At 44.4% G+C, this 119,870-nt stretch overlaps 6 protein-coding genes and 1 pseudogene across 7 annotated transcripts; 1 reads left to right on the forward strand and 6 right to left on the reverse strand.

Annotated features, from left to right (window-relative positions):
- The first annotated feature begins 862 nt into the window (after nucleotides 1–862).
- LOC129855184 (MICOS complex subunit MIC13-like) lies at nucleotides 863–2,868 on the forward strand. The gene is made up of 4 exons (XM_055922596.1): nucleotides 863–1,071; nucleotides 1,517–1,673; nucleotides 1,780–1,831; nucleotides 1,927–2,868. Exons 1-4 carry the CDS (start codon nucleotides 1,043–1,045, stop codon nucleotides 2,022–2,024), a joined length of 336 nt encoding a protein of 111 aa, XP_055778571.1. The 5' UTR covers nucleotides 863–1,042; the 3' UTR covers nucleotides 2,025–2,868.
- Nucleotides 2,869–10,156: 7,288 nt separating this feature from the next.
- Nucleotides 10,157–16,661, reverse strand: LOC129855182 (spindlin-Z-like). 2 transcript variants are annotated; one of them, XM_055922595.1, is made up of 5 exons: nucleotides 16,546–16,661; nucleotides 15,795–15,833; nucleotides 15,317–15,570; nucleotides 14,873–15,106; nucleotides 10,157–14,568 (listed from the first exon to the last, which is right to left on the reverse strand). In XM_055922595.1, the coding sequence occupies exons 2-5, from the start codon at nucleotides 15,812–15,814 to the stop codon at nucleotides 14,363–14,365; spliced, it is 714 nt and encodes a 237-aa protein (XP_055778570.1). In that variant the 5' UTR covers nucleotides 15,815–15,833; nucleotides 16,546–16,661; the 3' UTR covers nucleotides 10,157–14,362. The 2 variants fall into 2 exon arrangements, with proteins under 2 accessions (XP_055778570.1, XP_055778569.1); XM_055922594.1 differs by having other exon boundaries at nucleotides 15,795–15,836.
- Nucleotides 16,662–29,905: 13,244 nt separating this feature from the next.
- On the reverse strand, nucleotides 29,906–31,788 carry LOC129854762 (complement factor D-like). Its single transcript, XM_055921914.1, has 5 exons — nucleotides 31,703–31,788; nucleotides 31,264–31,426; nucleotides 30,995–31,127; nucleotides 30,524–30,778; nucleotides 29,906–30,332 (listed from the first exon to the last, which is right to left on the reverse strand). Exons 1-5 carry the CDS (start codon nucleotides 31,776–31,778, stop codon nucleotides 30,177–30,179), a joined length of 783 nt encoding a protein of 260 aa, XP_055777889.1. The 5' UTR covers nucleotides 31,779–31,788; the 3' UTR covers nucleotides 29,906–30,176.
- Nucleotides 31,789–32,240: 452 nt separating this feature from the next.
- LOC129855185 (mast cell protease 2-like) lies at nucleotides 32,241–33,766 on the reverse strand. The gene is made up of 5 exons (XM_055922597.1): nucleotides 33,518–33,766; nucleotides 33,259–33,409; nucleotides 33,001–33,136; nucleotides 32,623–32,886; nucleotides 32,241–32,512 (listed from the first exon to the last, which is right to left on the reverse strand). Exons 1-5 carry the CDS (start codon nucleotides 33,615–33,617, stop codon nucleotides 32,351–32,353), a joined length of 813 nt encoding a protein of 270 aa, XP_055778572.1. The 5' UTR covers nucleotides 33,618–33,766; the 3' UTR covers nucleotides 32,241–32,350.
- Nucleotides 33,767–34,673: 907 nt separating this feature from the next.
- LOC129854845 (mast cell protease 1A-like) lies at nucleotides 34,674–51,210 on the reverse strand (annotated as a pseudogene).
- Nucleotides 51,211–55,343: 4,133 nt separating this feature from the next.
- Nucleotides 55,344–66,507, reverse strand: LOC129854846 (duodenase-1-like). The gene is made up of 6 exons (XM_055921979.1): nucleotides 66,442–66,507; nucleotides 63,908–63,980; nucleotides 63,479–63,647; nucleotides 62,893–63,031; nucleotides 62,416–62,673; nucleotides 55,344–55,515 (listed from the first exon to the last, which is right to left on the reverse strand). Exons 1-6 carry the CDS (start codon nucleotides 66,505–66,507, stop codon nucleotides 55,351–55,353), a joined length of 870 nt encoding a protein of 289 aa, XP_055777954.1. The 3' UTR covers nucleotides 55,344–55,350.
- Nucleotides 66,508–72,827: 6,320 nt separating this feature from the next.
- Nucleotides 72,828–108,619, reverse strand: LOC129855186 (fibroblast growth factor 10-like). The gene is made up of 3 exons (XM_055922598.1): nucleotides 107,225–108,619; nucleotides 76,171–76,274; nucleotides 72,828–74,714 (listed from the first exon to the last, which is right to left on the reverse strand). Exons 1-3 carry the CDS (start codon nucleotides 107,580–107,582, stop codon nucleotides 74,520–74,522), a joined length of 657 nt encoding a protein of 218 aa, XP_055778573.1. The 5' UTR covers nucleotides 107,583–108,619; the 3' UTR covers nucleotides 72,828–74,519.
- Nucleotides 108,620–119,870: the final 11,251 nt, after the last annotated feature.

The raw sequence follows: 119,870 nt of genomic DNA on the forward strand, positions 1-119,870 counted from the left end.
ATGTTGTGTTGTCATGTGTTGCTGCCTTGCTATGTTGTTGTTTTAGGTCTCTCTTTATGTAGTGCTGTGTTGTCTCTCTTGTCGTGATGTGTGTTTTGTCATATATATATACTACTGTTCAAAAGTTTGGGCTCACTTAGACATTTCCTTGTTTTTTAAAGAAAATAAGAAAAAAATTGTCCAATAAAATAAAATTGATCAGAAATACAGTGTAGACATTGCTAATGTTGTAAATGACTATTGTAGCTGGAATATCTACATAAGCATACAGAGGCCCATTATCAGCAACCAGAAACAGACGCCTCACAAGTCCTCAATTGGCAGCTTCATTTTATAATACCGGCAAAACACCAGTCTCAATGTCAACAGTAAAGAGGCGACTCCAGGATGCTGGCCTTCTAGGCAGAGTTGCAAAGAAGAAGCCATATCTCAGACTGGCCAATACAAATAAAATATTAAGATGGGCAAAAGAACACAGACACTGGACAGAGGAACTCTGCCTAGAATACTTTTTTTTATCCCAGCCACTGCAGGAGGTCTTTTGCCTTTTGGTAGGCTGTCATTGTAAATAAGAATTTGTTCTTTACTGATGTGCCTAGTTAAATAAAGGATAAATACTATTTTAATAAATTTATGCACATGTTTTATGTGTTCTGAAATGTACACATAAATAAAATCCTCATCCCCCTCCCCCATCAACAGCAGCTGCAGCATAATCACGAACTTTTTCTATCATTATTCGTTTTTATACCCAGACGAAATCCAGAAAAAAATATAATTTGTAGTATAATATAAATAATTTGAAACATGACAGCATAATATATTTATTTTCATGTATTATATTTTTGCGAATCAGCTACTCTCCTTAAAAAAATAGTTAAAAAAATAACTGTGTCACAGGATTGCCCTTCAACGTAGTTATCGAGGTAGCGTAGCCGGTTACTCTTTGTTGTCGAGTTCATTCATTCCATGTGTGCTGTTACAACTAGACAGTAAATACACAACGTTAATTCAAGAAATATATAGATTTACCTGTGACACGATGGCTGCTAACCTATTTCCTGTTCTAAAGTAAGTTTTCGAGAACTCGCTAGCTAACGTTAGCTATACTATCTGGCAAGCTGGTTAGCAGGTTGACATTTAGCTAGTTAACTAACTGTAGTAGCTAGCTTTAATTTTGCTTTGAATGTATTAACTATGTCAAAATCCAGCCAGCTAACTAAACAGCACACGGTCTACTAGTTAGCTAGCTAGTAACATGTAGCTAACAACCCTAACTGGCTAACGTTAACTAGCGAAGATATACCAGATAGCTAGCAAAAGTTGAAGCAACATGGTGTGGTGGTTTTCAAGTTATGAATGTACTTTTTGTGCATTTAACACGTGAATGTGTTTGTACACTTTAATGCCATGTGTAACGTTTAACAAGGCATGCTTCTCTGTCATCAAATACGTGACACTTTGCCATCCATTTAACGTTAGTTGTCGTATCTGTGTCAATCTTTTTCTTTCACAGGTTGGCCACTAAGGTGACTATTGCAGGAGGTGCATTGTATGTTACCTATGATTCTGGACTATTAGGGGGAAGTGAGCAGGGCTCAGAGGTCCTTGGAAAAGCTAAAGCTGCCATTCCCCCTGCAGTGGATGAGTGGGTGAAGTATTTTGGCTTTAAGGTAAATATGCCTTTATTGTACTGTGATTTAACTGCGTCTGACAGCCAGAATAATGCACTATGGAGTACGAGGTGAGGGAGGATTAAATTATATATTTTTCGTCTAGCTTCCAGCCTTCCCAAAAATTGGATTCTCCCCTATCGAAGCGTGGAACTCTGGTAAGAAATGGTTGACAGCTGATCCATAAAGGACTTTTCCAGACTTACAAGTCTAAAATTGAGCAATTTCAAGAGTTTCTGTTATTTCATTCCAGGGGTGCAGTCATCCATATCTGCTCTCTCATCGGGCCCTACAGCATTAGGTGGCTACACCAACCAAGGCTTGCAGTACCTGAAAGATCTCACCAAATGAAAAGTGACATCCTGCAACTAGCAGACATTTTAAGAACCTAATTTCTGTTTTGGATTGGTCCTTAAGCAATCACAACCAAATCGTCAGGAGTAACACGACTGGTGCGAATGCATACAGCCCTCCTGTATAAGTCACTTGCTTGCTTTGAATGCATAGCCCATCAACTATAAAATGAAGTGGTACAGTAAATTCAGTCGAATTAGGCCAAGGCCAGTGTTGATTTGTAGAACGTGTAGCTGCTGATAGTGCCAGAATTCAATATTTGCATTCTATTGGGATGACAGTAATTTGTCAACACAAACAGAATACATTGTCTTTTTTTACTCACAAAGTAGCATAAAGCAATCTGGATACCACAGCAAGACCTGCACCCAAAAGAAAATACATTAACTGATTGACATTTAGTGTTATGTCTTGTGTGTACATTGTTAATTGTACAATTTATTTTTATCTCAAGACTGATATATTTGGCATGCTCTGACTTTGACCTGATTCCATATCTATCCCATCCAACACATTTTAAACAGAATGTGTTTTGTGTATGTGTATATATTTCACTATTTAAGAGTAAAATAAACCTAAACATGTCAGATATGAGACCTTTGGTGGGATCTGTATTTTTTACTGAATATGTGCTGTGTACTTTAAATCAGTGGTTCCCAACTGTTTTTGCTCCACCAACTGAATTTTGCTCTGCTCGACGTACCCCGTCATGTGTATTTTAACAGTAAGCCTATGGCAGGAATCATCAACTATACTTAACAAATATAAACAAAACATGTAAAGTGTTGGTTTCATGAGCTGAAATTAAAGATCCCAGAAATGTTCCATACACACAAGATGATGATTTGTCTCATGGCTTTTTTTTTCAACTGCCTAGAAGGCCAGCATCCCAGAGTCGCCTCTTCACTGTTGATGTTGAGACTGGTGTTTTGCGGGTACTATTTAATGAAGCTGATAGTTGAGGACTTGTTAGGCGTCTGTTACTCAAACTAGAGACACTAATGTACTTGTCCTCTTGCTCAGTTGTGCACCGGGGTCGCCCACTATTCTCTGGTTAGAGCCCGTTTGCGCAGTTCTGTGAAGGGAGTAGTACACATTGTTGTATGAGATCTAAAGTTTTCTTGGCAATTTCTCGCATGGAATAACCTCCATTTCTCAGAACAAGAATAGACTGATGAGTTTCAGAAGGAAGTGCTTTGTTTTGACATTTGAGCTTGTAATCGAACCCACAAATGCTGATGCTCCATATACTCAACTAGTCTAAAGGCCAGTTTATTGCTTCTTTAATCAGAACAACAGTTTTCAGCTGTGCTAACAATTTCAAAAGGGTTTTCTAATGATCAATTAGCCTTTTATAATGATAAACTTGGATTAGCTAACACAACATGCCATTGGAACACAGGAGTGATGGTTGCTGATAATGGGCCTCTGTATGTCTATGTAGATATTACATAAAAAATCTGGTTTCCAGCTACAATAGTAATTTACAACGTAAACAATGTCTACACTGTATTTCTGATCAATTTGAAGATATTTTAATGGACAAAATGTGCTTTTCTTTCAAAAACAAGGACATTTCTAAGTGACCCCAAATTTTTGAACAGTAGTGTATATACAATCAAATGTATTTTTAAGGACCTTTTTACATCAGATGTCACAAAGTGCCATACAGAACCCCAGCCTAAAACCCCAAACGGCAAGCACTACGGAAAGTAGTAAGACCCCTTGACTATTTCCACATTTTGTTAGGTTACAGCCTTATTCTAAAATTGTTTAATCCACACACAATACCCCATAATGACAAAGCAAATGCTGTTTTGAAATTTTTGCTAATTTATTACAAAAATGAAATATCACATTTACATAAGTATTCAGACCCTTTACTCAGTACTTTGTTGAAGCACCTTTGGCAGCAATTACAGCCTCGAGTCTTCTTGGGTATGACGCTACAATCTTGGCACACCTGAGTTTCTCTCATTCTACTCTGCAGATCATCTCAAGCTCTGTCAGGTTTGTGACATGCGTCGAATACAACAGGTGTAGTAGACCTTACAGTGAAATGCTTACTTACAAGCCCTTAACCAACAATGCAGTTAAGAAAAAAAAAGTTACTTATAATTAGAGCAGCAGTAAAATAACAATAGTGAGGCTATATACGGGGGTACCGGTACACAGTCAATGTGCGGGGGCATCGGTTAGTTGAGGTAATATGTACATGTAGGTGGCGTTATTAAAGTGACTATGCATAGATAATAACAAAGAGTAGCAGCAGGGTAAAAGACGGGGGGCAATGCAAATAGTCTGGGTAGCCATTTGATTAGATGTTCAGGAGTCTTATGGCTTGGGGGTTGAAGCTGTTTAGAAGCCTCTTGGACCAATATTTGGTGCTCCGGCACCGCTTACCGTGCGGTAGCAGAGAGAATGACTAGGTTTATTTGTATTGCTTCTAAATATTTTAAATTATTTTTTTTAAATCTTAACACTTTGTTCTAGCTAGCTATTTGTGTAGGTAGCTATCAAGTAAACACTATGACTAGGGTGGCTGGAGTCTGACAATTTTGACAAAGGGCCTTCCTCTGACACCGGCTTGTATAGAGGTCCTGGATAGCAGGAAGCTTGGCCACAGGTGATGTACTTGGCCGTACGCACTACCCTCTGTAGTGCCTTGTGGTCGGAGGCCGAGCAGTTGCCATACCAGGCAGTGATACAACCCGTCAGGATGCTCTCAATGGTGCAGCTGGAGAACCTTTTTGAGGGTCTGAGGACCCATGCGATATCTTTTCAGTCTCCTGAGGGGGAATAGGTTTAGTCGTGCCGTCTTCACGACTGTCTTTACATGTTAAGTCAGTTAAGAACAAATCCTTATTTACAATGACGGCCCACCCCGGCTAAACTTGGACGATGCTGGGCCAATTGTGCGCCACCCTATGGGACTCCCAATCACGGCCGGATGTGATACAGCCTGGATTCGAACCAGGGACAGTAGTGATGTTTCTTGCACTGAGATGCAGTGCCTTAGAACGCTGCACCATTCGGGAGCCCAGACTGCTGCGCCACTCGGGATTCTTGGTGTACTTGGACCATGTTAGTTTGTTGGTGATGTGGACGCCAAGATACTTGAAGCTCTCAACCTGCTTCACTACAGCCCCGTCGATGAGAATGGGGGCGTGCTCAGTACTCCTTTTCCTGTAGTCCACAATCATCTCCTCTGTCTTGATCACGTTGAGGGAGAGGTTGTTGTTCTTGCACCACACGGTCAGGTCTCGGACCTCCTCCCTATAGGCTGTCTCGTCATTGTCGGTGATCAGGCATACCACTGTTGTGTCAGCAGCAAACTTAATGATGGAGTTGGAGTGGTGCCTGGCCGTGCTGTCATGAGTGAACAGGGAGTACATGAAGGGACTGACAACGCACCCCTGAGGGGCCCCTGTGTTGAGGTTCAGCGTGACGGATATGTTGTTACCTACCCTTATCACCTGGGGGCGGTCTATCAGGAAGTCCAGGATCCAGTTGCAGAGGGAGATGTTTAGTCCCAGGGTCCTCAGCTTAGTGATGAGCTTTGAGGGCACTATAATGTTGAACGCTGAGCTGTAGTCTATGAATAGCATTTTCACATAGGTGTTCCTTTTGTCCAGGTGGGAAAGGGCAGCGTGCAGTGCAATAGAGACTGCATCATCTGTGGATCTTTTGGGGCGGTATGCAAATTGGAGTGGGTCTAGGGTTTCTGGGATAATGGTGTTGATGTGAGCCATGACCAGCCTTTCAAAGCACTTCATGGCTACAGACATGAGTGCTACGGGTCGTTAGTCCTTTAGGCAGGTTACCTTAGTGTTCTTGGGCACAGGGACTATGGTAGTCTGCTTGAAACATGTTGGTATTACAGACTCAGACAGGGAGAGGTTGAACATGTCAGTGAAGACACTTGCCAGTTGGTCAGCGCATGCTCAGAGTACAAGTCCTGGTAATCTGTCTGGCCCTGCGGCCTGGTGAATGTTGACCTGTTTAAAGGCCTTACATCAGCTGCGGAGAGCATAAATCAGACAGTCTGCGGAACAGCTGATGCTCTCATGCATGTTTGAGTGTTATTTGCCTCGAAGCGAGCATAGAAGTAATTTAGCTTGTCTGGTAGGCTTGTGTCACTGGGCAGCTCTCGGCTGTGCTTTCCTTTGTAGTTTAATAGTTTGCAATCCCTGCCACATCAGACGAGTGTCGGAGCCGGTGTAGTACGATTCGATCTTAGTCCTGTATTGATGCTTTGCCTTTGATGGTTTATCGGAGGGCATAGCGGGATTTCTTCTAAGCTTCCGGGTTAGAGTCCCGCTCCTTGAAAGCAGCAACTCTACCCTTTAGCTCAGTGCGGATGTTGCCTGTCTTGGCTGTGTGCTTAGGGTTGTTGTCTTGTTGGAAGGTGAACCTTAGCCCAAGCTTGAGGTCCCGAGTGCTCTGGAGCAGGTTTTCATTAAGGATCTCTCTGTACTTTGCTCCATTCATCTTTGCCTCAATCCTGACTAGTCTCCCAGTCCCTGCAGCTGAAAAACATGCTTCACCATGGTGATGTTGCCAGGTATCCTCCAGACGTGGCACTTGGCATTCAGGCCAAAAAATTCAAACTTGGTTTCCTCAGACCAGAGAATCTTGTTTCTCATGGTCTGAGAGTCTTTAGGGAAAGTCTTTGGCCAACTTCAAGCGGGCTGTCATGTGCCTTTTACTGAGGAGTGGCTTCCGTCTTGCCACACTACCATAAAGGCCTACTTGGTGGAGTGCTGCAGAGATGGTTGTCCTTCTGGAAGGTTCTCCCATCTCCACAGAGGCACTCTAGAGTTCTGTCAGTGACCATCGCGTTCTTGGTCACCTCCCTGACCAAGGCCCTTCTCCCCCGATTACTCAGTTTGACCAGGTTGCCAGCTCTTGGTGGTTCCAAACTTCTTCCATTTAAGAATGATGGAGGCCACTGTGCTCTTAGGGACCTTCAATGCTGTGGAAATGTTTTCCCCAGATTTGTGCCTCGACACAATCCTGTCTCGGCGCTCTACGGACATCACTCAACACTCAAACATGCATGAGAGCATCCTGTCGGGCTGTATCACCGCCTGGTACAGCAACTGCTCCGCCCACAACCGTAAGGCTCTCCAGAGGGTAGTGAGGTCTGCACAACGCATCACCGGGGGCAAACTACCTGCCCTCCAGGACACCTACACCACCCGATGTCACAGGAAGGCCATAAAGATCATCAAGGACAACAACCACCTGAGCCACTGCCTGTTCACCCCGCTATCATCCAGAAGGCGAGGTTTGTACAGGTGCATCAAAGCAGGGACCGAGACTGAAAAACAGCTTCTATCTCAAGGCCATCAGACTGTTAAACAGCCACCACTAACATTTAGCGGGCTGTCATGTGCCTTTTACTGAGGAGTGGCTTCCGTCTTGCCACACTACCATAAAGGCCTACTTGGTGGAGGCCTACTTGGTGGAGTGCTGCAGAGAGGGGGAGAAGAGATCTTTGTTGGCTATACTCGGCCTTGTCTCAGGATTATAAGTTGGTGGTTGAAGATATCCCTCCAGTGGTGCGGGGGCTGTGCTTTGGCAAAGTGGGTGGGGTTATATCCTTCCTATTTGGCCCTGTCCGGGGGTATCTTCGGATGGGGCCACAGTGTCTCCTGACCGCTCCTGTCTCAGCCTCCAGTATTTATGCTGCAGTAGTTTGTGTCGGGGGGCTAGGGTCAGTTGGTTATACCTGGAGTACTTCTCCTGTCTTATCCAGTGTCCTGTGTGAATTTAAGTATGCTTTCTCTAATTCTCTCGTTCTCTCTTTCTTTCTCTCTCTCTGAGAACCTGAGCCCTAGGACCATACGTCAGGACTACCGGGCATGACGACTCCCTGCTGCCCCCAGTCCGCCTGGCCTTGCTGCTATTCCAGTTTCAACTGTTCTGCCTGCGGTTACGGAACCCCTACCTGTCCCAGACCTGCTGTTTTCAACTCTTAATGATCGGCTATGAAAAGCCAACAGATTTATTCCTGATTATTATTTGACCATGCTTGTCATTTATGAACATTTTGAAAATCTTGGCTCTCTCTAATTTTCTCCTTCTCTCTTTCTTTCTCTCGGAGGACCTGAGCCCTGGGACCATACGTCGGGACTGCCGGGCGTGGTGGCTCCTTGCTGTCCCCAGTCCGCCTGGCCTTGCTGCTGTTCCGGTTTCAGCTGTTCTGCCTGCGGTTATGGAACCGCCACCTGTCCCAGACCTGTTGTTTTTCAACTCTTAATGATCGGCTATGAAAAGCCAACTGAAAATTATTCATGATTATTATTTGACCATGCTTGTCACTTATGAACATTTTTGAACATCTTGGCATAGTTCTGTTATAATCTCCACCCGGCACAGCCAGAAGAGGACTGGCCACCCCTCATAGCCTGGTTCCTCTCTAGGTTTCTTCCTAGGTTTTGGCCTTTCTAGGGAGTTTTTCCTAGCCACCGTGCTTCTACACCTGCATTCTAGCTGTTTGGGGTTTTAGGCTAGGTCTCTGTACAGCACTTCGAGATATTAGCTGATGTACGAAGGGCTATATAAAATAAACTTGATTGAACTTGATTGATTTAGTGGCCGCTGCCAACATACTGACTCAACTCCAGCCACTTTAATAATGGGAAATGATGGAAATGATGTAAAAATGTATCACTAGCCACTTTAAACAATGCCACTTAATATAATGTTTACATACCCTACATTACTCATCTCATATGTATATACTGTACTCTATATCATCTACTGCATCTTGCCACCTTTATGTAATACATGTATCACTAGCCACTTTAAACTATGCCACTTTATGTTTATATACCCTACATTACTCATCTCATATGTATAGACTGTACTCTATACCATCTACTGCATCTTGCCTATGCCGTTCTGTACCATCACTCATTCATATATCTTTATGTACATATTCTTTATCCCTTTACACTTGTGTGTATAAGGTAGTAGTTGTGGAATTGTTAGGTTAGATTACTATTGTTGGAACTAGAAGCACAAGCATTGCTACACTTGCATTAACATCTGCTAACCATGTGTATGTGACAAATAAAAATTTGATTTGAATTCCTTCGACCTCATTGCTTGGTTCTGGCTCGGTTCTTGCTCTGATATGCACTGTCAACTTATATAGACAGGTGTGGGCCTTTCCAAATCATGTTCAATCAATTGAATTTACCACAGGCGGACTCCAATCACATCATGGTTGATCAATGGAATCAGGATGCACCTGAGCTCAATTTCAAGTCTCATCTCAAAGGGTCTGAATACATTATGTAAATAAGATATGTTTTTTTATTTTTCATAAATTTGCTAACATTTCCAAAAACCTGTTTTCATGTTGTCATTATGGGGTATTGTGTGTACATGGTGAGGAAATTGTTTTATTTAATTCATTTCAGAATAAGGCTGTAACGTAAAAAAATGTGGAAAAAGGTAAAGGGTCTGAATACTTCCTGAAGGCACTGTACAGTATGATCACATATCTCTCTTATGTGTGGGAATACTTTGGAACAGATGTCCAAAATTAAAATCAATGATAGCTGATTTGCTGGTATTTTTACAGCCTTATGTCTAAAATACAAAATCTATATATGATTTTTTTTTGAAGGAAGGCTCAACTTGGGGGGACAAATAAAAACCTCTGCGGGCCACCAGGTGGGGAACCCTGCCCTATGGTCTCATGCGTCTTCTCATGTACTCCCTGTGGAAAGGCCAAGTACCCGCAGGGGGCCTTGTACCCCTGGTTGGAAACCACTTTAAGATATGTCATAGCCTAATTAGGTAAAGTACCTGGATGTGAGGTTGGGTCAGTAGTATTATTAATTACATTCTACAATGTATACTGCCTCAAAGTCCTATAACTTTGGGGGGAGTGACGGGTTTAAAAGTTTCAGTGAAATTAAATCACAACTGTACATCATTCTGAACCTAAATGACATCCGATGGGTGAAAAATTGCAGAGGAATGGGATATGCAAAAAAAAAAAAAACTTTACTAATGACATAATTACACAAATGTGTTGTTGATTGCTACAACTCCAGACCTGGGAGGAGTAAAAAAAAGAAAGATGAACAATAACAGAAGAGTGCACACAATCTTTTGGAGTTTCATTTTACTGTACATAGAAACACCACAACACAAATGGTGGTGATACAAGTAGCATTGATAGGTTTGTTGTTTAGCAACAAAATTTTTGACAAACTATATTTTGTCTCCAATGTTTATTGAAAACATAAATGTGAACAATGAGCACTTGTATGGGGTCAATTTCACGCCATGTGTATTGAATTCAAAATAAAATATATCGTGAACATGAAAAATAAAGTTGAGAATGTGAACATGTTTTCGAGGACGGGTGAAATAATGGATGTTGAAATTAAAAACCAAACAATTGAAAGCGAAATGATTAGAATTGTAAACTAAAATAAGACATCAAAAGCAAAACCCCAAAACTTGTAGGCAAATCATTTTAAAGCGAGAGGATAACTATGACAAATGGTAAAAAATATATATATTTGAAAAAGAATGCAAAAATCGTTTTCGGTTATACTTTCCCAGCAACCAATCCTGTTGAATACATTTTGCCTACGCTCTTACACTACTCGTATCTTTGCTTTTGTTGGCTGTTTCTTAGCTTTCACTACCAGTCTTTTCAATTGCGAGTTTTGAAATTATTTTCCCGTGAAGGGCGGGGATTAGAGGGAGGTGTAGACAATGAGTCTCCATTGGTCCACTAGTTTTGAAGTGACGGTTCGTCTTAACCCAATCAATGAACATGATAAGTAGGTAATAGAAAAAAAGTCTGTAAGTATTCGGACTGACATCACCTGGTTTTAGGGTTTTAGCTAACGTACTTTAAAATTGTCCGTCGCGGGTCAATAATGTACGGATATTAGAAGCATGTCTATCTAATACATTTAATGACAAACCATCTAACTACTTAGGTAAACATATGACTTACCTGTTGCACAACGTTTGGCGCAGGTGTATGGCGAACCAGTTACCAACACCTGCGCAACAGGTAAGTCATATGTTTACCTAAGTAGTTAGATGGTTTGTCATTAAATGTATTAGATAGACATGCTTCTAATATCCGTACATTATTTACCCGTGACTGACAATTTTAAAGTACGTTAGCTAAAACCCTAAAACCAGGTGACCTCAGACCGTCTACCTAAGTAGGTAATAGAAAAAAAGCCTGTCTATCATGTTCCTCTAAACCCCGCCCTTCACAGAAAAATAATGCCAAAACTTGCAATCGAAAAGACTGGTAGTGAAAGCAAAGAAACTGACATCAAAAGCAAAGATACGAGTTGCGCAACAAAAAGGTAGCACATGCAGGCAAGAGCGTAGGCAAAATGTATCCAATAGGATTGGTTGAAAATTTAACCGAAAACTATTTATGCATTCGTTTTCAAATAAATAAATAAAACATTTGTCATAGAGTTTTGCTCTCGCTTTAAAATTATTCGCTTAAAAGTTTTTGATGTATTATTTTTGTTTATAATTCTATACATTTTGCTTTCAATTGTTTGGTTTTTGATCTCAACATCTATTATTTCACCTGTTCTCGAAAATATGTTAACATTCTCAACTTTATTTTTCATGTTCACGTTTTTACATTTTTTAAATTCAATACATATAGCGTGAAATTGACCCCATACACTTGTCCCTCAAATATAACGTTACAGATTATTAGCATAGATGTGACATCAGTCAAAATGCCTTAAAACAAGAAATGGTATCAAGAACTAGATAAAACGAGCCACCTACAGATTCCAAACGTGGCAGGTTCTTGTCATTGTTGCTAGCTATCTGACCATCCAGAATCACAACACACTGTCTTCTGCCCCATTGAAGCCTGCACATCGTTTTCTTGACGTCAGCTAACCCGTCTATAGATAAGCCCTGACAATTTAGTTTTTTTACAGTCACATTTTCAAGCTAAACATTTTACTAAAATTGGACTGCAAAGACTGCCACAAAATTATCTGCCAGATATATCATATTATACCTCTGCAACTGTCATAACCAATATGCTTGGTTACATTCAAGTTATGCATGCAAATCTGACAATAAAAGGCTACATTTTTACTGGCAGCCCAATTCAGTATTTTCCCCCCGCTAATTGGACTTTTGACCAATCACATCAGATCCTTTCAGATCTTTTTCAGAGATAATCTGATTGGTCAAAAGAACAATTAGTGAAAAACAAGATCAGAATTGGGCTGCCTGTCTAAACACAGCCTAAGTACAATGACCCTTATGCACCATGGACCAATGTACTGTGTAAAGAGATAGACTGGATACCCTGGAGTGGTGAGTAGGACAGGAGACTGACTGTAAATCTGAATTCTCCTAGCCAGTCCATTTTAGTTTTGGACTTCCTGTGATTACATTATGGAGTGTAGCTCCCAAGTCTTTAAAATAAGATTAAAAAGTGAAAACTTGTATTTTTCCTCTCAAGGGACCAGGCCTAAGGATTTTTTGGAAGCTGTCTTTGCTGCATTTCTCTAGGTTAGATTTGTAGATGGGTTGTAAAAGCTGGTGTTTCAATGTGATATTTACAATATAACGGGAGTAATCACAACAGCATACATTTACAACACAATCTAAAGTTACAGAATAAATACTGTATGCCGTGTTATAAATGTTTTATTTTCTCCATGCGTTTTACCATTATGGTTTCCCATTGCTACAATATACCACTTGTTGTTGGTCATGGATGTTATATTAGGGGAAATTATTGTATACTGCAGTAACTGCCAACATTGCACACATTCTCAAATACAAACAGACAATAGCAACAACCTTGTCACGCAGTCTTTGACAAGTTTGTTTCTTTCGAGCATTTTTTACTTTTACTAATACTGACCAAATAGTGGCTTTAACATTAAACAGAATAAAATTGTGAGAGGTTAGCAAATATATAGAGTATGGCAACATGATCAGCCTGAAGGCACTTTATGATGCTTGTTTGCTTTCTATTGAAGATCAGAATGTAGTGAAGCCCTGCCTCTATTCTACTCCTCAAGCTAATCATACAGTCTGAGGATGTTTTGAACATGTCAGGTACTGTTAGGGCCAGGAGTTTCCCTGATCTGGACAACTCATCAGGTTGTGTGGTCAAGGAAAAACTCCTGGCCCTAACTTTATGAAGACCTGTATTCCTTGTTTCTAACAAGTCTTGATTCAGCATTATGAATGTTATATTAGGCAGTTCAAAATAGTGTTTGAACCATCACCACACAGCAGTGCTTCTCAACTTCAGTCGTCCAATAACCCCAACAGCAAACATTTTTGTTGTAGCCCTGGATAAGCACACAGATTCCAATGGTTAACTAATCATCAAGCCCTCAATGAGTTGAATCAGATGAGTTTGTTCGGGCCAACAACAAAATGGTGTGCTGTTGGGGGTACTCGAGGACTGGAGTTGGGAGACACTGCTATACACTACTCCTAGGCCAGTGCAACCCAGTGCTATGAATCCAATGATAGCATTGTGGGTTTATCAAGGAATGATTGTCTATGAACTGACTGACACAAATCAAACAAAGTTAGTTGTCTATTAATAAAGACAACAAAAAAATGTAATGATGCTTTCAGGGGCATCACAGCTTACTGCATTTCACTTTCAAAGCTAACACCACTGAACAAAACAGCTCAAACTAGTCTCTACAAAGATTCACTTATACATCATGCTCGCTGTTTGGTCATTCAAGGACCAAATATGAATGGCTACTGGGGACAGCTTTTAGTTTTATAATATATAATTCAGTTCTGCTTTGAATTAAGCATCAGGATGTGGGAGACAATTGAAATGTGGTCATTCTTGCACTATACTGTAAGCCTGTCATAGGGCAAGGTGCACTCCTGGACTGTCCAAGATGTGAGTCTGTCATAGGGCAAGGTGCACTTCTGGACTGTTCAAGATGTGAGTCTATCATAGGGCAAGGTGCACTTCTGGACTGTTCAAGATGTGAGTCTATCATAGGGCAAGGTGCACTCCTGAACTGTCCAAGATGTGAGTCTATGGTGGAGCACAACCACGAAATGGGGTAACCAAAGAAGTGGGGAGGGTAAAAAGGTCCTTCCAAGTGTACACGTTCCCACCCTCCTCCTAATGGCCTACAATAGCATTGCTACAGTTCTGCTGTGCATATCATAGAACTAGATTCAATGTGGACTAATAGATTGCACTTCCTGAATGACAAAGCATAACTGTTAAACCCTCCAGGGCCTTTAGAGAGATCAAGAGAGGAGGATAAGTGAAAAGTAAGCGATGGGAGTAAACAAGTGTCCTATGTGGTCTTGACCAGGTCGTAGACATGGATGTGAAAGTCATCGTCATATTTGATGTAGTATACAGAAGGCTTGGCAGGGACTTGGTAGATCACTAGGCCTGTTCGCTTCACACCTTTGTCAGTAACATACTCAACCTGCTTACCCACGAGACTCTCAGTCTCCTCGCCGGGCTTTCGGTCGGCCGGAAGCAAGTGTTTATTTTCTAGAGGGAAAAACAATGAATAATGTCAATGCTTGGGGTCTGTTCTTGAAATCTGCTTATAGGGGAATTATCAAAATATGTTATGCTTATAAGTATTCATAGATACATAGTTGTCCTTTCTACAAGTACAAACACAGCAAATACTGTAAAGTAACCCTCCTAAATCCACTATCTTATAATTGGTGTGTAAAGAATAAACAAGTTCTACTCTGTAATCAGCCTCTCTCCAGTTCTCTGTAGGGGGAAGTATCTGAACACTCTGCTGCAGGTGGAGATGATGCTGAAGCTGAGAAATGGTCAATACCTGCTTCAGGTAAGATCCTGAGATCTCCCTCGGCATAATCGTCCCACAGCTGGTACATGTAGAGCACGGGGTCCTTCTCATAGGTGATGTAATACCAGTTAGTCATGATGGGAGCCCTGGAGAGGACCATGCCTCGCCACTCGTTCTTCTCTCCATCCTCCTTCTCAAAAAGGTGCTCCACCGCTTTGCCTACCAAATCCTCTGCCCCGTGAGGAACCTTGATCTTGTTGTTGACTGAGGAAGCAGATAAGTGTCGTCAAGGCAGAGACCAACATTGCATAACCACTGTGTCCCTGCAGTCTGATCATGCAGTAGCAGATATACAATAAGAACACGTCATAACCCGTGCACACCAAATTATAAAAGTTTTTGCATTATCCAGAGCAGAGGATATGAAGCCTGATCTAAAAAAGGAGCCAAACTCATCACATTCACAACACTCACCAAGTTTCTCCGTGAGGACCTGTAGATTAGACACCCTTTCGTCCTTGAATAGCTCGATGCCGTAGACGCAGTCAAACCCGTCGTACTTGATCATGAATAGTGAGGGGTTGACACTGAGACGGTCCAGGACGGTGCCTTTCCATTTGCTCTGGCTGCCCTTCTCCCTCCAGTTGTGTTGTATTCTCACTCCCAGGAGACTGTTGGGGTCAGGGGTCATCACTGTGGTGTCACTCAGCTCCCCGCTACTCCGCTTTCTGGGGACACAATTTATGTTTGTCATAGTTGGATATGCAAACTCATAGGATAATTTCACAAGGAAGTGGGACATATTTTACATGTTATTATGAGAGTTAAACAATTCATATTTGCTCATACGTGAAGCCTAGTGTAGCTTACCCTGACAGTCTGGAAAGAGGAAAATCCCAAAGTGTGCATGTCATGATAACATATTTACAGAAAACAACATGTTTACACATACCTGCCCCTTTTCTTGGACATGCCTCCAAAAATTCAAATACTGCTGAGGGAAGAAACAGATAGCAATGTTCAGAGATTGGGGGAAAAACAGCCATTTTCAGAAAAGTAATGCTAATCTTAGAAAGAGACTGAGCTATTATGTATACAGTAGTGGCTGAGACAGACAACCAGAGCAGCCAATGGCTTAGCATGTCTGAATAACTTCCTGGTTATTTCCTTGTATGCATTGCATCCATGGAGGTCACTGCAACCAATGCAGAACAAAACTGCCGCAGATATACATCTTTACCCCACATTTCATAATCTATAATAATTCATGTAACTAACTATTTGAACATACACAACCGGGATCAGGAAAAACAAACTCATAGACTGCAAGTTGGCTATGAGAGATCAAGAGAAGTGCTATTCAACTTCAAGAAAAATACGTCAGCCAACACCACTGTATCCCACATGCATAAATGACAGGAGTGTAGCCAATTTAAATTCGCCACAACGATTGTATCACAAATGTAACATCGTCAATGTTACTATGTGACCCAGTGCTAGCCTATCGCACACACTGCTGATGAGACATGGAAAATGCGCGCCACAAGCAATGTTTGATCGTAAAAGGTTATCAATTATTATTGTATTGATGTCAACTCCACGATATGCTGTTGTTCCGCGCACAAGCAAATGTAAATCTGTGTTAATGTCCCCGATAAATAATCTATAACACGATGGATTCTCTCCCATAAATATCATATTACCTGTACACGAATGTCATGCCAAAACGACTAAATTCTTCCAACAGAGAAACGCACACTACCGTCAATGCAAACCTTGCGAAACCTATGGAAAATGGGAGGATACTTCCGTGGGAAAAAAATAACTACAGCCCCCATAGAACCTCGAGGAGCGATGTCCGTTGATAGTTAGGTGAAAGTCAGCGCAATGAACAATGGGAATTGTTGTCATTGTGGTGGTGACCGCAGGTTTTGTTTTGGGTCGTTCTACGAAAATGGTGGCTTTTTGACCAGACAACTTTAATATATATATATATATATATATATATATATTTTTTTTTTTACCAAAACTTATAGTCAGGTAGTAGTTAACCCCTTTACATTATCTTAATGTATTTATATATTTTTACTACATTAAATACAAATAAAAATGCTTGTGCTGCCTTTTTGTCACTGGTGTTACAATTATATTACATTATTTACATAACAATGGCTAACTGTGAACATCAAATCAAATGTTATTATAGCTATGTGTCTGGCTAGACTGTAAACTCTCCTTCCAGGATCACATTAAGCATCTCCAATTCAAAGTTAAATCTAGATTCGGCTTCCTATTTCGCAACAAAGCCTCCTTCACTCATGCTGCCAAACATACCCTCGTAAAACTGGCTATCCTACCGATCCTTGACTTCGGCGATGTAATTTACAAAATAGCCTCCAACACTCTACTCAGCAAATTGGATGCAGTCTATCACAGTGCCATCCGTTTTGTCACCAAAGCCCCATATACTATCCACCACTGCGTATGCTTTCGTTGGCTAGTCCTCCCTACATATTTGTCGCCAAACCCACTGGCTCCAGGTCATCTATAAGTCTTTGCTAGGTAAAGCTCTGCCTTATCTCAGCTCACTGGTCACCATAGCAACACCCACCTGTAGCACGCGCTCCAGCAGGTATATTTCACTGGTCATCCCCAAAGCCAATTCCCCCTTTGGCCGCCTTTCCTTCCAGTTCTCTGCTGCCAATGACTGGAACGAAGTGCAAAAATCACTGGAGACATATCTCCCCACTAACTTTAAGCGTCAGCTGTCAGAGCAGCTAACCAATCGCTGCAGCTGTACACCTGTAAACCCATCTGTTAATAGCCCATCCAACCAACTACTTACCTCATACCCATATGTGTTTTTGTTTTTCTGCTCTTTTGCACACCAATATTTCTACTTGCACATCCTCATCTGCACATATATAACTCCAGTGTAAATTGATAAATTGTAATTACTTCGCCACGATTGGCCTATTTATTGCCTTACCTCATTACTTAATTTGCACACACTGTATACAGATTTTTCTATTGTGTTATTGACTGTATGTTTGTTTATCCCATGTGTAACTCTGTGATGTTGTTTTTGTCGCACTGCTTTGCTTTATCTTGGCCAGGCTGCAGTTGTAAATGAGAACTTGTTTTCAACTGGCCTACCTGGTCAAATAAAGGTGAAATATATATATTTTTTAATTAGTCACAAGCACCGTATACAAAAGGTGTAGACCTTACAGTGAAATGCTTACTTACGAGCCCCTAACCGACAGAGCAGTTAAAAAAATATGGATAGGAATAAGAGATAAAAGTAACAAGTAATTAAAAAGGAGCAGTAAAAAAAATAACAATATATACAGGGGGGTGCCGGTACAGATACTAATTTCAGGGGGCACTGGTTAGTTGAGGTAGTATGTACTGTACATGTAGGTAGAGTTAATTAATTAAAGTGACTATGCATAGATGACAACAGAGAGTGGCAGTGGTGAGGGGAGAGAGGGGAGGGGAGGGGGGGGCAATGCGAATAGTCTGGATAGCCATTTGACTAGATGTTCAGGAGTCTTATGGCTTGGGCATAGAAGCTTAGAAGCCTCCTGATCTAGACTTGGCTCCGGTATCGCTTGCCGTGAGGTAGTAGAGAGAACAGTCTATGACAAGGGTTGCTGGAGTCTTTGAGGTCTTGGATGGCTGGAAGCTTGGCACCAGCGATGTACTGGGCCGTTCACACTACCCTCTGTCGTGCCTTGCAGTTGGAGGCCGAGCAGTTGCCATACCAGGCAGTGATGCAACTAGTCAGGATGCTCTCGATGGTGCAGCTCTAGAAACCTTTCAGGATCTGAGGACCCATGCCAAATCTTTTCAGTCTCCTGAGTGGGAATAGTTGTTGTCGTGCCCGCTTCACGACTGTCATGGTGTGCTTGGACCATGTCAGTTGGTTTGTGATGTGGACACCAACGAACTTGAAGCTCTCAACCTGCTCCACTGCAGCCCGGTCGATGAGAATGGGGGCGTTCTCGGTCCTCTTTTTCCTGTAGTCCACAATCATCAAATCAAATCAAATCAAATGTATTTATATAGCCCTTCGTACATCAGCTGATATCTCAAAGTGCTGTACAGAAACCCAGCCTAAAACTCCAAACAGCAAGCAATGCAGGTGTAGAAGCACGGTGGCTAGGAAAAACTCCCTAGAAAGGCCAAAACCTAGGAAGAAACATAGAGAGGAACCAGTCTATGAGGGGTGGCCAGTCCTCTTCTGGCTGTGCCGGGTGGAGATTATAACAGAACATGGCCAAGATGTTCAAATGTTCATAAATGACCAGCATGGTCAAATAATAATAATCACAGTAGTTGTCGAGGGTGCAGCACCTCAGAAGTAAATGTCAGTTGGCTTTTCATAGCCGATCATTAAGAGTATCTCTACCGCTCCTGCGGTCTCTAGAGAGTTGAAAACAGCAGGTCTGGGACAGGTAGCACGTCCGGTGAACAGGTCAGGGTTCCATAGCCGCAGGCAGAACAGTTGAAACTGGAGCAGCAGCATGGCCAGGTGGACTGGGGACAGCAAGGAGTCATCATGTCAGGTCGTCCTAAGGCATGGTCCTAGGGCTCAGGTCCTCCGAGAGAGAGAAAGAAAGAGAGAATTAGAGAGAGCATACTTAAATTCACACAGGACACCGGATAAGACAGAAGTACTCCAGATATAACAAACTGACCCTAGCCCCCCGACACATAAACTAATGCAGCATAAATACTGGAGGCTGAGACAGGAGGGGTCAGGAGACACTGTGGCCCCATCCAATGATACCCCCGGACAGGGCCAAACAGGAAGGATATAACCCCACCCACTTTGCCAAAGCAGAGCCCCCGCACCACTAGAGAGATATCTTCAAACACCAACTTACAATCCTGAGACAAGGCCGAGTATAGCCCACAAAGATCTCCGCCACGGCACAAACCAAGGGGGGGGGGGGGGGGGCCAACCCAGACAGGAAGATCACGTCAGTGACTCAACCCATTAAAGTAACTCACCCCTCCTAGGGACGGCATGAAAGAGCACCAGTAAGCCAGTGACTCAGCCCCTGCAATAGGGTTAGAGGCAGAGAATCCCAGTGGAGAGAGGGGAACCGGCCAGGCAGAGACAGCAAGGGCGGATCGTTGCTCCAGAGCCTTTCCGTTCACCTTCACACTCCTGGGCCAGACTACACTCAATCATAGGACCTACTGAAGAGATGAGTCTTCAATAAAGACTTAAAGGTTGAGACCGAATCTGCGTCTCTCACATGGGTAGGCAGACCATTCCGTAAAAATGGAGATCTATAGGAGAAAGCCCTGCCTCCAGCTGTTTGCTTAGAAATTCTAGGGACAATTAGGAGGCCTGCGTCTTGTGACCGTAGCGTACGTGTAGGTATGTATGCAGGACCAACTCAGAAAGATAGGTAGGAGCAAGCCCATGTAACGCTTTGTAGGTTAACAGTAAAACCTTGAAATCAGCCCTAGCCTTAACAGGAAGCCAGTGTAGGGAGGCTAGCACTGGAGTAATATGATTACATTTTTTGGTTCTAGTCAGGATTCTAGCAGCCGTATTTAGCACTAACTGAAGTTTATTTAGTGCTTTATCCAGGTATCAGGAAAGTAGGGCATTGCAGTAGTCTAACCTAGAAGTAACAAAAGCATGGATTAATTTTTCTGCATCATTTTTGGACAGAAAATGTCTGATTTTGGCAATGTTACGTAGATGGAAAAAAGCTGTCCTTGAAACAGTCTTGATATGTTCGTCAAAAGAGAGATCAGGGTCCAGAGTAACGCCGAGGTCCTTCACAGTTTTATTTGAGACGACTTTACAACCATCAAGATTAATTGTCAGATTTAACAGAAGATCTCTTTGTTTCTTGGGACCTAGAACAAGCATCTCTGTTTTGTCCGAGTTTAAAAGTAGAACGTTTTCAGCCATCCACTTCCTTATGTCTGAAACACAGGCTTCTACAAGGGCAATTTTGGGGCTTCACCATGTTTCATTGAAATGTACAGCTGTGTGTCATCCGCATAGCAGTGAAAGATAACATTATGTTTTCGAATGACATCCCTAAGAGGTAAAATATATAGTGAAAACAATAGTGGCCCTAAAACGGAACCTTGAGGAACACCAAAATGTACAGTTGATTTGTCAGTGGACAAACCATTCACAGAGACAAACTGATATCTTTCCAACAGATAAGCTCGTTGTTGTCTGTGTTCAGGCCTACCACTGTTGTGTCATCGGCAATTTTAACGATGGTGTTGGATTCGTGCCTGGCTGTGCAGTCATGAGTGAACAGGGAGTACAGGAGCTGTTATAACTGAGTCAGCTTTGTAGGCCTCCTTGCTCGCACACGTGTTTTCAGTTCTGCCCACAAACTTTCTATAGGATTGAGGTCAGGGCTTTGTGATGGCCACTCCAATACCTTGAGTTTGCTGTCTTTAAGCCATTTAGCCACAACTTCGGGGTCATTGTCGATTTGGAAGACCCATTTGTGACCAAGCTTTAACTTCCTGACCGATGTCTTGAGATGTTACTTCAATATATCCACATACTTGTCATTTTTCATGATGCCATCTATTTTTTGAAGTGCACCAGTCCCTCCTGCATCAAAGCACCCCCGCAACATGATGCTGCCACCCCCGTGCTTCACAGTTGGGATGGTGTTCTTCGGCTTGCAAGCCTCCCCCTTTTTCCTCCAAACATAACGATGGTCATTATGGCCAAACAGTTCTATTTTTGTACGATTTAGTACAAAACGTATGATCTTTGTCCCCATGTGCAGTTGCAAACCGTAGTCTGGCATTTTTATGATGGTTTTGGAGCAGGAGCTTCTTCCTTGCTGAGCGGCCTTTCAGGTTATGTCCATATAGGACTCGTTTTACTGTGGATGTAGATACTTTTGTACCGGTTGCCACCAGCATCTTCACAAGGTCCTTTGCTGTTGTTCTGGGATTGATTTGTACTTTTCGCACCAAAGTACGTTAATCTCTAGGAAACGTGTCTCCTTCCTGAGTGGTATGACGGCTGCGTGGTCCCATAGTGTTTATACTTGCGTACTATTGTTTGTACAGATGAAAGTGGTACCTTCAGGCGTTTGGAAATTCATCCCAAGGATGAACCAGACTTGTGGAGGTCTACAATTTTATTTCTGAGGTCTTGGCTGATTTCTTTTGATTTTCCCATGATGTCAAGCAAAGAGGCACTGAGTTTGAAGGTAGGTCTTGAAATACATCCACAGGTACACCTCCAATTGACTCAAATGATGTTAATTAGCCTATCAGAATCTCCTAAAGCCATGATGTCATTTTCTGGAATTTTCCAAGCTGTTTAAAGGCACAGTCAACTTAGTGTATGTAAACATCTGACCCACTGGAATTGTGAAACAGTGAGTTATATGTGAAATATTGTTATATGACACAACTGTGGAAAGCATTGTAGTCAACATGGGCCAGCATCCCTGTGGAACATTTTTGACACTTTGTAGTCTATGCCCAGACAAATGTAGGTTGTTTAGGTTGAGGGAAGTAGGGGTGCTGAGGTGCTGGAGTGTAACGGATGTGAAATGGCTAGCTAGTTAGCGGCTGCGCGCTAGTAGCATTTCAATCAGTTACGTCATTTGCTCTGAGACTTAAGTAGGGTTCCCCCTTGCTCTGCAAGAGCCGCGGCCTTTGTGGAGCGATGGGTAACGATGCTTCGTGGGCAACCGTTGTTGATGTGTGCAGAGGGTCCCTGGTTCGCGCCCGTGTCGGGGCGAGGGGACGACGTAAAGTGATACTGTTACATTGATGCTGTTGACCCGGATCACTGGTTGCTGCGGAAAAGGAGGAGGTCGAAAGGGGGGTGAGTGTAACGGATGTGAAATTGCTAGCTAGTTAGCGGGTGCGCGCTAGTAGCATTTCAATCAGTTACGTCACTTGCTCTGAGACTTAAGTAGGGTTCCCCTTGCTCTGCAGAGGCCGCGGCTTTTGTGGAGCGATGGGTAACGACGCTTCGTGGGTGTCAGTTGTTGATGTGTGCAGAGGGTCCCTGGTTCGCGCCCGTGTCGGGGCGAGGGGACGATGTAAAGTTATACTGTTACAGGAGCATCCCCTGATAAATCACAATAAAAAAATATATATATTTGTTTAAAAAATAGTGCAATCGGCCTTTATTACTCAAGTATGAGCAGAGAAAAATACTTGTCAGCTAGCACGTGAATGCAGCATATGACATCCTGGCATTTAAAGCAAACAACATTTTCGACATTTCACATACTATAAATCTTTTTTTTTTTCATCCCCAAAATGCCTATTATTTTGAACGCAAGTATTTCTACCCCATCTCAAAATCTAGCCTAGATGTATAGCACATACACAGCATAGGATGGCAGCAGAAGGAATTAAAGGGAAATTACAAGTGTAGGTAAGGAAATAAAGGAAGCGTAATGACATGTAAGAAACGTAGGATAGAAGATGCTCAATTTATGACCGTGGACAGCACTAGGGAATAATAAAGGTGTTTTACTATCAAGTAAAAGCGGTGCAGATGTCCTTTAGTTAAATAAAATAAATAAATAGTAAGCTTTCACCAAGAGCTTGGAATGTCCCCAAATCAATGTCCCAATAGCATAGAGAGGGTCTAGTGTAAGGATAATGACACACAATGTTATCTATATGCCTCTACAATCTTTTTGAGGGTTTCAAAACAAGTGCCAGGTGAAGTGGTACACCATATGAGAATATAGTGACCCACTGCATCTACTGAAGTGTCCCATTACAACTTAAAGCCACACTTTAGCAAAAGTAGGGGTCTGATGTTGTTTTAGGAGTGGTAGCATCCACTGAATAATACATGATCAACTTTCCACTGGGCACAGACATCAGTTCTGCTTCTAATTTTGATTTTCATTTGGTTGAGTTGTCAACTAATGTGAATTCAATGTTAAACCAAGCAAAGTGTGTGAGTGAGCTCAGAAACATTTAGAAATAAATGTTTTGAAGTTATGTCTTGGTAAAAGCTCATACCCGCTGGCGGACTTAGCATTAGGCAGAAGAGGCAATTGCTTCAGGCCTCACATCATCAAAGGGCCTCTCTAGCTGGGCATAAATTATTATTGTAAATTTTTTATCATGTTTAAATAATTTATCGCCCACATGCTCCACTCGAGGCGTAAAAAAAAAAAAATATGAAAAGACCCATCAAAATCTGTCTGTTTAAGCCAAAGGTATGTTTTTTGCATGGGCTGCGTCTCAATCCATCACATCTGCCCATCGATTTCTGCCTACTGCATCTGCGGTGGAAGGTGGCAGAGCTATAGCAGTGTTTGTCAGAACAGAAGACAACCCTGAAAATCGGTCTTCTCACGAAAACATCTGTAGCATCAAACGGTTTGGCTACACACTAATATGACCCATCTTTGGAAAGACCCCCACAAGTGTCACAGGACACCTCTGAAGGTAACCCGGGAAACTGGCCAAAAAATGTATGAAAGCAAATAGGGCATTTCCACAAAAGGTATAAGGGTAATTCCACTGTAAAAAAAATTATATATATGTAACAGTTTAACTTTACGTCGTCCCCTCGCCCCGACACGGGCGCGAACCAGGGACCCTCTGCACACATCAACAACAGTCACCCACGAAGCATCGTTACCCATCGCTCCACAAAAGCCGCGGCCCTTGCAAAGCAAGGGGCAACACTACTTAAGTCTCAGAGCAAGTGACGTAACTGATTGAAATGCTACTAGCGCGCACCCGCTAACTAGCTAGCCATTTCACATCCGTTACACTCACCCCCCTTTCAACCTCCTCCTTTTCCGCAGCAACCAGTGATCCGGGTCAACAGCATCAATGTCACAGTATAACTTTAAACCGTCCCCTCGCCCCGACACGGGCGCGAACCAGGGACCCTCTGCACACATCAACGACGGTCGCCCACGAAGCATCGTTACCCATCGCTCCACAAAGGCCACGGCTCTTGCAGAGCAAGGGGCAACACTACTTAAGTCTCAGAGCAAGTGACGTAACTGATTGAAATGCTACTAGCGCGTACCCGCTAACTAGCTAGCCATTTCACATCCGTTACATATACACTGCTCAAAAAAATAAAGGGAACACTTAAACAACACAATGTAACTCCAAGTCAATCACACTTCTGTGAAATCAAACTGTCCACTTAGGAAGCAACACTGATTGACAATAAATTTCACATGCTGTTGTGCAAATGGAATAGACAAAAGGTGGAAATTATAGGCAATTAGCAAGACACAGTGTATATACACTGCTCAAAAAAATAAAGGGAACACTTAAACAACACAATGTAACTCCAAGTCAATCACACTTCTGTGAAATCAAACTGTCCACTTAGGAAGCAACACTGATTGACAATACATTTCACATGCTGTTGTGTAAATGGAATAGACAACAGGTGGAAATTATTATAGGCAATTAGCAAGACACCCCCAATAAAGGAGTGGTTCTGCAGGTGGTGACCACAGACAACTTCTCAGTTCCTATGCTTCCTGGCTGATGTTTTGGTCACTTTTGAATGCTGGCGGTGCTTTCACTCTAGTGGTAGCATGAGACGGAGTCTACAACCCACACAAGTGGCTCAGGTAGGGGCGGCAGGGTAGCCTAGTGGTTAGAGCGTTGGGCTAGTAACCGAAAGGTTGCAAGTTCAAATCCCCGAGCTGACAAGGTACAAATCTGTCGTTCAGCCCCTGAACAAGGCAGTTAACCCACTGTTCCTAGGCCGCCATTGAAAATAAGAGTTTGTTCTTAACTGACTTGCCTAGTTAAATAAAAAGGTTAAAAATGTAAGTCGCTCTGGATAAGAGCGTCTGCTAAATGACTTAAATGTAAATGTAGGTAGTGCAGCTCATCCAGGATGGCACATCAATGCGAGCTGTGGCAAGAAGGTTTGCTGTGTCTGTCAGCGTAGTGTCCAGAGCATGGAGGCGCTACCAGGAGACAGGCCAGTACATCAGGAGACGGGGAGGAGGCCGTAGGAGGGCAACAACCCAGCAGCAGGCAGGACCACTACCTCCGCCTTTGTGTAAGAAGGAGCAGAAGGAGCACTGCCAGAGCCCTGCAAAATGACCTCCAGCAGGCCACAAATGTGCATGTGTCTGCTCAAACGGTCAGAAACAGACTCCATGAGGGTGGTATGAGGGCCCGACGTCCACAGGTGTGGGTTGTGCTTACAGCCCAACACCGTGCAGGACGTTTGGCATTTGCCAGAGAACACCAAGATTGGCAAATTCGCCACTGGCGCCCTGTGCTCTTCACAGATGAAAGCAGATGAAAGCAGGTTCACACTGAGCACATGTGACATGTGACAGACGTGACAGTCTGGAGACGCCGTGGAGAACGTTCTGCTGCCTGCAACATCCTCCAGCATGACCGGTTTGGCGGTGGGTCAGTCATGGTGTGGGGTGGCATTTCTTTGGGGGGCCGCACAGCCCTCCATGGGCTCGCCAGATTGCCATTAGTTACCGAGATGAGATCCTCAACCGCTGGTGCGGTTGGCCCTGGGTTCCTCCTAATGCAAGACAATGCTAGACCTCATGTGGCTGGAGTGTGTCAGCAGTTCCTGCAAGAGGAAGGCATTGATGCTATGGACTGGCCCGCCCGTTCCCCAGACCTGAATCCAATTGAGCACATCTGGGACATCATGTCTCGCTCCATCCACCAACGCCACGTTGCACCACAGACTGTCCAGGAGTTGGCGGATGCTTTAGTCCAGGTCTGGGAGGAGATCCCTCAGGAGACCATCTGCCACCTCATCAGGAGCATGCCCAGGCGTTGTAGGGAGGTCATACAGGCACGTGGAGGCCACACACACTACTGAGCCTCATTTTGACTTGTTTTAAGGACATTACATCAAAGTTGGATCAGCCTGTAGTGTGGTTTTCCACTTTAATTTTGAGTGTGACTTTTTTTGACTATTAGTTTTTACATGTTATTCAATGTGTTTCTATGGGCTAATAGCAGTTTTTCCATGTATGTTTAATCAAATATTTTTTTTTATTTTTTTTTATCAGGGTCCTACAATTCTAAATCAAATAGCTAAATGATCCTTGGTATGACCATCGTTAAAAGTTAGGTAGGAGGATTTAGAAATGTGGAACTGATGTTGTAAACCGTGATTGACCACCCACTTCAGCACAGTAGGAGGTGGCATGCACCTTTAACATTTGTTTGCAGACCGCCATTATATCATAGAAGAAAAAGAAGATGCCACATGTCTCAGACAGCCGTACTTTGCCCCTCCATATATGTGAGTAGGCTACATTATATTTTGGAGTGGTTGCAATATCAGAGACCGCCTAGTGGTGCACAATGTGCTCCCGAATCCTGCACCTGCTATCTGGCTCCCAGGTCCCCTCAATGGTTTCTACCGCTGCAGTCATTGTACGCATTGTTCCAACTTAAGTGACACAAAAGTAGTCTACCACCCATGCTTGTGTAAAATTGTAATACAACACATGTTCTTTACATACTCAAATTCCCATGTGGGCTTGTTAACATTGGTCAGACAAAACACATGCTCAAATTAAGAAGAGCTGAACACAAAACAACTATCTGCACCAAAAATATGAACTACTATGCGATCGTGTGGCACTATGTGAATGTCAATCATAGCTCTGCCTAAACCTTACAATTCTGGGCAATTGAGAAAGTTTCTCTTTCCTTCAGAGGGGGCAATATTGTGAGGGAATTACTACAGAGAGGTACGTTGGATCGACTGCTTAGATTGCGTCGAGCCAAAGGGTCTGAATGAACAGCTCTCTTTCTCATATTTTTTGTAAATATGTTTTTCTTTGTTTATTTCTCTTTCTTATGTTATTCAAGTGGAATGTATGTGTAGGAATCTTGAATCATGATTATACTCTTGTTTGAATTACCTGTCTAGTTGCTACTGACAGTATTGACATTATTGATATGTTTGATTGACAAGACAAGTGGGACACTCCTCTGCGAGGGTACTTAAGGCTCTGGTGATTTATGCCGAAACGTAAGCCTATTGTTTGTTTGTCCCATTTAATAAATCTATCAGATTTACACAGAAACAGAGTGCTCCTTTTTTCATTATTCTCCCGGATAGTCACCAGTTGAAGTATCCTGGGGTAATGAATGATAGTCACCAGTTGAAGTATCTTAGGGTAATGAAAGATAGTCACCAGTTGAAGTATCCTGGGGTAATGAATGATAGTCACCAGTTGAAGTATCCTGGGTTAATGAATGATAGTCACCAGTTGAAGTATCCTGGGGTAATGAATGATAGTCACCAGTTGAAGTATCCTGGGTTAATGAATTTCTGGGGGATTTTCAATTCCCCCTTGTTTGTTTAAGCTGGGCTGAAGCACGTTTGGGTATACTTTTTATCATTAGGCTACGTTATGCTTTGAGACGGGCAAAAACACTGCAATGATTAATCAATCAAGCACACCAATCAATTGCATAGTCTGACAACGTGCAGTATCTGACACTGAGTCCTCTCCTCAGGAGTAGTGTAGTACTTAAATAAAAATACTTTAAAGTATTACTTAAGTAGTTTTTTGGGGTATCTGTACTTTACTTTACTATTTATATTTTTGACAACTTTTACTTTTACTTCACTAGATTTCTAAAGAAAATAATGTACTTTTTACTCTATACATTTTTTCCCTGACACGCAAAGTACTTGTTATATTTTGCATGGCTAGCAGTACAGGAAAATGGTCAAATTCACTCACTTATCTAGAGAACATCCCTGGGGTATCTGTACTTTACTTTACTATTTATATTTTTGACAACTTTTACTTTTACTTCACTAGATTTCTAAAGAAAATAATGTACTTTTTACTCTATACATTTTTTCCCTGACACCCAAAGTACTTGTTATATTTTGCATGGCTAGCAGGACAGGAAAATGGTCAAATTCACTCACTTATCAAGAGAACATCCCTGGTCATCCCTATTGCCTCTTATCTGGCGGACTCACTAAACAAAAATGCTTTGTTTGTAAATTATGTCTGAGTGTTTGAGTGTGCCCCTGACTATCCGCAAATAAATAAAAAAACAAGAAAATGGGGTTTGTTTAAGATAGGGTTTGTGGTTTGTTTAAGATAGGGCATTTGAAATTATTTATACTTGTACTTTTACTTTCAATTCTTAAGTATATTTTAGCAATTAAATTCACTTTTGATACTTACGTTTATTTAAAACAAAATACTTTAAGACTTTTACTCAAGTAGTATTTTACTGGGTGACTTTAACTTTTACATGAGTCATTTTCTATTAAGGTATCTGTCACACCCTAATCTGTTTCACCTGTCTTTGTGATTGTCTCCACCCCCTCCAGGTGTCGCCCATCTTCCCCATTATCCCCTGTGTATTTATACCTGTGTTCTCTGTTTGTCTGTTGCCAGTTCATCTTGTTTGTGAAGTCAACCAGTGGTTTTTGTCTCAGCTCCTGCTTTTCCCAAGCTCTCTTTTTCTTGCCCTCCAGGTTTTGACCCTTGCCTGTCCTGCCTCTGAGCCCGCCTGCCGACCTGTACCTTTGCCTCCTCTGGATTATTGACCTCTGCCTACCCTGACCTTGAGCCTGCCTGCCGTCCGGTACCGTTGCCCCACCTCTGGTTTACTGACCCTGCCTGCCTTGACCTGTCTATTGCCTGCCCCTGTTGAATCATTAAACTATTGTTAATTTGACGTGGTCTGGGTCATACCTTCATACCTGATAGTATCTTTACTTTTTCTCAAGGGTACAATTGGGTACTTTTTTCAACCACTGCTCCTCAGGTACACTATTGTAGGGATTTGATGGAACCTGCTGGAGCCAACAATGCATCCAACCTTCAGTAACATTGGTCAACTTATATAGAGTCTACTGCCTGACCATCCATACCAGGTGAGTGACCAAGAGCCTACATGATGTAGAGAGTCTGCATATGCAAATGTTACTTTGTTTTTACTTTAAATCAGTGGTTGCTATTAGTCTTTGAACATCAAGTCAAGAAATGATGGCCTGAGGATTTTTGCTAAATAATTTAGAGAACTCATGTCCTCCAGAGTGAGACACAGGAGCCAAAACGAGTTAACCAATTTTAATAAGAATGGCAACAAGGGAACAAGTGATCATTAAACACCTTGTGCAAACCTGGTCTAAATGAGATCAGTTATATTGTGTAAACACACACTGACAGCTTACATGCCCAAAACCTTAAAGGCAAATTGGGGCTGGTGACACTTTGCTTCTTGAGAGTCCAATAACTTGACTGCTGATCTGCAAAACATTTTGTGACTCTATCAACAGTGGACTATTGAACACAATTCTAAAATATATTTTGAGTGGATTTTCCCTTTAAGGGTTTCCAGCTAACACTGTCTGAATCCATCGGCGGTAGGAAGCCACTCGTGTGTACACATCGGGGGTACTGGGGTTGGCACACCTCTGCCCTGAGAAAGAGACAATGCCCGCTGACATCCCGTTACACACCAATGGACCTCCTGAATCACCCTGCAAAGAACAATGGAGGAGTAGCATAGTTACAGCCTTGACTAGGATAAACTTTTATTCTAGTTACCTTAAGAGTCTAAGCGATTTCTGCAGGGGCATGGACATCGGCTCTTGTTGTAGCAAATAATAGCCTGTCCCGACCAGGAAAAACGAATTGCAGAGAGTTATAGCCTAAAACAGTGCAGTCATACCGAGCAGAAGCCTTGGAAAGCTCTGGGGCCTGTTGCGCACACCATGCGGCTGGAGATTTCGACGGCTGTCCACCTGCGGGCACATTCTCGGGGAGGGACGATGGTGGCGTTGACCTCCTGCAACTTGTCTGGTAGGGTGCCATTATCGCCTATATCCCCCCAGCCGGCCGTGGTGCACATGCTTCCCTCAGCCATAGAGCCATTCATCAGAGGGATCAACTGTACTGCTGTGTTGAGGGTGGCCCTCCCTCTCAACTAAGAATGATCACAGAGATAACACACTAGATAGATGATCTGTATGTCTTCATATATGTATGATGTACATATATTTAGGATATAATTATAATTTTTCTTATAATTTTGCATGATTCTATAATCTGTTTGATGTATTTTCATGGACATTTAAACCTACAATGAGAAGTTAGCTTACAATAATCTCCATGGTGATACTATGTTCTTGATGTCACTCACCTTGAGAAGCATGATGTCATTCTCCAGGTTGTCCCCATACCTCGGATGTGGAATGGATCGAACCACATCCAATACTTGCTGTGAATTTTCATCCTCTGACAAGTCGTGAGCCCCAAGAACCACCTTGTATCGCCTGAAAATCAGTACATGAAAGAATTTAGGAGGCAATATTTATTTGCACAATTGCCTTGAAGGACTAGTGCAAAAACTGAGGGAAATTAGTTTGAGAGAATCTGAGGTTAAAATGTTAATGTTTGATAGATTCTCACCCGTCACAGTGAGCAGCGGTGAGGACAAAATCCTCTCTCACCAGAACTCCTCCACAGATGTGTTGACCACGAGACTGAAGGGAAGCCATGTAGGGACGAGAGTTGCGAGCAGCCTCTCTGCCACCAACAATACCCACTTTTGGCACCTTGCGCCCATCAGTGCCTTTGAACAGAAGGTAGAGAAGACTAGAGAAGACCATTTCAATAGCTTTTGTCTATAGCTCTGCAATGCTACTATATCCGCACAGCTTACAACAAATGATGGTACTGTATGTCAGTTTGTTCATTACTGCCAAATAGAATATGAACCGCTGTATGCAAAAACATTGAAATTGGTCAAATATACTTTTCATAACTAGTGTGCAATGTTAGTCTGCATGGTGCAGTCAGTTTAGTGCTATTGGTAGTTAGTGTGTTATAGAAATGAAACACAGCTTACCATTCAAGGCGATGAGCAGAATAACTATGTGAAGAACCACTGAGCAGATTGCCATAGTGCAAATGGCATGATGCATCTGGTGGGTATAAATATGTAGGGTGGGCGGGAGGGTGCTACTTTTTCCAAATGTGGTTATAGACAGTACTGGGTCTTTGTTCATCCCCCCCAGTGTTTGCCAATATGTTGCTGTGGCTTCATGGTTTCAAATGTTGCTTGGTGTAGTCTATGATGAAAGCTGGTTGTGATATTATGAAATGATGACTCTGCTGGTTGGTCTGATTGCATAGAGAGCACTTGTGCAATGAGACGCTACCACTAACCGTTGTGGAAAGTGTTAGAAATGTGTGGTGTTTGTGGTTCTGTGCATTACAGTTTGCCATGATGGGCTCAGTTTGTTGGTTTAAAAAATAAATACAAAAAATTGTTTGGACTGCAAAATTGTTTAGGTATAACACACAGTGCATGCCTTCTGATGTGTATGCAAATCATATCACTAGAACAATTTCACCATGATTAAGAATACATTTATTTCCCTTACAGTACATGGTAATGCATTAGACAGTTTAACAGCAAGCTAAAGAATCAGTAATATCATCAGGTATAAGTAATAGCCAAAGGCATAATTTTACAGCAAACAAAGTATCCATTCTAACATGACGGCTTGTTGATGACCTTCTTTATCCAGGGTAAGTACTTGGAAATCTGAGTGTAAACATTGGGCACATTGGGATAGGCACAGTTTCCCATCATGTTGAAGGAAACTATTCCCACTGCCTCTCCATTGCACACCAAAGGACCACCAGAATCCCCCTTTGGGAAAGAGAATAATCATCTTATATGCCAAACATTACTTACTGGTTCTTGCTTTGGATCTTCATGTTTGATGTGTGTGTATTGAATGTAAATTCAATTAGACAAACCTGACATGTGCCTTTGTCGGTCATGTATCCACCTGCACAGATGACATTGGGAGGAAGTTTTAAGTCAACGTAATCCCACTGCTTCTGGCAGACCTTCAGATCAATGGCTTCCAAATCCACCACTTGAAGGTCGTCAACGATTGCGCCTGTTTTTGTGAGGCCCCATCCAGCAGCAAGGCACTTTGTTTTGGGTTTGAGGACTTTATCCTTGGTTGGAAGCCTCACTTTGTTCACGGATTTGCTTAATTTTGCTTCCCTAGACAGCTTGAAACACATTAATTATTATGTTTAGCAGTTATGAAAGTATATGACCTTCTAGCACTTTTAGGATACTCTGTCGTATCATATGAAGACAGATATATTTAACTAAAGCCCTACCTTTAGAAGCATGATGTCACTACCATCCTTTACATTTTCATATGAGTTGGGTTTGTATGTGCGTTCCACATTGTATCTGAAAGCTTTCCCGAGGCCCTTCTTGATGTTGTGGGTACCAAGAACAACACTCAAGTTGCTAGACAAGGCGCAGAACAATGTGTTTATCAGTCTGAGTAGTAAGGCCACTGATGTGCTATATGTAATGATATGTTACTATTTGGAATTTACAGTTGTAATGTAGTTAGGCTACTACTGTACCTTGTGTTGCAGTGTGCAGCTGTTAGCACAAAGTCTGGAGTGATCAGGAATCCTCCACAGTTGTGCTTCTCATCATTCTGCACAGAGGCCATGTACTGCAGGGAATTCCTCTTGGCTTTTTTTCCATTGATGATTTGACCCCCAAATGCAACTGAGAGGGTAAAAGTAGTACAAACAGCCACAATGAACTAAACCGTAAGGTAATAGGCAAATGTTAGAATCTCATTGTGTGTCCATTGAGTTCAGCAGAGAGACTTACCCGAATGTCCCAGATAGGTCAGGAGAACAGTGAGTAGAAGTTTGTTCATGGTGTGCATGTTTAGAGGGCTTGTCAAACGATCCAGGATTACCTGATTCATATGGCCCCTTTATATACACTAGACAGCGTTGTTTTTCTGAGGACAACTGTGTGGCTTCACTTCTATGATGACTATCTACGATAATTCTATCGATCCATGTATGGTTTCTTCCGGTAAAGGCAAGGTAGGTGGTCTCTGCATTTACTGGAACTCTGGCAGCCCTTCTACACATTCATGTAGGTGGTGAGTTATCATAGACACATAATAGCCTGCAGTAGTGCATACCACATAGGCCAACTAATCTCCCCCTCTCTCATGCAAGAGCCTTATCTTGTCTGGTTCGATGATTTCCGGTGTTAGCATGCCAACCAAGAACCACCAGTGGTTTACAAAGGAGGACAACACTCTTGATGCCTTGAAAGACACTGGGACCTTGCCAATCCCACCAGGGTAAAGAGAGGGACCATTCTTTTTCACAATGAAAAGAAAATGTGAAACTATGAAAGGGGCATAACTTTCAAGTCACTATAGAAACAACAGTAAATCACATATTTAAATGTGTTGCTAGTTTAAGATGAAGAGGAAGTTGTGCTGTCAACCTTATTGACTCATCTTGATCCTTGGTGGTATTCTTCTGTGAAATGTTCTGCATCCCCTCTGAGTGACAGACAGGCAAGCAGGCTGAGAGGCAGACTGGAAGACATAGACAGACAGATCATGTATTCTGGTCTGAGAACTGAAACTGTGGTGTGGTTTCAAAGCTTTGTGTCGCCTTCATGAAACCAGAGTTACTTTGTTGTCTTGACCACAAGTTTCCACGTGTGGTGGAGTTTGATGAAGACAGCTGAAGATGTAAGAGGAGCTAGCTTTCTGAAGATGTATACTTGTTGGCTTAAAGAGCAAAGTCATCATTTTAATTGCACATACCCTTGGTCTGAAGTGAAAGATGGAAAAGACACATTGACGTGCATGCATAAATACTCTCTCTTACAAGCGAGTTCATATTCTTCTCACATGCTCACACTAACACACAGCACTGAGTTTATTGAAGGACTGATGGTCTTTTCTGTTTGATAAATTACATTTTATTAATTACAAATGTCTCCATTTGGTTCCTTAATACTTTATGATACACTTGATCCAGGAGAGGTACTTGGATATTTTGGTGTAGACGTTGGGCTCCTTGTCACAGTTTCCTTCTTCATTGAAGGACACAACTCTCACTGCTGTCCCCTTACACTCCAGAGGACCGTCTGAATCTCCCTGTAATACTTTGTTAAAAACAGTTACTCTGCAAATCAAGTCACTTCTCTATAATGAATGAATATCAGACCATACCTTAACTACATTCATTCTATGACTATACCTGACAAACACCTTTATAATCAGCCGCAGTATCACCAGCACATATCATAGACGGGGTTATGGTGGCAGTGTTCCCCCATGATCTCTGGCAGGAGGCTCTGTCTACGACAGTGACATTCACCTCCAGAAGATGTGGGTTTGCAGTTCCGCCTGTTTTAGTGGCACCCTACCCAGCTACAGTACAGTAGGATTTGGCCTTGCTGTTGTTGTCTTTCTTAGGGAGAGGGATCTGTTGCACAGCTTTGCTTTTCGCCGTAGTTTTGACGAGCTATATTTAGAGCATATGACTGTAGTTAGATACAGTCGATTCTCAAGTTAGCTATATGATATTATGCAAAGCGGTATTATGCACATCTTCAAAAGGTTTTCATATATGATTACTGCACCGGATTTGAACAAACTCAATATGTTTACTTATTTGTTTCTCTATTTGATCTAAGGTCTGTTGGCATATATTACCTGGGCAATTGTGCGCTAAGCTAAGAGACATTCTAACATGTGTGCGTTCTTCCACTGTCATGTACCTGCAACAGCATGATGTCGTTCTGAAATGTCTTAGAGTTGTAACCAGGATGTATGTGGTAATATTTCACATCAATCCTGCGAGCAGAGCTTTCCTGCCTTGAAATGTCATGAGCACAAACCACAACCACCAGATTCACACCCCTGTGAAGAGGAAACGACAGTCTACTTGCTGAGCATTGTCTCCGCAGAGGAACTCTGGAGCTTCTTCAGAGTGACCATTGGGTTGTTGGTCACGTCCCTGACCAAGGCCCTTCCCCCCCGATTGCTCAGTTTGACCGGGCGGCAAGCTCTTGGTGGTGCAGATGGATTGAATCACTATGGGGGCCCAAGTTCCTCACACGGTACGTGGCTGTGTGGTTGAGTAGGTAAAATTACAAAGAAATTTGCCATCTTACTACCCCAGAAGTCAGGGGTTCAGTTCCTACTTCTGCCAGTCCCACTTTCACTCCTTCTCTGTCTCCTGCTATTTCTAATCTGTCTAAACAAAGCACTGAAAAATAAAGGTAGATGTCCACAGAATAATATTCTCCCTAGGCCCTATTCAGACTTGACAAATTGATTTAACATGGACAAAAAAAAAGAAAAGGACCACTTGCCCCTTGAAGTTTAAACACAGCAAAACTCCAAGCCAAAGAAAAGAGGAACAAACCAAAGTAATGGACAAATGGAAGAACTCGGACGGGACAACGACGATGAATTCTACAGATATAAAATACCGTCATGGTCGTATCGAGCAAAAAACTGAAAGTGCTGATGTAGAACCTGCAGAACACACAGTTGACCACAAACAGGACACACCTGTGGATACCCAATGCCTCTGCCAGAAGAGACTCAGAATGAAGTGGAACAGACAAGGGACTTACAGTGCATTCAGAAAGTATTCAGACTTTTTTCACATTTTGTTACGTAAGTCTTATTCTAAAATGGATTAAATAGTTTGTTTCCCCTCATCAATCTACACACTATCCCATAATGACAAAGCAAAAAAATATATATTTTTTTGCAAATGTATTAAATATAAAAAGCCAGCATATTTACATAAGTATTCAGACCCTTTATTCTGTACTTTGCTGAAGCACCTTTGGCAAAGATTACAGCCTAGAGTCTTCTTTGGTATAACGCTACAAACTTGGCACACTTGTATTTGGGGAGTTTCTCCCATTCTTCTCTGCAGATCCTCTCAAGCTCTCAGGTTGGATGGGGACCAACCATCAGAGATGTTCGATCGGGTTCAAGTCCAGGCTCTGGCTGGGCCCCTCAAGGACATTCAGAGACTTGCCCCAAAGCCACTCCTGCGTTGTCTTGGCTGTGTGCTTAAGGTCATTATCCTGTTGGAAGGTCCTGAGGTCCTGAGCACTCTGGAGCAGGTTTTCATCAAAGATCTCTCTGTGCCTTGCTCCATTCATCTTTCCCTCAATCCTTCAACTGAAATGTGTCTTCTGCATTTAACCCAACCCCTCTGAATCCGAGAGGTGTGGGGGGCTGCCTTAATTGACATCCACATCTTTGGCAGCCAGGAACAGGGTTAACCGCCTTGCTCAAGGGCAATATGACAGATTTTTACCTTGTCAGCTCTGGGATTCGATCCAGCAACCTTTGTTTACTGGCCGAACACTCTAACCGCTAGGCTGATTGAGGTTCTTGGGGATTGTTTTTTGCTCAATGTCTTTATTTGAATAACTTTTAATTGCTAAATATTTCCTATAAATGGCAGCAGAAGACCACAAAGTTATAAGCTTTAGCAGCAATTTGATTGACATAAAACAAATTGCATGCAACCAAAGACTATATGTCATATGATTTTCTAAAACGGTTACTAATTACTTTACATAGTATATACACACTACCATTAAGGTTTGGGGTCACTTAGAAATGTCCTTGTTTTTGAAAGAATAATAACATCAAATTGATCAGAAATACAGTGTAGACATTGTTAATGTTGTAAATTACTTGTGTAGCTGGAAATGGCTAATTTGTTTCATGGAATATCTACATAGGCGTACAGAGGCCCATTTTCAGCAACCATCACTCCTGTGTTCCAATCGCACGTTGCTCTAGCAAATTTTTTTATTTTTTATTTTTTTTATTTCACCTTTATTTAACCAGGTAGGCTAGTTGAGAACAAGTTCTCATTTGCAACTGCGACCTGGCCAAGATAAAGCATAGCAGTGTGAACAGACAACAACACAGAGTTACACATGGAGTAAACAATAAACAAGTCAATAACATGGTAGAAAAAAGAGAATCTATATACAATGTGTGCAAAAGGCATGAGGTAGGCAATAATTCGAGTAATTACAATTTAGCAGATTAACACTGGAGTGATAAATCATCAGATGATCATGTGCAAGAAGAGATACTGGTGTGCAAAAGAGCAGAAAAGTAAATAAATAAAAGCAGTATGGGGGGTGAGGTAGGTAAATTGGGTGGGTAGTTTACAGATGGACTATGTACAGCTGCAGCGATCGGTTAGCTGCTCGGATAGCAGATTTTTAAAGTTGTTGAGGGAGATAAAAGTCTCCAACTTCAGAGATTTTTGCAATTCGTTCCAGGCGCAGGCAGCAGAGAACTGGAAGGAAAGGCGTCCAAATGAGGTTTTGGCTTTAGGGATGATCAGTGAGATACACCTGCTGGAGCGCGTGCTACGGGTGGGTGTAGCCATCGTGAACTGAGATAAGGCGGCACTTTACCTAGCATAGCCTTGTAGATGACCTGGAGCCAGTGGGTCTGACGACGAACATGTAGCGAGGGCCAGCCGACTAGGGCATACAGGTCGCAGTGGTGGGTCGTATAAGGTGCTTTAGTAACAAAACGGATGGCACTGTGATAGACTGCATCCAGTTTGCTGAGTAGAGTATTGGAAGCTATTTTGTAGATGACATCGCCGAAGTCGAGGATCGGTAGGATAGTCAGTTTTACTAGGGTAAGTTTGGCGGCGTGAGTGAAGGAGGCTTTGTTGCGGAATAGAAAGCCGACTCTAGATTTGATTTTGGATTGGAGATGTTTGATATGAGTCTGGAAGGAGAGTTTGCAGTCTAGCCAGACACCTAGGTACTTATAGATGTCCACATATTCTAGGTCGGAACCGTCCAGGGTGGTGATGCTAGTCGGGCGTGCGGGTGCAAGCAGCGAACGGTTGAAAAGCATGCATTTGGTTTTACTAGCGTTTAAGAGCAGTTGGAGGCCACGGAAGGAGTGTTGTATGGCATTGAAGCTCGTTTGGAGGTTAGATAGCACAGTGTCCAAGGAAGGGCCGGAAGTGTACAGAATGGTGTCGTCTGCATAGAGGTGGATCAAGGAATCGCCCGCAGCAAGAGCAACATCATTGATGTATACAGAGAAAAGAGTCGGCCCGAGAATTGAACTCTGTGGTACCCCCATAGAGACTGCCAGAGGACCGGACAACATGCCCTCCGATTTGACACACTGAACTCTGTCTGCAAAGTAGTTGGTGAACCAGGCAAGGCAGTCATTAGAAAAACCGAGGCTACTGAGTCTGCCGATAAGAATATGGTGATTGACAGAGTACCTTGAGCGTGGCTGAGGTGCACCCGTGACCGGCTCGGAAACCGGATTGCACAGCAGAGAAGGTACGGTGGGATTCGAGATGGTCAGTGATCTGTTTGTTGACTTGGCTTTCGAAGACCTTAGATAGGCAGGGCAGGATGGATATAGGTCTGTAACAGTTTGGGTCCAGGGTGTCTCCCCCTTTGAAGAGGGGGATGACCGCGGCAGCTTTCCAATCCTTGGGGATCTCAGATGATACGAAGGAGAGGTTGAACAGGCTGGTAATAGGGGGTGCGACAATGGCGGCGGACAGTTTCAGAAATAGGGGGTCCAGATTGTCAAGCCCAGCTGATTTGTATGGGTCCAGGTTTTCCAGCTCTTTCAGAACATCTGCTATCTGGATATGGGTAAAGGATAAGCTGGGGAGGCTTGGGCGAGTAGCAGCGGGGGGGGAGGGGCTGTTGGCCAAGGTTGGAGTCGCCAGGAGGAAGGCATGGCCAGCCATTGAGAAATGTTTGTTGAAGTTTTCGATTATCATGGACTTATCAGTGGTGACCGTGTTACCTAGCCTCAGTGAGGTGGGCAGCTGGGAGGAGGTGCTCTTGTTTTCCATGGACTTTACAGTATCCCAGAACTTTTTGGAGTTAGAGCTACAGGATGCAAATTTCTGCTTGAAAAAGCTGGCCTTTGCTTTCCTGACTGACTGCGTGTATTGGTTCCTGACTTCCCTGAACAGTTGCATATCGCGGGGGCTCTTCGAGGCTATTGCAGTTCGCCACAGGATGTTTTTGTGCTGGTCGAGGGCAGTCAGGTCTGGAGTGAACCAAGGGCTATATCTGTTCTTGGTTCTGCATTTTTTGAACGGAGCATGCTTGTCTAATATGGTGAGGAAGTAACTTTTAAAGAATGACCAGGCATCCTCAACTGACGGGATGAGGTCAATATCCTTCCAGGGTACCCGGGCCAGGTCGATTAGAAAGGCCTGCTCGCAGAAGTGTTTTAGGGAGCGTTTGACAGTGATGAGGTGTGGTCGTTTGGCCACGGACCGGTGGCGGATACAGGCAATGAGGCAGTGATCGCTGAGATCTTGATTGAAGACAGCAGAGGTGTATTTGGAGGGCAAGTTGGTCAGGATAATGTCTATTAGGGTGCCCATGTTTACGGATTTAGGGTTGTACCTGGTGGGTTCCTTGATGATTTGTGTGAGATTGAGGGCATCAAGCTTAGATTGTAGGACTGCCGGGGTGTTAAGCATATCCCAGTTTAGGTCACCTAACAGAACAAACTCTGAAGCTAGATGGGGAGCGATCAATTCACAGATGGTGTCCAGGGCACAGCTGGGAGCTGAGGGGGGTCGGTAGCAGGCGGCAACAGTGAGAGACTTATTTCTGGAGAGATTAATTTTTAAAATTAGAAGTTCGAACTGTTTGGGCATAGACCTGGAAAGTATGACAGAACTTTGCAGGCTATCTCTGCAGTAGATTGCAACTCCTCCCCCTTTGGCAGTTCTATCTTGACGGAAAGTGTTATAGTTGGGTATGGAAATCTCAGAATTTTTGGTGGCCTTCCTAAGCCAGGATTCGGACACGGCGAGGACATCAGGGTTGGCAGAGTGTGCTAAAGCGGTGAGTAAGGCAAACTTAGGGAGGAGGCTTCTGATGTTGACATGCATGAGGCCAAGGCTTTTTCGATCACAGAAGTCAACAAATGAGGGTGACTGGGGACATGCAGGGCCTGGGTTTACCTCCACATCACCCGAGGAACAGAGGAGTAGTAGGATGAGGGTGCGGCTAAAGGCTATCAAAACTGGTCGCCTAGAGCGTTGGGGACAAGGAATAAAAGGAGCAGATTTATGGGCATGGTAGAATAGATTCTGGGCATAATGTGCAGACCAGAGTATGGTGGGGCACGGGTACAGCGGAGGCAAGCCCAGGCACTGGGTAATGATAAGAGAGGTTGTATCTCTGGACATGCTGGTCTCAATGGGTGAGGTCACCGCATGTGTGGGGGGTGGGACAAAGGAGGTATCAGAGGTATGGAGAGTGGAACTACGGGGTCCATTGCAAACCAAAACAATGATAACTAGCCTGAACAACAGTATGCAAGGCATATTGATATTTGCGGGAGACATGCAATAAGGCATAAAGTGATTGCAGGTCTTGATTGGGAGAGCTAGCTAAAACAATAGGTGAGATAACAGCAGCTAGTCAGCTAACACAGCAACAGTAGGTAAAAATGGCGACGGCTAGGCAGAGAGGGTCGGATTAACTACACACAGATCCTGAGTTAAAGCACAGATCCGACAGATAAAACACAAATAAACGGAATGGAGTACCGTGAATTAATGGACAGTCAAGCAGGCATCAGCTATGTAGCCAAGTGATCATAGTGTCCAGGGGGCAGCCGTAGATGGAGCAGTGAGGCCTCCACTAAGCTAGCCCGCGGCGTTTAAAGTTAGTATCCCGGGGGGAGGTCTGCTCAGACGGAGGCCGGTTGAGGGCACAGCGGATGGGCTATTCGTCTGCAGACCAGACGTGGTCGTGTCGACAGAGAATCCAAGCCGGATGGCGATGACGAAAGAGAGGTTGTCTGTTCAGATAGCAGCCGATATGCTCAAGACAGCTAACGATTAGCGTGCCGCAGTTAGCATATGGGCGTTCAGGTTACGTCGCGATGGAGGGGCCAGTTGAATAACTCCCTCGGGCAGATAACGTCGGTATCCCAGTCGTGAAGGCCCGGTGGGGCTCCGCATCGGCAGTAAACGGGTCCGGATAGGTGATTGTAGCCCAGGAGTGGCTGATGGAACTCTTCAGCTGGCTAGCTCCGGGATAATTGGTGTTTGCTCCGGAATTGATGTTAGCCAATAGTCACTCGGATAGCAGCTGGTTAGCTGCAAGATCCAGGTGTAAATGTCCAGAGCTTGCGGTAAAAATCCGGGGATATGGAGAGAAAAAAGGTCTGGTATGCTCTGGTCTGAGTCGCGTTGTACAAAACTGGCAATAGTTTTCCGAGCTAAAGGATAGCTGATGAGCGCTAGCTGTGGTTAGCTGAACTACTAACGTTAGCTTGTGAGCTGGCTAACTTCTGGCTAGCTTCTGTTGTAGATTTCGGATACGAGGTGAATAATACCTTTGAGGAAAAAAAACAGATCCGCACCACATTTGGTGAGGTGGGTTGCAGGAGAGTGTTTTGAAGTTGAGTTTTTAAGAAGAAAAAATATATATAAAAAGAAATGCGAAGAAAAATATATAAAATATATATACACGGGACAGGACGAGGACAAAGGACATCTGACTGCTACGCCATCTTGGATTATCAATGTTTAATCCAAGTTTATCATTTTAAAAGGCTAATTGATCATTAGAACACCCTTTTGCAATTATGTTAGCACAGCTGAAATTTTTTGTTCTGATTTAAGAAGCAATAAAACTGGCCTTTAGACTAGTTGATTATATGGAGAATCAGCATTTGTGGGTTCAATTACAGGCTCAAAATGGCTGGAAACAAATACCTTTCTTCTGAAACCCGTCAGTCTATTCGTGTTCTGAGAAATGAAGGCTATTCCATGTGAGAATTTACCAAGAAACTGAAGATCTCGTACAACGCTGTGCACTACTCCCTTCACAGAACAGCGCAAACTGTCTCTAAACAGAATAGAAAGAGGAGTGGGAGGCCCCGGTGCACAACTGAGCAAGAGGACAAGTACATTAGAGTGTTTAGTTTGAGAAACAGATGCCTAACAAGTTCTCAACTGGCAGCTTAATTAAATAGTACCCGCAAAACACCAGTCTCAACGTCAACAGTGAAGAGGCGACTCCGGGATGCTGGCCTTCTAGGCAGAGTTCCTCTGTCCAGTGTCTGTTCTTTTGCCCATCTTAATCTTTTATTTTTTATTGACCAGTCTGAGATATGGCTTTTTCTTTGCAACTCTGCCTAGAAGGCCAGCATCCCGGAGTCGCCTCTTTACTGTTGACATTGAGACTGGTGTTTTGCGGGAACTATTTAATGAAGCTGCCAGTTGAGGACTTGTGAGGCGTTTGTTTCTCAAACTAGACATTCTAATGTACTCAACTAGTCTAAAGAAGGCCAGTTTTCATCTGTGCTAACATATTTGCAAAATGGTTTTCCAATGATCAATTAGGCTTTTACAATGATAAACTTGGATTAGCTAACACAACGTGTGATTGGAACACAGGGGTGATGGTTGCCAGTTTCCAGCTACAATAGTAATTTACAACATTAACAATGTCTACACTGTATTTCTGATCAGTTTGATGTCATTTTAATGGACAAAAAATATGATTTTCTTCAAAAAACAAGGACATTTCTAAGTGACCACAAACTTTTGAACTAGTGTATATCTATCTCGTGTTAGGCCTGTTGCTTTTGGGAGAGCAAAACAATAAATAACTATAGTCCTTTTCTACATGTATTATATAATCATCTTAACATCTGATATGACAGTGCGAGACAAGAGTGCAATTTCCACAGCCTGCCAATAAATTACATCATGCACCCCATGCGGTTAACAAATGTACCTCCGCTTGTGCGAGAAGGCAGAGCAGCTCGATGCTGGCTGATGAATTTGACAATGCATGTACTCGGAAAATACATTTCTCGACCAGTGACTGAATTTATGTTCAGGATTATTGATAATCGTTATTGAAATAGTAATCAAGTATAATTTCAAAACATGAGCATGAACATAGGTAATCATAAACATGAACCATCATTATAGTAATAACCAATAATCTGTTAAAATTATGTTCAGTCCTTTCTCTTGCGTTAGCAGTGTGGAAAGGGACAGAAAGAAGCGCGCGAAGGAGTCTTACTGTGAGGGCGAAGGGAAGGAGGAAAATGGAGCATCTGAAATTTAATTCGTGGTCTTATCCTGCCATCTATTGGAATTATTTAGCAATTGCAATACATTTTTTCGAAGTAATGTGTTGATCTGACCATCAGTTTCCATACCGAAGGTCACCGAATAAAGTGTATTTCCTTACTGAAGTAGTAATTACTCGGAATTGCAAAATATAAAATATATATTTTATCACTTACAACCATAAAATAGCCATTTACAGCATAAGAATAAACAACTGTTGATTCACCTTTAACATAAACAGAGACACTAGACACAGACACTGGAGAATAGATGTATATATTTAAATCGGGTAGATTTTAAGAGCCTTTGCTTTGCTGAGCAGTTTGATCTCAGAAGTGTGCTGCCTTCCATACCATGCTATCAGAGAATTAGACCTGTGAATAATGAAACGTTTTTGCTAGTTCAAACCACAAAATGCAGAACACAAAGGCAAATGGTAGCAGATTTTTGTTTTATTTTTAATTTCACCTTTATTTAACCAGGTAGAACAAGTTCTCATTTACAACTGAGACCTGGCCAAGATAAAGCAAAGCAGTGCGACACAAACAACAACACAGAGTTACACATGGAATAAACAAACGTACAGTCAATAACACAATAGAAAAGTCTATATACAGTGTGTGCAAATGAGGAAAGATTAAGGAGAAAGGCAAAAAATAGGCCATAGTGGTGAAGTAATTACAATATAGCAATTAAACACTAGAGTGATAGATGTGCAGAAGATGAATGTGCAAGTAGAGATACTGGGGTGCAAAGGAGCAAAAAAATAAATAACAATATGGGGATGAGGTAGTTGGATGGGCTATTTACAGATGGGCTATGTACAGGTGCAATGATCTGTGAGCTGCTCTGACAGCTGGTGCTTAAAGTTAGTGAGGGAGATATAAGTCTCCAGCTTCAGTGATTTTTGCAGTTCGTTCCAGTCATTGGCAGCAGAGAACTGAAAGGAATTGGCTTTGGGGGTGACCAGTGAAATATACCTGCTGGAGCGCGTGCTACGGGTGGGTGCTGCTATGGTGACCAGTGAGCTGAGATAAGGCGGGGCTTTACCTAGCAGAGACTTATAGATGACCTGGAGCCAGTGGGTTTGGCGACGAATATGAAGCGAGGGCCAGCCAACGAGAGCATACAGGTCGCAGTGGTGGGTAGAATATGGGGCTTTGGTGACAAAAGAGATAGTACTGTGATAGTCTGCATCCAATTTGCTGAGTAGAGTGTTGGAGGCTATTTTGTAAATGTCATCGCCGAAGTCAAGGATCGGTAGCCTAGTCAGTTTTACGAGGGTATGTTTGGCAGCATGAGTGAAGGAGGCTTTGTTGCGAAATAAGAAGCCGATTCGAGATTTAACTTTGGATTGGAGATGCTTAATGTGAGTCTGAAAGGATAGTTTACAGTCTAGCCAGACACCTAGGTATTTGTAGTTGTCCACATATTTTAAGTCAGAACCATCCAGAGTAGTGATGCTGGACGGGCGGGCAGTTGCGGGCAGCGATTGGTTGAAGAGCATGCATTTAGTTTTACTTGCATTTAAGAGCAGTTGGAGGCCACGGACGGAGAGTTGTATGGCATTGAAGCTCGTCTGGAGGTTAGTTAACACAGTGTCCAAAGAAGGGCCAGATGTTTACAGAATGGTGTCGTCTGCGTAGATAATCAGATAATCACCAGCAGCAAGAGAGACATCATTGATGTATTCAGAGAAAAGAGTCGGCCTGAGAATTGAACCCTGTGGCACCCCCATAGAGACTGCCAGAGGTTCGGACAACAGGCCCTCCAATTTGACACACTGAACTCTATCAGAGAAGTAGTTGGTGAACCAGGCGAGGCAGTCATTTGAGAAAACAAGGCTGTTGAGTCTGACGATAAGAATGTGGTGATTGACAGAGTCGAATGCTTGGCCAGGTCGATGAATACGGCTGCACAGTATTGTCTTTTATCGATGGCGGTTATGATATCGTTTAGGACCTTGAGCGTGGCTGAGGTGCACCTCTGACCAGCTCGGAAACCAGATTGCATAACGGAGAAGGTATGGTGGGATTCGAAATGGTCTGTGATCTGTTTGTTAACTTGGCTATCAAGGACCTTAGAAAGGCAGGGTAGGATAGATATAGGTCTGTAACAGTTTGGGTCTAGAGTGTCTCCCCCTTTGAAGAGGGGGATGACCGCGGCAGCTTTCCAATCTTTGGGGATCTCAGACGATACAAAAGAGAGGTTGAACAGGCGAGTAATAGGGGTTGCACCAATTGCGGCAGATCATTTTAGAAAGAGAGGGTCCAGATTGTCTAGCCCGGCTGATTTGTAGGGGTCCAGATTTTGCAACTCTTTCAGAACATTAGCTATCTGGATTTGGGTGAAGGAGAAATGGGGGAGGCTTGGGCAAGTTGCTGTGGGGGGTGCAGGGTTGTTGACCGGGGTAGGGGTAGCCAGGTGGAAAGCATGGCCAGTCGTAGGAAAAGTTATTATTGAAATTCTCAATTATCGTGGATTTATCGCTGGTGATAGTGTTTCCTAGCCTCAGTGCAGTTGGCAGCTGAGAGGATGTGTTCTTATTCTCCATGGACTTTACAGTGTCCTAGAACCTTTTGGAGTTTGTGCTACAGGATGCATATTTCTGTTTGAAAAAGCTAGCCTTTGCTTTCCTACCTGCCTGTGCATATTTGTTCCTAACTTCCCTGAAAAGTTGCATATCATGGGGGCTGTTCGATGCTAATGCAGTACGCCACAGGATGTTTTTGTGCTGGTCAAGGATAGTCAGGTCTGGAGTGAACCAAGGGCTATATCTGTTCCTGGTTCGATTTCTTTTTGAATGGGACATGCTTATTTAAGATGGTGAGGAAAGCACTTTTAAATAATAACCAGGCATCCTCTACTGACGGAATGAGGTCAATATCCTTCCAGGATACCCGGGCCAGGCTGATTAGAAAGGTCTGCTGGCTGAAGTGTTTTAGGGAGCGTTTGACAGTGATGAGGGGTGGTCGTTTGAACGCAGACCCATTTCGGACGCAGGCAATGAGGGTGTTAAGCATGTCCCAGTTTAGGTCACCTAACAGTACGAACTCTGAAGATTTTTTTTTTATTTTTTTTTTACCTTTATTTAACTAGGCAAGTCAGTTAAGAACAAATTCTTATTTTCAATGACGGCCTAGGAACAGTGGGTTAACTGCCTGTTCAGGGGCAGAACGACAGATTTGTACCTTGTCAGCTCGGGGATTTGAACTTGCAACCTTCCGGTTACTAGTCCAACGCTCTAACCACTAGGCTACCCTGCCGCCCCAAGATAGATGGAGGGCAATCAATTCACATATCAAATTTATTTATAAAGCCCTTCTTACATCAGCCGATTTCATAAAGTGCTATACAGAAACACAGCCTAAAACCCCAAACAGCAAGCAATGCAGGTGTAGAAGCATGGTGGCTAGGAAAAACTCCCTAGAAAGGCCAGAACCTAGGAAGAAACATAGAGAGGAACCAGGCTATGAGGGGTGGCCAGTCCTCTTCTGGCTGTGCCGGGTGGAGATTATAACAGAACATGGCCAAGATGTTCAAATGTTCATAGATGACCAGCAGGGTCAAATAATAATAATCACAGTGGTTGTCAAGGGTGCAACAGGTTTACTACAGGTTTACTACCTCAGGAGTAAATGTCAGTTGGCTTTTCATAGCCGATCATTCAGAGTATCTCTACCGCTCCTGCTGTCTCTAGAGAGTTGAAAACAGCAGGCCTGGGACAGGGAGCACGTCCGGTGAACAGGTCAGGGTTCCATAGCCGCAGGCAGAACAGTTGAAACTGGAACAGCAGAAGAACGGCCAGGTGGACTGGGGACAGCAAGGAGTCATCAGGCCAGGTAGTCCTGGTCCTAGGGCTCAGGTCCTCCGAGAGAGAGAGAGAATGAGAGAATTAGAGGGAACATACTTAAATTCACACAGGACACAGGATAAGACAGGAGAAATACTCCAGATATAACAGACTGACCCTATAACAGACTGATACATAAACTACTGCAGCATAAATACTGGAGGCTGAGACAGGAGGAGTTGGGAGACACTGTGGCCCCGTCTGATGATACCCCCGGACAGGGCCAAACAGGCAGGATATAACCCCACCCACTTTGCCAAAGCATAGCCCCCACACCACCCCCACACCAACGCACCATCCTGAGACAAGGCCGAGTATAGCCCACGAAGATGTCCGCCACGGCACAAGCCAAGGTGGGGCGCCAACCCGGACAGGAAGATCATGTCAGTGACTCAACCCACTCAAGTGATGCACCCCTCCTAGGGACGGCATGGACGAGCACCAGTAAGCCAGTGACTCAGCCCCTTTAATAGGGTTAGAGGCAGAGAATCCCAGTAGAGAGAGGGGAACCAGCCAGGCAGAGACAGCAAGGGCTGATCATTGCTCCAGTGCCTTTCCGTTCACCTTCATACTCCTGGGCCAGACTACACTCAATCATAGGACCTACTAAAGAGATGAGTCTTCAATAAGGACTTAAAGGTTGAGACCGAGTCTGCGTCTCTCACATGGATAGGCAGACCATTCCATAAAAATGGAGCTCTACAGGAGAAAGCCCTGCTTCCAGCTGTTTGCTTAGAAATTCTAGGGACAGTAAGGAGGCCTGTGTCTTGTGACCATAGCGTACGTGTAGGCATGTACTACAGGACCAAATCGGAAACATAAGTAGGAGCAAGCCCATGTAATGCTTTGTAGGTTATCAGTAAAACCTTGAAATCAGCCCTTGCCTTAACAGAAAGTCAGTGTAGAGAGGCTAGCACTGGAGTAATATGATCAACATTTTTTGGTTCTAGTCAAGATTCTAGTAGCCGTGTTTATCACTAACTGACGTTTATTTAGTGCTTTATCCGGGTAGCCGGAAAGTAGAGCATTGCAGTAGTCTAACCGACAAAAGCATGGATACATTTTTCTGCATCATTCTTGGACAAAAAGTTTCAGATTTTTGCAATGTTACATAGATGGAAAAAAGATGTCCTTGAAACAGACTTGATATGTTAGTCAAAAGCGAGATCAGGGTCCAGAGTAACGCCGATGTCATTCACAGTTTTATTTGAGACATATGGTGTCCAGGGCACAGCTGTGGGCTGAAGGTGGTCTAAAACAAGCGGCAACGGTGAGAGACTTGTTTCTGGAAAGGTTGATTTTTAGAAGTATAAGCTCGAATTGTTTGACCACAGACCTGGATAGTATAACAGAACTCTGCAGGCTATCCCTGCAGTAGATTGAAACTCCGGCCCCTTTGGCAGTTCTATCTTGTCGGAAAATGTTATAGATAGGGATGGAAATTTCAGGATTTTTGGTGGCCTTCCTAAGCCAGTATTCAGACACGGCAAGAACATCCAGGTTGGCAGAGTGTGCTAAAGCTGTGAATAAAACCAATTTAGGGGGGAGGCTTCTAATGCTAACATGCATGAAACCAAGGCTTTTATGGTTACAGAAGTCAACAAATGAGAGAGCCTGGGGAATGGGAGTGGAGCTAGGCGCTGCAGGGCCTGGATTAACCTCTACAACACCAGAGGAACAGAGGAGGAGTAGGATAAGGGTACGGCTAAAGGCTATAAGAACTGGTCATCTAGTGCGTTCGGAACAGAGAGTAAAGCAGCAGGTTTCTGGGCGCGGAAGAATACATTCAAGGCATAATGTACAGAAAAGAGTATGGTAGGATGTGAATGCAGTGGAGGTAAACCTAGGCATTGAGTGGCGATGAGAGAGGTTTTGTCTCTAGAGACACCATTTAAACCAGGTGAGGTCACCGCATGTGTGGGAGGTGGAACAAAAGGGCTAGCTAAGGCATATTGAGGAGGGCTGGAGGTTCTACAATGAAATAAGACAATAATCACTAACCAAAGCAGCAATGGACAAGGCATATTGACATTAGGGAGAGGCATGCGTAGCCAAGTGATCATAGGGACCAGTGAGTAGCTAGGCGAGCTGGAGACACGGCGATTCAGACAGCTAACGGGCCGGGGCTAGCAGGCTAGCAGAAGGGCCTTAGGGGGACGTCGCAACGAAAGAGTTTGTTGTAGCCCCCTCGGACAGTTACATCGGCAGACCAGTCGTGATGGATCGGCAGGGCTCCATGTAGGGAGTAAAAGGGTCCAGGCCAATTAGCAAAATAGGTATTGTAACCAAAGAAATTGTCTGATGGATCTCTTCAGCTAACAGTCCAATATGCTCTAGACAGCTAGCGGGCTAGCAGATGGGCCTTCAGGGGACGTCGCAACGGAGGAGCCTGTTGAAAACCCATCGGGCGGATTACGTCAGTAGACCAGTCGTGATGGATCGGCGGGGCTCCATGTCGACAGTAAAAAGGGTCCAGGCCAATTGGCAAAATAGGTATTGTAGCCCAAGGAGTGGCTGATGGACCTCTTCAGCTAGCCGGGAAATGGACCTAGCACAAGGCTAGTTCCAGGCTAACTGGTGCTTGCTTCAGGACAGAGACGTTAGCCAAGAGTAGCCACTCGGATAGCAGCTAGCTAGCTGCAATGATCCAGGTGAAAAGGTTCAGAGCTTGCGGTAGGAATCCGGAGATGTGGAGATTTGGTGGAGAAAAAGCAGTCCAGTATGCTCTGGGTTGAATCACACTGTACAGACTGGCAGGAGTTGACCGGGCTATGGTTAGCTGATGACTGCTAGCAGTGGCTAACTGACTACTAGCTAGTAGCTAGTTAGCTGCCAATCTTCTGTTGGGGATTCCGGTTCTAAAGTATAGAAAATAGCAGATCCATTTCACATTGGGTGAGGTGGGTTGCAGGAGAGTATGTTGAAATTGAGGTTAAAAATATATACTAAAGATTTACAAAGAAAAAAAGATATATACACGGGACACGACAAGACAAAGATGTCTGAACTGCTACGTCATCTTGGATTCTGGTTAAGTAAGCTGGTTAAATAAGAATGCACTTTTAGACACCCCTATTTCCCCAACACAATGGCAACGTCTGTATTTTGCCAAATCTCTCAATGTATATTTCGATTTTTTTTCAAGTCGGTAGGCGAAATTAAGAGGGGTAAATAGACCAATGGTCATTAATATAGAGTTGGTCCCACCTTTGCTGCTATAACAGCCTCCACTCTTCTGGCAAGGCTTTCCACTAGATGTTGGGGACTTGCGGGGACTTGCTTCCATTCAGCCACAAGAACATTAGTGAGGTCGAGCACTGATGTTGGGCGGTTAGGCCTGGCTCGCAGTCGCCGTTCACATTCATCCCAAAGGTGTTTGATGGGGTTGAGGTCTTTGTCTTCTCAGACTGCTGGGTTTCAAAGTGCTGAGTGTCTCTCTAAAGCCTTTACAGGATGTACCACTTAGTTTCACAGGGTGTGAAGTCCACCACAGTGGGGACTTTCCATTTGTACCATTGCATGACACCTGGTATAGATCACAGATTATGACTGTTGATATTTGCCAGGAGAACAGCCCTAAGATTATATTTGCCGTACTTAGTCTATCAGTTAACTTTCTTTGATCAAACAGGACAGTTTTAATCACTACTTTTTCTTGTGAAAAACAATGGCTTAAAAGTATTTGTAATTCCAGATATTACTGAAAGAATTGTTTTTAGAAATGCTTGTAAGATCATTTGCCATGCGCCTCAGTATATCCAGCAGAGGGAAGTCAGACGTATTTCTGAAAGTTATTCAGTCTTACAAACAAAAGATGGTGCAGCTTCCCCACTAAAGTAGACATGGGCCTAGTTTACCACATTCAATGTTTTTCCCCCTACAATGCATTGTTACTACGTGCAACATTGACCTACTGTAGTGTTTTGTATAACTCCAGGGAATCCCACCAGTTTATAGTACTGTAACAGTCCTGACCTGTTTTATGTTGTTTTTATGTGTTTATGGTCAGGGCGTTAGTTTTGGGTGGGCAGTCTATGTTATCTGTTTCTATGTTGGTTTTGGTTTGCCTGGTATGGCTCTTGATTAGAGGCAGGTGGTTTGCGTTTTCCTCTAATCAAGAGTCATATTTAGGTAGGGCATTCTCACTGTTTGTTTGTGGGTGATTGTCTCCTGTGATGTCTCTCGTGTTGTCGATGTTTTTTCACATATGGGACTGTTTGGCTGTTCGTGCGTTTTGATGTACGTTCCTGTTCGTGAGTTTACGTTTGTTGATGTGAGTTTATGTTCAGGTTCCGTTGTACGTCGTTTTGTTATTTTGTAGTTTTGAAAGTGTTTTGTTTTGTTACGTGACCATCGTATTTATAATAAAGATGGCATATTTCCCTGAACCCGCATTTTGGTCAGAAGATCCTTCTCTCCTCACCTCATCCGAGGATGAGGAAAGCGACACCCGTAACAGAATCACCCACCAACAAACAGTGACCAAGCGGTATGGGAATGCTCGACGGAGCAACAAGGACTTCTGGACTTGGGAGGAGATCCTGGACGGTAGAGGACCTTGGGCTCAACCAGGGGAATATCGCCGTCCAAAGGAGGAGAAGAAGGCAGCCACAGCCCAGGAGCGCTGGTATGAGGAGGCAGCGCGACGACGCGGTTGGGAGCCCGTGAGTCAGACCAAAAATTTTTTTGGGGGGGGGGCACACGAGGAGTGTGGCAAAGCCGGGTAGGATACCCGAGCCAACTCCCCGTGCTTACCGTGGAGGTAGAAGGCGTCGTACTGGTAAGACACCGTGTTATGCGGTAGAGCGCACGGTGTCCCCAGTACGCGTGCTTAGCCCAGTGCGGGCTATTCCACCTTGCCGCACTGGGAGGGCTAGGTTGGGCATCGAGCCGAGTGCCATGAAGCCGGCCCAACGTATCTGGTCTCCAGTACGTCTCCTCGGGCCGGTGTACATGGCACCAGCCTTACAGGTGGTGTCCCCGGTTCGCCTGCATAGCCCAGTGCGGGCTATTCCACCTCGCCGCACTGGCAGGGCTACGGGGTCCATTCAACCTGGTGGGGTTGGGGAGGCTCGGTGCTCAAGAGCACGTGTCCTCCTTCACGGTCCGGTATACCCGGTGCCACCTCCATGTACCAGTCCTCCGGTGGCAGCCCCCCGTACCAGGCTGTCTCTCCGGGTTCTCTCTCCTGCTGTTTCCTCCTCTCCAGCGCAGCCGGTGCCTAGACCACGCACCAGGCTGTCTCTCCTTCTCCTCCCTACAGAGTCATCCGTCTCCCCAGCGCCATCTGAGCCATCCGTCTCCCCAGCGCCATCTGAGCCATCCGTCTCCCCAGCGCCATCTGAGCCATCCGTCTCCCCAGCGCCATCTGAGCCATCCGTCTCCCCAGCGCCATCTGAGCCATCCGTCTCCCCAGCGCCATCTGAGTCATCCGTCTGCCAGGAGCCTGCAAAGCCGCCCGTCTGCCATGAGCCTGCAAAGCCGCCCGTCTGCCATGAGCCTACAGAGCCATCCGCCAGACAGGAGCCGCTAGAGCCGTCAGCCAGACAGGAGCCGCTAGAGCCGCCCGCCAGACAGGATCTGCCAGAGCCGCCAACCAGACAGGATCTGCCAGAGCCGCCAACCAGACAGGATCTGCCAGAGCCGCCAACCAGACAGGATCTGCCAGAGCCGCTAGAGAGCCATGAGCAGCCAGAGCCGTCAGAGAGCCATGAGCAGCCAGAGCCGTCAGAGAGCCATGAGCAGCCAGAGCCGTCAGAGAGCCATGAGCAGCCAGAGCCGTCAGAGAGCCATGAGCAGCCAGAGCCGTCAGAGAGCCATGAGCAGCCAGAGCCGTCAGCCTGCCATGAGCGTCGAGAGCCGTCAGCCTGCCATGAGCGTCGAGAGCCGTCAGCCTGCCATGAGCGTAGAGAGCCGTCAGCCTGCCATGAGCGTAGAGAGCCGTCAGTCTGCCATGAGTGTCGAGAGCCGTCAGCCTGCATGGACCTGCCAGAGCCGTCCAGCCAGGACCTGCCAGAGCCGTCCAAACAGGACCTGCCAGAGTCCTTCAGCCGGGATCTGCCCCTTGTCCCGGTGTTGCCCCTTGTCCCGGTGCTGCCCCTTGTCCCGGTGCTGCCCCTTGTCCCGGTGCTGCCCCTTGTCCCGGTGCTGCCCCTTGTTCCGGTGCTGGCCGTTTATTTAGGGGAAGGTAGTGTTAGGGTGGTCATTAGTAGGGGTAGACAGAAGAGGGGAGTGACTATGGTGGTGTGGGGACAGCGTCCTGAGCCGGAACCACCACCGTGGTCAACTGCCCACCCGGACCCTCCCCTGGACTTTGTGCTGGTGCGCCCGGCGTTCGCACCTTGAGGGGGGGGTACTGTAACAGTCCTGACCTGTTTTATGTTGTTTTTATGTGTTTATGGTCAGGGCGTTAGTTTTGGGTGGGCAGTCTATGTTATCTGTTTCTATGTTGGTTTTGGTTTGCCTGGTATGGCTCTTGATTAGAGGCAGGTGGTTTGCGTTTTCCTCTAATCAAGAGTCATATTTAGGTAGGGCATTCTCACTGTTTGTTTGTGGGTGATTGTCTCCTGTGATGTCTCTCGTGTTGTCGATGTTTTTTCACATATGGGACTGTTTGGCTGTTCGTGCGTTTTGATGTACGTTCCTGTTCGTGAGTTTACGTTTGTTGATGTGAGTTTATGTTCAGGTTCCGTTGTACGTCGTTTTGTTATTTTGTAGTTTTGAAAGTGTTTTGTTTTGTTACGTGACCATCGTATTTATAATAAAGATGGCATATTTCCCTGAACCCGCATTTTGGTCAGAAGATCCTTCTCTCCTCACCTCATCCGAGGATGAGGAAAGCGACAGCCATAACAGTCCCATATGTGAAAAAACATCGACAACACGAGAGACATCACAGGAGACAATCACCCACAAACAAACAGTGAGAATGCCCTACCTAAATATGACTCTTGATTAGAGGAAAACGCAAACCACCTGCCTCTAATCAAGAGCCATACCAGGCAAACCAAAACCAACATAGAAACAGATAACATAGACTGCCCACCCAAAACTAACGCCCTGACCATAAACACATAAAAACAACATAAAACAGGTCAGGACTGTTACAAGTACCTATTAATGTAGTATATACTTCCTCCCTCATTCAAGAGCTATGTGTCTCACATGGAGGTTGACGCCCTCCTGTGTTTCACCCAATTCTGTGCCAATGTAACCTCTACATGGCAACCATGACCAACTAGAGGTTTATGATGTTTGACCACACTCTAGATACATTAACTTTGACAGACTATGCTACTGTCATCTCAGTCTGTTTTTCCAGTACCTGTGCAGCAGTTTTTGCACCTGCTATGTTAGCAGTGCGTTAGTGCCGTGCTTAGCAGCACTACGAACCAGATAAACGAACCACAGTGGCCAAGGCTTCTGGCACTGAAAATAAGCAGTGGTGTGCTTTCCGAGAATTGTGCCGCTTTCATGTAACCAGAGATACTTTGTTGTCTTAACCACACGATTCCATGTAGCTTATCTGTCTAAAAATGCATATAAAATAATAACCCTATGTTGTCTGTCAGTACTTGAGACTTTTACAGGAAACCAACACACATGCACATATACTCAGTTAACATTTTCTGTAACAAAGAGTGTGTGTGTTTATTAATCATTTAGTTGACTGATTTAAGTCCAGTTACTTTCTTGATCCAGGGGAGATAGGTTGATATGTTGGTGTAGACATTGGGTGCTCTCGACTGGTTGCAATAGTCTGCATCATTGAAGGACACAACTCCCACTGCTATCCCTCCACACACCAGAGGACCTCCTGAATCTCCCTGAAATCAATGGTTGAAACACAGACGAGAAGAAACAGTTACTCTACATGTGAAAAACAGTCAAAGTACCAGTCAAAAGTTTGGACACACCTACTCATTCAAGGGGTTTTCTTTATTTTTACTATTTTCTACATTGTAGAATAACAGTGAAGACATCAAAACCATTAAATAACACATATGGAATTATGTAGTAACCTAAAAAAGTGTTAAACAAATCAAAATATTATATATTTGAGATTCTTCAAAGTAGCCATCCTTTGCCTTGATGACAGGTTTGCACAATCTTGGCATTCTCTCATCCAGCTTCATGAGGAATACTTTTGAAGGAGTTTCCAGATGTTCTGAGAACTTATTAGCTGCTTTTAATTCACTCTGCAGTACAACTCATCCCAAACCATCTCAATTGGGTTGAGGTCGGGTGATTGTGGAGGCCAGGTCATCTGATGCAGTACTCCATCACCCTCCTTATTGGTCAAACAGCCCTTACACAGCCTGGAGGTGTGTTTTGGGTCATTGTCCTGTTGAAAAACAAATGATAGTCCCACAAAGCGCAAACCAGATGGGATGGCGTATCGCTGCAGAATGCTGTGGTAGCCATGCTGGTTAAGTGTGCCTTGGATTCTCCATCAAATCAAATCAAATTTTATTTGTCATATACACATGGTTAGCAGATGTTAATGCGAGTGTAGCGAAATGCTTGTGCTTCTAGTTCCGACAATGCAGTAATATCCAACGAGTAATCTAACCTAACAAATTCACAACAACTACCTTATACACACAAGTGTAAAGGAATGAATAAGAATATGTACATTAAAAAAATATATATAAATGAGTGATGGTATAGAACGGCATGGCAAGATGCATTAAGGTGGTATAGAGTACAGTATATACATATGAGATGAGTAATGTAGGGTATGTAAAAATATAAAAGTGGCATTGTTTAAAGTGGCTAGTGATACATTTTAGAGGTTGACCGATCAATCGGAATGGCCAATTCATTAGGGCCGATTTCAAGTTTTCATAACAATTGGAAATCAGTATTTTTGGACACCGATTTCTTTTTTTTTTTACACCTTTATTTAACTAGGCAAGTCAGTTAAGAACACATTCTTGTTTTCAATGACGGCCTAGGAACGGTGGGTTAACTGCCTGTTCAGGGGCAGAATGACTGTCACGACTTCCGCCGAAGTCGGCCCTTCTCCTTGTTCGGGTGGTGTTCGGCGGTCGACGTCACCGGCTTGCTAGTCACCACCGATCCATTTTTCTGTTTTGTTTTGTTTTGTCTGTATTACACACACCTGGTTTCAATTCCCCTATCATGTTCCCTATTTAACCCTCTGGCATTCATTTCTGTTCTGTCCGTGATTGTTTGTTTCGTTAGTGGTTGTTGTTAGTACTTGTGTGTTTGTTTGTCCTGCGCTTGACTTCGCTACTTCTCTGTACACAACCCTGACAGAATCACGGACCTGTTCAAATGGAGTCAGCAGGTGCAGCCAGCCCTTCTCTGCCAGTAGAGGAGCAAGTCCAAAAGCACGCGACCATGTTACACAGTCTAGGGACAGCCATGGATCGCGTGCTGCAAACAATGGACAGATGGGAGCGAGGAGGTCTCCCGGTCTATCATACCCCATCACCTCCACCCGCACCTCAACCTACACCGATGTCCATCCCTCCATCTTCAGGACCCAGTGGGATTCGGCTCTCGCTCCCAGGAGCGTATGACGGAACAGCAGCCGGGTGCCAGGGGTTCCTACCACAGCTGGAGCTCTACCTGGCAGCTGTTCATCCGTCCCCTTCGGGACGCGAGAGGGTGGGCGCCCTCATCTCCTGCCTGACTGGTAAAGCCCTGGAGTGGGCTAACGCCATCTGGGGAAGGGAGGGCCTAACCCTGGATAACTATGATGACTTCTCTCGCCGCTTCCGGGCAGTCTTTGATCATCCACCTGGAGGGAGAGCGGCGGGAGAGCGATTGTTCCATCTGAGACAGGGGATGAGGAGCGCTCAAGAATTCGCACTGGACTTCCGAACTCTGGCAGCTGGTGCGGGATGGAATGAGCGGGCCCTGATCGATCACTACAGGTGTAGTCTACGAGAGGACGTTCGTAGGGAGCTAGCCTGCAGAGACGCCACTCTCAACCTGGACAAGCTGGTGGATTTATCTATGCGGCTGGATACCCTGTTGGCCTCCCACGGACGTCTAGATCGGGGTCCGCCCGTTCCATTACCCAGCACCTTGGATCCAACACCTATGGAGTTAGGAGGGGCTGCTAGGAGGGAGACCGGAGGGGGGACCATTCCCTGCACCAACTGTGGCCGCAGAGGGCACACTGCTGGTTGGTGCTGGGGTGTTACTCCTGGAAGTTGAGGTAGCAGGCGGAGCACTGGTGGGTCATCTCAGGTGAGTAGGCACACAACTCACCCAGAGCCCTCTGTTGCACACATGTGGTTACCCATAGAATTTCCTGAATTTTCCCCGCATCCCCAGCATAAGGCGCTAGTAGATTCAGGCGCAGCTGGGAACTTTATTGACCGCTCTTTGGCACATAGATTAGGGATCCCTATTGTTCCTGTTGATGTTCCCTTCCCTGTACATGCCTTAGATAGTCGTCCTTTGGGGTCGGGGCTGATTGGGGAGGTCACAGCGCCCATTGCAATGAGAACGCAGGGGGATCCCGAGGAGAGAATTAGTCTCTTCTTGATCGACTCTCCTGCGTTTCCTGTTGTGTTGGGTCTTCCCTGGTTGGCCTCTCATGATCCGATTATTTCGTGGCAACAGAGGGCTCTCAAGGGATGGTCCTGTCAGTGTTCAGGGAGGTGTGTAGGTGTTTCCTTAGGTGCCACTACGGTGGAAAGTCTAAACCAGGTTTCCACCATGCACATTCCCCCCGAATATGCCGATTTGGCATTTGCCTTCTGTAAAAAGAAGGCGACTCAATTACCACCCCATCGACCGGTGGATTGTGCGATAGATCTCTTGGTAGATGCTGCACTTCCCAGGAGTCACGTGTATCCTCTGTCACAGGAGGAGACGGTGGCTATGGAGACATATGTCACCGAATCTCTGGGACAGGGATACATTCGGCCTTCCATCTCTCCTCGAGTTTCTTTTTTGTGAAGAAGAAGGATGGAGGTTTGCGCCCGTGTATTGATTATCAAGGTATAAATAAGATCACGGTAAAATACAGTTACCTGCTACCACTCATAGCCAGTATGACCGAGTCATTACACAGGGCGCGTTTCTTCACAAAATTGGACCTCAGGAGCGCTTACAACCTGGTGCGTATCAAGAGGGGAGATGAGTGGAAGACAGCATTTAGCACCACTTCTGGGCATTATGAGTACCTCGTCATGCCATACGGGTTAATGAATGCTCCATCAGTCTTCCAATCCTTTGTGGATGAGATTTTCAGGGACCTGCACGGGCAGGGTGTAGTGGTGTATATAGATGACATTCTAACATACTCCGCTCCACGCGCCGAGCATGTGTCCCTAGTGCGCAGGGTGCTTGGTCAACTGTTGGAGCTTGACCTGTAAGTCAAGGCTGAGAAATGTCTGTTCTTCCAACAGTCCATCTCCTTAATAGGGTACCGCTTTTCAGCGTCAGGGGTAGAGATGGAGAATGACCGCATTTCAGCCGTGCGTAATTGGCCGACTCCAACGACGGTAAAGGAGGTGCAGCGGTTTTTAGCGTTTGCCAACTACTACCAGAGATTTATCCGGGGTTTTGGTCAGGTAGCGGCTCCCATTTACGTCACTGCTGAAGGGGGGACCGGTGCGACTGCAGTGGACAGCTGGGGCGGACAGGGCTTTTGGTCACCTGAAGGCTCTGTTTACCTCAGCTCCCGTGCTGGCTCATCCTGATCCTTCCTTAGCATTCATAGTTGAGGTGGACGCGTCCGAGGCAGGGATAGGGGCTGTGCTGTCTCAGCGCTCGGGTATGCCACTAAAGCTCCGCCCCTGTGCATTCTTTTCGAAGAAGCTCAGTCCAGCGGAGCGAAACTATGATGTGGGGGACCGGGAGTTGCTGGCTGTTGTCATGGCTCTGAAAGCGTGGAGACATTGGCTTGAGGGGGCTAGACACCCTTTTCTCATTTGGACTGACCACCGCAATCTGGAGTACATCCGGGCGGCGAGGAGAATGAACCCTCGCCAGGCAAGGTGGGCCATGTTTTTCACCCGTTTTGATTTCACCCTTTCCTACAAACCAGGTTCCCAGAACATTAAGGCAGACGCACTGTCCCGGCTGTATGATACAGAGGAGCGGTCCACAGATCCCATTCCCATAATTCCAGCCTCTCGACTGGTGGCACCGGTGGTGTGGGAGGTGGACGCAGACTTCGAACGGGCGTCACGTGCAGAGCCCACTCCACCTGACTGTCCAGCTGGGCGTCTGTACGTTCTGTTTGATGTCCGCGATCGTTTGATCTGTTGGGCTCATACGTCACCCTCCTCTGGTCATCCTGGTATCGGTCGGACGGTGCGCTGCCTTGCTGGGAAGTACTGGTGGCCCACTTTAGCTAAGGACGTGAGGTTTTATGTTTCCTCCTGTTCGGTATGTGCACAGTGCAAGGCACCTAGACATCTGCCCAGAGGGAAATTTACAACCCCTTCCACAGCGACCGTGGTCACACCTATCGGTGGATTTCGTGACGGATCTTCCCCCGTCGCGGGGTAACACCACGATCCTGGTCGTTGCGGATCGATTTTCTAAGTCCTGCCGTCTCCTTCCTTTGCCCGGTCTCCCTACGACTCTACAAATTGCGGAGGCTCTGTTCACCCACGTATTCTGGCACTACGGGGTGCCTGAGGATATAGTTTCTGATCGGGGTCCCCAATTTACGTCTGGAGGGCGTTTATGGAACGCCTGGGGATCTCGGTCAGCCTTACCTCAGGTTTCCACCCCGAGAGCAACGGGCAGGTGGAAAGAGTCAACCAGGATGTGGGTAGGTTTCTGAGGTCCTATTGCCAGGACCGGCCGGGGGAGTGGGCGGCTTACATCCCCTGGGCGGAGATGGCCCAAAACTCCCTCCGCCACTCCTCTACCAACCTATCACCTTTTCAGTGTGTGCTGGTCCTGGCACCATGGCATCAGAGCCAGATTGAGGCTCCTGCGGTGGATGAATGGTTTCGGTACTCAGAGGAGACTTGGAACGCTGCCCATGTGCGGCTACAACGGGCCATCAGGAGACAAAAGGCGAGTGCCGACCGCCACCGCAGTGAGGCCCCGATGTATGCACCGGGGGATCGGGTCTGGCTCTCGACCCGAAACCTACCCCTTCACCTGCCCTGCCGGAAGCTGGGTCCGCGGTTTGTGGGGCCATTTAAAGTCCTGAGGAGACTGAACGAGGTTTGTTATAGGTTACAACTCCCCCCTGATTACCGTATGAACCCCTCGTTCCATGTGTCTCTCCTCAGGCCGGTGGTGGCTGGTCCGCTCCAGCAGTCTGAGGTGCGGGAGGTTCCTCCGCCCCCTCTTTACATCGAGGGGGTCCCGGCGTATATCGTAAGAGCCATCATGGACTCAAGACGTCGGGCGAGGGGCCTTCAGTACCTCGTGGAGTGGGAGGAGTACGGCCCGGAGGAGAGATGCTGGGTACCGGTGGAGGACATTCTAGATCCGTCAATGTTACAAGAGTTTCACCGTCTCCATCCGGATCGCCCTGCACCTCGCCCTCCGGGTCGTCCCCGAGGCCGGTGTCGTCGCGCGGCCGCGCGGCCAGGGGGGGAGGGGGGGGGGGGGGGGGGGGGGGGGGTGGTACTGTCACGACTTCCGCCGAAGTCGGCCCTTCTCCTTGTTCGGGTGGTGTTCAGCGGTCGACGTCACCGGCTTTCTAGTCACCACCGATCCATTTTTCAGTTTCGTTTTGTTTTGTCTGTATTACACACACCTGGTTTCAACTCCCCTATCATGTTCCCTATTTAAGCCTCTGGCATTAATTTCTGTTCGGTCCGTGATTGTTTGTTTCGTTAGTGGTTGTTGTTAGTACTTGTGTGTTTGTTGTATTCCCATTGAGGAATTTTTGCTTATTTTTGAGTAAACGCTGTGGTTTCGCTCAACACCTGTGTCCTGCGCTTGACTCCGCTACTTCTCTGCACACAACCCTGACAATGACAGATTTTTACCTCGTCAGCTCGGGGATTCAATCTTGCAACTTTACAGTAAACTAGTCCAACCACCTGCTTTATATTGCACTCCACGAGGAGCCTGCCTGTTACACGAATGCAGTAAGAAGCCAAGGTAAGTTGCTAGCTAGCATTAAACTTACCTTATAAAAAACAATCAATCAATCAATCATAACCACTAGTTAACTACACATGGTTGATGATATTACTAGTTTATCTAGCGTGTCCTGCGTTGCACATAATCGATGTGGTGCGAAAAAGGACTGTCGTTGCTCCAACATGTACCTAACCATAAACATCAATGCCTTTCTTAAAATCAATACACAAGTATATGTTTTTAAACCTGCATATTTAGTTAGTATTGCCTGCTAAAATTAATTTATTTTAACTAGGGAAAATGTGTCACTTCTCTTGCAACAGAGTCAGGGTATATGCAGCAGTTTGGGCCGCCTGGCTTGTTGCGAACTGTGTGAAGACAATTTCTTCCTAACAAAGACAGCCAACTTCGCCAAACGGGGGACGATTTAACAAAAGCACATTTGTGAAAAAAGCATAATCGTTGCACGACTGTACCTAACCATAAACATCAATGCATTTCTTAGAATCAATACACGGAAGTATATATTTTTAAACCTGCATATTTAACTAAAATAAATCCAGGTTAGCAGGCAATATTAACCAGGTGAAATTGTGTCACTTCATGTTTATATAATATGCCTGTATATTATTATGATTATTATTATTAATTTCAGAATTAACTATACTTTATAACCGTACCTGACAAAAGCCTTTATCATCAGCAGTACCACCGGCACATATCATAGAAGTGGGTATGGCTCTTCTCCAAGTTCTCTGGCAGTCACCCCTGTCTACAACAGCAACATTCACATCCAATAGGTCTGCGTTTACAAAGCCGTTAGTTTCAGTGGCTCTCCATCCTGCCACATTACAGATAGCTCCAGCCTTGATGTGCAGGTCTTTCTTAGCGACAGGGATCGGCTTCACAGAACTCCGCCTCGGGGTGGGTGTCTTGAGCTGTGTTTAGAGTACAGGATTGCAGTTAGAGTCCCATGTGTTGTGTCAGGCAGGGTAGAATATCCCTGCAAAGGGTTTATTAAGTATTTGTATGCGACACAATTCCCTTCTGGGAAGGTAATCATACAAAATCATATACATCACACCTGATTTGAATAGGTGTTTATAACATACTCTAGTTACCCCTTACACACACTTCATTACTTCCCTCTCATTTACCTCCAACAGCATGATGTCATTCTTGTGTGTTTCGGGATTGTAATCATTGACGTAATAACTTTTCACACCAATCCTCTGAGCCGAATGTTCCCACTTTTTAATGTTATGAACACCAACCACAACCGTCAGCTGTACACCACTACAAGGACAAAGAAACAATTACTGAATGGCAATAGTTCACTGAAAATATAGATTGTGATTTTCCACTAACTTGGAGGATATCACTGGAGCTATTGTACTTCCTTTCCTCTATAAGCTTTGACTTGCTTATCACACCCCTATGAAGAGGAAACAACATGCTACTCACTGAGCTTCTAAGCACACAGAACATTCTACAGCGAGGGAGTCCAATCTGACTGATGGGGTGGTTTGAGTAAAAATATTTACATAAAATACAATAATATTAATAAGATTTTTTTTTTAATGGAAGGGGAAGGGAACTCATTTATTTGTCTGACACCCCTGTTTTACAGCATGAAGCAAATCTACAATTTTTTACAAAGACCACAGAACCACTTATGACTTCTTGGTGTGAGTAGTTTTCTCCCTCAAATAGTTCAATAGGATAAGAGTAAAACACAATTACCTTGTGTAGCAGTGAGCGGCCGTCATGACAAAGTTATCTGACACAAGAAACCCCCCACAGATATGTTCCCTCTTTTCCGTTTCCTTGTTCCTCTCCTGCACAGAGACCATGTAGGGTTTAGAGTTGGTTTTGGTCTTTTCTCCATTCACAATGCCAGAGTCCTGGTGGGCTGGTAGAGACATAGAGATATCCCCAATGAAACCCAAATTAACAACAGTGGGCTTTAAATGACTAGAATTCAAAGACTAGAATTTGTGATCATCACGTGAATTTTTATGTTATTGCTATACAACCAAATCAGTGTCACTTTGCAGTTTTCTGCTGTCCATGGTTAGAGGGTCAAATGTCATCCTCTTTTAACCGCCAGAGTGAGTGGAAGTGTGAGTGTACATGGGATAGGTTGAAGTGATAGGTAAAGTTTGGTCTTACCTGTGAGCCCTTGAGGGGGAAGGAGAGTGACCAGCAGGAGCAGATGTGGCAGCCATATTGTCTTCTTCTCAGACTGTCCTCAAATGTCCTGAGCATCTTTATAAACCCCTCCCAGCCCATCTACCCACACAGGATTTGAGCTATGAGTGTGTGAACCTTGCATATCATTCATTCACCCACCACATTCACACCTCATATAGGTGACCACATTGTGGTTATTCACATTTTACTAGAATAGCAGGACACTGACAAGCAGACATGGCGGTCTTACACTGGTAAATCCACACACTGTTTCTCCCAATCTGTGAGAAATAGGCTTAAAGGGGCAATCTGCAGTTGCTACATCAATTGTTGGACTCATAAATGAATGAAATGCACCAATTGATACTTCAATAATATAACTTACTCATGGGCTCAGGTCAACTGTCAAACACCATCAGAACCCAACATATAAGATTGTTTCCTCCCAATGTTTTTAAACAAAGTAAATGCAAACCAACACTGTATAGCCTCAAAACTTGGTTAAAACTATAATTTTTATATCATGGATGCCCAGTACTTGAATCCATAGCTCTGTCTATACATTTGAGTGGTTACATTTCTCCGGCCCCATCCCTCAGCTTTTTACCAAAACGGGGGGTGCGCTTTGTCATTGTTTCAACTGCTGATTGCTGCTTTAAGAGATTAATCCTTTCATTCCAATCCTAGTGATATGCACAGATCTCAAGTTAGGATTCAGCTCTTATAGATTTAAACCTTTAAGAGTAAATCAAGTACTGCGGTATATCCAGTGGAGGGGGCAAGAGAGTCAGAACTATACAAACTGCCACAGAAATCATCCGATCATCCTTTCAAAGTTCTTGATATTTTTTGAATTGACTGACCTTGGTGTCTCAAAGAAATTATGGATTGTCATTTCTCTTTGCTTATTTGAGCTGTTCTTGCCAAAATATGGACTTGGTCTTTTACCAAATAGGACTATCTTCTGTGTACCACCCCTACCTTGTCACAACACAACTGACTGGCTCAAACGCATTAAGAAGGAAAGAAATTCCACAATTAACTTTTAAAAAGGCACACCTGTTAATTAAAATGCATTCCAGGTGACTACCTCATGAAGCTGGTTGAGAGAATGCCAAGAGTTTGCAAAGCTGTCATCAAGGTAAAGGGTGGCTACTTTGAAGAATCTCAAATATAAAATATATTTTGATTTGTTTAACACTTTCTTGGTTACTACATGATTCCATGTGTTATTTCATAGTTGTGATGTCTTCACTATTATTCTACAATGTAGAAAATAGTAAAAATAAAGAAAAACCCTTGAATGAGTAAGTGTGTCCTAAGTTTTGACTGGTACTGTATAAAGTGAGTAAAACAGAACGTAAACATTATTAAAGTGACCAATGACTCTATGTACATAGGGCAGCAGTCTCTAAGGTGCAGGGTAGAGTACTGGGTGGTAGCCGACTAGAACAGTGACTAAGGTTCAGGGCAGGAGGTAGGGTATTGTGTGGAGGCCACTAGTGGTGACTGTTTAACAGTCTGATGGCCTGGAGATAGAAGCTGTTTATCAGTCTCTCGGTTCCAGCTTTGATGCACCTGTACTGTCTCCACCTTCTAGATCAGGGGTGGGCAACTCCAGTCCTCGGGGCCTGATTGGGGTCACACTTTTTCTCCATCCCTAGCAAACACAGCTGATTAATCAAATTGCATTCTAAGCTGAAAATCATTATTATGTGATTATTGGGGTCAGGTGTGTTAGATGGGGCTGGGGCAAAACTGTAACACCAATCAGGCCCTCGAGGACTGGAATTGTCCACCTCTGTTCTAGATGGTAGCAGGGTGAACAGGCCGTGGCTCGGGTGGCTGAGGTCCTTGATGATCTTCTTGGCATTCTTGTGACACCAGGTGCTGTAGATGTCCTGGAGGGCAAGCAGTGTGCTCCTGGAGAGTCCCGTGGTTGCGGAGGGTGCAATTGACCGTACCAGGTGGTGATACAGCCTGACAGGATGCTCTCAATGGTGCATCTGTAGAAGTTAGTGAGGTTCTTAGGGGCCAAGCCCTCTCCCTGTCAATGTGGGTGGGCCGTGCTGTCTCTGCTGTTTCTTGTAGTCCACGATCAGCTCCTTTGTTTTTTTTACGTTGATGGAGAGGTTATTTTACTGTCACCACTCCTCTAGGGCTCTCACCTCCTCACTGTAGGCTGTCTCATAATTGTTGGTAATCAGACCTACCACTGTTGTGTCGTCAGCAAACTTGATGATTGAGTTGGAGACGTGCATGGCCATGCAGTCATGGGTGAACAGGGAGTAGAGGAGGGGGCTGAGCACGCACCCCTGTAGGTCCCCCCTGTTGAGGATCAGCGTGGCGGAGGTGTTGCTGCCTACATTCCCCACTTGGGGTCAGCCCGTCAGGAAGTCCAGGACCCAGTTGCACAGGGAGGGGTTCAGTCCCAGGGCTCTGAGCTTAGTGATGAGCTTGGTGGGCACTATGGAGTTGAAGGCTGAGCTGTAGTCAACGAACAGCATTCTTACGTAGGTATTTATCTTATCCAGGTGGGATAGGTCAGTGTGCAGTGCAATGTCGATTGCGTCGTCCATGGATCTGTTGGGGCAGTATGCAAATTGTAGTGGGTCTAGGGTGTCGAGTAAGGTGGAGGTGATATGTTCCTTAAAACCTGTTTGGGATAGGGGCAGCATTTTCACTTTTGGATGAATTGGTGCCTCCTACTCTGTCCCAGATGATAATATAAGCATATTATTATTACTATTGGATAGAAAACACTCTGAAGTTTATGAATTATGTCTGTGAGTATAACAGAACTCATATGGCAGGGAAACTTTCAAACAGGAAGTGAGAATTCTGAAAAGGGTCGATGTGAAAGTCATCGCCTATTCAATTCTCTGTAATTTATGGATCTGTTTGCACTTCATATGCCTTCCACTAGATGTCAACAGTCAGTAGAACGTGGAATGAAGCCTCTAGTGTGATGTGGGACCGGATGGGAGGGGAATGAGTCAGTGGTCTGAAAGAATGCTAGTTTCTAGTCACGTGCGCTAGTCATGGAATGGCCATGTGTGCCATTACTTATACAGACATGAAGAAATGCTCCGGTTGGAACGTTATTGGATATATATGATAACAACATCCTGAAGATTGATTCTCTACTAAGTTTGACCAGTTTATTCGACTTGTAATATAACTTTTTGAAGTTTTCGTCCGAGTTCGCCTGGACCGGCGCCATCGTTTGGACATGTGAACTACACATGCTAGCAAAAGTTGCTAATTCGACATAAGTAATGGACATTATCGAACAAAACAACGATTTATTGTGGAACTAGGATTCCTGGCACTGCATTCTGATGAAAGTTCATCAAAGGTAAGGGAATATTTATGATGTAATTTCGTATCTGACAATCTGACACAGCGGTTGCATTAAGAACCAGTGTATCTTTAATTAAATGTAAAACATGTATCTTTCATCAAAGTTTATGATGAGTATGTCTGTTATTTGACGTGGCTCTCCGTAATTACTACGGATATTTTGGAGGCATTTCTGAACACGGCGCCAATGTAAACTGAGATTTGTGGATATAAATATGCACATTTCGAACAAAACATAAATCTATTGTGTAACATGATGTCCTATGAGTGTCATCTGATGAAGATTATCAAAGGTTAGTGATTCATTTTATCTCTATTTCTGCTTTTTGTGAAAGCTATCTTTCGCTGGAAAATGGCTGTGTGTTTTTGGGATTTGGTGGTGATCTAACATAAATACATGTTGTGTTTTCGCTGTAAAACATTTTTAAAATCGGACACGATGGGTAGATTAACGAGATGTTTATCTTTCATTTGCCTTATTGGACTTGTTAATGTGTGAAAGTTACATATTTAAAAAAATATATTTTTTAATTTTGCGCACTGCCTTTTCAGCGGAATGTTGTGGGTGTTCCGCTAGCGGAACCCCTGGGCGGAAAGGTTAACTAGCCTTTCAAAGCACTTTATGATGACAGAAGTGCATGCTACGGGGCGATAGCCAATTAGTTACCTGGGGAGGCAATCAATAAGGTAAGAGTTAAGGTGAGTCCCATGAAGCGCTGATGCGTGTAACAATGGTGACAGGTGTGCGTAATGATGCCCTTGGGTGCCCTTGAGCGCCAGAGAGGGGGAGCGGGAGCAGGCGTGACAGTATCCCCCCCCCCCCCCCTCTAGGGGCACCACCCGGGGTCCCCCCTGGGCGAGCCTGACGGGCCAAGTGCCCGTCAGTGCCAGAGAGTGGGAATGGGAGCAGGCCATGACAGAAACAAAGCAACAAGCACAAAACTTTATTAAAACTTAAAATGGCATTCCAGTCTTCTTTTCACCTTATTCAAGAACTAATTTAACACCTCATTTAACATCTGAAAGGCACATCTCAATAGGTGGTCCAGGTAAGTCATGACATAGCAGTGGGCAGGGGGCCTTTCCTCTTTTGTTCTCTATTGCTCCTCTATTGCTCCTCAAGCAAGGAGGAGGCAGATGACTTCACGGATCAGATCAACTCATTGAATACCCTCCTCCTTTAAGTTTGCAGTTGTGACTAAAAAACACTATTCTGCCCAAAACATATTTTTTTACCCTTTAGTGTGTGTACTTTATTGTATTTATACTGGGGATATCGCTTTGCAACAGTAAAAATTCATAAATCTCTGGAGGTCTTCTTTAATATGTTAACTTCTTATCCTTCTGTGATGTTGCAAGAGTTCCCGTGTTCAGATCCCAGACGAGCCCCACAAAATGGATCCTCAGTACAGCATAGGAGGTTACACTTCTCTTGAATTGTAAATAATTTTTCTTCTCATGTTTTTTACCCTTCTTATGAGACCCTGTCAGTCATACCTACAGCATATTGTACCAATAGGTTTCATACCTACAGCACATTGTACCAAGAGGTTTCATAGCTACAGCACATTGTAGCAAGAGGTTTCATACCTACAGCACATTGTACCAAGAGGTTTCATACCTACAGCACATTGTACCAATAGGTTTCATACCTGCAGCACATTGTACCAAGATGTTTCATACTTACAGCACATTGTACCAATAGGTTTCATACCTACAGCACATTGTACCAATAGGTTTCATACCTGCAGCACATTGTACCAAGATGTTTCATACTTACAGCACATTGTACCAATAGGTTTCATACCTACAGCAGTTACACAGAACCAGACATTATTAAAACTATGTGTGGACCACAATTGAAACAGGACTCCTTTAATTTCAGAGACCTTTAGAAGAGAATGCCCACCTAATGCCACAGTTCTGATGGAGTGGGATGGAGAGCTAGTGAAGTGGAGGCAGAGATGGAGGACGCACACACAGAGGTGGGACTTGAAGGGGAAATTGGTACATTAGTGGGTCCCAGAGGGAACTATATTATAAGCTCATAGCTAGTCTAGACCCGGGGCAGTCTGGTCAAAACGCTACACCCTCTTAGTGTAGGCTACATGTTGTTGTCCCTCTTTGATTAAGTCTGTCTCCATATTTATCCAGTGTACTGAAAAAAGATTATACAATTTCACAGGCTGTTTCATAAAGAAAATGTGCCGCCTTCAAACTGAACTGTAACAGACCGTTGTATTCCTCTCCCTTTGCCAACAGTGTCAACTTTGTCAAGTTATCTGTGTTCGGGCCTCCCGGGTGGCGCAGTGGTCTAGGGCACTGCATCGCAGTGCTAGCTGCGCCACCAGAGTCTCTGGGTTCACGCCCAGGCTCTGTCGCAGCCGGCCGCCACCGGGAGGTCTGTGGGGCGACGCACAATTGGCATAGTGTCGTCCGGGTTAGGGAGGGTTTGGCCGGTAGGGATATCCTTGTCTCATCTCGCTCCAGCGACTCCTGTGGCGGGCCGGGCGCAGTGCGCGCTAACCAAGGGGGCCAGGTACACAGTGTTTCCTCCGACACATTGGTGCGGCTGGCTTCCGGGTTGGAGGCGCGCTGTGGTAAGAAGCAGTGCGGCTTGGTTGGGTTGTGCTTCGGAGGACGCATGGCTTTCGACCTTCATCTCTCCCGAGCCCGTACGGGAGTTGTAGCGATGAGACAAGATAGTAATTACTAGCGATTGGATACCACGAAAATTGGGGAGAAAATGGGATAATAAAAAAATATATATATATAAAAATAGTTATCTGTGTTCTGTACTTGAGAAGCAGATGATGACAATGCTTGACAGAGGAAACGGAGACTTTCTGGTAACAGATTTTTTATGCGTCTGATACAGCCCGCCAGGGTAATAAAACAAAAACTTTTTCACCACAGCGAAACCAACTCCTAAGAAGGACAAATTAGCCATGATGAATTTCAAACATTATACTTGGAAAAATGTATCTTTAGGGAAGAACATCCACCTGCTAGTCCTTGAACATGAAAGGACAGCATGTGCTACCGTAGCGTTAGCTCTGAGAAAATATCCCAGCACAGATGGTGACAAAAGACAGAGACAGTCTAGCCCCTCTCGCTTGGAGAATTACTCCAAACACACACTGGAGCTCGAGGGGCAGGGTGGATAAGGCTTGGCCCGCCTCAGACTTCTCATGAACCTGTCCCGACTTAGGCCTTTTCCAGTCACCAAAAGCCAAAGACAACCTTATGATGTTGACTGGGACTTGCTTCAGTTGGCCAAACTATCTGGACGGAGCCTCAGCCCCTCCACCCTTTCCCCATCCTCCTAGCCTTCTCTTCCAATCCTGCGGTGTCTGACATGCCCGCAGGCATCTGGGGAATGCCATATGGGGTGAGTGTGGACGGAGGCCTCTGTGGCACCACATACCTGTGAAGTGGCATGGTAGGGCTTTGGGGATAATGTGGCTGGTGCTAGTGGCCCTAAGAGGCCCTGTCTCATGTGGCTGCAGACGCACAGACTAATCCACTCACTCAGTGATGAGAAGGCCCGGCCTGGCCTTTCTGATGGATCTGATGCCTGCTGCCAAGACTCCAGCAGACAGTTCGGCCAGGCAGCCACAGAAAGAACAAAAAGGTAGAGGAATTTCTGAAAGTTATGAAACATAACTCTTTCTAACTGACATTAACTTATTCTGAGTTCTACGAGGAAGAAAATAAACAGTCTGCTTTGTCTGAGACATTGGACATACAGTATTTTCATACTCTTCTAACACACACACACACACACACACACACACACACACACACACACACACACACACACACACACACACACACACACACACACACACACACACACACACACACACACACACACACACACACACACACACTCACCGTCTGCCCCTCGGTCTATTCACCGTAATAACTTGGGCTGTTTTTGTAACAAAACATGACCCTAATCCCAAATGCAGGGAGCTGTGAATGGCTCTGAACAAAATGGCAGACAAATGAGAAGGATTAGAGTAGGCCTGTGAAAGACTGAAGGGTTTGCTATTGATCTTCGGTGGTCCTGGGCTCTCTCTGGGCCTTTCTGTTTAAAAACCCCACTGGGTAAGAGCATGCAGGGCTACTCCAGAGCCCCCTCTGCGACTGAGAGACACACAACAGCCGCAATTAGTCTCAGGAGCTGTAATAGCAATTCAATAAGCGCTTTAAAATTCTGCCCCTTCCCCCCTCCTTTTTAGTCTACATACATCAGATCGGTATTGTGAGTGGCAAGGGTTTTCTTCTCCACCCACCACAGTTCTTTTCACTCCTCTGAGAGAAATTGACCACACAGGGTTTCAAAGGTCCCTGAAGCATTAGGACGTTGTAGCTAAAGCAGCATGACTTGTGCCCCCATCATATTATTGCTTGTTTGTCTGGAAGAAATCGTTTTTATGAATCTTTTACAGATGTCAAGGCATGTATAGATACAAAAATAATCAATAATCTACATACAGTATGTGTCTGTAAAATAGGGTAATAGGGTCAAATGTGTCCTAAAATTCACTGTTTGAGGTTAGAATAATTCCCACAGTACTGCCCTAACATTGTGAGGTCAGTACAGAGCTCTGCTGTAAAGAATCAGGACAAATCATTAGAACACTGAGCAGCTATGCATTGCTATGGTGTCGATTTCAAATATAGTTCTTCACCACTAAATGATATTGCTTATATTTTCTATGCCCTTTGCCAAACCTTGGAAACACCCTATTTGCATCAACACATTGCATAGTGACACATAGCAACTGATGAAACCCTATATTTAGTAACAAGCACCTGTGCATAGGGCATTAACAGGCCATAGTAGAGTGGGAGTGGGTGTTGTCCTTTGGAGGATATCCATTCCCATTCACTTGTATTATGTTTGGAGCATTCCACCTTGATTTTTTCATTTTTGATCAAAGTCGATTGCTTTGATGACCGCTGCCTAGGGATCCCTCTTGTTTTTCTGGCGAGCGCACTAACAGGACAGCAGAGGAACAATGATAATTACAGGCTCCCATTTAGTGTCCCTGTGGTCTGAGCTAGGTCTGGCATAAACAGGCAGCCTCACCTTAAAGCCAAGAAATACATTCTTGGACTGTTAGATGAGTGGAGAGGTGAAGACACTTTGAAGACACATTATGACGGGCTGAAACGTTTGCCTTTCTCCCACCATTAGAGGCCATTCATCTCCATCTTTGCAGTCTTCAGGGTAAAAAGATTCTATAGCCTCCCATTCTACCAGGCCTTCAATGTGATTAAAGACCCGTGATAGCCAATTGAAGAGCTCATCAGGGGAGGTCCACTACATCAAATCCTCCACTCCCGCTGTGAATGTTCATGTGGGGATGATGATGATGATTATGTAACTCTGATGGAGATGTTGACAACGCAAAACAATCAAGGCTAGTACAGTACATTACATAAGAGGCAAAAGGTCACTCTTTTAGAATGGAGCGAACTGAACTGTGGAGCGTGTTAGCATAAGTGACTCCTTGAACAGTGGGTCATTTATGTGCATTTTATTGACGTTCAAGCTGAACACAAACCAAGACACTCACTAATGTTGTTTTGATGACAGTATTCAATGGACAGACGACCTAATAACTGACTAATAGTTGAAACAGGTGTTCTTGTAGATCCTCTTTGCTGACCATTCAGATGATGGGAGGAGGTGCCATATTGCAGTAACATACAGTATAGACTAGAATATGGACTGGATTACAATTAGGATTTCAGACTAGACACAAAATGGAGACAATAACAGCAACTTCAAATGTTATACGGTACAAAAAGGTTTAAATATATTAAAAGTTCTATTTGCAACAGGTTTTTGAAAATGTTAGCAAGACAAGACAAGATAATGCAATAACCAGCTACCATACATACAAAATGAATGGGTTAAGTCCTATCACTGTCAAAAAGTGTACATACAACCCAGTGAAGGTTGCTGAGGGGAGGACGGCTCATAATAATGTCTGGAGCGGAGAAAATGGAATCAAACACATGGAAATCATCTATTCCACTGCAGTCATTACCACGTGCCCATCCTCCCCAATTAAGGTGCCACCAACCTCCTGTGATACAACCTCAAATGCACTACGTGTTTCAAAGGGAGTACCGTATGCATTTAACTACTGAATTCTGGAACTAACATATCAGAGACAATGTCGTGACTCCCACTTTGAAAGATTGACCCCTGAGCTAGTGGTCTAGGATGAAAGAATGAGGCTAAAGCACACTTCTGCAGAGCTCACATGTTCATTTCAGAAACCCAGAAGACCCGATAGCCTTCTACTCTATGTTTATTCTATTCTACTGAGCCATTTACTTTATGTTCCTATTCTTATTTTTTACTATTTCTTATTGTTGTTGCATTGTCGAGAAAGAACCTGCAAGTAAGCATTTCATTGGACGATGTCTACCATGCGTATCCCGTGCATACGACTAATAAAACTTGAAACTACCAGATGTCTTACAGCAGATATCCATGGGTATCAATGTACATCAGTCCAAACGTTTCCGTAAACATGGAATTCTGTCCCCTCTGTATGAAGTCCACTCAAATGCAGAGTCCTTTGCAGCGTTGATTGTAAAGGCCTTTCAGTATCTTTAGAGAATCATCTCTCTTTGCTCAGATGGATATTTTTAAGTCCTGTTTACTGTTTGTCAGCTCTTTTACATCGGCAGTCCATTGGTTGAACAGCATATTGTAAGGTCACTCAAGGGAAAGCATTGTCTCCTGTAGAGTCGCAGAAAAGAAGGGATGGGGACAATATATAGACAATACTCGTACCCTTTAGAGGGAGGATATGTTTCAATTACACACTTTCTCAGCGGACGGTGGTGTCAAAATTACTCCTTGACACAGAAGAGTGTCATCAATATTATCCTCGCGGCTTGATAATCAATCATAATAATAATAGACATACTACATTTACACAATATTAGCAGCTTTACTTCTGGACCTTACGCTCGGGGGGGGATGATGAATAACTTCAACTTACTCTATTATGCCTCCCACTTCGATCTCGACAAACAAAATAGTTAATAAAACCCCAACAAATGTACATATATGGGAGAAGGGATGGATATAATAATAATAATCAAATAATCATATTATTCCTAATTATCTTGGTAACCACAACACTAGTAGGAGGGACTGGCTGCAGAGCAGAGCATGAGTCCAGTTGTTCATCTATGAGGGCAGCATGGGGAGGAAGTGGGTGGAGGGGTGTCTCCTCCGGGCTTTGTGACCTCGCCGGGGCTTCCCCCTGCCATTCAGAGATACGAACATCTGCCTGCCGCCGTGTTTCCAGCGCAGGGAGGCGTACGTGTTGTAGCCGTTCTCCTCGATGCGCTCCTTGAACTTACAGTTAGGGCTGTACTTCACCTGAGAGAGAGAGAGAGAGAGAGAGAGAGAGAGAGAGAGAGAGAGAGAGAGAGAGAGAGAGAGAGAGAACAAAACATGTGTTTATTATGACCAGGAGTAACTAACAGCAGTAGCATGGACACACCTCTGAGATAGGGACAAAGGTCCATGTCTGTTATTGCATTCATGTTTTCCATTTATTTCTGTGTTGTTATGGAGTTATTTGTTGTGTGTTGTTTCTATGTTGTTCCATAACAAAACAATAACCATCCACATTGAATGGCAAAGCATTTTATAATTAGGTGTCCTTTATGGTTGGATCATGGCCAAGAAGATATAGCAATATAAAAACATGTATTTTTGATACTGAAACTAACCTACATGAAAAAGTGTTCATCTGCAATGTAAAATGTTTTGACAGTCATCTATCAGATTGTTATCTCTTCCTTGATCCATCTCTGAGGCTATGAACAGAAACAGGGATTTGTGTCAATATACAGGCCAGCCAACAAAGCCCTCTCCTCATTGCCATGGGTGGTTGGAACTTCTTATCTCTACGTAGGTATGACCTGAAGATATGACCATCACAACAGATTCTGGAGCAATCCCATCTTCATGCCACTATCAGGCTGAGATCACAGGGCCCTTATGGAGATAGCATCAGCCTAGCTTGATTCTCCTGCTTAATGGTCATTAAGGGAGGTTTCAGTGGGAGGCTCTAGGAAGCTGAGTGAGTTCATCTATGTCCTGTTTATGCTGGTGGCAGGGTGAAATAATGGTCTGCAACTCATCACAGCTTCACATTGCTGACTGATTGCCAGCTCCAGATTTCTCTCTCTCTCTCTCTCTCTGAGCTGTAAAACACTTAGATACCACGCCATAGGCAGCCTCATTACATGACAGAGAGAGAGAAATAGAGAAAGAAAGAGAGAGAGAAAGAGAGGGAGAGAAAGAATGAGAGAGCTGTGTATGAGCACAACAAGTGGCAGATGGCACGCAAGACCTTCACATGTGCCTCTTCTGACATATTAGTTCAGCCTCCTTTTCTTGGCTATCTGCAGTGTTCTGACTTTTCTTGGCTCTCTGCAGTGTTCGGACTTTTCTTGGCTCTCTGCAGTGTTCGGACTTTTCTTGGCTCTCTGCAGTGTTCGGACTTTTCTTGGCTATCTGCAGTGTTCGGACTTTTCTTGGCTATCTGCAGTGTTTGACTTTTCTTGGCTATCTGCAGTATTCTGACTTTTCTTGGCCCTCTGCAGTATTTGGACTTTTCTTGGCTATCTGCAGTATTTGGACTTTTCTTGGCCCTCTGCAGTATTTGGACTTTTCTTGGCTATCTGCAGTATTTTGACAGTAGAACAAGCCTCTCTTCAAGACTTGCATGCGAGCATCACCTGCAGCTATTATCAAGCTGGACCCACCTAGCTGGAACCTGGCTGCCCATGGTGTCTCATGAAACAATGTTGCAAGGTGTACCTACCGATCCAAAGAGTGTGCCTTTTTTGGACATTGCTAAGTACAGCCCGGTGCTGACCGATTTGATGGCGACGACTCCCACACTGACTGATCGGATTTCCATTAGACCTGAAAAAGAAGGAACAGAAGTCTCTGTTAGTTTCCATTATAAGCTACTCTATCAATATCGATTATGAAACCAGACGGGCATATGCTCAGGGGAGAGGGTTTTCCCACGACAAAAGAGAAAAAAAATGGATATGCACAATGGCCCATTTAAATGATTCCCTTTGTGAAGAGACATCTACAACCCAGGTCATTATTAACAATCGTCTCACTGAGAACTACTAGACTGCAGAGACATAAATACATTTGAAAATAGGCTGTGTCATCCTTCAGAAATACAATGATATGATTCAAATCAGCCATTTCAAAACATATCATAAACAATATTCAAGAAGAAAAATCTATTTACTTGTAAGACAACGCTGTTTCCAAGTTAAAAAAATAAATATATAATTCTGTGTCTGGAAGTACGATACGATTTATGCAATGAAATGAGAACACCCAGTCTTTTAATGCATTCTGAGCCAGACAAACATTTTCAGAGCTCACTGTATCTACACCCTCTCAGAAGACTGACTATAGCATTCAGCACAAAGAGCATTATGGGCTGGGTCTTGTCTGCACAGGCAGGGAGTGCCATCATCCCAGATCAGACACTGACACTCCACCCAGATGATGCCCGGTGAAGTTTACCAGGGAGACACAAAGCAGCGTCTGATGGCCACTCACACCAACCTCTTACCCACTTTCTCCATAAAAGACCTGGCAGTGCTGCAGTCTAGTTGTTTCTTCTGGGCACTGATTGCAAACAAATCCCATGTGGCTTGGCCATGATCTGGTTTTAGTCTACACAAAAAGCCCTTAGCCATTGTCATGGTGATAGACGGAAATGTTTTGGAGATGACCTGTGGGTCTTACCACGGGGGCCTGAAAAGGACCTAATTGCTGGATACGCTGCTCCCTTGGAGAACTCCTCCTGTCTCACCTTCAAAGGCACCCTGATGTGGCCTGCTATCAGATCTAAGCACACATCCCTCCCAACAGACATCGCAAGCCATGGAAACCTGTTTTAGGAGGAGAAAACATCTTGAGAAACATGCTGTTTTTTCTCCTCTAATGGGCACCTCTGAATGTTGCTGAAAAGGGAAACGAGGCTAACAAATAGGCTGTTGCATTTGGACAGGGCCTGTAAACACAGTAACACATCAAGGTGCTGAAGGAGATGTGGACCTCACACCAGTAGGAAATGAAGTAGGAGCAGTAAACTCACGAAGCGCCCAGACCAGCGGTGCAGTGCTGCTCATGCAGAACCACATGTGCTGAAGGGGGCAACTAGTGTGTTTCCGAGCAGGGACACTGGTTAAACCCATCCAGCGATGGAAAATAAACGCGCTCACCAGGGTCCGAGCAGTTGTTACTCTCCTGCCACTGCCATCTTTCCCCTATTTATTTATGTAAATCCAGACTTTGTTTGGAAATAAATTAGGAAAAAGCTGTAATTGGGAGCAAGGGTTGGCTTAATATGTTTGGGGATACAAACAAGAGTATTATAAACTGGGTGGTTTGAGCCCTGAATGCTGATTGGCTAAAAGCTGTGGTATATCAGACCGTATAACACGGTTATGACAAAAATGTATTTTTACTGCTCTAATTACGTTGGTAATCAGTTTATAATACTATAACGCACCTCGGGTGTTTTGTGGTATATTTCCAATATACCACGGTTAAGGGTTGTATCTAGGCACTCCGCATAATAACAGCTCTTAGCTGTGGTACATTAGCCATATACCACACCCCCTCGGGCCTTATTGCTAAATTATATGTCAATCATTATTTGAATATGTTGGTAACCTATTGTATGAAAATGATAATGCCGTGGAGGCCGGTGTTTGGAGGATATATTGGTATGGTTTGAAACACCCATGCCAATATATCCTCCAAACACCAGCCTCTCAGGCATTATCACTTCAATAACAGAGAAGGGTAATGGTCTTAGAGACACTTAAGATCAGGGGAAGTTTATATTCAGGTGAAATCCTTATCAACAAGTGACATTGTGAAACCAACCACTAGATAAGACAGCCAAAGACATTGTCCGTTTCTCTTTCCTTCCATCCTGAACCATGGATCAATACACAGACTCACAGCTGCTACCACCACTATCCATGCTTACTAGGTGAGGTCCTCCACATCAGACACACAGCGAGACAGAGAGACAGAGAGGGTAAATACATAGAGGACCTGTTGAGTGTCTTTCTTCTCTGACATGTGTGTGTACATGGAGCCCCTTTCTCCACACAGCTGCAGTGGGACAGCCAGCCCAGGGCCAGTCAGCCAGTCAGCCCAGGGCCAGTCAGCCAGCCAGGCCAGGCAGGTACCAATCCATCCAGCTGCACCCCCATCCCTCTGATCTTTTAAAGGCACGTTAGCACTTTGATGGCAATGTCCCCTTTACGAGCTATGTTTACAAACACTGGGCGTTATGGTGGCAGGGAGCGTGCAAGCAACTCATAAGCAATTAGGCCCAGGCAGGCTGGTGATTGGAGCTCACTGTGGGTTTATGGGGACTTGTCTAGTCCAATGAAAACCGCTGGTGCCTGAAAGTGCTGCTGCCTCTAATTGCCATTATTTGCTGCTCTGAGCTCCAGGCTCGGTAGGTACCATGATCCTCACTCTGATACGTAGATTGCACTATGTACTAAAAGCAAGGAGTGGATGGTGTGGTTACAATGACTTTTCTTCCCTGAGGTATCGAATGCAGGAATGTGGATCTCTCAAGTGTGAGAATAGTTTTGTACGGACGTTCGTTTGGATATCAGTCTTCAAATAGACCTCATTAGACCTCATTATGTTAAGGCTAATGACCATGAGTACTCACGTTAGACCCACATGTCATGTGTGACAACATGGTGTGTCATATTTATGCAATGAGTGTTTCTGCTTTTTCAATACAATATTAACAAATTTTTGCATGTTAACCAATTATTGCATGTGCACATGCAATAAAGGAACTAATGGTGAAAGAAATGGTAGCTATTTGTAATCATGCTGTTTATTATAACCCACTCTCTGCTGTGCATGTTTCATCTGCTCTGTTGACGAGACAGGTAGCTTCTTTCTTACCCTTGGCAGGATCTGTTGACATGTTTTGGCCAGAGCTGTTCATAAGCTGAAGCTGCTATTACAAACAAATCCCTATACAGGACTAGTCAAGTGTGAACTGACCGTTTTCTATCTTCTATGGGATTTTCAAAGCCCAGTCGTCTTTTACTCTTTCTCTTTTCTTTCGTTCCCCCTTTTTTGGAAGTGAGCCCCTCGTCAGATCATTCAGCCTTTTCTGACCTTGAAATAAAAATGCAGAAAGGAAAGCGAGAGACTCTCACGGGGTTCCTTTTGTCAAACTCATGCTATGGGAGGAGGAGGCAGTGGGTACTGGGTGTAGGGGCTGGTAATAAAAAGGGGGAGGGGGGTCATAAAACTATGTGGACTCCAACTTGCCCCTCCGTCCCCCAATAACTCTTTGTTACTTACCTGAGAGGTGGAGACAAGATCTTATTAATGACTGAGCTTTTTGTTGGACTTGGGGGGGATGGGGGGGGGGGCAGAACGGGGGGGACCGTCCCAATACACAATTATAAAGCAGGGGATAAGGGAGGAGGAGAATCGAGTGAAAGATTTCTTGGATTGCCCCCTTCAGCAGCCCTCCATGGCCCGGTGCTCGACCAGGAGAGAGCCTGGGAATCGGGGCGCTCCCGCTGGGCGCTTGCTCTTGATTGACATACCTTTTCAATTATTTCACAGTTTGCCTTTAAAATGGAGAGGTCCCTGTTGTTTTTTTTCTCTGCCCTCCTTTTCAAAACACAAGCTTTTCATGCTGGTTCTTCACTGCTGGGCCTAATGGCTGTGACCAGCACCTTTGATCTGAGCTGACCCCCTCAGAGGGCTGAGGGCTGGGGACTGGGTCCAAGCAAATGCCTGTGTGTGTGTGTGTGTGTGTGTGTGTGTGTGTGTGTGTGTGTGTGTGTGTGTGTGTGTGTGTGTGTGTGTGTGTGTGTGTGTGTGTGTGTGTGTGTGTGTGTGTGTGTGTGTGTGTGTGTGTGTAAACACCTTGAAAAATGATCATGGGAACAAGAACTTGATAGGTGATTGGATCGAAATCGTTTCAAATGGACCCTGGCAATGAACTATTTATGTAGCATCACTCTGTTATTAAGCATAGCGTTTTTACTCTTATCTCAGTGTAGGTCACACGTTTTGAATGAATTCGCAGAATATGGGAATCTGTAGATCTATACTACAGATATACTATTTTTACATTATGAACAATTATAACATCAAAAGAAGGATAAGGAAAATCATTCATGTTAGCTTCAGCTATACGTGTCTTGTTAAAGCTATGTGAACCATATCAGTCTTATCAGTCTTATGTGAGCCATATCAGTCTTATCATACAGCCAAACTCTGCCGGGTAGAAAGGAGAAAAGGACAATCGACCCCTCTTGGCCTTTTTTCGTCGCTTTTTATGAGTATATAGTGCTTTTTAGACATCTTGAGACCCCCTTCTTTTGTGTGGAGCTCGAAAGGCAATGGGGTGAACAGAGGAAGAGAAAGGGGAGCTTAACTTCACACCACTGGCTTCTACCTTGTCGCTTGTCTGTGTTTGAAAGGCTGGGGAGGGGAAAGACTTCTCAGTCTGTCCTGCTCAGCCTCTCATAAAGGACTACTTTCACCTGCATGTTTAATGGATAGTCTCATCTAGAACTCAGTTTATACACAACGTTCTCCTTGTCCTGTAGATAAGATACTGTAGGGCATCAGAGGAGCAGTATTAGTTTCATGACAAACACTTGATAAGGACGTCTCTCAACAAAATGTATAGGCTTTTATCACTTTTTTTTCATGAGTGAAGAAAATACCCCCTCCCCTCCCACAACCCTGACAAAAACAGCTGACCTGGCCATCAGTTAGTGGGCCATTAAAAATACAAACATCATCATCTAATTGGTTTCAGTCCCTGTCCAAGCTGACAACCTGATATGATAATGCTGAACCACATTGCCATGTGGTTATGGGCAGCCTGAGGTTGTGGTGACAGATCAAGTCCAAGGACAGAAGCATGTCACTGGCAGGTTCATCGCTCTCTCTCAACACAGCTCTGAGGGCACAGAGGTAACAGAGGTTAGCCAAACGGTGGCTTTCCAAGTTCTGTGGACAGGGATCTGTAATGTAAGATCCGCAAAATATATTTGAAAAAGAGTGGATCATAAACATGTGTTTTATATCAGACGTTGTCGAATTTATCGCCTGGTTGAAATACCACCGAATAGATCCCACCCCCCATAATGTCAAGGCTTTTGTTTCATTTCATTAATTACATTCCGACTGAAAGAGTAGCTTGGCTTTGGAAATATGATTTCTATACGTTACCTATATAATAGAATTGCATTGGTAACAGAGAAGTGCTTAATATAATGGGCATTTATAAATGGCATGTATAGTATGGAGAATACCTATTGGATGGCCACAGTCTTGACAGTTTTACCACTACATTGGGCGGCCCATTCCTTTTACTGATAGCTGAATAATAGATGGTGAATTCCTTGTCAGGGACCCGGTACATTTCGATTATAATAGCAGAATTTACTGGAAGCCTGATAATTCTATCATGGCATGTGATACTGCCTCATTGATGACTGTTTTTTTTAATGAGTGGCTGTATGAAACCAAATCTTCCATTAACTTCCAGTCTGACAGTGTTGGGACGGAAAAGGATCGCTTACAGGATACACAGACGTCTACTGGGAGGCGAGGAGGGAGACTTGCTAACCTTCACATAGGAGCTTGTAATTCAGTCAGGGTACATGAACTCACATCCACTAAGGGAAAAGACAACAGAAATATATTATCGAACAGCTTTCAATATTACACTGTCTGTATATTACTACATAACACTTGGTACATTTGGTGAAGCCAAGTTGCACACAGTATAACGGTACACTTTGACTGTGACATCCAACTGAACCATTAACCGCTTCATCTTTCAAACAGCTTTTAACTCTGGGAAACAGAGAGGGTGGATTTAGGTAGGTTGTTTGTGGTCCGTGTGCGTGATTGGCCCTGTTACATGATGACATGAAAGCAAAGATGGGCAGGTTTATGTTAGTGCAGGCAGGGAGCAGGCAGCAGGGCTTGTTTGGGTCATGGTCCTGCATGGTGCCTGTGCCACATGTCTTTCCCATTAACCCGTGTCTGAGGAGGAGGTCAGGGACAGACAGGAAGCAACATTGATCAGGCTCAATCTCAGCATCTACCTGCTGAAACCAGATGACAAAGCCCAGACAGGGAAGGGGTACAGGGAAGGGCAGGCAGAGAGAGCCCCATGGAGCTCCATAAAGCCTCATATCATGACTGACCGAGCGGATGGTTGGGTGATTAAGAATTACAGCTGGAAGAGAGATTACCCCTGCTGAAATATCGCACCCTTTGAAACAAATTTAGAGACATGAGAGAGAGGCCTTGATTAGCCAATTGGGGGAGAATTGAAACAAATTTAGAGACATGAGAGAGAGGCCTTGATTAGCCAATTGGGGGAGAATTCCCTAAGCACTATTTCCAATCCTGGAGGGCTCAAATGGTTTGTTCATCAGAAGGAAGAGAGAAGGGAGAATTGGATATCTAGCCGTGTAGATGTACATGCAAATCAATGCACCATAACAAAATCCAATTCTAGGAGAAAGTAAAAAACATGTTTAACCCTTAGGTGAAACAAACATGCTTTTGACTATCTTTACATCACATTCACTTTTCATTGAATGGTTTATTCATGTCATTTATCTTCAGGGATGTTGGTTTGAATGCTAGAATATGTTCTACATACAGTTTCATTTAAAGACACACTCTAGTCAAACTTGCTTCAAATGGAAAGCGAGCCAGATTGTATGATGAGGGATTTGTGACCTTTGGTTTTTACATGTTTTCTTTTTAGAACGGCACGCTTCATAACTAATGTGGCTGTCAAAAGGTTATGCTAGTTTATGGTGATATACTGAACATGTGGTGTGATGCCCTCACCAGTTTACAGGACTGACTGGGTCTGGAAAGCAGAATAAAATGTTCAATCTCTGCCACCCCAGAGCAGTGCCCCAGAACTGTTGAGCTGCCGCTGTGGAGCTCGAAGGTTCAGCATCAGGGCAGCAGCCTGTGTCTCCGGACATGCATCATGCCTAATTAAGTCTCACAAGGAAAAGATGATTTATTCATCCCACCCAAATGGCTATGAGACATGTCTCCTCGGGGCAGATTGCAGCTAAGTGGCTCCCTCACACAGACACACACAGAGGCACACACGAAGACACACACACATACACACACACACACACACACACACACACACACACACACACACACACACACACACACACACACACACACACACACACACACACACAATGCACAGTGTGCAATACACACAAATACACACACTATGATATAGTACATATACTGTAATGCAGTATACACATTCAATAATGTGTTGCCTCTAATCGCTGACTGCTTGTCTAAATAAATAGATTTTAAAAATGTAACTTTAAATCATTCATTTCCAGAGTCAGACATACGTGAGACTCAGACTTAGATGAGATGAAAGCTACTGAAACAGAAAAAAACACAACTTGATGAAATCTGAGTCTCCGCAATAACATTACCTGAACACCTCTCTCAGGTCTACAGCATGTTGGACACATTAAATGCATCCAAAGTAGCCGAAGTTACAAGTATCCAGCCTTTTAGCCTCTCTTGAAATGAGGTAAGACTGTCTTGGACTCTTGGCTACCAGAGGTTCTAACAAGTAATAAAGATACTCATGGCTATTTTTACTCAAATTTTTGGGCAGTTGTGATCATTCCTCATAGTAATGGATGTTGTTTTTATTATACAGATGTACTTTTAATAACCAGTCACCCTGACACGGCTAATGAAGCGAGGATAAGACAATACAGTTTGAAGTTTGTACAGTCTGGTGCATGTCCTACTACACACTCCACAACCACACACCACAACCACACACCACTACTACACACACCACAACCACACACCACTACTACACACCACTACTACACACCACAACCACACACCACAACCACACACCTCTACTACACACCACAACCACACAACCACACACCACTACTACACACACCACTACTACACACACCACAACCACACACCACTACTACACACACCACTACTACCACACACCACTACTACCACACACCACTACTACCACACACCACTGCTACCACACACCACTGCTACCACACACCACTACTACCACACACCACTACTACACACACCACAACCACACACCACTACTACACACACCACAACCACACACCACTACTACACACACCACTACTTACACACACCACTACTACCACACACCACTACTACACACACCACTACTACCACACACCACAACCACACACCACTACTACACACACCACTACTACACACACCACCACTACCACACACCACTACTACCACACACCACTACTACCACACACCACTACTACCACACACCACTACTACCACACACCACAACCACACACCACTACTACCACACATCACTACTACACACACCACTACTACACACACCACAACCACACACCACTACTACACACACCACTACTACCACACACCACTACTACACACACCACTACTACCACACACCACTACTACACACACCGCTACTACCACACACCAATACTACCATACACCACTACTACTACACATCACAACCACACACCACTACTACCACACACCACAACCACACACCACTACTACACACACCACTACTACACACACCACTACTACACACACCACTACTTACACACACCACTACTACCACACACCACTACTACACACACCACTACTACCACACACCACAACCACACACCACTACTACACACGCCACCACTACCACACACCACTACTACCACACACCACTACTACCACACACCACTACTACCACACACCACTACTACCACACACCACTACTACCACACATCACTACTACACACACCACTACTACACACACCACAACCACACACCACTACTACACACACCACTACTACCACACACCACTACTACACACACCACTACTACCACACACCACTACTACACACACCGCTACTACCACACACCAATACTACCATACACCACTACTACTACACATCACAACCACACACCACTACTACCACACACCACTACTACACACACCACAACCACACACCACTACTACACACACCACTACTACACACACCACTACTACCACACACCACAACCACACACCACTACTACACACACCACTACTACACACACCACAACCACACACCACTACTACACACACCACTACTACCACACACCACTACTACACACACCACTACTACCACACACCACTACTACCACACACCACTACTACACACACCACTACCACACACCACTACTACACACACCATGACCTCACACCACTACCTCACACTCCACTACCACACACTCCACTACCACACACACTACTACTACACACACCACTACTACACACACCACTACTACACACACCACTACTACACACACCACTACTACACACACCACAACCACACACCACTACTACACACACCACAACCACACACCACTACTACACACACCACTACTTACACACACCACTACTACCACACACCACTACTACACACACCACTACTACCACACACCACAACCACACACCACTACTACACACACCACCACTACCACACACCACTACTACCACACACCACTACTACCACACACCACTACTACCACACACCACTACTACCACACACCACTACTACACACACCACTACTACACACACCACTACTACCACACACCACTACTACCACACACCACTACTACACACACCACAACCACACACCACTACTACACACACCACAACCACACACCACTACTACACACACCACTACTTACACACACCACTACTACCACACACCACTACTACACACACCACTACTACCACACACCACAACCACACACCACTACTACACACACCACCACTACCACACACCACTACTACCACACACCACTACTACCACACACCACTACTACCACACACCACAACCACACACCACTACTACACACACCACTACTACACACACCAATACTACCACACACCACTACTACCACACACCACTACTACACACACCACTACCACACACCACTACTACACACACCATGACCTCACACCACTACCAAACACACCACTACTACACACACCACTACTACACATACCATTACCTCACACTCCACTACCACACACTCCACTACCACACACACCACTACTACACATACCACTACTACAGACACATGCCAAACCCCTGTGTCTGTCTGAGGACTTACATGTGTCTTGTATGGTGTTTCTGTACAATGTGAGGATCTATACAATACCCTCGCTGCTGATGACTTCATGTGTACAGTACAGTGGACACTACCCTGTCTGCTGATGACATGCACGTGTGATCAATAATGTGACTAGGTCATGTATAGTAATAGCCATTCTATTTACTGTATATGATGTATGTAATATGTTGTGTAGTCAAGGAGGTACCTGGAGGAAATTGAAACAGAGTGAGAGGAATGCCTGTCTGGGTGTGACGGTGTCTGTGTGTTCCCTTCGTATATGGCCAAGAACACGGAACAACAAGGGACAACTGACAGAATGGAGAACCGGAGAACAAGAAGAAAAGAGCTGGCAGAGCTTGCTCCTTCCCTACCCAGATCTCCACTGTTGTTCCCACATTCCTCTTGGGGGATGAGAGCGCCGATGGGCCTGATAACATTATTTGCCTACTGTCTTTTAATCTATCAGTCCACAATCACTCACTGCCGAGCTATCTGTGTGTGTTGGGATAGGCTCGCACGGACATGTCCCATACACACTGGACAGCTCCGCATAGACCAGTAGTTTGGGGAAGTGATGGGGAATGTGCAGTGATATGGGGGTGTGGGTAGACTTATGGCATTTTATTGTTGAAACGTTTTTCTCTATTTATGGTCCTACAGATATCAATCGTTTTCTAAATATGGCCAGCGGGACACGATTTTACTTTTTTAAATTTTTAAATTTTGCACAGACAAAACTACATATTTCAATGGCATGTGCAAATCATAGAACATTCCACATGACAGAGATAAACAAATAATGCAATGCTTACTCAAAATAGTTCAACTGGGATTCTCTGATCTGAATGCATCTAACCTAAGATCCTGACTCTTTTTGCAGGGTGCTTTACAGTTCTACAGTATGGTTGAGCTGTTCTATCTTATAAACAAACACCCCTTTGACAATGTCATACCCAGTATAGTTTTACAAGCCCACGGCACAAGTCATACAGTATAATGCCAGCAGTTGACGAATGAGCATTCAATGTCAAATTAAATACTACTTGTATGACATGCTACTAGTACGGAAATGTGAATTCATCCCTATTCCGGCTCTATTTTACTCTAACCCTCTGAGTGCAGACCAGAACTTGCTTCTGCTCTGTGTGTGTGTGTGTGAACTGGTTTGTTCTTGTATCCTTGTGGGGACCTAAAATCCCCAAAAGTCCCCACAAGGATAGTAAAACAAGTTAAATTCTCCCTTTTGGGGACATTTCCCACATCCCCTTGAGGACAAAGGCTATTTTAAGCTTAGGAGTTGTTAGGTTTATGATTATGGTTAAGAGTTAGATTTAGGGTTACGGGTTAAGGTTAGGATTATATCCGTATACAGAATATTTAGATGTGTTTAAAATTGCAGGCTTTCGTCACATCTTTGCCAGTGACAGTTGCAGCGGCTGCAAGATGAGCTGGTTGACGTGTGTGTGTGTGTGTGTGTGTGTGTGAGTGTGTGTGTGTGTGTGTGTGTGTGTGTGTGTGTGTGTGTGTGTGTGTGTTTGTGTGCGTGCGTGCGTGCGTGCGTGCGTGCGCACGTGCTAGAACGGGTTAGTGCTCAGGTGAAAGCTGACTCTCACACTCCCTCGGCCGCAGATGTGAGGGGTGACATTCTCTCGCACACAATCCTTCTCTGGTACAGTTTCATGACCCGCACAGAACTCGGCCCAGTTTCCCCTTTATACTGCTGCTACTGGGAGAAGTGCTCGGGGGATTAGCCAGGTCCTTCAAAGGCCATTAAAGCAAATGACAGGTATCCTGTTTCGGCAGTGCTGGGACAGGCCAGGTGAGGAGCACAGAGGCCAAGCAGGAGAGCAAGGGTCAGCTGGGGACAAAAAGACAAGGCCAACATGGGCCCCACTCTATCTGGCTCACTCCTTGGCTCTCCTAAACTGAGAGCCCTGCGTTTATGAATGGTCCGCTTGATGGGACCGCTGAGACATTGTCTCACTCTGGTAACTTTAGCTTTTTTACAGTCCGGCGTTTTGTTTTCAGATTGGGTTTTTCTTTTCGTGTGGGCATGACTTCCCCGATGGAGAATTGATTTGAATGAAAATAAAACGTATCTCATCAGACTAGTGAATAATTCAATGTTTTTAACTTACCAACGATGCTCATTCACATTGTAATTTGCATTGCAACAATTCTCTAAAGTAAATGTAACAGTTTAACTTTACGTCCGTCCCCTCGCCCCGACCCGGGTGCGAACCAGGGACCCTCTGCACACATCAACAACAGTCACCCACGAAGCATCGTTACCCATCGCTCCACAAAAGCCGCGGCCCTTGCAGAGCAAGGGGAACCACTACTTCAAGGTTTCAGAGCAAGTGACGTCACTGACTGAAAGGCTGCTAGCGCGCACCACCGCTACCTAGCTAGCCATTTCACATCGGTTACATAAAGAAACACAAATTAACATAAAAGACTAAGCAGTATGAAATATGCAGATAGCTGGCAGCTAGTGCTGTACTATATGGACTTGGACAGAATCATTACCAGACAATCCTTCCCCTCGGCTAAATATTTTCACACACCATTGAAGTTTATCAGTCCATTGTTTTATCACTCTACTGGACATTGTGTAAGATCTCTCTCTCTCTCTCTCTCTCTGAACAACTCTCTAGCGGAGCTGCGGAAGTGTTAAATTAACCAATTACCTCTTGCAGATAAAGCGCACGTTCTGGTAGACCATTTTACCAATTACCCCATCCCCTCCAAGCAGAGATCCTCAGTCTGTCTGATTCATCCACAGTAAGACAAGGCAAATCCCTCAGAATCCTGACCCACAACTAGAATGGCCCAACCCAAAGACACATAGTAAAATTCTACAACAGTAAAACTCAAAAACAACACTGAAGGAAAGTCTAACAGTGCACATTAACCACTAAGTTGGGTTGCCGCTGATGTACTGTGCCTAGCTATGTATGGGAGACCTCCCGCCCTGCCACACAGATAACTAATCATTTCATCTGTAAACACAGCCATATGGAAGACGTGCTCATGCTTGGAATGCCAACATGCAACAAGTGGTATTATAAACAGTGAGTTCCTCAGGTCTGCTAAGACTATGCTGTGACCCCATTAACTCCCTCCAGCATGAACAATCAGACAACAATCCCCCTGTACTGATGAAACCAAGAGGCATGGGGGGCAGCCCCGGGATGCAGCGGTGCGGGTCGGGGAGCGACTGAGGGATTGGAGGGGTGAAAGGGGTTAACTGAGCCACAGTGTGGTCATCTGTCTGCGCCTGTGTGGTACAGAGGGGGTTTTCTTTAATCAGAGAGAGAGAAGGAGCGCAAGGCCTCCAAATCATGCATCACATCCGTAACGAGCGAGAGGCTGTCAAAGGCTTCACAGATAGTTACGAGCAGATTCGCCCCGCGCTTTGTGACTCACGGCTTCTGCAGTTTCCTGCACTTTGCTATCAAAAGAGGGCCACTAAATTACAGTTGGAGTTGCATCTGCAGCTGGTTTGCTGTCCAGACACAGGCAGCCCCCTCTGACTGGAAACAGAACCAGAGGAAAACAACAGCTTGTTTACCATTTTACCTTCATCTTTGGCTGCAAAACGTGCAACACTGATTCAGGAGCAGGCGCATCTAAACTTAAACAGATAACGTCAGGTGAAACAGTGGGGTTTCATAACTTAGGTACAGCGAGAACTTGACGCTCGTGTTTACAAACCCAATTATCATGCTATCAGACTACATGCTATTTCATTAACTAATTTGAACTCCACTTAGTTCCCTTTAGCCTTAATTAACCATAATCAGTCCAGTGATGACCTCTGGCTTATTTGGGTTTCTTCTGAACCTCCCTGTTTCCAACTTATCCAGGACTCTGGACAAAATAGGGACTGTGTTGCCATGAAAACCAGGATGAGACGAGGTGTGTGTCTCTTTGAGTGGCAGGGGATGAGGTTGGGTGGCTCATCAAGTTAAGTTCAGAGAAGTAGAAAGTTCCACTGGATGAATATTACACAGAGTCGTCTCCCTGGCCTCAGATTGCCCCGTATTTACATTATTAAAATGAGACGGGCAGACAGGGAGGTGACAGGTGGCACAGGAGGGAAATCAGGGCCCTGTCAAAACTGTCACTAGCTCCACTGGCCAAAAGGCCCTGACCCCAATCCTATCCACTGCAGGGGAGGAGAGAGAGAGGAGGGGGAAGGGGGCTGTCATCTAGACCCTGTCGGCTCATCCCAGTCACCAAACACACACACACACACACACACACACACACACACACACACACACACACACACACACACACACACACACACACACACACACACACACACACACACACACACACACACACACACACGTCAACCAGCTCATCTTGCAGCCGCTGCAACTGTCACTGGCAAAGATGTGACGAAAGCCTGCAATTTTAAACACATCTAAATATTCTGTATACGGATGGCTGCAGGCTTCGGGGGGGTTTCATCACCTGTTCTCTGTGCCACATTGTTAGCCGACTCCAATTCTTCATGAATCATAGTCATTTCTGAATAAATGCTTAGTTATCTGATAAATGAATGCACCGTCCCATATGAAAGTAATGTTACTTCCCTCTGTCTCATTCATAATATTCCGTCAGAATAAGCTCTAGGCAGGAATCATTACTGTAACTGCTCAATGAGGTGCTGGCTTGTTTTGATTGAAATCCTACTGAGTGTACTTCCTTACTGCAGCTGTCTGTGGAGAAAGCCCTCTGACAATGCTTTGTTACCACCCGATGTGCTTTAATGAAGAGCATGAGCTCCTACATACACAGAGAGAGCGAGAGAGCGAGAGAGAGGGAGTCTGAATCTACTGAGGTAAAGTCTGGTTCTGATTAGGCATTAGTGGAAGGAAAGGCACATCTTTCTCAGTTTAGAGTCCACATCATGCTCCTACAATAGCACAAGAATAAACACTGCAAATCCATTCTATAAGACACACACGTGCAAGTTCACAAAAAACTTTTACATGCTATTCACATCCTGCTCTTGTTCACTTCAAATACAAAAGAGGTACAGGGGATGCGTGTGTAATGCATTCCTACAGGAAAGTGAGGTGCCATGTCTAAACCTGATGGTATGCGAAACCTGGGGAGTTGCTGTTTTGACACTTTTGCATTTGCATTCATTATCCACTTCCAGAAATGGCTATGAAGGTTACAGTACATCAGACAGAGACTTTAGACCTGCTTGACTTTGGGTGGGCATACGAAACTATGTCAGGGTATTCCTCCTATCTTGAATATTGTATCAATATTCTGGGTGTGGCCTAGGACTATGGAGGGGTCAGGGTTCACTCCTGTAATCTGTGAAATCACATCCGCTGCTTGAAATGTGCCAGAGTATGTCTCACACAGGAGGAGTTTGGGATTATTACCATTGATTCATACCAACAACCCCAGCACCACTGTATAATAATGAGTCATAGCGACATGGTGTAAAGATAAGGCCTAGTAGTAAAAATAGACCAATATGTCCATGTAAATCTGTCATTTCCAGTATATTTCATCGTGACACAATGTGACTTCCCTGTGGAGGTGTTGTAATTAGCCAGATATACACTCTATTACACACATAGTAGCAGTCAATGAAGTCTCTCTTTCAGTTGCCTGACAGCAGGTTAATATTTACTCCCAGCCATGCACGCAGGTTGTTGATGTGAGGGACTTGTGTCCAGAGAGCTTTCTACACAACGCCTCTCCTCCCTTCACAGACAGATGAGGCAAGGTGGGTGGGTCCCTCAGGCCGGGCCCCAGACTGCTGTAAGTAGGAAAGGGTGGGGAGGCGAAGGACCAGATTTACGTGACTGTAGGGGCGCGTGGCATCCAAACCTTGCCCTATTTTATGGTTGCTTGTTGCTTCCTTTAATGATGCAATGCAGGAATATCTGTCTAAAGGGTGGGCAAGCTAGCTAACAATCGGCAGGTGTGCTGACTATGCATTCTGAAATGATATTGCTTTCTTCCTTTTACCATTTCTTACTCACATCCAGGACCCTGTGAATGCAGGTCAAATTTGTACACCTTTAAACTCCACTCAGCCATTACCTGATTTCAATGATGCCAAGTTGTGCCTCTTTTTCCTTAAAATATATATTTTTGCCATCTCCTCTTCTCTTCCAGGGCCAACAGCTCTTTCCAAGACGATGATGTGAGACTCTTTATTCGAAAAGGTCAAAATAAAACCATTAAAACTCTGACAGTTGGCCTGAGGGAGGGCCTGCCCTCGTCTTCCACCTCGCAGAGCCTCGCAGCGCCGGGATTGAGTCCATGTCTCCCTCTACGTCTTATGGAGCGGACGGATTTAAGCCGAGAACTGAGTGCTGGTGACAATATTTCCTTTGGCAGATGATGATTCAAAACATACTGTATGGTGCTGCTGCCTGAATAAGACTGGCTGACTGGCAGTTCCCAGCTGATCTAATGAATACTTACTTTACGCCTTTCACAAAAAACCCTCTAATAACAACAGTGCTAATGACCTCTCATTGAGGAAAACGCTGAGCTCTACTCCCCTCTAAAAAGTAACAGTCCGTGTAAAACACTGCAATGCCCACTGTAATGTATTGTAGGTCATTAAAATGATGTATAAGCAGGGAAAATCATTTAGGGAGCATGGTTTGGACTCTATTAGCTAGAGTATATTAGTCAAGGTAGCCAGCAGGCAGAGCTGAATAACATCAGACAAGACCTGAATAAACATCAGACCGATATTAATAACGTCAGACGGAGCTGTATAAAGTCAGATGGAGCTGAATAACATCAGACTGAGCTGAATAACGTCAGACAGAGCTGAATAACATCAGACTGAGCTGAATAACGTCAGACTGAGCTGAATAACGTCAGACTGAGCTGAATAACGTCAGAATGAGCTGAATAACGTCAGACGGAGCTGAATAACATCAGACTGAGCTGAATAACGTCAGACTGAGCTGAATAACATCAGACTGGGCTGAATAACATCAGACTGAGCTGAATAACATCAGACTGAGCTGAATAACGTCAGACGGAGCTGAATAACATCAGACTGAGCTGAATAACGTCAGACTGAGCTGAATAACATCAGACTGAGCTGAATAACATCAGACTGAGCTGAATAACGTCATGGGGAGCTGAATAACGTCAGACTGAGCTGAGTAACGTCAGACGGAGCTGAATAACATCAGACTGAGCTGAATAACGTCAGACTGAGCTGAATAACATCAGACTGAGCTGAATAACATCAGACTGAGCTGAATAACATCAGACTGAGCTGAAGAACGTCATGGGGAGCTGAATAACATCAGACTGAGCTGAGTAACGTCAGACCGAGCTGAATAACATCAGACTGAGCTGAATAACATCACGGGGAGCTGAATAACGTCAGACTGAGCTGAATAACGTCAGACTGAGCTGAATAACGTCATGGGGAGCTGAATAACGTCAGACTGAGCTGAATAACGTCAGACTGAGCAGAATAACGTCAGACTGAGCTGAATAACATTAGACTGAGCTGAATAACATCAGACTGAGCTGAATAACGTCATGGGGAGCTGAATAACATCAGACTGAGCTGAGTAACGTCAGACTGAGCTGAATAACATCAGACTGAGCTGAATAACATCACGGGGAGCTGAATAACGTCAGACTGAGCTGAATAACGTCAGACTGAGCTGAATAACGTCATGGGGAGCTGAATAACGTCAGACTGAGCTGAATAACGTCAGACTGAGCTGAATAACGTCAGACTGAGCTGAATAACATCAGACTGAGCTGAATAACATCAGACTGAGCTGAATAACGTCATGGGGAGCTGAATAACGTCAGACTGAGCTGAATAACGTCAGACGGAGCTGAATAACATCAGACTGAGCTGAATAACGTCAGACTGAGCTGAATAACATCAGACTGAGCTGAATAACATCAGACTGAGCTGAATAACGTCATGGGGAGCTGTATAACGTCAGACAGAGCTGAATAACATCAGACTGAGCTGAGTAACGTCAGACTGAGCTGAATAACATCAGACTGAGCTGAATAACATCACGGGGAGCTGAATAACGTCAGACTGAGCTGAATAACGTCAGACTGAGCTGAATAACGTCATGGGGAGCTGAATAATGTCAGACTGAGCTGAATAACGTCAGACTGAGCTGAATAACGTCAGACTGAGCTGAATAACGTCATGGGGAGCTGAATAACGTCAGACAGAGCTGAATAACATCAGACTGAGCTGAGTAACGTCAGACCGAGCTGAATAACATGAGACTGAGCTGAATAACATCACGGGGAGCTGAATAACGTCAGACTGAGCTGAATAACGTCAGACTGAGCTGAATAACGTCATGGGGAGCTGAATAACGTCAGACTGAGCTGAATAACGTCAGACTGAGCAGAATAACGTCAGACTGAGCTGAATACCATCAGACTGAGCTGAATAACATCAGACTGAGCTGAATAACGTCAAGGGGAGCTGAATAACGTCAGACTGAGCTGAATAACGTCAGACGGAGCTGAATAACATCAGACTGAGCTGAATAACATCAGACTGAGCTGAATAACATCAGACTGAGCTGAATAACATCAGACTGAGCTGAATAACGTCAGACTGAGCTGAATAACGTCAGACAGAGCTGAATAACATCAGACTGAGCTGAGTAACGTCAGACTGAGCTGAATAACATCAGACTGAGCTGAATAACATCACGGGGAGCTGAATAACGTCAGACTGAGCTGAATAACGTCAGACTGAGCTGAATAACGTCATGGGGAGCTGAATAACGTCAGACTGAGCTGAATAACGTCAGACTGAGCTGAATAACGTCAGACTGAGCTGAATAACATCAGACTGAGCTGAATAACATCAGACTGAGCTGAATAACGTCATGGGGAGCTGAATAACGTCAGACTGAGCTGAATAACGTCAGACGGAGCTGAATAACATCAGACTGAGCTGAATAACGTCAGACTGAGCTGAATAACATCAGACTGAGCTGAATAACATCAGACTGAGCTGAATAACGTCATGGGGAGCTGTATAACGTCAGACAGAGCTGAATAACATCAGACTGAGCTGAGTAACGTCAGACTGAGCTGAATAACATCAGACTGAGCTGAATAACATCACGGGGAGCTGAATAACGTCAGACTGAGCTGAATAACGTCAGACTGAGCTGAATAACGTCATGGGGAGCTGAATAATGTCAGACTGAGCTGAATAACGTCAGACTGAGCTGAATAACGTCAGACTGAGCTGAATAACGTCAGACGGAGCTGAATAACGTCAAGGGGAGCTGAATAACGTCAGACATAGCTGAATAAAGTCAAGGGGGGGGGTAAATAACGTCATGGGGAGCTGAATAATGTCAGACTGAGCTGAATAACGTCAGACTGAGCTGAATAACATCAGACTGAGCTGAATAACGTCAGACAGAGCTGAATAGCATCAGGGGGAGCTGAATAACGTCAGACATAGCTGAATAAAGTCAAGGGGGGGGGTGAATAACGTCATGGGGAGCTGAATAACGTCAGACAGAGCTGAATAACATCAGACAGAGCTGAATAACATCAGACATAGCTGAATAAGGTCAAGGGGGGGTGAATAACGTCAAGGGGAGCTGAATAACGTCAGACAGAGCTGAATAACGTCAGACAGAGCTGAATAACGTCAGACAGAGCTGAATAACGTCAGACGGAGCTGAATAACATCAGACATGGCTGAATAAGGTCAAGGGGGGGTGAATAACGTCAGACAGAGCTGAATAACGTCAGACAGAGCTGAATAACGTCAGACAGAGCTGAATAACGTCAGACGGAGCTGAATAACGTCAGACAGAGCTGAATAACATCAGACTGAGCTGAATAACATCAGACAGAGCTGAATAAGGTCAAGGGGGGGTGAATAACGTCAGACAGAGCTGAATAACGTCAGACAGAGCTGAATAACGTCAGACAGAGCTGAATAACGTCAGACAGAGCTGAATAACGTCGGACAGAGCTGAATAACGTCAGACAGAGCTGAATAACATCAGACAGAGCTGAATAACGTCAGACAGAGCTGAATAACGTCAGACAGAGCTGAATAACGTCAGACGGGGCTGAATAACATCAGACAGAGCTGAATAACATCAGACAGAGCTGAATAACATCAGACTGAGCTGAATAACATCAGACTGAGCTGAATAAGGTCAGGGGGAGCTGAATAACGTCAGACGGAGCTGAATAGCGTCAAGGGGACAGGTTTTTTCTGGCATCAAGAACACGATGACACGCTGTATCTTTCATTTCTAGGCTGTCAAACGCTGTAATTGTTTCAGTTCTCCGCAATGAACTCTCTCCAGGGTCTATAATGTGTGAAGCTCTTATTCCCCTTGTCATTAAAACAGCCATTCAAATGGACACCCTCTTAACATCATTTACTCAAGTCTTTAGAAGAGGGTTCCTTATTGGCAATGAGATCGTCTCCTTTTTGTACTCTTTCAAATCCACAGGATGTACAAATGGTAGGATGTAAAAAGGAGTTTGCTCTTGGAGCCAAAGTCAGACTCAATAAACCCAGTGATGAACTCAGTACGTAACAGAAAGGAGCTCAGGCCAGACTGCGGTTGTTAGCTGCTAATTGCCCAAAAAGCCTGGCCATTCATGATATCAAACTCCGGTGTTAGAAGCCAGTGAAGTTAGACTAATTAGTGCCACTGCCACACGTTTCCCGCAACATTCCCAGGGTGTGTGTGTGTGTGTGTGTGTGTGTGTGTGTGTGTGTGTGTGTGTGTGTGTGTGTGTGTGTGTGTGTGTGTGTGTGTGTACAGTTTTTTTTGTTGCTTTTTGCCTCCCAATACCAGGAACCGCTGGCAAGAGATCGATTTTTATAGTTTCCCACTCGGACCAGGGCCGCTGTCCTTATTCGGAAGGATTAAAGCGGCAGGATTCGTGGGATTTTCCCCTCCTGTTGGCACCATGATTTTCTACGAAGCCCCTTAGACTCTTTGGAGGAAACCTTGCACAAGGTCTAATGAGCAATGGGAAAGACTCCAGCTCTCCTACCTTTTAAATGTCCACCACAATACTAAGCAGAGCACACACCGGCCCTCTCACACCCTCATTAACATGTGTGAACTCCCTATTCAAAACAGCCTGTCCTTACTTTAGCCAGGTGCTTCCCTCTTTAGCTTTTTCTCCATGCTTTTGATCCAGTCACACATCTAAGTCCGTCTGACTTCTCTTAGCGTTAATGGTGAGTCATGAGGAGGAGTTAGACAGAATATTTTAGACAGAATATAACTTTCTCACGCCTTCAGAAGGGCTAACTAAATACCCAGAGCATAGTGTAATGTCTACCAAGTCAATGTTTATGGCCAAAGTAAGGAAATACAAACATGTTATACAATACATTTGGGAAATAGGGAAATAAACAAGTCATTCAGTCAATGTTTGGGATTCCTGCCTTGGTTCAGTATCAGGAACATCGTCAATTAGGAAAAATTATCTCAATTAAAAACTCAGGTGTCCACACTACCTTCATGTTTACACCAATGATAGGTCCGTTTAACTGTCCTCTCTCTCTCAAGACCCCTTGACTGTTTCACATTTTCTTATGTTTCAGCCTTATTCTAAAATATATATATATATTTTTAAAGCTAATCTATTTACACACAATACCCCATAATGACAAAGCAAAAACAGGATTTTAGATTTCTTTTGCAAATGCATAGAAAAAAAACTATGAAATATCACATCTACATAAGTGTTCAGGCCCTTTAATCAGTACTTTGTTGAAGCACCTTTGGCAGCGATTACAGCCTTGAGTCTTCTTGGGTATGATGCTACAAGCTTGGCACACCTGGATTTGGGGAGTTTCTCCCATTCTTCTCTGCAGATCCTCTCAAGCTCTCAGGTTGGATGGGGACCATCGCTGCACAGCTATTTTCAGGTCTCTCCAGAGATGTTCGATCGGGTTCAAGTCCAGGCTGGCTGGGCCACTCAAGGACATGCAGAGACTTGTCCCAAAGCCACTCCTATGTTGTCTTGGCTGTGTGCTTGGGGTTGTTGTCCTGTTGGAATGTGAGTCTTCGCCCCCAATCTGAGGTCCTGAGCACTATGGAACAAGTTTTCATCAAGGATCTCTCTGTGCTTTGCTCCGTTCATCTTTTCCTCAATCCTGACTAGTCTCCCAGTCCCTGCCACTGAAAAACATCCCCACAGCACGATGCTGCTACCACCATGCTTCATTGTAGGGATGGTATTGCCAGGTGATGAGCGATGCCTGGTTTCCTCCAGACGTGACACTTGGCACTCAGGCCAACGAGTTTAATCTTGGTTTCATCAGACCTGAGAATCTTGTGACCATTGAGTTCTTGGTCATTGTCAACTGTGGGACCTTATAAAGACAGGTGTGTGTCTTTCCAAGTCATGTCCAATCAATTGAATTTACCACAGGTGGACTCCAATCAAGTTGTAGAAACATCTCAAGGATGATCAATGGAAACAGGATGCACCTGAGCTCAATTTCGAGTCTCATAGCAAAGTGTCTGAATACTTATGTAAATAAGGTATTCCTGTTTTTTATGTTTAATACATTTGCTAACATTTCTGAAAACCTGTTTTTGCTTTGTCATTATGGGGTATTGTGTGTAGATTGATGAGAAAAAATGTAATTTAATACATTTTAGAATAAGGCTGCAACATAACAACATGTGGAAAAAGATTCTCTGAATGCACTGTGTACATATATATTTTTTTAAATATATATTTCTCTCTCTTTCTCTTTCTATTTCCTTATCTCTCTCTTTCTATTTATCTGTCTCTCTCCCTCTCCCTCTTTCTCTCTTGCTCTCTCTCTCTTTCTAAAAAGAAGATCACTATCTTATAGCTACAATTAACAGTATTAAACTGGCATTTTAGAGACTAAACATAAAAGATTTTTAAGGTCTTACAAGCAGCAATATACAGTGGGGCAAAAAAAGTATTTAGTCAGCCACCAATTGTGCAAGTTCTCCCACTTAAAAAGATGAGAAAGGCCTGTAAGTTTCATCATAGGTACACTTCAACTATGACAGACAAAAGTAGGAAAGAAAATCCAGAAAATCACATTGTAGGATTTTTAATGAATTTATTTGCAAATTATGGTGGAAAATAAGTATTTGGTCACCTACAAACAAGCAAGATTTCTGGCTCTCACAGACCTGTAACTTCTTCTTTAAGAGGCTCCTCTGTCCTTCACTCGTTACCTGTATTAATGTCACCTGTTTGAACTTGTTATCAGTATAAAAGACACCTGTCCACAACCTCAAACAGTCACACTCCAAACTCCACTATGACCAAGACCAAAGAGCTGTCAAAGGACATTAGAAACAAAATTGTAGACCTGCACCAGGCTGGGAAGACTGAATCTGCAATAGGTAAGCAGCTTGGTTTGAAGAAATCAACTGTGGGAGCAATTATTAGGAAATGGAAGACATACAAGACCACTGATAATCTCCCTCGATCTGGGGCTCCACGCAAGATCTCACCCCGTGGGGTCAAAATGATCACAAGAACGGTGAGCAAAAATCCCAGAACCACACGGGGGGACCTAGTGAATGACCTGCAGAGAGCTGGGACCAAAGTAACAAAGCCTACCATCAGTAACACACTACGCCGCCAGGGACTCAAATCCTGCAGTGACAGACGTGTCCCCTGCTTAAGCCAGTACATGTCCAGGCCCGTCTGAAGTTTGCTAGAGAGCATTTGGATGATCCAGAAGAAGATTGGGAGAATGTCATATGGTCAGATGAAACCAAAATATAACTTTTTGGTAAAGACTTAACTCGTCGTGTTTGGAGGACAAAGAATGCTGAGTTGCATCCAAAGAACACCATACCTACTGTGAAGCATGGGGGTGGACACATCATGCTTTGGGGCTGTTTTTCTGCAAAGGGACCAGGACGACTGATCCGTGTAAAGGAAAGAATGAAATGGGCCATGTATCGTGAGATTTTGAGTGAAAACCTCCTTCCATCAGCAAGGGCATTGAAGATGAAACATGGCTGGGTCTTTCAGCATGACAATGATCCCAAACACACCGCCCGGGCAACGAAGGAGTGGCTTCATAAGAAGCATTTCAAGGTCCTGGAGTGGCCTAGCCAGTCTCCAGATCTCAACCCCATAGACAATCTTTGGAGGGAGTTGAAAGTCCGTGTTGCCCAGCAACAGCCCCAAAACATCACTGCTCTAGAGGAGATCTGCATGGAGGAATGGGCCAAAATACCAGCAACAGTGTGTGAAAACCTTGTGAAGACTTACAGAAAACGTTTGACCTCTGTCATTGCCAACAAAGGGTATATAACAAAGTATTGAGATAAACTTTTGTTATTGACCAAATACTTATTTTCCACCATAATTTGCAAATAAATTCATTAAAATCCTACAATGTGATTTTCTGGATTTTTTTTCCTAATTTTGTCTGTCATAGTTGAAGTGTACCTATGATGAAAATTACAGGCCTCTCTCATCTTTTTAAGTGGGAGAACTTGCACAATTGGTGGCTGACTAAATACTTTTTTGCCCCACTGTAGATGCGTGCACAAAAATGTATCCTGTCTATTCAAATGTGCCCAATTCAGGTTCAACCCAGTCCTTCTCTGGTCGGTGAGTGACAGTTTCCCCTCTCTCAAAAGTTTAAATCATTTCCACATCATATTCTGAAGGGGTGGAAGATTTTCTTCCTTTGGGCCCAGTCCAAGTCAAATACTCATGAACTCATTGCAAAGGAATAGTCTTACATCAAACAGTGAGATGTTGCTAAGCTCAAGGGAAATGTGGTAAACAGGACACACGTCCTCCCAGTGAAAATGGCACAGATGAAGAAAGATAAAACAGCAAATTGGCAAATAGCGAAGCAGGCATCTTTTAATGTAAGTGACTTCTCTGATTATACTTGTCGCTGGGCCTCATTTCCTCAGGTTGAACGCGGTGTCATAGCCTGGAGGTCGCTCAACGGTTTGATGCTTTTAGCCACACCCTTCATTTCAACAGTGGGTCCTTTTCAAGTGAGATGTGAAAATGTCTCATACACTGGCATACTTGCCAACTATATTTCATAGGGAACTGACCTGAGAAAAAAGGAAAAAGTAAGAAAACAAGGTTAGCCAAGCATAATCATCCAACATGTATTTTGAACTGGACTAAGGCTGTCCGAGGGACATCAAACATTGTGTTGGGATTTTATTGGTCCCTAACTGCGTTCTCCCTATTCAGTGATTGGCTGCTGTGGTTTATCGTGTGGAAGATGGTCCAGCCTCGACAGCTGTTGTGCTCTGCTTAATTAGTAAGATTTGACCCATGACCTGGGATAGGATATGATGAGTAATGACTTTTAGAGCTTTTGTAAACACTTTGATTTGTTTGGCCCTTCGATCATTGTACCTCCACCATTTGCTAAAAAGAAAAACATGTTGAACCCCAATCAGTCAAAAAATAAATCTCTCTTCTCTTATTATTATTTCAACACGCAACTTTAGTGCCTTGGTGACATGGTAGTTTGCAATCATATGAAGATCTACTTTGCCAGTGTGGTTTTTGCAAGCTTTCCACCATTGGCTCGGTTTGGCAGGCACTTTATCATGGCTGATGGGTATCTAGATCATTTGTTTTATAAATACTGTGCTGTGGCCTGTGGGGATTAGGTCTGGCTGCGACAATAACAAGTTTCAGGAATTGATACATGACCTGTGTGCTCAAAAGCATCAGGACAGAACAGGATGCTACTGTACCAGACAGAACTGCACCTTTGAAATTATAAAAAAAAATGAATTGATATCCACAAATCATGTCCAGACCAGTACAAGTGTTACATTTCAATATATACCACAGATCATTCAGTCATTCAGCGTAATATTCCACTGCGGGACTCCAAGAACATCACTGTAGAGGGGCGGCATCATATTGTATCTCGATATAAATATGAGAACACAAATCACAGTATCTATCCGGGTATAATACACAGTTGAATTATTGGAAATTATATCCCAACCATTTTGATTTTGGACTATCACTCCCTTGCTCACCCTTTGCTCTCAGACTGTGCTCCCTGTTCTCTTTAACCTCACTTTCTCTCTCTTTCTCTCTCTCTCTCTCTTTCTAAACTGAGAAAGATGTGCCTTTCCTTCCACTAATGCCTAATCAGAACCAGACTTTACCTCAGTAGATTCAGATCTCTCTCTCTCTCTCTACCTTCCATCTCTCTGAGGCCCAGCCTCTTCCTTCAGCTGTTCCATACTCTGGTCCACTGGGACTGATACAATATTTTCCAACCTCAATTAGCAGAGGGCCCGTTGACTAATTCCAACTGTTTTTACACCTGAGAGGTTGGGAGCAGGGGCTGGAAAAACTGAGTGAGGCGAGGGTGTAGCAGGGCAGTCGGGGCAATGTATCCGTGTTGACAGACCGCAACACAGAGAACAAGGAGGGTCCTCGCACTGGACAGCATTCAGGGCCCTGCTGAGCTGTGCTTCCCCACTCACACCAGCAACATTAAAACATGTGGGAACGAGCAAGGGGTCTGCTGCGGGTGAGAGGTGTGTGTGTGTGTGTGTGTGTGTGTGTGTGTGTGTGTGTGTGTGTGTGTGTGTGTGTGTGTGTGTGTGTGTGTGTGTGTGTGTGTGTGTGTGTGTGTGGACATGTTTAACTATTCTTGTGGGGACCAGAAGGCCCCACAATAATACTAAACAAACAAACATTTCACCAACTGGGGATATTTTGTTGGTCCCCACAAGGTCAAATACTATTTCTAGGGGGTTTAGGGTTAAGGTTATAATTAGTGTTTGGGTTAGAATTACATTAAGTGTTAGGGTTAGGAGCAAGGGTTAGTTTTAGGGTTAGGTTTAGGGTTAGGAGCTAGGTTTAGTGTTAAGGTTAGATTTTTGGGTTACAGTTAGGGTTAGGGTTAAGATTAGGGTTAGGGTAAGAGTACGGGTTAGGGTTAGGTTTAGGGTTAGGGTTAGGGAAAATAGGATTTTGAATGGGACTGAATTGTGTCCCCACAAGGTTAGCTGTACAAGACTGTGTGTGTGTGTGTGTTTGTGTGTGTGTGTGTGTGTGTGTGTGTGTGTGTGTGTGTGTGTGTGTGTGTGTGTGTGTGTGTGTGTGTGTGTGTGTGTGTGTGTGTGTGTGTGTGTGTGTGTGTGTGTGTGTGTGTGTGTGTGTGTGTGTGTGTGTGTGTGTGTGTGTGTGTGTGTGCTAATGTGTGATGTGTTCACAGAATTTGGTTACATTACATCTATGTTTGGATAATAAAGTAGTTGCTGTTTCTTTATGTTTTATTAGACACTTGAGACATTTTTGTCAACTCAACACAAACATCTACTGTGCCAGCCAAGCCACTTAAAACTCAACTTAAACATCTACTTTGCCAGCCAAGCCACTTAAAACTGAACTAAAATATATACTGTGCCAGCCAAGCCACATGAAACTGAACACAAAGATATAATGTACCAGCCAAGCCACATAAAACTCAACTTAAACATCTACTTTGCCAGCCAAGCCACTTAAAACTGAACAAAAATATATACTGTGCCAGCCAAGCCACATAAAACTCAACACAAACATCTACTTTGCCAGCCAAGCCACTTAAAACTCCACCCAAACATCTACTGTGCCAGCCAAGCCACTTAAAACTGAACAAAAATATATACTGTGCCAGCCAAGCCACATAAAACTGAACAAAAATATATACTGTGCCAGCCAAGCCACATAAAACTGAACAAAAATATATACTGTGCCAGCCAAGCCACATAAAACTCAACACAAACATCTACTTTGCCAGCCAAGCCACTTAAAACTCCACCCAAACATCTACTGTGCCAGCCAAGCCACTTAAAACTCCACCCAAACATCTACTGTGCCAGCCAAGCCACTTAAAACTCCACACAAACATCTACTGTGCCAGCAAAGCCACTTAAAACTCCACCCAAACATCTACTGTGCCAGCCAAGCCACGTAAAACTCCACACAAACATCTACTGTGCCAGCAAAGCCACTTAAAACTGAACACAAAGATATACTGTACCAGCCAAGCTACTTAAAACTCAACACAAACATCTACTGTGCCAGCAAAGCCACTTAAAACTCAACCCAAACATCTACTGTGCCAGCCAAGCCACTTAACACTCAACCCAAACATCTACTGTGCCAGCAAAGCCACTTAAAACTCAACCCAAACATCTACTGTGCCAGCCAAGCTACTTAAAACTCAACACAAACATCTACTGTGCCAGCAAAGCCACTTAAAACTCAACCCAAACATCTACTGTGCCAGCCAAGCCACTTAACACTCAACCCAAACATCTACTGTGCCAGCCAAGCCACTTAAAACTCAACACAAACATCTACTGTGCCAGCCAAGCCACTTAAAACTCAACACAAACATCTACTTTGCCAGCCAAGCCACTTAAAACTGAACACAAAGATATACTGTGCCAGCCAAGCCACATAAAACTCAACACAAACATCTACTTTGCCAGCCAAGCCACTTAAAACAACACAAACATCTACTGTGCCAGCTAAGCCACTTAAAACTCAACACAAACATCTACTGTGCCAGCCAAGCCACTGTGCCAGCCAAGCCACTGTGCTCTCTTTTCACAGAGACAGTCATACTGAGGCTGCAGTCTTGTATCTGTGTCAATAGAAGCTCATTAAAAATGCAGAGCTTCCGCCCAGTCGTCCCTCTCTAATCTAAAGCATAGTGACCATATCAATATCAAGGAATTCTCTAGGTGCAATGACCTGTGGTAACACAGAACCCAAACTGGACCTCAGAATAGACCAGGCCATATCGTCTCATTGTGAGGTATGACCACATCACGACCATAAGGTCCATTTCACTCATTTCAAGGCCGAATGACCACTGGTTTGGCAGGGTGCAGCTTTAGGGGTGCAGGCAGGTACACACCCTCACTGTGCTGTAGTGTTCATAGAGAACCATTCTTTCCAGGGCAGGAAATGAGAGGATGGTGGTTAAAGAGTATGAGAGCATTGCATTTGGGGGCTGCACATTTTCATGGGGAACCACTCTTTACAACTGACTAAGCACTTCTGACAAGACCACGGAAAGACACAAATCTCCCAATCCAGATGCATCCATTTTGCTGTTTCCAGCATGAAAAAGCTTCATGTAGCTGCAGTTCTCTTAAGAACTTCCATTGCGATGCCAATTCCTGCTTTCCGCTCCTGCTCCAATCTGATTTTAAAGTGTCAAACATAAGCACGACCTGAGAGAGTAACGTTTTATGATTATGTCTGACATCTAAACCACCTACATGAAAATTTGAATCCCCATTTGAGGGACAACAAACACCAGCACAATTTGGAATTGTGATAATTCAAGTCAATGTGAATGGATGTCGTGTGTGTGAGGTATAAAACTGTCTGCCAGACGAGAAGTATAGTAGCCCCGGCAGGTTAACAAATGTCACCGACTGTTAAAAGGCTGTACACAGTGGCAGACAGACTGGGCAGTCCTTGCTGTTACCTCGGTAGCATGGAAAAACCCTGATTCAGCCACTTGTGTAAAAAGACATTAACGACTAAATACATAAATATAACCGTTAAAGGCATAAACCTCTCAAGGCTGTCCAGTGGCCACTGGGAGGTCAGTTCATGACCAGAGACAACTCGTCTGTCCTGGTCAACAGTCTGAAAGACACCATTGAGGGAGATTGTGGAGTGAGTGGCACCTATGCCCAGTGCACTGCCCTCCTCTCAAGTGTCCTTATGACTAACATCAGATACAGTGCAATCTAATCTGGGGAATCTTACCATACTGAGATGATATAATAGCAGCTGTTGAAAGAGCTGATCTGTTCAAGGCATTTTTTGGAAGATCATTGATTGATAGGTGTGTGTGTAAGAAGACTTTACACTTTGCATGGGTATGTAGAAATTCTCTGAGTGTCTGCAGTAAATTATACAGTGCTGGCGAGCTCAATGCACCTGCTGTACGTGGAAGTGAAGCCAGCTCTCTGGTCTAGTCTGAAGTTTTCACACATACGTGATCTTTGTTAGCGGTTGATTCTGGGTCTGTACTTAACAGTTTATATCACAGAGGCTCCAAATTATCCTGACAATTCCACTAACGAGCGCTCAACAAAATCGGTGAGAACACTGTGAGAAATAGAAAATTGCTGCCCCTTGAACCAGAGGACTTTCAACACAGTTTTGACAAGTTAATCCCCTGTGATATTGAATCTTTTTCCCAAGCCCAGTTTGCATGACCAACTGATGCATAATGTCTTTCTTCAAGTCTGCCTTGCTGTAAACACAGTGCCGGGTTTCCCATGAGGTGTGTCAATCCACACTGGGTATTCCCAGTTTACCTAGCAACGTCTCTCGCTCCAAACACAACATAAATAGGAGTGACAGGCTGATACAAACCAGTGAAACCCCTATGAACCACTATAAAAGTAGCAAGATAAGAGAGTTCACACCACCATAAAATATAATATAGTGTCATAGGCATCCCGCCACTCCTCCATCACATAGGAGAGATAGAGAGGGGAAATAGTGCCAGCTTACTCACTTTCAGCGTAGTTTTTCCGTCTGGTGCCGTCCACCTTGCCCGTTTTGTCGATACAGAGAAAGAACTTGTTGGCGGAGTAGAGCCGCCTTAGTCGGACATCGCCCTCTAGGTGATTGTAACTGCGTGTGTGCCGCTCAAGTGTCCATGAGCAGTTAATGCCCCTCACCAGTACTTGGAGGGGCTCATGCCCTACCCCAGGTGGGCAGCCCCCCAGAGCCGTGCCAGCCACCAGGAGCAGGGTGAGGCACAGCAGGCTGAGGGAGGCAGCACTGGGTAGGAGCGGAAGCCCGGCGTGGGCAGTGCCAATGGCAGCAAGGTCAGGACCGAGTCCGGCGAAGGGTGCCATCCATCTGCACATGGTGGATCAGACTCCCAAGGTGCACCTTGCACAGGCAGGCATGCTGGCTGGCTGGAGACCCAGGCTGTGTGGTCCAGTCGAGTGGTCTCTCTCTCTCTGAAGGTGGAAAGGGGGGGTGATCAAGCAGGCAGCAGACCCTGTCACTGAGGACCAGTCAGCAGAGCAGAGAGGAACCTGGGCTTCTAACCAGCCCTCTGTCACAGATAACTTTGTCTCTTTACTTGTCTGTCTGATGATAAACTCCTATTTCTTTCTCAGCCTCTATTTACTCACTCTGTCCCCTAAAATGATTCATTTTGTAATTCCGTTTTGCCAAAAGTCATCTGTTATTTTCTGTTGTTCTCCTTGTTCTGTTCCTTTTGGCTTGTGTCCTTCTTTCCAGCTGCAGAGTCAATCAGTGTCCTGTCCTGCGATGTGTGCACCTTGCGATTGCTCCTCTCTCCAGCTGGACTGGAATACAGTGCTTGTCTGGCTGAGAATGACTTGAGTGAGGGAGAGTGAGTGACTGTGTGTAAGTGTGTGTAAAAGTGCAATAGGGAGAGCGAGTCACAGAGAGAGTGTGTGTGTGTAGAGAGAGAAGAGAGAGAGAAACAGAGAGGGAGACAGAGGGAGAGAGTGTGTGTGTATGTCTGTGTATATGTGAGTGAGGGAGGCAGAGTGAGGGGGAGGTAGAGTGAGAGACAGAGTGAGGAGGCGGGAGAGTGAGAGAGACAGTGTGTGTATGAGGAAGAGGCAACAGCTACTGAGTGTGAGAGGCAGTCAGTGAGTGAGAGAGGCAGTCAGTGAGTGAGAGAGGCTTCGGTGAGTGAGAGAGGCAGTCAGTGAGTGAGAGAGGCAGTCAGTGAGGGAGAGAGGCAGTCGGTGAGTGAGAGAGGCAGTCGGTGAGTGAGAGAGGCAGTCAGTGAGTGAGAGAGGCAGTCAGTGAGTGAGAGAGTAAGTGAGTGAGGGAGGCAGTCAGTGAGTGTGTGTCTGGTCTGTCTGCCTGTATGAAGCAGTGAAGCAGTAAATGACTGTCTCCACTCTCTCCTGTGCAGTCCGTCCCTTCTCCTGTGTGGAATGGGAGGCTTGGGCTTGTCCTGCATTTTATCCTGGGCAGGGCTTGCATCTGGGGAGTTGAAAGGAGAGGGGTGGGGCCACAATCATTGATAACTATTTGAAATTAACGAGAGAGGCTTTGCACAATCTCTCTTTTATAATTTCTTAATGTAGCCTTTGTCTCCTAATAGTGGTTCCTAGAAAGCCATTAGCCGGCTACCTGTAGGTTTTATTGCTCCATGGAAAGAGTCAACTGGAAAGGGTTAAGTCAAACTCCTTTGTTGTCCCAGCGCTTGAAGATGATGAGGATCCTAGGTCAGCAGTGAGAAGGTAAATTGACATGGAAGGGGCCCTTGTGTGACACCTGTGACTGGACTATTTGTAGCCATATGGGACAGATTAAAGGGGGCTTTAGTTTGTCGGAAACAACGGCAGAGGAGTCTTTCTGATCACCTGTGTTAATATTTCCTTGAGGTGGTTTCTGATGTTCACCTCTGATTTGTGAGACCAGGGTGGTAATGGTGAACACCTTTTTAACAACTTCACACTCTGTCTGTCTGTTGTCACAATCAGGCTGTAAATCAGGACTAAGTCATTGCGTTCAAAGAAATGAACATGTCACCTTAGGGCCGGCTCTAGCTTTTGGGGACCCTAAGCAAGATTTGGTTGCGTGGAGCCCCCACCTCGCAGGCAAACAATTTTGGTTTTAAAGTTAATTTCCTGCAATTCTACACATTTTGCAATGGGAAGTAGAGAAAATATTATCTTGCAATTTATAACACATTTCATGCAATTCTACTTCTTTTGCCATGGGACAGAGAGATACAAATTGCAGTTTAACAGCTTATTTCCTGCAATTCTACACATTTTGCCATTGGGTGGAAACAACGTTCTGCAGATTTAAAGCTATTTTCTTGCAATTCTACACATTTTGCCATGACTTATGCCATGTTAATGATATCTGAGTGGGAGTGACTAACGAAATCAATGGGGCCCCCCTTGAGGTCAGAGCCCCTGGGCCCGTGCCCTGTGAGCATGTTGGTATACGGCTATGATTACAACAAGTTTAGATAGCTGGCAAGACTAACTTACCAATCTAAAAATAGTTAGCTGACATGGCTAATTGAGTGACTGTCAGTGACTGACATAACGAGAGAAAAACTGCTGATGCACAACCACATTTCGAACTTGCACCTTGTGTATTCTACTAGTCTAACTGTCAACAGTAAGTTGACTTCCTAAAATAATATAAATATATCTGTATATACAGTCGTGGCCAAAAGTTTTGAGAATGACACAAATATTAATTTTCACAAAGTCTGCTGCCTCAGTTTGTATGATGGTAATTTGCATATACTCCAGAATGTTATGAAGAGTGATCAGATGAATTGCAATTAATTGCAAAGTCCCTCTTTGCCATGCAAATGAACTGAATCCCCAAAAAACATTTCCACTGCATTTCAGCCCTGCCACAAAAGGACCAGCTCACATCATGTCAGTGATTCTCTCGTTAACACAGGTGTGAGTGTTGATGAGGACAAGGCTGGAGATCACTCTGTCATGCTGAATGAGTTTGAATAACAGACTGGAAGCTTCAAAAGGAGGGTGGTGCTTGGAATCATTGTTCTTCCTCTGTCAAATATGGTTACCTGCAAGGAAACACGTGCCGTCATCATTGCTTTGCACAAAAAGGGCTTCACAGGCAAGGATATTGCTGCCAGTAAGATTGCACCTTATCGGATCATCAAGAAATTCAAGGAGAACGGTTCAATTGTTGTGAAGAAGGCTTCAGGACGCCCAAGAAAGTCCAGTAAGCGCCAGGACCGTCTCCTAAAGTTGATTCAGCTGCGGGATCGGGGCACCATCAGTACAGAGCTTGCTCAGGAATGGCAGCAGGCAGGTGTGAGTGCATCTGCAAAATACTTTTGGAGGATGGCCTGGTGTCAAGAAGGGCAGCAACATCAGGGACAGACTGATATTCTGCAAAAGGTACAGGGATTGAACTGCTGAGGACTGGGGTAAAGTCATTTTCTCTGATGAATCCCCTTTCCGATTGTTTGGGGCATCCGGGAAAAAACTTGTCCGGAGAAGACAAGGCGAGCGCTACCATCAGTCCTGTGTCATGCCAACAGTAAAGCATCATGAGACCATTCATGTGTGGGGTTGCTTCTCAGCCAAGGGATTGGGCTCACTCACAATTTTGCCTAAGAACACAGCCATGAATAAAGACTGGTACCAACACATCCTCCGAGAGCAACTTCTCCCAACCATCCAGGAACAGTTTGGTGACGAACAATGCCTTTTCCAGCATGATGGAGCATCTTTCCAAAAGTCAAAAGTGATAACTATGTGGCTCGGGGAACAAAACATCGATATTTTGGGTCCACGGCCAGGAAACTACCCAGACCTTAATCCCATTAAGAACTTGTGGTCAATTCTCAAGAGGCGGGTGGACAAACAAAAACCCACAAATTCTGACAAACTCCAAGCATTTATTATGCAAGAATGGGCTGCCATCAGTCAGGATGTGGCCCAGAAGTAAATTGACAGCATGCCAGGGAGGATTACAGAGGTCTTGAAAAAGAAGGGCCAACACTGCAAATATTGACTCTTTGCATCAACTTCATGTAATTGTCAATAAAAGCCTTTAACACTTATGAAATGCTTGTAATTATACTTCAGTATTCCATAGTAACATCTGACTAAAATATCTAAAGACACTGAAGCAGCAAACTTTGTGAAAATGTATATTTGTGTCATTCTCAAAACTTTTGGCCACGACTGTACACTGAGTGTACACAACATTAGGAACTCTTTACATGACATAGACTGACCAGGTGAATCCAGGTGAAAGCTGTGATCCCTTACTGATGTCACCTGTTAAATCCACTTCAATTGGTGTAGCTGAAGAAGAGGACAGGGTCGGGGGCCCTAAGCAACTGCTTATTCTTGGGGCCGGAACTACTGATACCTAATGTATTCCATTCAATATTTGTCAAAACTGTCCATATACTGTCCTGTCCTCACTCCTTCAGTGTATTCCTGATGGTATTTGAAGGGTGGCTCAAGTTCACTGCATGCTAGTCATTAATAATGAAATGAGGACAAAACTGTAATGTGTTGACCTTTTTTACACAAAAGTAAAACCAAAAGAAATAGTCCCTATCATCTGATTCTACCAGCCGAGGGTGCTAGGAGCATCCGCTGTGAGAGCAGCCACAGCACTCCACAGCACATGTTCTAAAGTGAGTCTATCCAGTTAGTGCAGCACTTACTTCCTTTTAATAGGGTCCCGGTTTCAATGATGTGTACCGCCCCGGGGCGACCACAGTGTCCAGGGGTGGAAGTGTGTTTGAGGGGTGCGTGCACAGAGAGGACAACAGTGACTTCACACTCTTTCGCTTGTTAACTGGTCCCAGAAGCTTGGCTGTCCCTCTACCCCCCCCTCTCCCATCATAAAAGACCAGTCAGACAGAGGCCAGCTGCCCTCTCTCTCCCCCACAGCTCCCAACCCCCCTAACCCCTGGCAGACATTCCTGTCTACCTGCTTGTTCTGGCCATTAGATACTGTGGAGTTCCTCAAAACTTCTCTCTATTTATCTGCATGGGCCCCAGGAAAAGAGGCATTTCACCCGCAATTAAACCACTCTGCAGCGTCTCTTGACTTCCAGTAGGTTTATTCCTTCTTCCTTCAAACTCTCCTTATTTCCGCCATGTGGAGTTCATTGGAGTGACTGTCTGTTTGTTGTTGCCTCCTGTGCTGTTGCCAGGCTGGAGGAGCCTGGGCTGGGAGAGCGCAGCACACATTGGAGATGTGGTTTTTGTTAGCATTGTATAAAACTGTTTCCCCATCTTCAAAAAAATGTAAACAGTTAGCAGGACAGCTGAGTGTTCATAGACTTGTCTGTGTAATTGTTATAGGGTACTCCAGCCTTCTCCATCAGCATTGTAATGGAAAACAATATTCTTCAATGTCCTCTGAAGTGCTAGAAGACCTTCTATCACAGCTGGCTTCGCTTATGCCTGCTCAAAAATGTGTGTATCTAAATACAAATATGCAAATCTAATTGTAATCAGTGAAGCTTATACATCTACCTTCAGGTGTGGCTGGTAGACTTTGCATCATGCTGTGGGAGTGTAGGCCGACATACCTTTATATAAAACAAATGCTAAAATAACTGGGGTAAGGGATTTTCTTTGGATTCTATTTGATTCTAATGCATCTTTAAGCTAATTTATATGATAACTCTTCAATTTCCACTTCATTCGTATGCCAGCTGCTTGGTCATCCCTATTTTCCCTTCATGGAGAGTGAACTCTTTCATGCGGCCTGCACCCCCAGGAAGCTCCAGTTGCCCCTCCTCTCTGAAAATTACCCAGAATTAAAATCATACAATCATGCTATGTACTGTATAACTTCTTACTTAAAAGTTAGTCTGCCCGGAGGTCAAGATCAAAGTTTATATCCGCATCTGAATGTCAGATGTGGCAGTAGATTGCTTTGTGGTGTCCTGGGTCCAAGCGAGACACACGCTCATGTATTGCTGTCTGTGGCTTGACTATAGACCTACAGTATCCTTAGCTATTGAAGTTGGATACATTATTGAATAGATAGAATATGAATGACCCTAAATAGAGCTGTCTGGATATTTCCAGGAGGATATGGTGCTTGAAAGAATGTTGTATTGTTCAATTATTTTATCATATTTAACCAGACCCCTGTATATTTATCACTGTGCCTTATTCTCAGTTACCAGTGCAAGACATACTAGAATGACACATGCAGTATAGCATTAAATACAGTACGCCTACATGACATAATCCAAGTCCATTCAAGACTTTAGTCAATGTGATGATCATTAAGAACAAAGCACATTAATACCCTATCCTAAAATACGAGGCAAACGCTAAACTCAGAGATCAGTAACAGGTGGGGGGCCCTCTGGTGTGACGCAGCTCTCTCTCCAAATGAGAAAGGGCTGACTTTTTGGTAGAGCCCCCCCCACCCTCTCTCCTCTCCCCTGCAGAAGGCTTTCAGTCAGCTCCCACGTTGCGTCTCCCGGCCAGGGTGCGCCCTGAGCAGAGAAAGCTCTTCAGCCCGGGCACCAGAGGAGGATGTTCACAAGCAAAGGAACCTAATCTTTCCCAGCAGGGATCCAAACGGCTCTGTAAGTGTATGAATGGAGATAATATCTCTGTAATGAGTCCTGTTTGTACCCTCAAAGTCTTCAAAAAGGCCTGAAACTCGACCTCCCTCTTAGCACTGACAATCCCTCAGTAATAGATCCTATTATTAATTGTTTTCTCTCTCTTGCTAACTCCACTGACTCACTCCCTGTTTCTGTACTCTTTCTCTCTCTCCCTTTCTCTCTCCCTGATCTCCTTTCAGTTGATCACCCCTGACCTCTTGCTTTTTAAGCATATGATCATTCTGCTCTTTTGTTATTTATCCAAATATTAAAAGACAGATTTACATTCGTAGTATATAAGTCTTTTCACATTGCTCTAGTTAGCATCTTTTTGTAGGCCTACCAGATTTAGGGAAATGTACGAAATTCACAAAAGGGAAATACTGTTAAAATACAATGCCATGCCAATACATTATTACAACTTCTATGTTTATGCAATTAGTCTGTCGTCACTTGTCGACTTCCTGCCAGTTTGGACCAATGCAGGTGTTCTTGATATCTCTGTGCTGCACACCGTGGGTGACTGTGTAAACATCCGGGACTCATTCAGGAACTGACCAGACCACCACCATCACTGTGCCCTGGCCTAGTCAGAGCACGTTTCATTTGCATATCCTGCTTCATGACTATTGTCTATTGTCGGTGGCCTGGAGATAAGTGGGGCACGTATCTGATGGACTTTACTGTTCTGAGAGATCCAGATGGCAGGAGCAGATCCCGAGCGATACCACAAACTGCGGCTTTTTTAAGGAAAAAAAAGAGACATGCCAGGTGTGATTAAGTAGCCATGATTTTGCGCGTCAGTGATTCCAAAGCAGATAATCAGAACACTGATAAAGTGAGAGACAGAGATAGCAGTATGTAGACGTGGTTACTGTAAAGACCTCTGCTGGCTCAGCATTTTACAACCCCTCAGAGGGTTTGGACTAGAACCAAAAGGATGTTTTGAGTCTAGCATTAATTACAGTGATGGAAATAACTAAGCATCACAAAGGCAAACTGCTACAGTACATGTGGCTCTGTAGTCAGAGCCATTATTCCATTAAGTAGCACTTGTAAATACCAGCATGAAAAATCTTTACAATATTTTCTTAGATGACTCCATCATTCAAGTCGTCTTAATGTACCTTCCCTCTCTGTGTGAGAAACCCTGTGAGAGTGGTATGAGTCAGTCAGAATGGTCAATATATTTGTATTAATTCCCTGTTGACACTCATACTTTAAATATTTGCTCAATCTGTGTGGCAAACAACGAATCAAATAAAGTTCTGTCATTAAAACATTATTTATGGCAGTGTTGGCAAATAATCATGCAGGACCAGAGGTTAGGTAGAAATACTGAAGTAATGTGACCGACAAAAACATAATTCCTACTGTATGTGGCTATGCATATACGGTACATATACCGTCCAGTACACACAATCATTTCCTAAATATGTTTTCTTGACCATTTCAACATGATGACTAATATCTGACAGGTCCAAGAACAACTCCTCTAGGATGTCATGCAGTTGGACAGCCGAAAGCATGCAGCTGTCTCTTAAAACACTAGCTTCTTTCCACAGGGGGAATGTCACATGATCCATCTGAGAGGCACACACATATATGCTCAAAGCATTTACCAACACAAGTCTTTCACAAAGCACCTCCGTCAAGTCTTCTTGGCCAGGTGAACTTTCAAAACAGCGTCCATCTGTAAAACAAAAAGGGAGCCCCTACAGAGGTGTGCAAAGAATCCATATGATCAAAGTCTGTGAGAATGGCAGCCTTGTCCTGGCCTGGCTATTATCAGGGCCATGAATGGCTGTCTTCTCCCCTTTTGTTGGCTCAGGCATTGACAGTCACTCACCCGGCAATGACTGTCACCAGCGCAAAGAGCCAGCCGCCAACAGAGGCCGACCACATCAAACGAGCTTGTCGAGGGGCCCTGCTCGTGAACCATAGCAACAAACACCTCCTGATCCTCACCTACATCTCAGCAGCAGACACCAACCGATGTGACTGTGATCCCAACCACCACCTCCATTGAGAAAATATATACTGCCTGGACCTCATTTCCCAGCCTGTCCTCTCAAGTAGTACTTATGTTAACTTCCAGCGCCTCACACAAAAGGCTGTACAAGTCTTTAGGAATGCTTTAGAGGTGACAAGAGGATTCTGACACTTGTTAGGTCAAACAGCATGCATGCTATTAGAACGATGTCGAATTTATGTTCTGCATTACTTAAATGTAGGATACAATGAAAAGGGCCTATGAAAAAAGATACCATTCAGTTTCATTTTAATTGTATTGTACTCCAGAAAGCACTGTACATTTGTTTAAAATGGTATGCTGAGCATACTATTGAATAAACAATATTACATTTTCCAAAGATGATATCTTGTAGACTTTCCGCTTCTAAAAATGACAAGACTCACAAGAGAATTTTGCAGTGCATAGTAGAGACTGGACAGTTTATATGAATCTCAAAAGACCAGACAATGTATCCTATTGGTTCCCTAACTAATTAGGAAGCTCAAATGAGCCAGATAAGGTTTACGCACATCATTCATAATATGAAGTTATTTACCAGCAGAGATAATATGATTATTTTCCATAGTATCAGGTCAACATGGTAGCCCTATTAGGTTGTGTCAGAGGAAGACCCTAAAAATGTCTAAAGACTACAGCCACCCAAGTCATAGACTGTTCTCTCTGCTACTGCACGGGAAGAGGTACTGATGCACCAAGTCTGGAACCAACAGGACCCTGAACAGTTTTTACCCCCAAGCCATAAGACTGCTAAACAGTTCATTAAATAGTTAACCAAATAGCTACCCGGACTATATGCATTGACCCTTTTTGCACTAACTGTTTTGACTCATCACAGACACTGCTGCTACCGTTTACTATCTGTCACTTTATTCCTAGTTATATGTGCATATCTACCTCAGTTACCTCATACCCCTGCACATAGACTCAGTACTGATGCCCCTTGTATATAGCCAAGTTATTACCTCGTACCCCTGTACATCGACTCAGTACTGGTACTCCTTGAATATAGACAAGTTATTACCTCGTACCCCTGCGCATTGACTCAGTACTGGTACTCCTTGAATATAGACAAGTTATTACCTCGTACCCCTGCACATTGACTCAGTACTGGTACCCCTTGTATAAGTTATTGTTTCTCATTATGTATCTATTATTACGTGTTTAATGTTCCTATTATTTCTCTATTTTCTTTATCTCTGCATTGTTGGGAAGGGACCTTTTTGTAAGCATTTCACTGTTCGTGTACACCTGTTGTTTGCGAAGTATATGACAAATACAATTTAATTTAATTTATTACATTGTAATTACACACTGACAACATGGAGAGTCAGTTCAAATGTGTTTTAAAAGTTGACCAGTGGCGGTTGGAAGCCATCCAAAAGGTTGTGGGTCTTTATATTATGTGGCAATTTCTCACTCAAACCAAGACATGAGAGTACCAGCAAGACCACTTATGTATGACCTCTAGTTTGACCTTTGTTCTACTTATTTTATGGTAAGGCTGCCACCTATAGGTGATATAGGTCACACACACATGTCACACACACCTTGTCCTTAGTTTTTTTCAGTGGTGTTCATAATTTCGATATTTGATAAGATATTCTTAAATAATGATAAAATAGAAATCTGACCAAACATAAAAGTTATTATTCTCCCTAGAGAATAAATGATACAGGTTAAATGCCCAATGCAGCCATTTTTGCCTCAATATCAAATCATTTCTGGGTAACAATTAAGTACCTTACTGTGATTGTTTTCAATTAAAATGGTCAAAAATAAACAAAAACATCTTCTTAGCAAAGAGCAATTTCTCAAGCAAGAATTTAGCTAGAACTGTCTGGTAGTGGTCTGAGTGGGGAGGGGAAAACTGAAAACTAGCTGTTATTAGCAGCGAGGTTTGAAATTCTCTTTCTTATTGGTAAATCAACTAATTTACCGCCTGGTGATGTCAGCAGGCAGGCCAAAACTCCATCCCACCAAAAACTGTAATGTCTTATGTTTCACCGAGCCGTGGCTGAACGACGACACGGATAATATAGAGCTGACTGGGATTTCTGTGCATCAATAGGACAGAACAGCTACGTCTGGTAAGACGGGGGGTGCGGGTGTGTGTCTACGTGTCAATAAGAGCTGGTGCGCCATGTATAATATTAAAAAGTCTCAAGGTATTTCTCGCCTGAGGTAGAGTACCTTGTGATATGCTGTAGACCACACTATCTACCAAGAGAGTTTTCATCTATATTATTCGTAGCTGTCTATTTACAAACCGATGCTGGCACTAAGACCGCACCCATCGAGCTGTATAAGGCCATAAGCAAACAAGAAAATGCTCATCCAGAAGCGTTAGTGGCCGGGGACTTTAATGCAGGCAAACTTAAATCAGTTTTACCTAATTTCTACCAGCATGTCACATGTGCAACCAGAGGGAAAAAAACTCTAGACCACCTTTACTCCATACACAGAGATGCATACAAACCTCTCCCTTGCACTCCATTTGGAAAATCTGACCATAATTCTACCCTCCTGATTCCTTCTTACAAGAAAAAATAAAGCAGGAAGTACCAGTGACTCGCTCAATACGGAAGTGGTCAGATGATGCGGATGCTATGTTACAGGACTGTTTTGCTAGCACAGACTGGAATGAGTTCCGATTCATCCAATGGCATTGAGGAGTATACCACCTCAGTCACAGGCTTCATCAATAAGTGCATCAATGACGTTTTCCCCACAGTGACCGTGCATAAATATCCCAACTAGAAGCCATGGATTACAGGCAACATCCACACCGAGCTAAAGGCTAGAGCTGCTGCTTTCAAGGGCCAGGACACTAATCTGGACGTTTATTTGAAATCCTGCTCTCAGATGAACCATCAAACAGGCAAAGCCTCAATACAGGACAAATATTGAATCCTACTACACCGGCTCTGACGCTCGTCGGATATGGTAGGGATTGCAAACTATTATGGACTACAAAGGGAAACCCAGCCGCGAGCTGCCCAGTGATGCGAGCCTACCAAACGAGCTAAATGCCTTTTATGCTCACTTCGAGGCAACCAACACTGAAGCATGCATGAGAGCACCAACTGTTCTGGAGGACTGTGTGATCACGCTCTCTGTAGTCGATGTGAAGACCTTTAAACAGGTCAACATTCACAAGGCCGCGTGGCCAGATGGATTACCAGGACATGTACACAGAGCATGCGCTGACCAACTGGCAAGTGTCTTCACTGACATTTTCAAACTCTCCCTGACTGAGTCTGTAATACCTATATGTTTCAAGCAGACCACCATAGTTCCTATGCCCATAGTCCCTATGTCCACCGCACCATAGCATTCACGCCGGTAGCCATTAAGTGCTTTGAAAGGCTGGTCATGACTCACATCAACACCATCATCCCGGAAACACTAGACCCACTCCAATTTGCAGATCGCCCCAACAGATCCACTGATGACGCAATCTCAATCGCACTCCACGCTGCCCTTTCCCACCTAGACAAAAGGAACACATATGTGGGAATTCTGTTCATTGACTACAGCTCAGCATTCAACACCATAGTGCCCACAAAGCTCATCACGAAGCTAAGGACCCTGGGACTAAACACCGTCCTCTGCATCCGGATCCTGGACTTCCTGACGGGCAGTCCCCAGGTGGTAAGGGTAGGCAACAACACATCTGCCACACTGATCCTCAACACTGGGGCCCCTCATGGTTGCGTGCTTAGTCCCCTCCTGTACTCCGTCTTCACCCACGACTAAGTGGCCAAGCATGACTCCAACACCATCATTAGGTTTTCTGACAACACAACAGTGGTAGGCCTGACAGACTATAGGGAGGAGGTCAGAGACCTGGCAGTGTGATGCCAGGACAACAACCTCTCCCTCATTGTGAGCAAGACAAAGGAGCTCATCGTGGTCTATAGGAAAAGGAGGCCCGAACAGGCCCCCCATTAACATTGATGGAGCTATAGTGGAGCGGGTTGAGAGTTTCAAGTTCCTTGCTGTCCACACTATCATTGTCCAAACACACCA

Source organism: Salvelinus fontinalis, chromosome 5 (genome assembly GCF_029448725.1).
Source record: "Salvelinus fontinalis isolate EN_2023a chromosome 5, ASM2944872v1, whole genome shotgun sequence".
Classification (NCBI taxonomy): Eukaryota; Metazoa; Chordata; class Actinopteri; order Salmoniformes; family Salmonidae; genus Salvelinus; species Salvelinus fontinalis.

Excerpts from the sequence above, each read along its gene's own strand:
- LOC129855184 (XM_055922596.1), top strand. The coding sequence starts at position 1,043 with ATGGCTGCTAACCTATTTCCTGTTCTAAA. Across the intron at positions 1,674-1,779 it reads TGAAGTATTTTGGCTTTAAG|CTTCCAGCCTTCCCAAAAAT; the intron begins GTAAATATGCCT and ends TTTTTCGTCTAG. Across the intron at positions 1,832-1,926 it reads TATCGAAGCGTGGAACTCTG|GGGTGCAGTCATCCATATCT; the intron begins GTAAGAAATGGT and ends ATTTCATTCCAG.
- LOC129855182 (XM_055922595.1), bottom strand. The coding sequence starts at position 15,814 with ATGTCCAAGAAAAGGGGCAG. Across the intron at positions 15,107-15,316 it reads GGTCCTCACGGAGAAACTTG|TCAACAACAAGATCAAGGTT; the intron begins GTGAGTGTTGTG and ends CTGCTTCCTCAG. Across the intron at positions 14,569-14,872 it reads CAGGATCTTACCTGAAGCAG|AAAATAAACACTTGCTTCCG; the intron begins GTATTGACCATT and ends TTTTCCCTCTAG.
- LOC129854762 (XM_055921914.1), bottom strand. The coding sequence starts at position 31,778 with ATGCATCATGCCATTTGCACTATGGCAATCTGCTCAGTGGTTCTTCAC. Across the intron at positions 30,779-30,994 it reads ATGACATCATGCTTCTCAAG|TTGAGAGGGAGGGCCACCCT; the intron begins GTGAGTGACATC and ends GATCATTCTTAG. Across the intron at positions 30,333-30,523 it reads CTTTCCAAGGCTTCTGCTCG|GGTGATTCAGGAGGTCCATT; the intron begins GTATGACTGCAC and ends TGTTCTTTGCAG.
- LOC129855185 (XM_055922597.1), bottom strand. The coding sequence starts at position 33,617 with ATGAATCAGGTAATCCTGGATCGTTTGACAAGCCCTCTAAACATGCAC. Across the intron at positions 33,137-33,258 it reads GCTGCACACTGCAACACAAG|CAACTTGAGTGTTGTTCTTG; the intron begins GTACAGTAGTAG and ends CGCCTTGTCTAG. Across the intron at positions 32,887-33,000 it reads GTGACATCATGCTTCTAAAG|CTGTCTAGGGAAGCAAAATT; the intron begins GTAGGGCTTTAG and ends ATGTGTTTCAAG.
- LOC129854846 (XM_055921979.1), bottom strand. The coding sequence starts at position 66,507 with ATGGACGACGCAATCGACATTGCACTGCACACTGACCTATCCCACCTG. Across the intron at positions 63,981-66,441 it reads TGGATAAGATAAATACCTAC|TCTGAGAAGAAGACAATATG; the intron begins GTAAGAATGCTG and ends ATTTGAGGACAG. Across the intron at positions 63,648-63,907 it reads TCCCCCTCAAGGGCTCACAG|CCCACCAGGACTCTGGCATT; the intron begins GTAAGACCAAAC and ends TGTCTCTACCAG.
- LOC129855186 (XM_055922598.1), bottom strand. The coding sequence starts at position 107,582 with ATGTGCAGATGGATGGCACCCTTCGCCGGACTCGGTCCTGACCTTGCT. Across the intron at positions 76,275-107,224 it reads ACGGAAAAACTACGCTGAAA|GTCTAATGGAAATCCGATCA; the intron begins GTGAGTAAGCTG and ends CTTCTTTTTCAG. Across the intron at positions 74,715-76,170 it reads AAGGCACACTCTTTGGATCG|GTGAAGTACAGCCCTAACTG; the intron begins GTAGGTACACCT and ends TCTCTCTCTCAG.